This window comes from Candoia aspera, chromosome 11 (genome assembly GCF_035149785.1).
Source record: "Candoia aspera isolate rCanAsp1 chromosome 11, rCanAsp1.hap2, whole genome shotgun sequence".
NCBI classification, from domain to species: Eukaryota; Metazoa; Chordata; class Lepidosauria; order Squamata; family Boidae; genus Candoia; species Candoia aspera.
This window is the reverse complement of record NC_086163.1, coordinates 19,626,387-19,770,565: the sequence shown is the minus strand read 5'-3', so window position 1 is coordinate 19,770,565 and position 144,179 is coordinate 19,626,387. Positions and strand designations below refer to the sequence as shown.

The 144,179-nt window shown below is 39.8% G+C and overlaps 1 protein-coding gene across 2 annotated transcripts; it reads left to right on the top strand.

The window, feature by feature from the left end:
- Positions 1-36,437: 36,437 nt before the first annotated feature.
- TOX3 (TOX high mobility group box family member 3) lies at positions 36,438-117,726 on the top strand. Of its 2 annotated transcripts, XM_063312896.1 has the most exons (8): positions 37,052-37,078; positions 42,529-42,648; positions 95,117-95,182; positions 100,560-100,817; positions 110,928-111,197; positions 113,072-113,299; positions 114,582-114,662; positions 115,950-117,726. In XM_063312896.1, the coding sequence occupies exons 2-8, from the start codon at positions 42,640-42,642 to the stop codon at positions 116,652-116,654; spliced, it is 1,617 nt and encodes a 538-aa protein (XP_063168966.1). In that variant the 5' UTR covers positions 37,052-37,078; positions 42,529-42,639; the 3' UTR covers positions 116,655-117,726. The 2 variants fall into 2 exon arrangements, with proteins under 2 accessions (XP_063168965.1, XP_063168966.1); XM_063312895.1 differs by lacking the exon at positions 42,529-42,648 and having other exon boundaries at positions 36,438-37,078.
- The last annotated feature ends 26,453 nt before the right edge of the window (positions 117,727-144,179 follow it).

Genomic DNA, 144,179 nt, shown 5'->3' with positions numbered 1-144,179 from the left:
GTTTTCAGCAGCATGCACTCTGAGTCAAAGAACAGTTTCAGCAAGCTGGAATTTGTGAGCAAAACAAATATTAACATTTAGAACATGGCTTATACAGTTTATATCAAAAGATACTGCAAATCAGTTGGAGACCAAAGAAGGGGGAAGTTAGAAATCAATTATTTATCTATATTGTTTTTAAGGATATTTTTCTCATCTTTTTTTCTCATCTTTTCCTTTTATTTTTAATATTTATAAACAAAAACATAGGGGAGACTTTGTTACTAAGCTCAAAAATTCCTATTCCTTTTTTTCCTTTTGAACATTATGAAAACAACTCCATGTATTTTGCTTGGTATCTTTTATTAATGTTATTTTGAGCATCAGTTGCAGTAACTATCTATCCTTCTATAGGCATTATCTTTTTTTGAAATATATTTCTGTTTTAAATTAAAAAATATAAAAAATAAAAGCTAGAATTTGTATTTGAATATGCAGGATCCCTGCATGTTTTATTCAACACACAGTATTTCTTTTAATGGGAATACAATCACAATTTAAATATTGTATCTATGTATTGCATATATAATGAACAAGTGTAGCATTCTCTACCTCAAGCTCCCATCCCAAAGAGGGGAGGGGGGGAAATCTGTCTTAAAGATTTTCCCCTTCCTTCCTTCCTTCCTTCCTTCCTTCCTTCCTTCTTCTGCTGCATCTATTACTTTTCTACTGCCATGGTTACTAAGAGTAGTTTATTATCGGTATGTAACCAAGCATATGTTCTCATTTTCAATATAAAGCTCAGCACACTTTCATCTCTTTCTGTTTCATAGTTACTGAACTAATAACATGCACTTAAAAAAAATGACTAAAAATGGGTTCTGTCCTCATCTTGTTCTTGAAATTATTATTGATTAGAATTATACTAAGATATTTATAATAGAATTATCTCCCTTCAATTCTCCTTGTTCTACCACAAAAGCTGTAGGGAAATCATTACTCTATATGAAGGTCTATGCATGCAGGGGAAAACCTTTATTAGATTTGCATTTGTTTACAGGCAAATCTGAGCATATACAGAATCAACATCGTTGCTGAATGAACGCAGACTTTTCTCGGGATAAAAGTTAGCTGAGAAGATGGAAATAGTACATGAGAGTAAAAAGAAATCATTTACAGAAAGTATATCTGTTGTGTGGAATACATGAAGATTCATTTAAAGGAAGGTGCCTGAGGATTTCTAGATTGGAATTATTATGCATTCTTGAACTTTGAATTTTACCTACATGTTTATGTTTACCTTCCATCCTTTATCTTGTAATATTGGAACTCCATCCAATAATAACCGATACCTGTGCTCCAGGGGCTAGCAAAATACAGGTAGTCCTCACTTAATGACCATTTGTTTAGTGACAGTTCAGACTTACAACGGTGCTGGAAAAACTGACTTACAACTGGTGCTCACACTTATGACTGTTGCAGCGTCCCCGTGGTCATGTAATCACAATTTGGGCACTTGGCAACCGGTTCACATTTATGACCGCCGCAGCATCCCATGGTCGCATGATCACCATTTTTTACCTTTCTGGCCAGCTTCTGGCAAGCAAAATCAGTGGGGAACCATGTGATTTGCTCAACAACCATGTGGCCGCTGCAAAAAAGATCGTAAATCAGGTTGGATTCGCTTAATGACCACTTCACCTAGCAACCGAAATTTCGGTCTCAATTGTGGTAGTTAAGCAAGGACTACCTGTATGGGGAATTCTTCCCTATTCCATGCTGGAAGATGAAAGCTGTTTTGCTGTCTGTGGCAACTGAGTACTCAAACAGCAATGGACATCCAAACACCCCTGTCTTGATCTAAACCTCACCAATGAGCAAGGATAGATCTGCTCACCCTTAGGCAGAACATTTTTCTTCTGTCATTTCCCATAGCCTAGGCTTTCTGATTTGAGTAACCTTCAGGAGACTGTGGAGGACAGGAAGGCCTGGAGTGCTATGGTCCATGGGATCATGAAGGGTCGGACACAACTTAACCATTGAACAACAAAAGACTTTCTGACCTTGCCCTGCAATTGTGGGTCATTCTTTGTCTAGAACCAAAGCAATCTCCTGAGATTTTTCAAGAATTTTGGTTTCCAAAGACCAAAGGGAAAATTCTCATCCTTCCAACTTCTCTACAGGCTGAAACTTTGATTTCTCCATTCTGAAAGTTGCCTGTTTCTTTTTATAACCTTTAACTGCCTAGGATAACTTACCCTTCCTTTACCTTTCAAGGTACCAGTACATTCTGTGTGTGTGTGTGCTGGGACCATAATCCATCTTATTTTGGTTGGGATGTCCAAAGTATTAGATGGTTGTGTGGCTGTTTTTTAGCTTATTTATTTATTATTCAAAGTTCTATCACTGCCCATCTCCCCCCAAAAAGGGGGACTCTTTTTGAGTATTTTTGAACTCAGGATTTTTGTCTGGAGCATTTCTATTGCACTGCTTGAAAAGTATACGGTATTTTTCATTGTTTCAACAAACACGACAGATACACACCAGTCATTTCTTACCTAATAGAAAAGCACATTAATCAGGTCCAAATATATTTAGAGTTGTGCAGTGTTGGATTCAGAGGCACAAAAATGTTTCAAGAGGATGTGGGAGCATGCATGAATCACTCCTCTGTGACTCCTTAGAGCATCTGTGCATTTTCCAGGGATCAGGTGACTACCACTTTCATGCAACCCTGAGTAAAGATACACATGCTCTACTCCGTTGCGAGCTCTGAAGGACTTTTTTAAACCTTCCACTCCAAAGCTTGGCACAACCCTTATAGGAAGAGCAGAAGACAATTGCTGTAGAAAGTAGGCCTCATTCTCCCTTTTTGACACTATTTCTTGCTGCAGAATGCAAGGACTGTGAGTTGGCAACGTAAAAGTATCGATCCCATATTTAACCCTTGAAAATATTGCCAAAAAGGAACTGAAGTGCCATTGAAGAAAAGGCCAGGTTTTTGAGGCTGGCGCTGCCTGCGTGATATACTCAGCAACCTCTCACTTCGCTGCAATTATAGGCAAGCATAATCACTTTAATTAGCTCTATGCATAATCTTCATAATCTTTCCTCTCCAATTTGGATCATATATTAGCTATACTACATCTTGTACTTGCAAAGAGGCTACGTGATTCCCGCCTATCTTGCCGTTTAATTTTTCCCAGCTCCCCTTGCCTGCTCACTATGATAAGTAGTTAAGAATCTGTTTCTTTTGATACCTAAATAATTATTCATATATTAATTGAGTGCTAATCCTTCCTTTCCAGTGTGCCTGCTAATCTGAAATGTATGTCTGTGTATTATTACTTTTCAGTTTTGTTGAGCACTAAACAGAGCCATTAACGAAGCTTGTTTGCAACTGTGCCATTATAAATGATGGCCTGTCAAAAAAACCTTCTAATGATGCAAAAGTGTATGTTTTTCAAAGATGTTTAATGAGTATATAGTTTTCACATGGCCATGGAGCACTTTTAATGAACTCCAGTACAATAAATCTATCATCATAGCTCACTTGGCAAAGATTTCAGTCCCTTGTCCTGCATAAGTCCTACTAGCTCTGTTTAACTCAGTGGGAGTAAGTACTTTAAGGATCATAGCTTACAAGACATAATGAAGGCATTCATTATGAGAAAAGGCACTGTTTCCCCAAATCCTATTTTTATTTTGTTTTGCTATTTGCTATCCAACTTGACTTTTTGATTTGGTTTACAGGTAATCCCCCTTTAGTGACTGCCTCATTTAGGGACATTTGCAGTTACAATGGTGATGAAAAAGTAATTTTGCAACCAATCCTCACATTTATGATCTTCACAGGTCTACAAAGCAAAGAAAAGCTGAAGTAAGATCATAAGCACAGTTGCGGTTTCACTCAGTGACTGCTTTGTTTAACAATCAAAGTCCCAGTTGTGGTTGCTAAATAAGAACTACCTGTATTTTTAACACAGGTCAATACTCTCATTGCAAATTATGAGGTCCTGAGATAATGAGCAACCTTTTAACCTAGATGACAAGTTATGAATGAGGAGAAGGTATCATGGGAATGCTCAAAAAATGGCTGCTCTGGAGGATTTGACTAGTCACAAAATACTACAAGAAGATACACCAGGAAGAGGCTGCCCAGCAGATAACAGCATCTGGTTGACTTTGGGCTTCAAAGTTATGTAGAGATGGACCAGATGGTTTATAACTGGATGGGATTCTTCCAAGGTAGCCCAGGGCTCTAGCTGGAGAGGGAGGTAATAACAAAGTATTTGTTGCCAAGGACATGTTCATATAGTTTCCAGTTGTCAAAACTCATCTTAAGGAAGACTTGACATTGGTTTTGAAACTGGTATGATGGAGCCCCATTGCCCCATCTGCCCCACACCTTAAATGCTTCACATCACTCAATTTTACCATCCCCATTTTACTATCTATATTAGACAAAGGACTCAGCTGCAGCTTTTAGCCATTTTTATTTTCTCAAAATGCCTGTGGGGCTCATAAACATTCTTGGAAACAAAGAATGATAAATACAAGCTTCCCATGTCCTGTATTTCTTTTTAATTAAACACACTCATACACACAGAGTTAGGTGAGGCAGGGAGCCATGCTGAAGCCAAGAGAAGTGTTGCAGGGCACTCTGAACTGAAGTCTGCTGTAATGCAGGTGACACTTCTGTGGTGTGGAGGTAAGCTTTTGTAGCGATGTGCAGATGTGCAACTCCAGATGTTTCAAAACATTGATTAGACTGAAATTGTCAGTTTGATCAGAGTCACCGATATGAATCAAGTCAGAAAATTGTATCGGTTTGATCTGATGCGGGAAACCCCTTTCCAAAGTGATAAATCAGTCTGAAGATATTTGGTTCAATAATTTGATCCAGTCATTGACACAAACTGAAATTTTGCACAGGCTGACTGCTCATGTCCATATGCATATTAATGTTAAAACCACAGAACAAACTTGAGAAGCAGCAATAGCGAGAAACTTGATTCTGTGATCTTGGTGCAACTGATCCAATGGGTGTGCTCATCCCATTTAAGGAAGCTTTGGGTATCCCACATTTGTGAAATAAGAGAATGTCCCCTCCCCCTGTTTTTGTGTGATGTATAACAGCCTCCCCTCAAAAGTTTGAGTTGCACCTACTTCAGCAGCTTTCAGAAAGGCCTTTTCCACAGGCCACTTGAAATCTCTGGGTTTCATGCATGATTAGGGAGGCACTGCGGTTTAATAATTACTATATTTTATTGCTGTTTTTATTGTGCATTGATCTTATGTGGTTATGATGTCAGCTCTGCCAGGAGTCAATTCAGGTTGGCAGTATACCAAATATATGAATGAATGAATGAATGATATAGCAGATACAATTGAGGGAATGTTCCTAAGAATTCCTGAAAATATGATGACTGAAAAAAAATGGGAATGGGGATAAATACATATACTTGAGATGAGCCCAACTGTGTTATATATGCTCAGTTGGATTACATGCTTCTGTTACATCAAACTGTAAAGCCAGATCTGAAATATGTTCTTTAGATTAGTTTGTTACAGACAGAAGGTATTTTCCCCCTAACTTTTAAATCCCCTAGAATCAGACATTTTTTATTGACTGCCAGTCACAATTTTTGAGGAAACAAAATAAAAATATCTACCAAAATGTTTTTATTTCCACATGAGTATGTGTATCTCTGTCCATCTGAATTGGCAAATTGGTGTTTTGAATAGAATCATTGATTTGGATCAGCACACCCTGATATGTATGCATGCACTTGCATGCTCTGACACACTACACATCTGCACATAATACAATCACCCTTCCTCTTTGTAAGAAAACCCTGATGATGAGAACTTATTTGCTTATTCTTAATTTGTAGCTGGTTTAAGTAATTAAGAGTGTGATTGTATTCCCCCTGGGTAAGCTCTAATGAAACTAAATACTCTTTCTTGCAATGCCTTTGCCAGCTGAATAAGTTCAAGTTACTTAAAGTCTCTCTCTCTCTCTCTCTCCCTCTGTGTCTGTGCGCACACACATGTGTGTGTGTGTGTGTAATGATGTGTGCAGTTAGATTGTAGAATTGCTCCAAATTAATGCTTTCCATGCATCCTTTCTCCAGCAATGCATCCTTTCTCTCCTATCAAGGGGGCCTTGTCTTTAAAACTCCAAGCTTCTTGTCTTTCCCAAAATTTCCTTATTCTCGAAAAACTACCTTATAACTGTAGGAAATAACTATTCTTAGAGCCTCAGGGTTTTTTAAATTTTGTTTTTGGCTTGCCAGTTTCCCTGTTCATGAGATAGCTGCAAAGGGACCCAACAATGAGCTAAGTGAACAACAGGTGGCAAGACCTGTTCTTGCATCAAACAGGAGTCAACAGTCAAGGCCCACTGGGGAAAGTCAGAGGAGAACCTTGAAGAAAGCAAGGAAGAACCACATAGGAGAAATGGATGAGCTTATGGCCTGTCAGTTGGAATATAGCTGGGTTAGAACCTGGTTGCAGTCCTGTCAGTGGGAACAGAAGAAAGAAAAATGGAAAGAGAAATTGCAAGAAACCTGACTGATCCCTCCTCAGTTTTCTTCACTGCAGTGGCCTCTGTAGAAGTTGTATTAGAACATCTCCCCCCCAAAGCAACATGGATAAAGCCCATGTACTCCTTCTCCTAACAGTGATTTCTTTTTAACCACCAACACAAAAATAAAAATGGCCATTGAATGTCCTCAAAGTGAAATCTGGATGGGCACCATAATTTTTTCAAAACATTCATGTTTAAGCATCCAGATGTTTAAATATTTCTTGAATGATTATTGGGATTCATATTGTCCAACATTTGTTTGAAATAGTCAGAATATAATTGTAGGCATCTGGTAGAAGCCTGTAAAGGTCCGTGAGAATGACCTTGGGAGCCAGGAGGAAGAGCCACAGCTTAGACAACCATCATGCAAAAGGTATCTCAGCCCACAGAGGGAAAGAGAACGTGGGAAGCACTCAGAAGGGACTCTCCCTAGTTCTCTGGAAGGTAAAAGTAAGGGAGAGAAGAAGTGGTTTCAGACTTGTAAGATTCTGTTACTGTAACTTTACAATAAAGGCAGTGTTAGTACTCAAGGTTTGTGCTTCTTGTTTGGACTATCTCAAAGGGTTGACAAAGCCACAGTGACATGCATCAAACTGACATGTGCCTCATGACATCAGTCATATCAAAATGTCATATCTAAAAGTACATAATTTGATCATTTGGTTGATGATGTCATGATGGATGTGATGTCATTGGCACTATGACATTATGAAACTCATGATGTCATTTGTCCCTACTTGTCCCTCCCCCAATTGTCTATGAATATGTCTACAAATCTCACATACAGTAATGAAACTTCCCAAACCACCATCATGAGCTGAACTGAGCTTTCCCTCAGTCTAGATCAGGGTTTCTCCACCACGGTTCCGTGGCACCCTAGGGTTCTGCAAGAGGTCACTAGGGGTTCCCTGGGAGATCAAGATTTATTTAAAAAAAATATTTCAAATTTGAGCAACTTCACATTAAAGAGGTAAGTCTCATTCTTTATTTTTAGTGTAAGAACACTGTTAATGCATATATGCAGGCCTACACATGAAACGAATATAATACTTTTGTAATTTCTGGCCTATCTTTGAGCCTGAACGTGCAGGGGTTCCCCGAGGCCTGAAAAATATTTCAAGGGTTCCTCCAGGGTCAAAAGGTTGAGAAAGGCTAGTCTAGGTCATGGTCTTACGTTCATCAACCATTCCTTTCCCTGAAATATTTCTCTGGGAATTCTTCTACAATTATTTTCAACCATACTGAGATTATATGTATTGGCTGGATTTTTCTCAAAAAAATCTAATTACAAAAGAGATACGCAAAATATTATATGTAGTAGATCAAAATTAACTAAGGGTTATTAGACTAATTGAAGTCAATGAGTCTATTTCAGAAAAATTATTTTGAGGTTGGAAGCCTAAAGCAGTTAAGGGAACAAAGGAAAGATTTAATAGTCTTTTCACTTCCTGACTTGTGGATCTTTTACAGTTTAATTTACATTAAACACATTATTAAACAAAGCATTAAACCTGTGATTAATTCTGATTAATAATATGAAAAACTGAACAATGAGTTGGAGGAAAATAAATGCTTTTTTTTATTTCAAGTAGCCATTTATTTTAATGTGTCAGCTTCATGTCCACCTAAATATTATTAATAAGTCACTTTTTTTTTAAACTGAAATTGACATGTAGGGTAGCAAATAATGAAACTTTGGCTTTGAGATTCTCTTGCTTTTGTTCTTGAACTGACAATTGTATTTATTTTTTTCTGCTGGTTGTTTTCTTGTTTCTAAGGGTGCCTCCTTGTACCTTTGAGCCACCATAAGCGTTAATCTCAGAGAAAGGTGGTGGTGGGGAGCTAATAGTTAATGGTTACTGTTCCAAGGAAGAGCTGGGTCCACATAACATCTGGAAATGCCTCCCATGTCTGGAATCGGGAAGAAGCATTGAATATCCTTGAGGACAACACTCTGCACCTTCATTCTCCTAAGGGCGTATTTTTATTTAGGCTTTGATCCCTTCGGCTTCTGATCTAGGGCTACTGAAAATTGGGAATCATGACACAATTCTCTTTCACTCATAACCAGATATATATAGCTGGGCTTTCTTTCATAATCACAAAGCAGTAGATCATCTTCTACCACAAGTTTAGAGAATCTGTGTATTAAAGATTAACTTGGTTATTGTGGAAGGGAGAAAAATTATAACGAACATCATAGCTTGAAAATGAATTACATTAACTTCATTTGTGGCTTAGAGGCATTCTCTTTGAAATACTGAAATCTAATTCAAGAACGATATGTTCCGGTATCATAATGATTTATATTCATCTTGGTAAGCTCTTCTATCCACAAGGAATTAAATTCCCAAGCCATCTCGTGGATTAAAACAATATCATCACTGTTAGGCCATTCTGATACCATAATTGTTATTACAGTATAACCTTAAATATTAAGCTGTAATTTTATAACCATGTGAGTGATGCTTTGGGGAGAGAAGATGCCTTGTGGAATTTTCGAGGCTGTTGGATTTATTATTATTATTATTATTATTTAAAAAACCAGGGAAGCCAAAACTAGGTTTTTGCCATGGATTAAAACCAAAACAGAAAGGACTGCCAGGGTGAAAACAAAAGAATTTATCTCCACTGATGTGGCTTGACACATGAACAAGAGACTGAAGAGTTGCCATGGCAATAAATGTGTTGGACTTATATGCATGCATTTTCTGCTATAGGATTTTGATTAATGGCATTGACTAGGGAGCTGGAGAAGAGGAAGAAATGGAATACAATGGAAATGGACTGTAATGGATGGACTCACCCCTTTTGGTCCTATGTATGTGCTGAGTATTTTGTAGCATTAAGGAAATGACATTAGAGTTGCTGGCCATATTCACATTTAGTTGGCAGTGACTCCCTTTGAACAAGTGCTCTGCCAGATATGTCTGGCAGATATTCTCTTTTTAAAAACATGCTCCTTCAGTCTGATGGATAAGAATTCTTTTTCTTGGCCGCCCACATCTCTCAGTCTGAAAAGAGATCCCCTTACATCTTTCCTTGGGATTTTAGAGAAATGCAAGAGGCAGGACATTTCACCTGCACCCTTTGGCCAGCTCTTCACCTGGGGAAGGGAAAGGGAAAGGGAAAATTTAGAGACCAATCCTCCTCCTCCTCCTCCTCCTAATCCAGTTGAATGAGAATTTGGGGGGGGGCGGGATTAAATCCCTGTGTGCAACACATGGACAATTGGGGCAGAGTTTTTTCTTTGTGATATCCCAATTCATGATTTATTTCTCCATTTTTTTTTAAAGAATACAGTTTGCATATGGTGAAATCTGGATAATCAAGCAACCATGAACATTCTTCCAGTCCAGGTTCTGGTCCTCAAAAAGTTCTGCCTTTCAAGAATCTCTGTTTTTGTACTGGCCTCCTGGGGAAACATTTCAATTAATCCCAGCATATTGCAGAAAATTTGAGGACATTTTCTGGGGCACATACTTTATGCAAGGCAGTGGTATGTTTTTATTCTTCTGTCCCTTGATGTGAGCCCAGAATAAGCTAGAAGACTGTCCTAACTGTAAGACGGTCCTATTTTCTGTGGTTCCATGTTTTCAACATGCAGAGATGGGCATTCTTTTGTATCATTTCTGGCTTTTCTCTTTAAGGAATGGCAGGATTCCCTGAATCTCCATTTGGAAACTATAGAACCTATTAAAACAACAGGTTTTAATGGGCCCATATAAATGCCTTAATGGCACAATTCCAGCTGAGTTAATGAAGTTTGACTAATCATAAGCAAATACATTTAAAGGAACAAAAATGAACACAAATAGGCCACTGCCATTTCTATTATAGAATGTACCCGCCTGATTTGTTAACAGGTATTTCCTCCTAAATGAATGTTGCTGATATGCAAATATTTGTACTGGATGGCAGAGCTTCGGTGTCAAAGGTACTTCCATAAATGAAGGCATGGAGAGAAGGTGGCACCTTGCCAGGTATACATTGCTTTCTGTAATGTAAGCATCAGTGATGAAGAGGTTCCAATATTTTTCTGTATTAAAGATAAACTAATCCAGGTGTCTTTCAGGAAAAGCTGTTACTGAACTCGTTCACTGTTGCTTAGAATTAATTAAAAATACTGGGGCTGGAGAGTCTTGTTTCAAAACAACAAGTAGTTTTACCGTTATAGTATGCTCTTTAAGGAAATATTTCTCTCCTTTTTTTCCATCTTTGTAAACAAAATGGTTTGCTTCTCCCTTCCTTCTCCCTTTCTCTCATCTTCCTTCCTTCCTTCCTCTCTCATCTTCCTCCCTTCCTTCCTCCCTCCCTTCCTCCCTCCCTCCCTTCCCCCAACAGTCTGTTTCATCTTATATTGGAAAAATACAATGTGACATCTGGAGAATAAATTGTTCAGTCAGCCAGAAATACGCCTTGTAAAAATTGCTTAGGTTTCTGTAACAAGATTATTTACTGCAACTGTTCACTGATAATACACTACATTTTTGAAATGGACCTTTTATGAATCACATCAAGGTCTGTGGAAATGTATTCAGTGCATTAATCTACAACACTGCACATTTTATACCACTTCTGGAATGGTGTTTGAAACTCTAAACATTGAATGAGGCATAGTTCTTTATAGCATATATATACTGTATATGTTAGTTGTAAGTACTGTATGTCTTAGTGTGTATGATGTTTTTTATGCTAAATGTTGTGGATATTTATTTAGCAAAATGTAAATGTAAGATTTGTTTCAGAAGCATATAGAAGTGATTTCTTCTGATGAATGGCAGACACCAACATTTCTTTCGCCTAAATTAAGAGCATAAGACTTCCTACATATTTTATCTGTCATTGTATTCCCAAATACCTGCCGTGAAAAGCCCTTGGCAAACAGTTTTGGATGATCTTATTCATCACAGCCACCAATGATGTCTGGAATAGATCAGATTTAAGATGGAGATGTAGACCTCATCAGTATCGGTCTAGAGATTTTAAATCTCATTAAGAACTCTTCTGACACTCCCAAGAATTGTGTAAATCCTAAACCTTTTATAAAGGTACTTCTTTACTTATGGATCACTTAATATCTCAGCAGATGAGAATGCTCAGGGCTATTGTCTCAATACTTACAGGAAGTACCAACCTGGGGAAGACCTAATTATAGTTTTCTGAACCGGAGAAATATATGCATTATAATTTTTCATTGCAGCTCCCAAAACTAGTTTCTGCTCCTCTGTAAACATCACACTAAACTTCCTACTGCATGCTTTTATGGTGACCAAAGCTAGTTATAACTACTAGGAAGATCTTCAGATTTGCATATAATTAAATTTGCATACCACCCTCCAAAGATGTAGTCAGATAAGTCTGTTCCAACAACAAAGACGTATTAGGTTTATTACACTATCTTTTTTTTCATGGAAGATCATCCACTTCATCATTAGTACAGGGTGTAGTTCTGTGGCACAGCATCAACTCTGCATCTAAAAGAAAAAAGAATCTGGCTGAAAGGTGGATGCCATTTCATTTTAGATTCAATGCCTAATAAAGCTGGTCAGTTTTAAGAAGAGAATGGCCTATTCACGACTACTGTATTCCAAAATAGCACTAATAAAGTTTAATAGATTCCAACTAACGATTGGTTCAATAAATTAGTTGCTGGGTTAGTGCGAAGGTAATAACTCCTGGCACTAAAGAGTAGCAGAATCGGACCCTGGGTTGTGTTTCAAAAGCACTTCCATTGAGATTCCACGATTCAAGCTGATATTGCTATTGATTAACACTTACTCTTCCATGAGTATTAAAGAAAGCAGTAAACTCTTTCAGCACGAGAAGGAAGAAAAGGAAAAAGAAAGGAACATCACCCTTGGCTCTTTCACATCTCTGACTGGGATGTTTGCATTGCAACTCACACACAGACGAAGTAATTAGAAAGCAATTGGTAGGAAGATCGATGGAGATTGGTCATTTATATACCAGTTAACCAACTGCAACTCAGCCTGCTGGTAAATAGGCAAGATTGAGTAAGGCTGTTTGGGCATGAGATCAGCTGAATGAAGTGTGCAGAAGAGATTGAGTTCCTTTAGCAACTTATGATAGACCCAGAAGAACCTGGAGAGGCTACATGAATCTGGAAAACATGTTCCAAAGTTGCATAGAGCTGGACTGCATCTTCTGCATCTCTGACTGCAGGTCAAGGCACAACATTCAGCTGTGTGCACATTTATTTATTTATTTTAAAATGCAGATGAAGTCTGGCCTTGCTTACTTGGAAAACAGACCTATTCAGACAGCATCAGGCCTGCCTATGTCTAATACATCTTTGTTGTTGGAACAGACTTACCTGACTACATCTTTGGAGGGTGGTATGCAAATTTAATTATATGCAAATCTGAAGATCTTCCTAGTAGTTATGGCTACCTTTGGTCTTCATACAAGCATGAGGTAGGAAGTTTAGTGTGATGTTTGCAGAGAAGCAGAAACTAGTTTTGGGAGCTGCAGTGAAAAATTATAATGCAGATGTTTCTCCTGTTCAGAACACTATAATCAGGTCTTCCCCAGGTTGGTACTTCCTGTAAGTATTGAGACAATAGCCCTGAGCGTTCTCATCTGCTGAGATATTAAGTGATCCATAAGTAAAGAAGTACCTTTATAAAAGGTTTAGGATTTACACAATTCTTGGGAGTGTCAGAAGAGTTCTTAGACAGACCTATTCTGGATAGCATCAGGCCTGCCTATAGGAGGGTGTAGCTCTGAGCCCAAAGTCTTTGAGGACTTCAGACAAGTTCTGAACTTTTCTGCACAGGATAGAAGGACGGGTGAGTGTAGTCCTCCTCTTCCTCCTCTTTTTTTTTTCCCCAGTTGTGGTTGTTGTATTTTATGATTTCTCTCTGGTGTTCGGAGATCTTAGACCCAAAGCCTTCCAGATCCATCCTCCTCCACCAATGTTAAGGTTCAAACATTGCAGAAGGAAGGTTTCAGTGAAGACATTCACCCAGGGGCCAAAGGGCCGCAACCTTTAGTACTATAGGATCAGCATTCTTCTCTTGGGACTTCTGTTTTTAGCCATGTTTTTTATGGATTGTTGTGAGCTGCCTAGAGTCATTCTGTGAGATAGGCAGCCATAAGTCCTGTACATAAATAAATAAGCAAGCTGTCTACAGATTGCAAGATACTTCCCATACTTTGGTGGATCTGTCTATGCTATGAAGTGCAATTGAAGTTCTGGGGGTGCAACAGAAGGAAATGCAGATACATTTTCAGTGCTAGCATCATTTTCAGATTTTGGGAACAATGTCTTAATTTGCCCTGAAAATTGTAAAGAAACTCTTTTTCCTTTTTTAAAAAAGGCATAAATATTAAATAAATCTTTGGTGCATATACCAAATGGCACTGACTGGAAAATTAAGAATGAATGTACAAAGAAATAAAAAGATTTACTACTCAGAGCTTGACCACCTGAAACAATGCTACACACATCAAAAGTAATGAAATGAAATTTACTCTGAAATGAAATTTACAGGCTGTAAAGGTTGTCCTTTTGTTCTCTTCTTCCCAAAATGTAGCAGAGCTGTTTTTTTCGGGAGCTCTCAAAATCTCAAATTATAATAATAATAAAAAATCTGAAGTTATAATAATAATAAAAATCTGAAATTATAATAATAATAAAAAAATCTGAAATTATACTGTAATAAATAGGACACCGAACAGCTCAGAATTCGCTCCAGGGACAGGAAAGTGGTTTCACTTAAAAAAGGGGCAACTTTTACAAGAGACAACAGAGGAATTAATTTCATATTTTCAACCTAACAGCTTCTCCCCACTCCCCCCCCCCAAAAAAAGGTTGGTACATTCTCTATTGGGAGTGCAAAACTTGGCTTGTCAGTATGACTCACTTAAAGAAGGACATGCCATGAAGTGCCAAATGCAAATGATTAGCATTGGTTATTAAATGTTAATCATGGCAAAGGCTTTGCTTCTGGTGCAGTAGTATAGCAAGCCACCTGTGTCTGCCAATTTTAGGGGGAAAGACCCATAGGATAGAGAAGCTGGAGCTGTGCTAATTCGAGAAGCAGCTTGTAAGGGTGCTTTGTCCAAAGCATGATTGAACAAGACACTCCTTTGAAGCTTTGCATGCCCTAATCTTTATTCTTCATGTCCTATATTTTATATTCCTGACTGGGAAATACATCCTCAGAGAAGATTTTGCTGAGTTGCCTCACCAGCTTTGAGGTGGGGCTGAGAACTGCTGACTGTAACATATTTGGCTTTTGAAAAATAACAGGGTTTTTGTTATAGTCGTTTTTGTTGTCACTTTTGGTGCTGTTTTATTATTATTTTCCTTTCTTATATGCCCCTTTGAAAGTTGAACGAGTGATAGGAATTTAAATATAAATAAAACACACAGTCGGCATTCACAGACCATTATATTTTGGCTTCCTCCCCATAAGCCATCTGTCAAGATGGCATCATGCCTTCTTGCAAGATGAGATGCCAGCCTTAGGTGGGGGAACAATGGAGAGAGGTAGACCCCCATTTCAAGCTGCTGCTCTTGAGAGGGGAAAAGTCATATTTTTTATACCCTCTGACCTTTGCTGTTTCCAAGGGGGGGGGGGAAAGGCTCCACATACTGTGCATTTGCACTGAATCTTTACTGCATCACTTAAAAATAAGAGAGGCCAAAAGGAATGGAGAGGTTGAAGCTTCTGAGAGTCTATAGTAAGACTGTGACTGTCTTACTTAGACAGCAAAAGCAACTTACTTACAATGATTTGTCTTGCCTTGCAAATTCACCATGAATTGTGAGTGGGCCTTTGAAACAGCCAGGCATTGCTTTAAGGGGCAGGGATCCAGATGGCCCTGATCTTGTTAGCCTTCTGGAAGCCCTTGAAGATCTGGCTTGTTCCTCAGGAGAAGGGCCGGGTTGTTAGCTGAGCCCGCCATCTATGGGATTTTGATGGTGAGACCGCTTTTTGGGGGTTCGGTTACACGGTAATATTGTCTTTTATGAAATATAGTCTTTTGTGTTTTATGCACTCTGTTTATCTCTCAACAGGGTTGAGTTCGGCAGTCATAGAAATACTATCAATCAGTCGTTCAATCAGTCAATTCAACTAATGAAACTATCACAGTAGCAAGGTTGCTCAAGTGTCCCAATTCCATACTCTGGTTGTTTATTTTATTTGTTTGTTGGATTTATATAGCCGCCCATCTCGCCCATGTGACCCTGGGCAGCATGCAATAAACAACCAGTTAAAACAATTAAAACAACAGTTGAGAACAATTAAACAGAAATACAAATAGCATAAAAAATAAAACAAAACCACAAGAGAACGGATCAGCATCTTATAAACCGTATAACCATCTCATGGGTTCCCCATTTCTCTGGGATCCCCCAAGCTTGCTGAAAAAGCCAAATTTTCAAGGATTTCCTAAGTACCAGGGGAAAATCTCACCTTGGGATGAGGTTTGTATTTTAAGGGGTTCTTTATTTTACCAATAGCTGGCTGGTGAATGCGGGCATCTCCATAATCCACCAAAGTCTGCACAGAGAAAGGACTGAAGAGGTTTCTCTTCAGTTGACATGAGCCCAGCATGGAAAAGTGAGGTTGAAGGAACTCACAGTAATAGCAAAGCTCACTCAAACAAGTTGCAGTTAACTTTATCCCCTCATTTTATACGAAGAAGCTTTGTTTGCATTGCTTGGTTGTTGGACACAAGATTAATGTTCTCCGTAAACATGATTTATCTTATCAGTAGCCTCTACCAAAGAACAGCATTCTATTACAGCTGATTGTCATGGAGCATATTCCTTAAGTCATCTTGCGTGAGTGCGCATTGCCTTTTCCCCTGCTTCCTTCAGTCAGAGCTGCAAATTATGAAAAGCTTGGTGGCGTTATGGAAAGGCAGCCTTTTGAATGGTCAGGACTGATGCTGCTTGTGTGAGCAGAATGTGAAACAAACCCAATACCCGAGTCTGTCCTAAGTGTGTTAGTTCCCATACTTTAGAGGGGTAGAATGAAAGTGAGTTTTTAGCTGGGTCTCTCTATGGTGGGGGTGGGGGTTGTGTCCTCTGCCCTGTGTTTAAGATTGTCCTTTATTTGAAGAGCTGTCCATTTGAAGCCTAATATATAATATGAATAATACTGTATATATATTAGTAGAATCTTATAAAGGGAAGAGAAGGAGTTTGCAGCACAAAAATCACAGATTTCCCTTGTAAGGTATATACATTGTTTTTCTATTGATGTGAAGGGCAATTATCTTTAAATCTGCAAGCGTTTGCAAACTTTATGCACCTTTATGCACTTTATGTAAGGGACGCGGTGGCGCTGCGGGTTAAACCGCTGAGCTGCTGGGCTTGCCGATCAGAAGGTCGGCAGTTCGAATCCGCATGACGGGGTGAGCTCCCGTTGCTAGTCCCAGCTCCTGCCGACCTAGCAGTTCGAAAACATGCCAATGTGAGTCGATTAATAGGTACCGCTCCGGCGGGCAGGTAACGGCATTCCGTTTAGTCATGCCGGCCATATGACCATGGAGGAAGCGTCTACAGACAAACGCCGGCTCTTCGGCTTTGAAACGGAGATGAGCACCGCCCCCTAGAGTCGGACACGACTGGACTTAATGCCAAGGGAAACCTTTACCTTTACCTATGCACTTTATACAAACCTGCTCTGTTTTAGTGATACTTCTCCTCTGCTTTCAGCAATGTTCAAACTCCCACTCCCTGTGAAAATTGCATTTTCACAGTCAGAGAGTCTTAGGAGCATTTGCTGAAAATATGGATATTATTTATTACATTTATATCCCACCTTTCTCAAGATTGGGGAACTAAAACCTAACCGTATTTCTTTCGAAGGGAATTCAAGGAAAATCAAGACACTGTTTTAAAAAGGATATAAATAGGTTTCATTCAGTAGTGCTAATCTGGCAGCTCAGAATGATTGGATGTAAGTGCTATGTTCCTTCTCTGGATGAAATGTATCCTACACTCGTAATAGGGAAATGAGACATTTCATAGCATAGATGTGTGCAATTCAACAGTCCTTACCCTGGTATTCTTAGAGCAGCCAATTTCCAGTCAACTCTACATATGACAGGATGCAAATAATTTAAAATGTCAATAACTAAGGATTTGGATCATGGGCCCTCAGTTTTAACAAACATTTCAGATTTTGTTTTCCCCTTTTGCCTTGCTGCAGAAGAACGAATGTCACTATATCTGGGCTGCAAAAATCCAGGCAATGAGCACACGGCAGCAAACAAATACAGAGGAATCTAATTCTTTGCTTCCAGCTAGACGGTGGCCAGATTTTTGCCATGTAGACATGGTAGCTGAAGAAAAACCCAGTCTTTGAAGCTGTCTATTAATGGTTCTGCCATTGTGGAGTTTGGAACAGAAAGAAAAGGTGATGAAGCTTCTGTGCTATAATAGTGTCTAACATAGGTTATACAGAATGGATTGTAATAAGGATGCATGTTTCAAGAGTTCATGTTTAAAAAGGAATAGTGTTTTTTAAAAAAGCAAGGTGGTGCTGCGCACAAGATATTTATCATTGGTATATTTGGTCCTTGCTAAAGAAGGGAGGAATTTAGTTTCAAAAGTCTCCTTTTCTTACATTGGGATGTGCTTGCAGATAATCCCTATCCTGCCATTGCCATTGGTACACATGGATGGAACGGAGGTGAGAAGAGAAGGTCCTATACCCATATTTTCATAAACATATGCCAGTTTATTTTAAAAAAAAGCAAATGGTCTCATTGAATATGTGAAGGGCACAAGTAGGGTCAGTGTATTCCTGATCTGTTCCTTCTATATTTTTATGTCTAAACAGAAAAAATAATCAGTATAATATCCCAGATAAAAGTATCTTTGGAGAAAACGTGGGTTTTAGGATGCTATAATTATTGATTTAACTACTTAGGAACATATTTGAAACAGAACAATTTGTCACCTGACAGAACCTACCCCGTATAGCCTTGGAGCTGGGTTTCATTCCTCACCGTGGTCTACTTCAGGCAACAAGGTGTAACATTCATTAGTTCAAGGATCATACAAAATTTTGTATATATGTTGTTGTTGTTAGTTGCAACTGTGTGCATAACAGAACGAAGTCCTGTTTGGTCTTGCACCATATGCCTTTGTATATATATTGAGGACTATACTTCCAAACTGGTGGGACTAGGGGCCATTTTGGGAGCATGATTAACTTCTGAAGTTTGAAATAGGTGCCTTAAACATCTGCAAGGTATAAGTCCCTCCAAAGTTGAAGAAAGGGTCAAATGTTGCCTTTTGGGGAGTTCTGGGAGCAATCAAAGGGATCTTGGCAAGCTTTTTGACCTGTGGTCTGTACTGATAGGCAAGGTCCATGAAATCTTCCTGATCTCAGGAAGGAAATCAGGGCAGAAACAGCAGGAACTGAAGGTAGAACATTTAGTTCACCAACTACACGATCAACCATGGAGCTACAATTCCACCCCCTGTGTGACCCTTTCATATTGCCAGCAGAGAAATAGCAATGCTTGTCATGTTCTCTCTTTGCCCCCCCACCCCCAAATCCCTATTGAACAGGGAGCCAAATAGAAAAACAAATGAACAGCTGGCTCTTCAGGGTGTCAGTCATCAAAGAGAGCAGCGTGCCAATCCGGCACTGAAAAGGCCATCAACATAAACGAGGTAATATAAATCCTTGTTTTTGTCGATCTGCCTTCTGTTACTCTAACTCTGCAGAGGATCACTTTGATTCCTCCCCTCTTTGCATACACATACTTGGTATTGCTCAGTATTATGACTTCATTCTTCATCAAAGCTGGGAAGAAAAAATATCACAACACATTAAGCCAATTTCTTCCTAGGGAGGAGCATTCATATCCCATAATTATATAGAAAAAGGGTGGGCATTTTGTAGCTGGGTGCTGCACGTTTTTTAAAAAACTCCCCCCAATGACCTTAGGCTCATGGCTGTCACCCAGACTGGGCAGAGCTGGAATTTTAACTGAGCTTATTTTGGGGACGGGGGTATCTTTGGGTAGAGAAAAGGGCATTAAATAAGCACTCATTTGAGTGGAAAGGATACATCAATGAAATAAATATGTAAATAAGTAAGCCAATGAAGGTAGCAGAGGGTTATTCCATCTATTTTGACTTTTACTTTTCAAAGAGGAAAAGTAAATTGCCTGAATTCATATAATAGGGCATTATATACATGTTTGTACAAACAGATGTCAACAAGCATGCTACTGAAGTTGGGCAATTGACTGTCAAATTTTGTCAATGTAATCTTGGAGGGGGATCCTCCAGGAGATGGGAAGGGGCTTGCATGTGGCTGTTGGGTAGTGATTGCCACCATCTCTAGCTCCAAGTCATTAGTCATCTGGATCTGATGCTGAAAATGTTTATAGGATGTTCTAAGGTTCTAGATGGTGTAGTCCATGCAACCCAATACCTCCAGATAAAATGGGGGAACCTCTATATAGATCAAGAGTAGGCACTCTTGGATCTCCCAGTTATTGTTGTTATTGTCAGTAACGAACTTGGTATCTGTACCATTCTTTCTCCTGGAGGAGCCCAGGACAGTTTACATACATACATACATACATACATACATACATACATACATATTTTTTTAAAAAAAAAAATCTTGAAACCATCATTTGGACAACAACAGCCATCAGTCCCAGTCACGATGGGAAGGGATTGGGGGACTGATAATATCAGATGGCCTTCTCAAGATGCAGATTTATAAAGGCTAGATTTATTAAAATATGATTTGCTGTAATGGCATCTCTTATTTTCCAACACCATCTGATGAGTTCTGTCCTATGCAGCTTAAATATTTGGTATTCTTTCCAATGGTTTGAGCTTGTTGTAATTCAGATGCAATTTCTTAGCTACTTTCCACCCAGTTTTAATCACTTTGCATTTGAGTTACTAATGTATGAAGCTTCTGTTTTAGTTCTCATATTTTTCAGCTAATACAGAAGTGACTCCATTAGTTCTGAAAAGTCTAGGTCAAAACTGTTTAAATATGGGTGGGGGTGGGGGGAGAAGAGAGAAATAGATGAAGTCAGTCTGAAATTTGAGTGACAGACCACTCCCACTTTTTTCATTGTAAGAAGATGTTTTTCCCCCCTTTCCTCGAGTAATCTTTGTTGATTGTGTATCTTCTCAACTAATACCAAATAAGAAAGCTGCTTTTTATTTTGGATTCAAGCATTTTCTTCAAATCAACATATTAGTTAGGCATGTAAATCTGTTTATTGCAGCTTCAAAAATACTGCCAGGGTTTGAAGCATCTGGAGCTTGAGAGCAACTGAAAAACTAATTTGCAAATTTAAGATATTTTGTTCTGCCTTTGTAAAATGTTTGCTAAATATGTTATCTATAAGATCATGTGTTTTGCTTTTTTAAGGATCAAAGTATGCAAAACCCTTGGCTTATGTTCTGCTGATTTAACCTCCCATCCCCACCCCAATCTGCTACAAAGATTGATTTTGAAAAGTGGATAAAGACTGATACGGTTCTGCTTAACTGAAGAATTCTAAGCATGTACATGAAAACAGTGTTAATAAAGAATTTCTGCTAGAAGCAACTTTCTCCCTCTAAAAGAAGAGATATTCTCAGTCTCCTTAACTCTTAAATATCCAGTGTGTAATTTACATATCTACAATGTTTCTCTGTAAACTATATTACAGGGCCCCAAGACCTGGGGGCGAGAAGATATATATTGGAATTTCAAAAACATGTTTTGTGTACTCTAGGAAATGTCTCCATGAAGGTGGCTTGCTCATTCACAAAGAGTTATGGTGTCCATGACCAGTCATGAAACACTTATTTACTAGCAAGAAAAGTGATGTGAATATCAACCTTAGGATAATTTCCTTAATTTACCTTTGCCTTTTTTTTTCCTGATCAGAACTCTGGATTACAACCCTCCACCCCCACCCCCACAAGCCAATTTTATAGTCTGGGGACTCATATGCAGATGAGATTTGACATGACCCCTAATTTTAACTAAATTAAAAATCATGTTAATTCAGTTTTTCTTTGTCCCAGAACACACCTCTCCTGTCAGGAAGATGACCACCAACCCATCATTCAGATGGGTAAATGTGTTGCTTGGACTGAATAGACTGGTTTGCCTCTCCCTTGTGGCTTATTTTCAGGGCCTTGTTTAATATTACAAACCTCTCATTTTGCAGATCTCATCATTTCCACTCTATACCCCAGCCTATTGTCTTTGCCATTTTCCACCTGAGTTGATTTACTGTTGGATGTAACAGGGTGGCTGCATCCTCCAACATCTTCTGAAAACAGCCGCCCCATCTTTTATCCCCTCTAACACTTCGGTAGGCTCTGATATGCCTTTCCCTTCATTCCAGATTTCCTGCATTAATTCAACCTCATGATGCTCTGTGGTCACTATTATCTGACCAAGACATCTGCATCAGTGATATTGTTCCTTCATATTGTGTTGCCATAAGGCGAGGAGTAAAGGTAAGTTATGAATGATAACTGCCCAACTGGACAGATACATCTAGAAATGTCAAATGTCACAGTGCCATCAGCATTATCAGTCAGGACAGTTATATCAAAGTGAACTATGGTAGACTTTGGGGATTCTGCTGGTATTCAGAATTGTTGGCTCTTTCCCTTCACTGCCTTGATGATTTTTGAGCAGATATAGAGTCATAGAACTATTGAGTTGGAAGAAATCACAAGAATCAGCTAGTCCAATCCTCTGGTAAGGTAAGAAAGGTTGAAGCCAATTCAACAATCCATGATATCTCTCCTAGAAATTATCTATGCAATGGAGGAAAGTGATAGAGATTGTCAAATGTCAGAGAAGGGCCTCCCACTGACAGGTAGAGAAAGCAAGGCCATGTTCTGGGGTAGGATTTCTTTGGCAATGTCAATAATAAGTGGCAACAGAAGGACTCCAGCGCGGAGTATGAATTGCGTAAGACAGCTCCATTCCATCATCTTTTCTGGATAGCTTAGTCACACTGCCTCCATAATGACTGCACAATTTTTCATTCAGTGAGGAATCATAGATAACATTTCACTCTAATAGCTAACCCAGGCACTGAGTGCCAGTAGCCGTCGAGTGAAAAGATAGAAAGAAGACCTGATTGAAAAAATGCTAGAAGTCAGGAGCTTGCAAAAAGACTACATAGGGGACCCTAAAGTTTGCACATATATGAATGCGATCTTTCAAGCTGAGGATTTTTTTTTAAAAAAAGAAGCAACAAAGTGATGGAGATATAGAAAGAAATGAACTTAAGTTTGGAAAAAGAAATAGGGAACATACAGTAGAACTGAGTGAAACCAAAACTGACTGATAATTCTGACCCTAATATGCACAACCATATTAAATTCAGCTGGATCTTGGCCACAGATATTTCTTTCCTGAACTATTTAAAGTTTGAACTAAACCAGGAGAATGGGGAGCGGGGAACAAGGGGGGATGTGATATCACAAGCATCATGATGGCTTGGGCTGGACATCTATGATCTGGAGCTGAACAAACTGAGATTCTAAATTTCCAGGAAGCTATTAATGCACTTTTTAACAGAACATGGTCTTTGAAAGCTTGTGTAAATATGAACAGAAGGATGTCACCTAGCAATGACTGCCATTTTGACTAAATATATTCATTCATTAGCTGTAGGCCTGGTGCTCTGCTTCATGCCTGATTGGCAGGGAAACACTGGTTATTTTCTCCTTGTCATTACTAGGGGCTAATCCAACTGGTTGGTCTTTGTCGGAATGATGTGGTGTCAGGCCAACACAAATTGTGAGACTCTGCAAAGCCATTATTGAGCAAAAGTGTGAAAGAAGAGTGAGAATGCAAGAAATGCAGAATTAAATGATTGAGAGAGAGTCACCGTAGGAAAGAGTTGTAGTGGCATTTCCTGTTAATGCAATTCTCCACAACAGATTGTCAGTCCAAAAATGAACTTACAAGGGTAGAAGTTGACTTGGTGGTGTGAAGGAGAAGGCACTGTCAACTGCTTACAGCCATATGAGCAGTCAAATAAGCAAGTTGAAGAAAGTGTTATGCGTGTGTTGAGTGATAATGGCAGTTCAGTTTTAAAGGCTTTGTTAATAACTGGGGGTAGGGGTGGATTAGATTCTTCTTGCAAACAAGTTTCAATCATGTCTGTCCAAAAGTGAGTTTTCTTATTTACTATTTCATATTCCTCATAGGTATAACATTTTATGCTAAAGATGAACTGTAGATCACAATTTTCCAGTCTGGCAATCTTATTTTTTTAAAGTTTTATTAACGCTAATTTCCATATTCTTGTAGCTTGTCATTTTTAAATCCAGTTTCAGATCAGTCTCAGTCTTGTCTGGTAAAACTTGTTCCTCTTCCATAACATCTTTTAAACACAGATCTATACAGGCAGACACTCTTAAAATTAACTTCTGGGTCCATTGTTCAAAAATACCCTTCAATATATCTAATGTTAAAATATTTTGTTCCATTCTGCATTAGTAAGTCAAATTTAAGTGTTCTTCTCCTTTAACTGTAATCTTTTGTTCCTTCTAGTTCCCTCTAGTGTCCAACCTTCAAAGTCCCATCCTATCAAGTTGTTTTTAAAAAAAAGAATTCAAAACAAAAGCATTTTCCCACATGAAGGATTCTTACAATTAATTCCAAAATCTTTTTCAAATCCAACTGGACCCTTACTCTGTTTATAACTTTCCAAAATCAAAGTTCTGATCACCCTTTTGCTGTTTATTCCAATAAATACATATATTTTAAAATTCTTAAACTTGTATTTAAAACTTTTTTCACTAAGGATTGAAGGAAGCTCACACGGTGCTGTAAAACCTGTTGATCCAAAGGTTCCTAATAGCTTAAAAGCAATTAACAAGCAATTTCTGAAAGTGGTTAGAAAAGGAAGTATCCCTCTGACCAAGGGATGAGCAAGATGGCTATTCCCAGAGCTCCAAACTGACTGGAGACTGCTGTCTTGCAGTCTTCTCACAAGGAGCAACTGTCTGGAGCACTTGTGGATGATCTCAAGTCCTCTCCTTGTCTGGAGAAGAATCACGAAGGTCTACTCTCCAGCTCTTCATTCTGCTTTTAGTGGAGCTGTCCTCAGTTCGCCATTTCTTCCCTGGAAGTCCTCCAGTCTGGCATCCTTTAGGTAGCTGAAACTACCATTCTCAGCATCCCCACCAGCATGGCCAATGAATGTGTTGGTCAGGATGATGGGGATTAGGGAAAGCTACCGCAGGCTTTCTGCCCTTCTCCTTTATTCCACTGTGTTGTTGACCTGAGCTGGGGTTTTTCTGGCTCCAGCTCTCCTTGTGTTTTTGCAATTATTTCACTATACCACACCAGCAAGCTTTGTTGATTGTCTTTATTGATTGTTTCATAAAGCACTTGCATGTTTCTTTTTTTTCTTTTTGGGAAAAAAACCCTCTGCTTTTAAATCTGTATAAGTATTTGGAAAGGCTCTGCATGGGAGAGACATGGAGTTTAGAAATTTTAAAATGAAAGGTTTTTAAAATGCAGTGGTAGGCTCCCCGGTAGTCTTTCTGTGGTACATCCTTTTCTTCTGCTTTGAAAGAAAAGCGGTGTATCTCTGTGGTTTTCCCCCAAAGCAGAAATCAAGCAATTCCAGAAAATTTGTTCCAAGAATCTTAAACAGGCTACTTTAGAAAGACGGCCTTTTGTACCATCTCCCTTCAGTTTCGAAAGATTAGCAAAGGATAGCTGTGTCAAGTCCTCTTAAAAATAATGTGCTTTCATGCTACGTCTTAATGTAACACTATCTTACACAGCAGATGTTCGGGGAGCAATTTTTCCCCTTACACAATGACTGAAGCATACCAATGTTTGCAGTGTGATTTGCCTGTTAGAACTGACAAGTGTCAAGGAGAAGAAGAGGCTGAAAGATCTGTGTGTGTAAAGCAGGGAGAGACAAATGAACAGTTTTGAAACGTATATCAGAGAAATAGGTTGAAAATAGGTTGAAAGTCCATCCTCTAAAGTGGGGGGGGGGGAGGAGGGGGAGGAGGAGGAGGAGGAGGAAAGAAATCAAATCAATAGAAATAGAAATGGTAAAATTGTACTATGATGTTTAACATGGTAAGACCCTGCAAGCAGCAGAAAAGCCTGCAAGTTCTTATGGGATATGGTGATAAAGAAATTACATACTTATTTGAGAGGAACATAAATAAAGATTAATAGGTTAATGAGTTATTTTCCTTTCATTACTACACCATTGTACTTTATTATAATTGCTTTGCACTCATTTAATTAAATTTGAACTGAGGCCAACACAAGATAATTTGTTTTCCCTGTACTAAACAATGAGTATGCAGATTGGAAGTAGTGGAGCCATAATCAGCCCTCTGTTTTGCAACACTTTTCTACTCGGAGTAGACATTATAATTGATAATTTGATTGTTGCAGCCCTCTGCACAATATATTTTAAAGTAGCATTAACATAATGGAAATTATGTCGTGTGCCTAATCTGGGCTGTTTATTGTGTGATGGAATGAAGGAATGACTTTCTGGTTGGAATGAAGAAGAGATGTATCTTACTGTACCAGATTCATATTTGTATAAATAGTAGGAATAGGTGTTAAGCCATGTTTTATTTAATTACATTTGATTGAATCAGCAATAATTGGCTGGGATCATAAAAACGTTGAACTATAAATCATGATTTGCAAACCCCAATGGCTAGGTACACCTACAATCCATAAACGATGTTTTGCAAAATACAAGAGCTGGATCCACCTGACATTCTGCACTAAAACCAAAGAAATCATATCACAGCATATTTGTTTAAAATATTTTTAGCCAGCTTTGCCAAACGTTGCATGGCTTTCCATGAAAACTAAAGCATATAATCGTCTAATTGAAGCAAAACTGTAACACCCCGCACAAAATTATTAGGTCTTGTGGAAAGGAGAATGTCTTTGCAATTTATCCCTTTCACAAAGACATATGGTACAACTTCCATTTAGATGAATGAAGGAGGCATATTCAAAACACTGTAGGCTTGTAATTTTGAGTTTGAAGTAGCAGAAAAGTACTGTAAACCTTAATCAGAAAGAGAATTGGACAGTTAATGAAAAAATCCTTCTTCAAGCAAAATTAAACAGGGTCTTCATATAATTAGAGAGGTTGAGGAACATGGAGGTGAAATGCTGAGCAGAAAAGTTTCAATCCATCCCATTCAGCTGGAAGAAAAGGAATTGCTTTCAAATGCTTTTCCAGGAGAGAAGAAAATTTCAGTGACTTTCTGATGGGTGCAATGTAAGGTTTTGGGCAGATTAATCTCTTGAGTTTAAATTAAGTGCTAAAATTGCATGCTGGCTGGGGAATTCTGGGAATTGAGGTCCACACAACTTAAAGTTGCCAGGTTTGAAAAACACTGATATATTTCATAATACAATAATCTCTCCAGCAACTTGTAGCTTCCTGACTTCTGAATTTTCAGTTAAATCCCAAGAAAAGGCAGTGGGAAGGAATTCCCTCTGTTGGACCTTTTTCACATTTGAGAGTCTGGGATGGGGAGATGCTAACCACTCCCCAAAGAACAGCATTCTTTGTCATTTGGTAACAGTATACTAAGTTCAAAACTCCCACCACAGGGCAAACATATTGAGAATGAGGTAGAAAAAAATCAAAGCCTCTTTCACATGGGAAGAGAACTTTCCAGACATTGGAAGACAGCTTTTGATACAGAATTACTAAAGATACCCTTAGTATTGTTTTTAATGAAACAAAGCCAAACCCATCTGAGTGTGGAAGTCCCTCAAAGCAAGCTATGTCAGCTCAATATGACATCATTTTCTCAGCACACACAAGATGGTGGTGAGGTTTTGGTTACCTTATTATGGATAAGACCTAGTTCAAACAGGAAAGGCACAATGGGAGACACAGCTAGAAGTGGCTACAGTAGAAAGTTTGCTTATTTACAAACTCTGCAGAACGTCCTGTATTCTTTGGAAAAGAGGAAATTAAGGGAGCGCATCTCAGGGTTGTAGAGGACACCAAAGGGAATTGAGAAGATAAATGTTACAAGGCTGGTTGAGCTACTGGGCAGTAAATAACAAAGGATCGTGACCTAAAGAGACCTAGAAAATATATAAAAGATGTCATGGTAAGGGTGGGGGAAGTGGAACAACACCATGAGAACAAATGCAATCTAACAGAGTTTAAGAGATCTAGTCTGACGGTGAGTGAAGAAAAGCAAACATTTACCCATCTCAAATATGAATTAAATTCATACCCTGCCTATTTTCAAGAGCTGGTTGCTATATATTAAAATTAATATGCAATGTGTAACTCAACAAAATATACATTCAAACAAGTAATTTACTTCAATTTCATTTATTTTCAATACTTGACTGATTAATAGTCAAAGAAAAAACAGAAGTTTATTTGTAACTCTCTCAGTGCAGCCAGAAAGCAAGATGAACCAATAGCTAGTAACAGTCCATTACAGATCAACATCATTGTCGTCTTATACAACCATACTTGGGAGGAAGCCTAATTGAACTCTACAGGGATTACGTCTGAGTCAATGGGCATAGGATGGTGCTTCAAAGAACCAAACAAATAATTAAACGGGCAATATCATCATGACAAACCATTAGGATCCTTTACACTGGACAGTTAGTATCAATTGACCCAGTATGGTTGGACCGAAGAACAAATAGTCCAGATGGATAATTCTCCCTCTCTTGCAGTTCTTTTCCATCTCATTAGTAGAGCTGATCAAATCTAGCCAACAGGAAAAGCATCAACAAGTCTAAAGAAAAGCTCAGAAACAAACCCAACCCTAATGCAGATCTAGGGTTGGCTTTATTTTTGTGGTCGCACATGATGTATCTGAAGCTTTCCTGCTGTGCAGATTTTGTAAATGAACTCCACTCTGGCTATGCCTAGACATATTTTCTTTCATGCAAATTCTCTGACCTCACTCATTCAATATTTAATATTTTGAATATCCTCCTCAAATATCCATAATAAAGAAGCAGAGTTGCTTGATAATGTTTTACAGCTTGGGTCGGGATGGGGGGGCATGTATTGTGGATTTATCATGAGGGAAGAGGTTGGGTATGCTCCCGCTCCTTTTTTAAGGTTATAAGGTCAAGCTTTGCCAGATTAATTTTGCACAGTCCCTTTGTTACAAACAACAAACAAGGTCATTTGTTTTCATTTCCTTGTTCCTAATTGCATAGATCTCCTTTGGAGTATGAATTCACTAAACAGGTGGTGAAATGCTGGGAAGGTGGGGGAGTAGGGAACACTTGAAACAGCTCCAGCGAACGCGGCTATGCCCCCATTCTAGTCCAGCAGAATGGATAAGTTAGCGGTTTAAGTCTAAGCACATCCCCTTAAAAGCAAAAAGATGTAATACCCTAGGTTATGTGATTCATGTACGTTTACTGAAGAAGGTGATAGAATCTTTTCATTGCTGGAAGATTTGCTAGTATATTGTTAACATTAACCCTCCCTCTACAAAAATATATGTAGAAACACCACCAGTTTTATCTTAGTCTCTAGTTCGATTTTATAGCTGTATTCTAAATGTAAATGTTAAACAACTGCTCTCAGAAACAAAGAAGGAACAAACAAATGTTACAATGTGATTGGGACAAGGTGGCAGATCTGAAGCTGATGCCAAATCTTGCTTCCTATCTCTTATAAAGTGTGGTGTAGACATTGTCCAGCCAAGAAGACAAACACATGGACCATGGAACTAATCAACCCAGAGTTCTCATTTGAGATGCAAATGACAAGGCTTAGATTCCCCTACTTCAGACACATTATGTGAAGACCTAGCTCTCTGGAGATGGCTGTAATGTTGGGAAAGGTGGAAGGAAAGAGAAGAGGATGACCAGCAGCCAGGTGGATGATCTCAGTTACCCTGGTGATGGGTGCACTGTTGGAAGACCTGAAGGACCAGGGTAGGGACAGATTGTCATGGAGGAAAATCTATCCATAATCAGTCAATGATACCATCACATTCTGAAATTTCCCACTATTGTTATACTTCACTGGATGCCATTTAGGAATATAGGAAGAATTGTGTTGGTTCAGACCAAAAGCCCATCTAATTTTGCATTTGGTTATCACAGTGGCCAATTAGGTTTTTATGGAGGAGGATGCAAGCTATGGACTTAACATTACATTGTGCATGATAAATCAGTTCTGCTTCTCCATTTTAGATTTCTCTTGCTCTCCAAATGAATGGATCACAGAACAAATCAAAGTTCTCATCTGAGGCACAAATGACCTGGCTCAGATTACCATATTTTGGTACGAAGACCCAGGTCTCTTGAGAGGTCAATAATGCTGGGAAAGGTGGAAGGAAAGAGAATAAGATGACCAGCAGCAAGGTAGATGGACTCAGATACAGGCAGTCCTCGACTTACGACCATTCATTTAACAACTGTTCAAAGTTACAACAGTGCTGAAAAAAGTGACATAAGACTAGTCCTCACACTTACAACCATCGCAGCATCCCCGTCATCACATGATCAAAATTCAGGTACTTGGTAACCGGCATATATTTATGACAGTTGCAGCGTCCCGGGTCACGTGAGCACCATTTGTGACCTTCCCAGCCAGCAAAATCAATGGGGAACTGTGTGATTCACTTAACAACCATGGCAAAAAAGATTGTAAAATCAGGTGCACTCAACAACTACATTGCTTAGCAATGGAAGTTCAGGTCCCAATTGTGGTTGTAAGTTGAGATACCTGTATAATGGTGATGGGTATACCATTAGAAGACCTAAAGGGCCAGGCTGGGGATAGATTATCCTGAAGAAGGTCTGTCTGTGTGGTTGCTAAGGTTGACATCGACTTGATTGTACATACTGTAATTAATCATGTCAGGCCATTTACAGTTGAGCTCAAAAGGACAATGGAGTTTTCTATGTCCACAATATGGAGTCATGCAAGGGATTTCTCTACCAAGAATCTCTCCTTCTGGAAATGAAATGCCTGTCTAAAGATTGTATAATTGTTCCTTAGCATGGTAATATGAATTTATGCACTGCAATGTTTCTTGCAGAGAGTTTCAATTTAGACAATGGAGTGACCCTGCTGCTTACAGGGAAAAAAAGGCAAGAAAAAGTTGAATAGTAGGAGGCTATTATGATTTTATAAATGATAGGGAAAGATATTATACCAGAAGATACTGAATATAATTTCTCTATAGTTTTTCCTTTCCTAAGATTCTCTGCAGAAAGCTCTATTACAATTGGCTAGGGGAAAAAATTAAGAATACTCAAGTCTTTGATCAAATATGTCTGGTCTGAAAGAAGTATCATTATTACCCCCATTGTTGCCTATCTGTTCATTGAAAGGTGATTTTATTTATTAAAATTCTGTGAGATGATAACAGGATTTGGAAGGGCAGGTTTACATAGAAACAACAAAAAAAAAACCTTTGTAAAAGAAGAATATTGAGACTGTATTGATGTGCAGCAGACGTGGTTCTTTGTCTGCGTGTAATAAATTAGGCTGTGGAGCCATCATGCCACATAGTATATAATTTCTGATCTACTTACCAATTACTGTGCAAGGAAATGTATAAGCAAGGGACCATGCTTGATGGTAGAACAAGTTCTTTGCATAAAGAAAGTTCCCTGTTCATCCCATAGCATCTGCAGCTGAAAGCATCATGTGGCAGGAAAGACTTTTGCTGGAACTCTTAGACAACCCACTGCCTGTCAGAGTAGACAATCTACTAGATTGACAAAGTAGCTACACAAAATGAGGAAGAGTCCTATCTTGTGGCAGAGTGCAAAATGGTCTCCCAGAATTCCCAAACAGCTTGGCCTTCCAGAATGTTGGGATTTGCAGTCAAGGATAGGCATCCATGTGTTCTCCAGATACACCTTCCATCAATTCAACCATCAAAGAGTTTCTGGGAGTTTCAGTTAAAAAATCTGAAGGATACCAGGTTGCCTGTTCCTCAGCTGAGCTGGGAGGAAGACCTATCTAGAACACTGGAAACAAATGCTGGGGTAGACCATGACTTGGTTCTAAACTATGGTTAAATAAACCATAATCAGTTATATTTGCACAGTCTAGGAACTCATGATCTGAGACTGTGGTTTGTAAAATATGGTTTATGGCTTAGCATAAGTTGGAACCCAGTCAGCTGTGATTTACTCAGCAATTTTGAGACAATTCTTCTGATGTGGAACACGGTCAGGAGAGGACTGTTGAGGGAGGAAGGAAATGCCCCAAATTTAACCTTCAGCCTAAGATAAAATAATGTACTCTTAATTAAGTGGAGTTAATGAAAGAGAAGTTTATCATCTGCTCAGCGAGACATCCATAGCGGTTGGATTTGCATGTCCTGCTAAATCACAGTGTGCTTTCTTGGTATGAAGTGCAACATATGAACCCAACCATTATCAATACAAACCATGATCAGGGAATAGTATTTTGTGAAGCAGGCCATTACAGCCTTCTGGAAGGCCTTAAAAACCTGGCTTTTCCCTTGGACTTTAGGGCCAGAATGCTAATGGAGGCTGGTCTTTGTTTTCTTCTGCATTGTTTTACAGTTTTATTATATTTTACCTGCCATTTTTGAATTGTTTTTACTGTTTCTATACACATTTCTGTTTTAGGCTTGGCTAGTCATGCATAGTTATTCGATTAAGATGGGTGGCCATATAAATTTGCATATATATATGATGTAGTGTTGTTGTTTATTCGTTTAGTCGCTTCCAACTCTTCGTGACTTCATGGACCAGCCCACGCCAGAGCTTCCTGTCAGTCGTCAACACCCCCAGCTCCCCCAGGGACGAGTCCGTCACCTCTAGAATGTCATCCATCCACCTTGCCCTTGGTCGGCCCCTCTTCCTTTTGCCTTCCACTCTCCCTAGTATCAGCATCTTCTCCAGGGCGTCCTGTCTTCTCATTATGTGGCCAAAGTATTTCAGTTTTGCCTTTAATATCATTCCCTCAAGTGAGCAGTCTGGCTTTATTTCCTGGAGGATGGACTGGTTTGATCTTCTTGCAGTCCAAGGCACGCTCAGGATTCTCCTCCAACACCACAGTTCAAAAGCTTCTATCTTTCTTCTCTCAGCCTTCCTTATGGTCCAGCTCTTGCAGCCATATGTTACTACGGGGAACACCATTGCTTTAACTATGCGGACCTTTGTTCTCAATGTGAGGTCTCTGCTCTTGACTATTTTATCGAGAGTTGTCATTGCTCTTCTCCCAAGGATTAAGCGTCTTCTGATTTCCTGACTGCAGTCAGCATCTGCAGTAATCTTTGCATTTAGGAATACAAAGTCTTTCACTGCTTCTACATTTTCTCCCTCTATTTGCCACTTATCAATCAAGCTGGTTGCCATAATCTTGGTTTTTTTGAGGTTTAGCTGCAAGCCAGCTTTTGCACTTTCTTCTTTCACCTTCATCATAAGGCTCCTCAGTTCCTCTTCACTTTCAGCCATCAAAGTGGTATCATCTGCATATCTGAGATTGTTAATGTTTCTTCCAGCGATTTTAACTCCAGCCTTGGATTCCTCAAGCCCAGCATGTCGCATGATGTGTTCTGCGTACAAGTTGAATAGGTAGGGTTGATGTAGTAGCATGTAAGAACCTAGGTAAAGATGAGTTTTTATAGAACCCAAGGGGCTGTAAAGGATGATTGTCAGATTTCCCCCAGACTCATTCTTGAACTAGAAAGCTCAGAGATTCAAGAACACAGCTTTGATAAGCTAGTTTTCTACAAAAGCTGTAGTTAGTGCAGAGAACCAGGACTGCCAACGCCCTATCTCTTAACAGTCCAAAGGTTCAAATTGTATGTCTTTTTCCTACCTGTGCGCCCCAGTGAACTGAGAACTAATTGTTTCTCAGTGGGAGGGGCAGTTGATATTTGTGCCAGAGGGTCAAAATCTGAAAGATGTTGGGTGTGGTTTTGTGATCCAAGCCCTGCCTTTTTTATACATGCAACCTCAATGCAGATGCAGCGATGAAGCCTGGATTAGAAGGCTGCACTCGCCAATCTGTGAGCTATTATCGTAATGGACCTGTCTGCTCTCACAAAGATAAATTTTCTTCTGTACATTTCCTTTAGGTTTGCTTACTTTAGAATCTCAACCAACCAACCAGGCTGTGATTACTAATATCTTCTAGTGTTAATGTTTAGACCCAAACTACTGGAAATTTCATGCACAAAATACTTACGGCTGTATAAAAATTCACTTGAAGGAAAAGAATCAGAATAATTCATTGAATTACCTTAGGGTGTTAAACTAATCTTTGTTCAAACATGTTTTATTGGATAAACCACACAAGGCAGGATTATTGAAAGCCAGCTTACAAAAAACTATGGCTGTAAACTATTGTTTACAAAACACAATCCATACAACTTGCTAGGTCAAAATTAAACCATTATAGGTCTTAACATGTGTGCATCCCAAAGTTGTTCTACCTCATGTTTGCTATTTCAGTGCCAATCTCTTTCTTACACCTATCAACGCATTTGTTTTACCTCCTCATGACAATACATAGGTTTGTGCGGCAGTCTCCGTGGGAAGGGGAGGGTTCCAAAAAGTCAAGACGACGGTGATGGCAGCACAATCAAAGCCCCACCCCTTTGTACGTGCTTGTGAAGTCAGTGCATGTGCAAAAGAGGTATGGCTTTGATTGCGTTGCTGTAACCGTATCTTGACTGTTTTTATTTTCCCTGGAGATCATGTTGGCTGTATGTTAGCTTCACTAAGGGCAAAGAGAAGATGGTCTTCAGAAATTAAGCCTTAAAAATGGCAGAATTTGGTGTTCTATCTTAAACCAGAACTGTGTCATCTACGTATGTAGTTTGTAATCCCTCTTACGCTTCTCTAATTCCCCTACAGTTAACACTGTTCTGTCATATGTCCCATATCTAATTATAGGCCTCAAGTGTCTTTCATATACATCTTTGAAGAACAGAGCAGGAAAGCATTTTAAAGTGGCCTACTGTGGATGTTTCAAATCCTATTTGCATGCTAGAGAGAGAGAGGAGGAAGAATTTGATGGTTACCTCTAAACTGAGGTAGCCAGACATTATTAGCATGAATCAATAAAATCCATTATAAGGGGTAGAGTAATGGCAATTTATTTATTTATCTCAAGAAAATGAACTGTTGGAAAGCATGTCCTAGAGCATTTTTCAAACAATTATGCTAGTGACTGCAGCAGTGGAAGATCTGCTTAGAACAGAGGCCTGATGAAGATTTTGCATATGAATAGATACGTAACAATAGATAAAAGCAGTTACGGAAGAAAAGGATAAAATACCAGCTCAAATGAACCAGTGAGTTATTTGGGTTCTCTGGATCTATCTATAAAGCATACTTACCATACTTCACATTCCTATTTGGGTTGTCTCACACCCATATGAATAGTCTGTTAGCATACAGCAAATGATGCATATGGAGATTCAGTTTGAGGGCAATTTTATAAAATATCTGAATCCTATGTACTTTCTGAACTGAAAAGTTGTTTTGAACCACTGAATCGATTTGGATTATTTTGAGGCTCCTCTGCATGCACAGAAATGTCTTTTCTGAATTGAATAGGCCAGTTTGGTGTAGTGGTTAAGGCTCCAGGCTAAACCCAGGAGACCGAGAGTTCTAGTTATTTTATGTTTCAGCCTACTGAGTGAACCTAAGGAACTTGTTAATTTAGCAACCAAATTAAGCAGGTGATGCCTGCTTTAGCATGTCAGCTGGTTCTCTTGGAAGCAATTTTCTAATGTTTAATACATGCAGCCACAATGAGGGATTTACAGACATCACAGAGAAAACTTTTCTCCTTCTCTAATTTATAATCCAGCAAATCCAATAATCTGTTTTCCCGCCTGGGCTCTTGTCTCCTTCATCTCAAAGTGGAGAGGATTGTATGGATGGGGCGTTTTGAACGCCAGAAACCGACCCTCATATGCAAGAGTGTATGTATGCAGAGGGCTCTCTCCACGTGCAGTTCCCCACTGTATGGGGGTGTTCTTCAAGTCGGCAAAAAAAAGCTTCCCGTGGACCGCTCTGCGGACAGCATGGCTCCACACAAGTTCGCCTCCCGTCTGCCAAGCCCCACATCTAATTCCCCACGGCGCACTGAAGCTGCAGCCGGAGGCCCCCCCAGATCGCGTTCACACGTCCAATTAGTCGCGAGTCACGCGTCGTCCAAGCAGCCCCGCGCGCGTGCCAGCCAGCGAGCCAGCCAACCGCGCAAGGACGCTCTGAGCAAGCAAGCGGAGGAACGCTTCTTCTCGAGGGCTGGCCAGCTGAGCGAAAGTTGCACGTTCCCACGTGCGGGAGCGCCCGCCGGCCACCCAAGCCGTCGTGGCGAGCGGGCGGTCGGTCGGTCGGGCAAGGGGCTCGCCCGCGGGGGCTGGCTTCTAAGCGGGCGGGCGGGCGCGCGCGCGCCTTCCTCAGCGCTGCTCCGGAGGACGGGTCGCGCGGACGCGCCGAGGGCGAAGCGGCGGGGGGCTCGGCCGCCCGCCCCCCGGCCGGGAGCGCGCGCTCCCGCTTTCCTCCCCAACTTCGCTCCTCGGCGGGGGCCCCCCTCCGCGCTTTCGCTCGGCCCCCTGAGGAGAGCTTGGGGCGGCTGGCCCTGCCTCCCGCCCGCCCGCCCGCCCGTCCGTCCCGGCGCTTGCCCCGAGGGTCGGGCGGCTCTGCCTCTTGCCCCGCAGCCCGGGCACCCGGAGCAGCTTTCGCCCCGGCCTTCCTCCTCCTCCGCCCACAAAGAGTTCCAGGGGAGGGGAGGGGAGGGGGCCGCGCGCGCGCCCGGCTCTCCGCTTGCGCGCCCCGTCGCCGTCCCCCTCTGCTGAGGCGGAGGGGGGCAAGAGCTGCTGCCGCCGCCGCCGCCGCCGCCGCCGCCTCTTTCTGCTCCGCGCCGGGCGCGTGGCTTCTTTGTGTGGCGCACCTGGTCCGGGAGGCAGGAAGGCGACCCGGCTCCTGCCATTGGAGGGGGTGGGGCGCCCGGCGGGGCCGAGCGAGCGAGCGAGCGAGCAGGCGCCCTCTCCCCCTTCCCGCGGCAGCTTCCCCGCCTCCGCCGAGGCGCAAAAGGCTCCCCCTTTCGCCCTCCTCCTAGCGCGTCCCTCACCTGTACCTGCCCACCCTCCGGCTCACCTGCCGCTCTCCCCGCCGCCGCGCTCCCTTCTCTCCCGCCCGGTCCTCTCGCGTCCTCCACTCCGCAGAGCCCAACAACTTGGTCCGCGTTGCGTGTGTTGAGTGCGTGTGTGTGCTTGTGGGGGGTGGGGGGGCGCTTTGGAAGGTGGATCTATTCCAAGCCTCTCAGAACTTCGCCCCTTTGGACCGCGCAGACCGCCGCCCCCAGCCTTTGGCTGCTCTTCTGTTCACCCCTCTTGCTTCTCCAACACCCCCCCCCGCGCCCCTCCAAGAACAGCCCTTCAATATGGATGTAAGATTTTATCCAGCTGCATCTGGAAGTTCCCTTCCTGGAGATCCTTCCAGTCTGGACTTTGCCCAGTGTTTGGGTTACTACAGCTACAACAAGGTGACTATTTTAATTATTCCCCCTCCCCGCATCTTTTGTTTCAGGCGGTACCTAGTTTTGTTATAGTTTTGTCTTGGTTTGGAGGGTGCTTCACTTTTGTCATAGTTCTGTTTGCTTCTGGACCGGCTCTAGCTTTGTCGTAGCTCTAGGGGAAGTGCAAGGAAGGAGAAAAAGCATGAGATTTACTTGATCTTGCAACTTCGGCTGCGCTGCTGTTTAAACGGAGCAGTGGATTTCAATCAGAACTTTCCCAAGTTTTTCCCTTGCCAGAACTTTCATCCTGCCATCCCTTCTCTCTTATCTACAAATCACCCTTGGTTGTTGCCCCCCCCCCCCGCGCCTTCCCTTTGGAAATACAATGCCTTATAATTTCCTCCCAATTCTATGGAAATAAGGCAGTTTCCGAGGACGCACACATGCACTTATGAAGTACGTGACTTGCAGAATAGCTACCGTTTCATTGGTCATGGGGGACTTGCTGATGAAGAAAATATGTCTGCATACGGTATCCAAGCCCCCCCCCCCAAAAGACGTGCATTTTTAAAGACGCATTTTCGGTCTTTTGGGGAAACCTTGGAACAATGAACAGTTTTGCTGATCCTACTAAAAAGTACTTTGGGGACTGGAGTTGGGAGCCAGCTGCTGGCTAGGCTTCCTTTTTATTTGGTGATTTGACTTGTGTAGAGATTAGACCTTTGCTTGTGACAAGGTTGGGTATTTAGATGATATCAAAATGCATGGCTTACTCATGGTTGTGTGTTGTTGCCTGAAGTTTCTCTCTCCCTGTTCTCACAAAGGTCCCACTTCTTTTTCACATTCCCCCACATTCTTCTTAGTTCAAGATGTTAAATCAAGGAGTTGATTCTAACGAAGTGTGCTGATGGGGAAGTCGATGGGAGTGCATGAGTTTTGCATCTAAAGTAAATGCATGTAAGACCCAGGAACTCAGGGTCACCCCAACTGAGAAGTAAGCGGGTGCCCAAACCTTCAGCTACTAGCTTTGTCAAGAGAAGAAACCTTTTAGTGGGTCCTGCTGGCCAGCTGGAGAAGTTGTAGTACTGCTTAGTTCTGTGTCTTATTTATATCTCCCTTTCTTGTCGAGAGATTACAGATGACAGAATATGTATGTAATAGCCAGAAGGGAAGGATGTTCCCTGCGGCTAAATGCATTACAGAAAATACGTTTCAGCCATATCTGGTCTGTTTTCAGCAGCTGCCAGACAAGAGCAGGAAAATGCAAACTTAAGAGGTACATCGTGACTCATGCTACTGTGAAAAGGGCTTCACTATTTGCAGTATGCTGTGTCAATAGCACACCAAGTTGTTAGCACTGGGCCTTCATACGTGTGTATAAAGATCCCTTTCACCACGAACTCTTCCCATTCCACTCTGTTTGTCCAACCTTGGGGCCTCTCATGAGATACTGCCTGAGCAGTCAGGGGTGCCCTGCAAAGACTTAACTGATGTCTGGGTTTATTATAAGTGTCATTTGATAAAGTCGGGGAAAATGGAAAGCCAGCAGGGGAGAAAAAGATCATTTTTACAATGTTGGGGACTGTTGTCAGAAGTTTCTTGTTGGAATAATTTAATCCTTTGTGGATGGGTGTTACCCAAATGGTCTTTTCATTAAGACAGCTCTAATTTCAGATATGCATGGTCCGAGGTGGTGCCTTCAGTGGGTTTACTTGGAGTAAATAACTTGAGGCTATATATATCTGAAATCAGAGCTGTCTTAATGACGGCTTATTATTTCATGTATTTAATAAATGCAGTGTAGCCAAATGCAGTGTGTGTATATGTGTGTGTGTGTGTGTGTCTATGTGTATATATACTGTATATGTATATGTGTATATATACTGTATATGTGTATGTGTGTGCGTGTGCCTTTTCACCAGTTAATATTTGAACAGCTTTTGGACAAAGTGTATGTGTATATTCTCTTTGGCAAGGCAACATGGAAAATATCAGCATGCTGCTGTGTTGATAATACGAAAAGAAAGGAGGGACATTGTTACAAATTAGAGGTTGGAGAATCACTCTTGAGTTCTAAAGGGTTTTAATAAGCTCTAGGCAACTGTACACTGCCATTTGGTGGACAGCAAACGTATAATGTTGCAAATGAGTTGAGCTTGAATTCTCTCTGCTGTTTGCATTAATTCAGGAACAGATTCTATTATACACTGAGGTTTTTTTGTGGTTTTTTTGTTTGCATTTTTCTGGATGCCTCTTACAGGTAATGAATAAAACAACTGTGCAATTTTTTGTTTGTTTGCAACTTTAATGGGTGTACAGTTTCTAAATCAGATGCTTGTGGAGAAAAACCAGTTGCATCACATTTTAAATAATTTTCCAATATAGTCTTGTTGCTAGAAGGAAAGTAGAGAGCAGCTGATGGATGTTGTTTCCTGGAACATCCACCTCCCATTTGATCTGCTAGAAATTGTTCACTCCTGTACTTTTTTTTGCCTGTGCTTAATGAAGAATATAACTTGGGCTGGGTTTCTATGGATGGAAGAAAAGGATGTGGAAATCAACAGGACATAAGAACATGTTTCTAAATATTAGGTTATCCTCACAACTAGAACAAGCCCAGTAGTCTAGGTGACTACTGCAGAGTAACATACCTGAAGACTGTGATTACAGATTTCAAATTTTATTTATGCAGTTTTAAACCACTGTTAGCAAAGACTTGGTCAGATGCACCTTGCTTTTTTCAATTGTAATTTCATCCAAACTGCTCCTGATGGCTTGATTGGCTTGGTCATCTACAACTGCATTGCATTGCATTGCATCTCCCCCCCCCCCCCAATTCAATTGTAAACTCAACAGTACTTAACAGTGTTAGGTAAGCAGTGAGTTCATGGGTGTTTTTCTTGAATCAGTGCCTAATGCAATAACACAGTGTGTATTATGTGCATGTTACATAGTGTACAAATGGGCCAGCATGGATTGGTATAGATGATGCTCTCTTGTAGTATGATTACCAGTAATACATAACACATAATTGGTATTACATGACTAATTATTGCTCATGGAATGTAGCCTTTAGTCACTCCAGAATATCATGAATTCAGTGGGTTTATTTGGAGTGAATGGCTTGAGGATACATAATTACATCTTCTATCATAAGTGATAGAATTGCACCAAGCTATGATCTGAACCAGTTATAATGGATTGATTGATGCATAATGCTAAATCCATGGCGTGCAAACCACTGTGGCCAGATTCATACTAAGGCAACCCAAGTCACAAAGGTGCTGTAGACGAAAACAGAAACCAAACCCTGTTCTGATTTAGTGTGATATGTAAAACCAGACAGTCATGCATCTTCTGTGGCCGCCTCTGCAGCATTAATACCAGCAGTCTGGGTTTCCTTGGAATAATAATTTTGATGGGTGGATGGGGATTGGCCCAAGATAACATACCACTTGTGGTGGGAGGATTTGTGCCCTCTTTTGCTCTGCTGCTGCATTTTCTTCTTCTTGCTGATATGATAGAAATGACAGTGGCCAGGCTCATACATCCCTTCAGCCAAGGTTTGTGTAACCATAGTTTGTGGAGTGAGACACAGTGGATGGTTCCACTGGGGCTTATCCTGCAGAGCTTTGCTTGAGTCATTCTGGCTACTTTTGTACAGTAGCAAATGCTGAAGTCAGAAGTGCCTGGGTTCTAAAGTGAGGAAGCCCCCTGAGGAGATGCAGATGCAAGGGCTACATGGAGGGAGGGAAAATGAAAAACAGTCATGATGGCTTGAGGATAACATGGAGAGAGTGAATGGGGGCCCAGTAGCAGGAATGCAGTTGGAAGCCAGCAACAGGCAGGTGGCTTCTGGGACTCAGCAAGTGATATGTTCCATCACTTCCATCCAAAACAAAAGTCTCTGCCTGCTTCTTGAGAGACCTGGCTCCATAGTTGATAGCATGAACTAGTTCACAGTTGATAGTTCATAGTAGAACTGAATGAGGCTGGAGGAAAGGAAGGGAGATGATAGAGGGCTAAAATTCAGCAGGAATGTTGGTTCCCTTTGCTGGTAAGTGGTGTTGTAACTATGTTCATTTTGGAACATAGTTCATTTTTATTATTGCTCATGCAGCTGGGTAGCTGTGGAAAAGATTGTATCCAAGTAAGCTAAATTGTATGCTAGGGCATGTTTCATCTGTAAATAGACCTGTTTCAGAGAAGGGAAAAGTAATATGGATGATGATGTTTCACAAAAGAAGGCATAGCAAATGAGTTTTGCAGCTGCATCGTCTAAAACGTTCAGTGCAAACACTAGAGTTGGGTAAATAGATGGCTGAGATAAAAGGAACAGATGGCCAATGGGTTCTTGTAGATCTTGTAGAGTAAAGGTTGGCTGTATAGTTGTACCATCCTTTACCTGCAAGTTTACTATGACTAGGAAAAGAACTTAATTTCTTCCCCTTTCCTGGCTGTATTCTGAACTTCTTCAAAAAGTGGAGCAACATTTGCACTGGATGCTGGCATATGGTCTCATTCGTTGCATCTATTTGGTTCAACTCTTCCTAGTATTGATAACTAGGACTGATCTGAATATTTTCTAGAAGTGGTTTCAGGGGTAGTGGGGAAAAAGGCAGGGCATTTTAAAAGCCCTTTCTCTCTGCATCTTTGGCTTGATAGATTCTGATTCTGTGAAATGGAAATTTCACAGTCATGGGGTTATGTTAAATGGTGTGCATTCACTTTTTCATATAGGTAAACATGCTTTTTTAGATTGAAGTGTTCGGCAATGAGGAAGTTTGCCTAAGGGAAAAAGTGGGTGTGATGAAGTCAAAGGGCAGAGTGTACAGAATCATGATTTGGTAATCTACAATGATCAGGCCATTATTCTATTGTTAACCTTTCAATAAAACTATATTTAGTTGTTCCTGATAGGTACTGGGGGGAGAGTTATTTATTTATTTAATTTATTTATTAACTCAATTTGTATGGCCACCCATCTCTATTAAGTGACTCTGGGTGGCGAGGATTTTTTTTTTTTAACGCCCTTGGAAAGAAAGCTTCAAATCAATAATGTTCAAACTATGCCCAGGAGAATTCTGAATTGTGAATTGCATCCACAGGGCATCAGCTAGGGAACAGCTTGGACTCCATGAAGCCATGTAGACTGTCATGAATGTCTCTGCACAACAGATTTCCCAACGTACATCAATGGGGTTAACATGTAAAATACAGAACAAAAATCGATCCATATCAGCATCAAATACAACAACAAATATAATGCTGTGAACATCCATTATTTGCCCCCCCGCAAATCCACTGTCTGAGGGAACAGTATCACAGCATCCCAATGCCCAAGATCTGCTGGAGTATCCATGTTTTACTGGTCTTCCTAAAGACCAGTAGGGAAGAAGCCATATAACTATCTGGGGGGATGCAGTTTAAATCTGGAGAGCAGTGCACCAGGTCATTTTTAACAATGGTTTCTTCAGGTAGTCACTGTGATCTGGTTCTTGCATTATACTGAACCATAAAAGTGTGCTGCATCATGTTTTCTATCCTGTCATCCAAACTTAACTTATAAGTAGCATGCTGGAGTCTGCATGCTGAAAGTAGGTGAAGCCAGGACAAAGACTAAGCCTTGATTGCACTTCATTCACATTTAAACTTAATTAAAACAAAGTATCCCTTTCAGGATATAATCTCCTTGATGTAATGGGAAGGCTCAATAGGTTCAGTGACCCTAAGAGGGACACTGGTGGAAGCATGGCTGGATCAATCTTGCTGTTAAGCTTCCAGTTATCTATTTAATAATTTCCCAACTCCTTCCCATTAAAGCATACTACTTTTGGAAGAGCCATGGAGTCACACTCAAGATTTTTGAGGGATGAATAAATTTTTGGGTCTTCAAGGTGTACACTAATGCCAGAAATGATGGTTTATATCCCATAGTTCCTTGATTTATGTACTCAGGAGGCCAAAACCAAATGGAATTTTATAGTTTAATGTGAAATATAAATCCAAGAATTATGGTTCATATTGCAGGTCTGCAACGTCAACTGTCGTATGGGACTGAAGATTCCAACTTCGAGCATTTTACAGGAGTTTATCAGCAGACAAAATGATGTAGAAAGTGTTCTCCATGGAATTAGAAATTGGGAAAGTCATGCTCCATTTTTTTCTGTGCTTAAAAAGGATGTAATGGAATTTGAGTGATGCTCAGCAGTCCTTCCCTGCACTTTCGGCTTATCCCAATAAGATCAACTGTTAACTAAGAAGGACACCCACAACTTCTACTACAGTGAGAGGTAGTGATTATATTAGATTAATTTAAAATACCCTAGGGAAATTGCCAGAAATACAATGTAAACAAGCCATATGGGACTATAGCAAAGTGCTGTACGCTTGGTAACTAGATGTTGGTAACTAGGGATATCTAATATCTTTGAGTTGCAAGAGCATCAGCTGCAGATAGCTGGCCTTGTTAAATCAGCAGAATACTGCATAAAACCCAGCATTTATGGATTTTTCCAACCTGGGTCTTCTATACGCAAGACATATACTTCTGTAGTAATTGTTTGAGAGGCACAGTATAATTGATGCATAATTCCTCTTTTATATATAAACCTTTAGGTGCTCTGTAAACAGTTTCTTCCAGCCTGCTATCTTTCAGATGTGTTGAATTTCACTTCCCGTAGCACCTATCCAACTTAACCACTTGATATGGCATAGTGGAGTGTATATTTTTGACCAAGTGGTAAACAAGGGCTATTTCAAAGCATTCATCTCCCGGCCCTAAAATATTTCCTCAGATTATGTAATTTGAGCTCAAGATGTTTCATCACCTGTCTCTTAATTTGAATACACTCAAAATAAGTCATGAGGGCATGTCCTCACAGCCCTCTTACACATTTGAAACAGTGTTATGAGATGCCTCCACTGTTTTAGCTTTGATGTTCCACTTTGGTGATGTTGACAAAAATATCTGAAACTTGCTTCAGGTTTTTCTAAGGAATCTGAGATAGTGTTCTTCATTTAACAGCTCACATCTCATTTATTTCTCTTAAAGAACTCAATAGTATTTAATGGATGCATTCAGTGATCTTTAAAGCATTCTTAAAAACTCAAAATAGCGATCAACAATAACTTATTGCTGGTTAACTTTCTGCTCATCCCATGAGATCTGAAACAGTGAACATGCTCCAGGTGTCCTCTATTAAACAATGTCATTCAAACTTTTAACTAAATACCATTTCAAAAAGCTAAATCTTCCATGTTTAAAAATATTCACCAGTCTTTCATGAGATTCAGTATGGCACAATACACTTTGTAAATTTGGCCAAGAGAAAAGTGACTCTACAAGGGCAAGAGAAGGCTGGGCTAGAATTCAGGCCTTCTTGGTTGAGGTCTCCATAAAATGGGTTATGTTGACCCCAACTCTCCTTGCATTCCAGAAAGCCCTGAAACCCATTTTATTTCAGTGGAAGCTTTCACTCATATAGAAATTGTAAACAGCCTTCTAAATAGAGCACTGTTGCTTATTTTATGAATGTTACTGCTATTGGGTTGTTATATTTTCCTTGTGCACCATCCAGAGTCATTTTGACTGGGTGATTTACAGTTGTTGTCAAATCAATAGAAATAAATGTAGTCCTGATAATAGATTGTCCAGGTTCTGAGTCCAACATCTTAACCACTATGCCACCCTGAGTCTCAATAGCTAACGGACTATAATAGTTTGTATATATTGCACACATCTCATGATCTCAGAACCATCGAGTTGGTGTGTATATGCCACTGAAATGTTTTGTTTAATAGATGACAGAGAGCAAGACCTCCTACATAAAATGGATTATGAAGATCCAAGGAACAGAAGGATTCAAGAACACTCCCTAGGAATTTTGCACCATGACATGGATATGTCATGTGTGATGATAAAAGTCTGTAATGGTATAAGAAGTAGATCCCTTGTTTTTGCTTCTGCCTTACAAAGTACTTGCCTTGGATATAACAGATTAGTTGAAGTAGAAGTCACCTGCTATATATATTCCAAAAGGGGGGGGGGAAGGCTGTGACAGTGATTAAATTGACTTCATAAAGGAGTTGAGAGAAGACCTGGATAGAAGTATTATCTGGAAACATAGCCTTAAGTGAACAATAGCTTGATAAACCTTCAGATGAGACAACAACATTAGACAATTCTAGATGCGTTTATGGGTAAAAGAATGATGACTGTTCGAAGGGAAAGTCTTTTAAGAGCTCTCAAGTCTCCACAGCACTTTGTGTGGGTTAGGCTCATTCAGAATGCCATTCTTCCCATAAAGCTTTTCCCCAAAAGCTGATATTTATGCATTTCTCAGTCTTTTCAGTTCTCAACTCTATGCTGCAAGTATTTTTGTGGACTCAGAAGTTGTGCCAGAGAATCTAAACTGGAGTCGGGACGCACAGCGTGTTTTATAGAGGCATGCTCTTCTTCAAATCCAACAGTAGAGCCTGGCTCTGTGGATTCAGTGCCTTTCATAACCATCCTCAGCTTATTTTCTTCCTTCAGGAAGTAGCATTCTGAGTGGGCCATGATGCTAGGGCCTTTCACACTTGTGGTAAACATTTCCAAGAAGCCAGGGTATTTTCACAGTGGAGAATTACTAGTTCAAACAGCTCTGACAAGATAACTGAGAAAAACATGAGGACTAACCATAAATGGTGGTCCTGCCCACCTGATTTACTGGCCTTAGGGATGTTCCAAGCGTGGTTCTCATCCTTTACTGAACACCCCCCTAATCACAGTGTGGGCATTGGCTTAGAAATGAAATAATTCGTTTCAGGAGCAGGAAATAATTCTATGCATGAGTCCAAGATGTGGGATTGTCTGTCTGTAGTGTGTTTATGGCTGCATATTTTGGTTGAATGTAAACCGTACACTGGCTAATGGTGCAAATTGATTGCAATAGTTCTGTTTAAGCTTAGTTCTGATTTACAGAATGATACATTCAGCTTGAATAGGGATCATTTTGGTTTTGTAGACCTCTAACAAAACTTTATTTTGTGAGGGAAGCCCACATTGAAAAAAACAAAAAGAAGCTCTACTTTGAAAGAGGCCAGCTGTTCAGCATTCTGCTTCTGTCTTGAGTCCTTTTATGGTTTTGCTGTTGGAGAACTAATTTTGGGCATTGGCTTTAGTCTAGTAGTTTTTAAAATAAACAATCCTCCCCCCTCCAGTTATTGAATCAGTTGCATGCTTTATAAAAAAAAATATTCCATAGGCATGAAAGTCCTATGCAATATGTTAAGCCACCTCACTTTATGTCCCCTGTTGTATCCGTGTCTTTCCCCTGCAACTTGCACTAAAATCCTTACCTCACCAGGTGCCCATATGCAAGTAAAGAATTCAGAAACAAATGCTATATTTTGGCAGCAAAGTTTTCTCTGTTTGCATCTGGGCAAGGGGGTCGCTCTCCCATACTCTTTATGGGAGCTGTTTGTAAAGATGTATGAAGCTTTCTACGAAGACAAATGGTTATTTATTCATCTGTTCAAAACCAAATAGCCCCCAGGTTTCCTAGAAACAGAAATCGTTACATCCAAAATTTGAGTTAGTACCTACTCCTCATGTAAAAATTATTCTTCTCCTTCAGGTCCTTGATGTTTTGGAGCTTTCTGAGGTCTGAATATTTTAAAGGTATTTTTTCTTACCTCTCCTGGCAAACACTTCTGCCTAAATGTTTAGGTCTTTGTGTCCTATGTGGGTTCTCTATTTTTATTTGTCACTAGTAGAGTTTTGCAATGAAAAATGTAGATACTGAGTTGATGGGACCACGGGTCTGCTAGACACACATTGGTTTGGTTCACATACCATTAAGAATCATGCCTGGTTTTCGCTCAGTAGGTTAAGTGAAGCCAACTATTATAGTCTGTAAACCATGGCTATTATGGTTAGCATGTTGCATAAGCCCACCCAGTTGTGGTAAACCATGATTAAGCAAACTAAGCCTATGTGCAAGGTGAGAAACTCATTCTCAGATTCTTATAGCCTTCCTGACTAGTATCTTTTTATAGGTTTATCCATCATGAATTTGTCTAAAATTCCCTTTTAAAGCCTTCTGCAGTGGGTGGCCATAGTGAAATCTTGTGCTTGTGAGTTCCATGAATAAACTATGCATGATATAAAAACTTCCTTTAGGTTTTTAGTCTGTCTTGAATCTCCATGAAACAGGTTCCCTGAACAACTTCAGATTATGCTATTGTGAGACAGCTGGAAAGTCTTCATTTTTAATTTTTCCACAAAGTGCATAATTATAGGAAAGTAGGCAAACTCTCCTCATGGGGAGTCACTCTGGCAAGGAAAATCAAAACAGCTGCTAGTTAATAGCAAACTATACATTTAATTCCTGAGGGATTATGTTTTTATGAACTTTTGAGGAAAAAGTTCCAGTTGCAATTGCCACTTCAAGCACTTTTTCTGGCTCTGCTGTAGCCATTTGGAGATGCAGTGACCAAAATTGTGCTGAGTGTGTATAGAAAGGCATTATGAAAATGCCTGTTTACTTTCAATTCCTTCCTTAATTAATGGAATTCCTAATTATCTTCTTTCCTAATGAACTCAACAGTCACATACTGTGTTGATGTTTTCCTTGAGCTACCCACCACCTTTCAAATAACCTGTTCTCAGCCAGTCATTGCTCAGAAGAATTGGTCAACATGTAAGTTAACCTTTAGTGATCCAACTGTTTACATTCTTACATTGTGTAAGAACTGTTTGTTTATTCCCACTCTTCCTATTCTTTCAACCAGTTGTTAATTCTCTCCTCTTAGTCCATGGTCCCTAAATCTGTTGAGGAATTTTGGGTGAGTGGCTCTGTCAGAAACTTTTTGCTGTCTTAAGTAAATTGCACAAACGTCTCTAATAAGATTCTTGTTGGCACAAAAAACTTAAAAGTCTTAGCCAGACTTACCTTTCCCAAAGTGAAATATATTCTTCAAAAGTATCTGTCCTTCTGTTTGTCAGATAGTTTTAGCTTTAATATTGCTTTACAGCAGTTTATCAAGGAAATAAGTTGATCAACCTGTTTTTCCTGTAGATCTTTGATAAGATTGGTCCTACACTGGATGCTACTTACTTCTCTTTTTATGCATATTGCAGGCCTTGGTCAGTGTATCTGTAAAATGGGGTCATTCATAATCTCCTTCCACATTCAAACTAGATTTGAATATGGATCTCCTCAATCCTAGTTCCAACTCCTTAAGCACTACACCATGCTGGCTTTATCAAATTAGGTTTAGTTATATCAGATAGTAAAGAAGAAAAGACAGAAGGAGAAATCTTTAACTTCACAGGATCAGTTCCTTTTCTGTTGATAAGTAGCTGCTAGCACGAATGGTGGAGAAACTAGCCGTCCAGATATTTCAGAACACGTCTAGCAGTCCTCATGTTCAACCATACACAGAGAGAAGCTGTTGAGAATCAGGTATCTAACTACTGTGCGTCTGGAAGGCTCCTCATGCTTACTTTATAGGTTACCTGCTTACCTCTAAAACGGCATGCATTGCATTGTTTTTCAAATAATTTCTGAGAGCTAACCTAATTTTTAAAAATAGTTTGGATACTGAGATTTTCTGGATCATAACAACTGGCTTAGTTGCATGAGTAAAAGTAGTAGCTTCCTGTGGGGGGGGGGAACCAAAAACGAGGGGTAGATTTGTTCAACACATTTGCTCAGAAGGTATAGGAGCAATCTACCCACTCAAGTATCCATTGAGTAACTGCTGTCCAAGTTTATGGGCCCTTTAGAATACTGTAGTACAAAACAATGGGCAAATAGATGCACATTATCCTATATTATTTTAGAGGAACCCCAAACTTCATAACCAACTATTCAGGGAAGGGAAGTAAATGAAATCAACAGGCTTGCACAATATTCCATTAAAGTGGATGCAACTCAGAATTCTTAGAATTCTGTTTAGGGGTTGTTGTTTTTTTAATTAAAATCTTGTGTTGTTGTCAGAATGATGTTGTAGATATCATTGAATCTGCTTCTGTTACTTTGCTATCATTGACAATCTGTTACATGCTGTTTGTGTCTTTTGATGTTAAAGCCTAGGGCTTAACCAATTAACAGATTCATTCATTGAACATGTCAGTTGCAGCCAGGAGTCACCTGTTTGCAAAAATGGATCAAACAATGGCAAACAAAATATTTGCTTGGGGCATTGAGTTCAGTCAGGTTTTTCATTATTTTTACAGCAGCTAGGAGAGAGGAACTTCACAAAATAAGTGAACTCTCTGAAGGGTTTTAAGTAAGTTTTCCAAGTTTCTAGCAAGCCCCTTTAAAGTCAGTTCATTTGAATAGTTTTTCTTTTTACGCAGTAACAATTTACTGGTGGTTTTTCCCCATGTTTTATGTCTTCATGCTGTTAACTTCTTCATTAAGTCTGAGTAGCACTCAGAAGTGTGAAGGGACCTAAATTGAACTATTCAAATATCATTTGAATTGTGTATCAATGGGAGCCTCTATATTTATCCTTTGTCATCCTGCTAAAATATCTGGTTTTCCTTGTATAGGCTAGGGATATAGTCTACTTCAAGGATGGGCTTACAAAATCTCCTTTGGGCTTTATTATTAGAATCATGACATCCACCATTAGAGCCCAATGTGAAATGTATGCAGTTAGGATTAACAAATTCTGAGCTCAGAAATTAGTTTTGAGTTTGAAGAGTTCTTAAAGTCCCTTCAGAAAACCAACAGTAACAACAACAACTGCACTTTGTTATCCTGAACTTTCTTTGCACTTTGTTCAGCAATATAATTTAGGAGGAAGGAAGTATCAACAAGTTGTTGTGACAGGTCACAATTCAATCTATTGGTGAATACAGTTCTACCTTTTGCCCACTTCTGGAGCTACACTGATTGTCAAAATCCTTCTAAGGTTTCAGCACCCCTTTTCTTATAATTTCAACAGAAATAGGTAACAGCACTGACCTTGGCTGATCTGAAAAAGCTAAGCAGAGTCAGATGTGATATGTGCTTGAATAGAAAACCAGGAAACATCAGGACTGTAGACTACACTGGGAAGTGAAAAATACATCTTGAAGGAAGGCAGTAGCTATTCATCCCCATATTGTTGCCAAGAAGACTGCAGGTTTATGTCCATGTTGTTGCCAGGATTCAAACTCAACTCAAAGGAGACACGGCTTTTACTTAAATCAGTGTTTCTGCATGTGAAGCATATGCGGTATCCTAGTGACCTTTCAGCTGGGTTCACAACTCATTCTAAACCATGGTTTATTAAACATATAACACTGAGCAACAACACAGAGTTTGGAAGCGTCAGCACCATTCGACAGATACATCTTGTTAAGCCAAACCATGCCATGGCGTAGTGTATATTAACCCAGCGGAGTAGCTGAGACTCCTTTCCATAATCCACAGCATGCAGTAACATTAAAAATGTGAAAACTATAAAGTACTTATAGACACACATCACTCAGTAGCTTCTCTCTACAGGTAATCCTTGCTTAACACCCACAACTGGGACTGGAATTTTGGTTGCTAAGTGAAGGGGTCATTAAGCGAATCCACCTCAATTTTATGACCTTTTTGTGGCAGTCATTAAGCATATCACCGCGGGTGTTAAGTGAATCACGTGGTTCCCCACTGATTTTGCTTGCCAGAAGCTGGCCGGAAAGGTAAAAAATGAGATCATGTGACCATGGGACACTGCGACGGTCATAACTGTGAAGTGGTTGCCCAGTGCCCAAATCATGATCATGTGACTGTAGGGATGCTGTGATGGTCATAAGTATGAGGACAGGTTGTAAATTGGTTTTTCCAGCCCTGTCATAAATCCGAGCTGTCACTAAATGAATGGTTGTTAAGCGAGGACTACCTGTATATGGGTGAAGAGCTTCTATTAAAATCATTCCACTTGGTAAGGTGTCTGGTAATCACCATGCAGCTTTAGTAAAATAGCTATCTTGTTTATATGACACTCCTCTCAGTTGCAATGAAGTCAAAGAAGGCAGCCTTTTTGCTTCCCCACACAGGGATGAGAAGGAAGCAATAGAACTTGGTTAAAAGACTGGGTTGGTATCTCCATGTTTTTCTCCTTTTTGTCCTCCTGTTTCTTCTGGGAGGTTATGTGGTGGCTCCCCTCATTTTATTCTTCCAATAATCGGATGAAGTTAGTTAGGCTGAGATGGTGAGTAGCTCAAAACCGCCCAGTGAGCTTCTCTATCAATAGGGATTTAAATTTCCTTTGTTCCTGCTCTGGACTCTTAAGCACTCCATTACTTATAAATGGAAAGCTGCATACAGCAAGGGTTTATGAAGTATGTCAGCTGGGAAATGTAAACCAGGGGCTGGATAAAGTAATCTGTGAATAATAAATGTTTATGGGAGAAGACTTCTACTGGATTCTGAACTAAGTAATTTAGTATATAAAATGAGTTACTGTACGGTGAGGATGAATTAGACACACACAGGCCTGTGTTACATAGCTGCTGTTACCTTGTGTTCATTTCTCTCCTGTGTATGCACTCTCAATAGCGTAGCGAAAAAGAAAGAAAGGAAGAAAAATACAGCCCCTCGGGGGAGTTGGAGTTCTGCTTATTTTGAAAACTGCAGTTATTTTATGACTAAGCTCTTTTAAAACTTACTTTATTGTGCTGTAATCGCAGAACTTAAATAAAAAGGCTTCATTTCAAATGGCTTCAATTACCTTCAAAATACATTCCTAGGACTACCTGTATGCCCAAAGGGTCTTTTATTAATTTAGTTGTCTCCAAATAACATTTTAACTGCAAAATTTCATTTCATTCAAGGGACTTAAGTACTTGCATAGGACAATATGGCTTTTCAAATGGTTTTACGCATCTCAACAAAGCTTCCGCCACGTAACATGAAGAAGATTCTAGTTTCATAGATGGTTTCTTTGAAAATTCTTTGTGGTTACAGTTCCTTACCACAACATAAGAATGACTATTTTTCTTCTGTATTGTTGCATGTAATTAGATGCTCACTCTAGTTCTGCCGCTGAAACCTCAAATCATTATTGGGGTAGGGTGGGGTGCGGGGGCCAGTCCTACTGTTCCTTCAGTAGGGCTGTGATAACAGATCCTTTCAAGCGCTAGGCGTTATATTTTAAAAACAGTTCATGACACAATAGGGTGACTGCAATTTTGTTACAAGTACAGCTGCAAAAAATGTGTTTGTGTATCAGGCGTGGTGTTTGTAAATGACTGTTTAAAGTAAACAAACACAGTTCTTCCCTATATCTGATTGATTAGCAACCGTTAGTAAGGTTCTCATGTCAAGAAATGAAGAATGAGGTCTTACCCATAGCATCCCCCCCCCCACACACTTTCTTTGGTCAATTCAAATTCCTGGTCCAGGTCACTTGCTTTCTTTGCAACGTTTTGAAAACTTAGTTGGGATTTTTTAAATTTTATTTTGAACACACAGTGACTATAGGGCATCAGAATGTCATCTGCACATACCATCTTGTAAAGGATAACTCAAGTAAAAGCAAGTTAGGAACCAGGAGCAGCCTGAAAATGAAACTGGCTGGTTAAATGGTGAACAGAGTTTAAAGGGTTAAGTTTAAAAGTTTCATAGAAAAAATTGGATTTTCTGTTGGGGCATGAAGTAGCAAAGGGAATATAACTTGATTTTTTTGTTGTTGTTGTTTAAAAAGGCAGTCCAAGCACCAGCAAGAATGAAGAAGCATAGTTGTCTGAGATAAATTTAATCAGTGAAATAACTTTTAGAAGTTATTTCTGGTTGATTATAAATATAATAATATTATCAATATATCTTACTGTTGATTGTCATAAGCCATTTTGACTGCTTGATTGATTATAGGTAGTCCTCAACTTACGACCACAATAGGGACCAGAAAATTCATCATTTAGCAGTGCAGTTGTTAAGCGAGGCATCACATGACTGCATCTGATGTCATGACATTTTTTGCAGTGGTCACTAAGTGAATCACATACTTGTTAAATGACTAATGCAGTCGTTAAGTGAACCACATGGTTCCCTATTGATTTTGCTTGTTGGAAGTCAGCTGGGAAGGTCACAAATGGCGGTCATGTGACCCTGGAATTCTGCAACTGCCGTAAATACATGCTGGTTACCAAGTGCCCAAAATTTGATCATGTGACTGCGGGGATGCTGCAGCAGTTGTAAGTGTGAGGACTGGTCATAAAGTCACTTTTCTCATTGCCATTGTAACTTTGAACAGTCACTAAACAAATGGTTGTAAGTCAAGGACTACCCGCATGTGCCATCAAGTAGTTTTCAACTCCTAGCAACCACTTAGATAGATTTTCTCTATGACAATCTATCCCTAACCTGGTCTTTCAGGTCTTCCAAGGGTGCACTCAGCGCTACTGTAACTGAGTCCATCCACCTTGCTGCTGGTTATCCTTCTCCTTCATTCCACCTTTTCTAGCATGAGAGCCTTTTCCAGGGAGTTAGGTCTTTGCACAATATATCTGAAGTGGGATAATTTGAGCCCGGTCATTTGCGCCTTGAGTGAGAACTCTGGGTTGATTTGTTTGATGATCCATCTGTTTGTTTGCTTGGCTGTCCACAGTATTCTCAGGAGTCTTCTCCAGCGCCAAAGTTCAAAGGTGTCAATACTCTTCCTGTTCTGTTTCTTCAAAGTCCAGCTTCCACTTCCATAGAATGTCACAGGGAATGTTATGGCTTGCCCAATTCTGATCTTTGTAGGTATAGACACATCATGGTCTTTAAATATTGGTTTCTCGGTGTGTCACATAATTTTTTTCTTGTCTTCTTTGGTGCTTATTGAACTCTTAAAAGGATGATTTGCCAGAATTGTAAGGAAGTGTCAATTCTGTGTCTTCACCACATTAAATGCAGTTGTTCTGAATCAGGCAGTGGTTTGCAAGATCTTCAAACTGAATACACTGAAGAGTATTCAAGGTACTGCCCAGAGTCATCACCACACGAGATGGATGGTGAAGAAATATGATAATCAAATAAATAAATAAATAAAAGAAAGGAGCTTGAAAAGTATAAACAAGTAGTATAAGAACTTTATTTTCTCAAGTTCTGCTTTGCACTGTTTTCCCATGCAAACATAATTTTTGTTTCAGAATCTATATTATTAGTAGAATGTATGAAATGCAGAGCAAATGATACCTTCTGCCTTTATTGTACTTTTTGGCATAGCAGCCAGCACATTCAGATTTTTTTGTTAACCACATTCTTACATTCAGAATATGTTTTATGCTAGCCTACTATGAAACTTTAGGATATGCTTTTTCAATTTCATTTAGCCAAAGTGGAAAATAAATATCTGTACACAAGTAGTAATAATTGTCCCATCTGTCTGTCTAGCTTTTTTCAGAAATTACAGAATTCCAGGAAAACCAGGTTCAAAAGGATAATTTTATATGTTGCAAGAAAACTGCAAATCCTGCTTCATATATATTACTTGTGTCATTGACTCCTTTATTGAAAAAGTATAGGTGATATAATGCATAGGTGATATAATGCATAGTTTTGAATTAATTTTGCTGATTCATGGCTTGTAGCGGTCTCTTCTTCTTATAAGACGTCTTGGGTGCAGTGAGAATGTATATGGTTAATTGACTAGCTTTGGGTGCTTGTTGAAAATACTACTACTTTGGATGGTTTCATATGTTGCACTAACCATAATGTTCTTTGTTAAGTGTGATGTGTGAACCCAGCAAATTTTGGTTTATTCAGCAACATGTCGTTATACTGAACAATGGCTTAGCCTGATGTACGAATCCTATCTAAATCAAAACTTGGGTTCTGAATCCACACAATGCGTGTTCTAATTTGGCCATCAGGACCTGTTCAGATGCGTCACTGACACACAGGAGACATAGGAAGAGATTCTACTGAATCAGACTGAAGATGCATCAAGTTCAGCATTCTGTTTCACAATGGTCAACCACATCTCCCTGGGAAGCTCATAAGCTGGTCCAGAAGTAAATGTCATTCCCCTGCTCTTGTCTACTTCTTGTAGGTATTCAGTAAAAATGCCTCCTTTCATCGTGAAGGTCATATACAGCTCCTACAACTAGTAGCTATTGATAGCTTTCTCCCCCATTCATTCCATAAATTCCACAAGAAGTATTTCCTGAATTTCTCACCATTGGAGGACCCTGGGATGAGAGGGAGAAGAAAAATTCGTTTTTCGTTCTGTTCTCCAATATTTCCTTTTTTTTTTTCTTCTCAACTAAAAGGCCTCAAATTGTTGTAATGTTTCCTCATTTGGGAGTAGATTAAGCTCTTTGATCATTCTGACTGCCTGTTTCTGCCCTTCTTCCAGAGTTTGTACTTGCAGTGTTCTGCACCCCTCAAAATGTATACTGTGGATGTTTCTGTAAGATGGTGTGGCAAATGTGTGAGTCTCACTGTATCGTGATTCTCAGACCCTGCTTTCTAGATCGCACGTGGCAATTATCTCTTGCCAAGAACAGGGTGTTCTTAAGAGGAATTTTGATGAGTCCTGCTTTGAAGATTCACCAGTTTGGGCTGCAGTACCACAGATGGTTACTTTTATCTGGCAATTTTATTTCTGTAGACTTTTTCACTAAGAAGTCTGTTCTGGAATAATAGCTTGAATGGTTCTGCTGGTGAAAGATATTTACACAACAGACGTCTTGAACTTGTGTGTATATCATCGTTCATAATTGCTACTCTTCAGGCTTCTTCAATTGTTCTGCCATCTCAGTCATTCTGAAGCCAAGAATGGAGTTCATTTTCTAACCGTTGTGCCTATAGAAGATTTTGAAAAGAATTCTGGATAATTGTATGTCCTCTCACATGGAATATATTGAAATATTAATTCACAAACAGGAGACCTGTACAGCTTGCAACTCACCATAAAAAACACTAATCTCCATCTATTCCTGCCACATGTTTATGTCTTTACTTCCTATCCCAGGAAGTTGTAAGCCACTTAGATTTATTTTGGTTGAAGCCATTCAAAAGCACTTGTAATACTTAAAAAAAAAAATCAAACCCTGGAAGATGTAGCTGGACGTTTGCTTTGGCTTGCAGGTCTGGAATTGAGAAGGATAGTAAATGTGGGAGAGATTAGGAAAGCAGCATTTCAGGATGATACCAGAACCTTACCATAGCATGAGGCAATTCTTCCTTTCCTATCTATGTTGCTCTGATTGTGTCCTGTCTTGCTTTATTCAGATCTATGCATCCGGTTCTTGATCAGCATTTAAAAGGAATTTTCTACCTGAAAGGTTTTAAGGAATTCACTCAAGATGGCAACAAAGTGACAACTCTTTAATGAGTTCCTGATTTTTTAAAAACATTTTAGTTCTTTTATCCAGCTTTAATCAAATAGTTTTTAGTACTTTTCCTGATTTTAAGTTTACAAGACAAAAACCAACAATATAAAATTTGAATATATATTAAAAAAATCACTTCTCACCCCTATGGGTGGTACGTGACTTCCTCAACCTCGGGTCCTCCACCAGAGGCCTGGGAGTTTGAGGGTTCTGCGCAGTGTCTTGGCTGTTCCCAGCACTGCACTCTTCTGGACATAAACTCTGATGTCGTTCCTGGGATCTGTTGGAGCCCCTCTCCCAGCTTGGGAGTCACAGCCCCAAGTGCCTCTACCACCACTGGGACCCCTTTGGCCTTCTATTGTTGTAGTAGCATTCCATCAATTCCAGGTTCTCTTGTCCATGTATGGTTTGTTGCAGTAGCCCACTTATTGTTAGATTGTCCTGGTTCCCCAACATCTGACGTGGACCTTGTTAATCCAGGTGACATCCGAGCCGGCATGATTCTCTTAGTTCGTGTCACTCTCATATTTGAGGTAGGCAGGTGAAGCATTAGGGGGTCTTTGCCCAAGGATCTCTTCTGGTAAGGTAGGTACAGCCAGGATTTGAACCCCAGTGTAATGGTTGCCTAATCCCAAATACTCAGTCTCACAAGCTCGGGCTTAAAGATAACTGATTTATTAAAGGAATAGTATGCAAATACAGAGAAAGCTGAGAATGAGCAAAAGCGCGCCAAATACAAACTTAAAAGCCTTGCCTTCAATCCAGTCCCGCCCTCAGCACCTGTCAGCCCGCACCCCCTCCCAGGTGCTAGCAACCGTTACACAAGCCTGGGAAAGTAACCTTGAATAGGATTGCAAACCCAAACACACATTCCAAAGTCCCAAAACAAAGCAGAGCGGCCGAATGGAAAATACCAGCAATGAGCAAGTCGGGTATACACGGAAAAACAGTTTGACATGTGAAACGTTACGATGTTAACAGAACATTGAAACGGGGAACATGACACCCAGTCTCTTACTCCAAAGGTGGTGCTCTAACCACTACGCTATCCAGCCTCTCTCTCTCTATATATATATTAATGTAGAAAAGTAAACTATGAAAGGAAAAAAAAAGGTTACCGTGATTATAAGTAACTGAAGAAAAAGAAAATAAAAATCTGACAAAGGTATTAATCTGAAATATGTCTGTATGGTAGATATAAGTTTGTTTAAGTAAAAGAAATCCCTTTTCAAGAAATTCTAATTTCCCAGGAATCCTTTACCAATGTTTAACACCAAATGACTAGTCTTGTTCATGTTTAGTCTTAAGCACAGTGCATGGAGTTGTTGACATCTAAGATACTTTTTGTAAATATTTTAACCAGTGTGTTTGCACTGAATTACATAGGAAGATATTGCCTGTCTGTCTGTCTATTATTTCAGCCTTCATTAAAGCCACTTTGAATAATATAATAACTCAGTCCTAAGACTTGCTGCATTGACACACTATCCTGTATGCAGGTTAACAAAGCAAACCAAGCAAGTACTGTCATGTTGATGACAATTCTGTTGCAAAACAAACATTTCTGACTGACATCTCATAGTTGGCATGTTACAATTTTGGAGAATAAATGTGGAATCCTGAGTCAATGCTTATTAGACTGTGTAACTAGCAACTTTTTTCAGGATATTACAGACACTTTATTTGTGGTTTCAAAAAGCATGGAATCACAGAATGTGTGAATTGAAGAGACTTTATGGGAGCTAGGCTGAAATTAAATTATTTAATCCAAAAGGAATAATGTAAATGTTTGATGTAAATGTAATGTATATAATGTAAATATATTTTGATGAGAAAAGCTGTTGCTACATGGTAAGGAAGACCATCTGTTGGGTATCAAGAAAGTCCAAGGTTTTAAACCTGCCATCTCTGAATAAGGCTAGGAAAGAATTCTATCTGAAACCATGGAGGAGGACTGCCAGTCCATGTTAACAATATTGGACTACATGGACCAAAGTTTTATCTCAGTTTAAGACATCTTTGTATCTACATATGTATGATGTTGCCCTGTGGTCTAAGTGTATTTATTAAGAAAATTTATGCATGTAGAGTTCTAGCATCACTTCTGCTGACCTTAATGAAAATTTGGTCATATTGTTAGCAGGAATTTTGGTTTATTTCAGAAAAAAGTGGAACGTTCCCCTAAAGTGAAACCTAAATTTGGGTATGTGAATCTCTACCTGTTTATGTATTATTTCAGGATGTCCTTTTTATTCCAGATTTGCCTTGAATCAAATCGAATCTCTGTTTTGGTCATAGTCTAGCATAATCTGGTTAAATAGTTCTTCTGTAGACAATTAGTACAGAGAGAAAGATGGAAAAATTCTGTGTTTGCTTGCCAAATTAGTCTGTTAATTTTTCTACAGGAACAGGATTGTAAAACCTGAAATACAGCCCCCCCCCAACTCTCAGTATCAAATTGTAATCGTTCATGTATTATTAAATATGTAAGTAATCATACTGTTTGAATTAGTGAAGTTATATTGATTGACTGTATGCCATCAGGTTGGTGACAACTCTTGATGACCACATAGATAGACCTTCTCCAGGGTGATCTATCTTAAATTACATTACAATTTAAATTATATCAAACACAACTAATGTGCTGGCTCCATCCATTTCTTTGTGCTGGGCCCCACCATTGTGGGGATATTGACCCTGTGCATCTCACTCCAAAGAAAAGTGTGGCTGTTATCTTTGAACTGTATTTACGCATAAAAGTGTTTAAGCATAGATTTGTTGCCTCTTTATTAAAAATATTAAGTGTATTACCTTCTCACTAAAAGCCTTGGGAACGGAATACTAAAACCCTTGGAAACGGAATAGTCTAAAATAACTTATTCCTCCTTTAAATGTTTAAATTCCTGGATTTTCAGTTGCCTCATAAACTGAACTAACTTTCTGAGAAAAGAACAACCCAGTTATAATAATAATTTCAGAAATTAGAAATGGTAACTCCTGTTCTCTGCACAAGGGTACTTGTCAAGTAATCGTTCTATGAAACAGAAGCAAATTGCTCATACACCCCCCCCCGGAAATTGCAAGATTAAATTTCAACTCATTTACGGTCTGTTTCTCCAGATACTATAAATCCAAATATTACATTGTTAATACTACATGTGGGATTCCATAAGTTCATAATAGCATATGACATCTTAATATCCTTTGCAGTAACCTTCTGATCATATCCAACAGCGATAAACAGTTGCATATGTGGTATGGTTGTTATATGTTTGACGTGCCTTGACATCTAAGCTTAGGGATAACATAATAGTTTACATTTGTAAAATCCATATCAAATCATGAATGCTAATTCTGTGGATGACAAAAATGCATGCTAAATTTAAGATTTATGTCTTGGGTTAATAATACCTCATTTCTTCAGGATGAGGGAAAGTAAAATACGATATCTATGCTTTAAATGAATTTAATGAACTGGAAAGACTGACATTTTCACAGTAACCGTCACACTTCATTTCATGAAGTAGTTAAATATTGATGATATATTAAAATACTAGTTTGACTATAAACGGCAGAATGGTTTACAAAATAAGGATTTGGGGGTTCCTTCCCCCTTTCCCCGTGCTAAAAAATTCATGAAGCAAGAAAATAAGGCTTGAATGATCCTTCAATATACACAAAGTACTGTGTTGAAATAACATTGAAGTTGGCAGACAAATTCTTAAAAGCAAGGAAAATAAGTTAAGACATGCCAAAGGAATTTTTAATGTCAGGTTGATAATATTTTAAAGTAATAAACATTTTCACAGTTGGTTCCCTTGATGATGATTGTGCAATGTTGACCTTTGACTTTAGGGTGGGAGCCTTATGATTCCATTCTCCAATTACAAAGTTAAGAAATTTCCTATGTAATCTCCATGAAATGATGGAAAAGAACATAATATAATAATAATCTGTTATAATTTCAGCAAAATATTTTATGTGTATATACACACACACACACACACACGAGGTTATTGCTTTCCATTTTTGAGGTGGATATTTTATATCACTGTTTTGAGAGCTGTGTTAACCAAGTAAAGGCTGCAAGAGGCAATACTGGCTACAATCCACTTGAGACCTTTCTTCTGCAAATTTAATTGAGATTAAGGCAGATAGATGTAAGATTTCATTCAAGTAAGGTGCAAACATATATTCGAGAGCTAGCAGAAATGTGACCCAAAATTCATTTATACAATCTATCACTGATTTCCCAGTGATAAAAATAACTATTGATATTATGCTTTAGGACTGTGCAGAGATCTTAATTCAGAGAGCAAAATGTGATTGGGAGGGTTCATGGGTACACCCATGGGGAATACCTTAAAGCAGATGTCTCTTTTCCTGGGTCCTAGGACACAGTGCCCAACCAGATGTGTTCAGAAAACTCACAAGCACGGACAGGAGGGCTGTAACTCTTTCCCATTCATTCTTTCTAGCTACTGGTCTTTAAGTCATTCTGCTTGTGATTCAAAAGGTAGCAAATGGTTGTTCAGTGGTAGAGTACACGCATTTGTATGCGTAAATTCCCAGGTTAAGTCCATGCATTCACAGTTGAAAGAATCTTAAGTAGAGTGTCTGGGAAGATTTCAGTCTTGAGCCCAGGATTGTATTAGAGGGACAAAATACCCGGTCCTTTTATTGCCCAAGACAATGACATCAGCTGCACCCCTCTCAGAGTGTAGGGTGTTTGTGTGTATTTTCCCAGCAGCAATCTATTGTTGTGAAGTAGCCCTGCTTAATGCAAGAATTCTGGGGTGGCTTGATCTTGAATTAACAATTCACCCATTAGTTTTACAGCAGATCTGCTTCTGGTGGAACGAGAACTTCTAAAGTTGGACCTGTTGGGTCCTCTTCCATCCCTTTGCCATCCAGTCTTTCAAAAAAATGAATTACAATTTGTTAAAAGTATTTCTCTACCATTTATTTTAAAGAATCCCAGAGTGGTATTCCCACCAGTGCAGTAAGGGTATGGGAATGGCTTTTTACAAATGTACAGAGGTAGATTGATGAGGAGTCTGCATTTTTGGAATCAACTTGGAGGTATGACTATGGAGACTTGTCATGCTGAGTGCCTCTGGTTTTACTTATATTTATTTATTTAGTAAATTTATATAGCCCCCCACTCGAAAACAAACCCAAGAGAGCCTTAAAAGGGCAATAATATTAAGAAATACAGAACATATAACATAAGACAAATTATGCTAAGGCAATTAAATCATCATAAACTCAAATCAGATGGATTCATAAATCCTCCTGACCCAGTGCCAGGTCTTCAGAGCCTTACAAAAGGTGGACAGAGTTAGGTTCATCTGTATCTTGCAAAACACTATTCCAAACACCTAGGTCTCCTAAGATGTCATATCTAATTGGGCAGGCAAAGATAATTGGAGATAGGCAGTCTTGTTATGAAGGATTTTATAGGTGGCATTTTGAATTGCACCCAGAAAACTGCTAGAAGCCAGTGCAGCCATGGAACAGTTGTGTTATATAGGCATACCATCTGGCACACATAATTACTTGTACTGCTACGTTCTGGACCAGTTGCAGCTGTCAGATGGTCTTCAAGGGCAGCCTCATGTAGAGTGTGTTGCAGTAGTCCTACCAGATGGTGAATAGAGTATGAGTGACTGCAAAAGGCCTTCCAAGATGCACACAAGATGCAAAGGCCTTCCAAGCCATGACTGCCACCTGTTCAAATAGGAGTTGTGTGTTTGTGCACTTGGTCTGTCTGGAGGAGATTCAGAACTAGGGATGGAAAATCTTGAGATTCAGGAGGCCTCAAAATTCACAGTTATTTTCAGCCCATTGCTTGGGATCCTAGAAAACCACTTAGTGAAAACAGTGCTGAATTAGATAAAGCCGTGAATTGATTTGTAGAAGACAGTTCAAATGGATTGATATAATATAATTTGCAGTGAGGAGGAAAACAACGTTCTGACTGCTGAGAAGGTATATCAAGAACAAGAAAACAGAGTAAGTAAATAAGGCCCTAAGCTCAAATGACACAGGCATGAGCAAGCTGTCAATCTTACATGTGGGTGTATGCATAAAGTAGAAATTTTGTACACATCAGTCTTCATTGCATAATTAAGCAGAATTGGGGCCAACCTGTCACTGATACCATGTTCCCTCTGCCTCCATGGAACATCTGCCAATTCAGCTTGATCATTTGAAGAAGAAATTTTATATTGGCTAAGTTTCAATGTGAAGAAGGCCATTTCTTTGGGATTCAGGTCATGTAGGCTTCCCTTCTTTTTCAAACTTCTGTGCTGATGCTTAAAAACTGCTGAACAAGTAGGCTTTTTTCTGAGCCCAGCATAAAGATGATTCTTTTGTCAGCTCCATAACTTCTGTGGGTCTACACATTTGTTGGAGAAGATAACTAGGCATATACTGCTTTTGTCTTTTGAATATCAGCCTATTCAGAATGAGTTGTTTTGTTAATAAGATTGCATCCTGCTGTGCTGAAATACTTTCTCCAACAGGATGACTTCCTAGCCTTTTTTTGGGGGGGTGGGGCGGGGTGAGCCTCTCTGAAATACATCTATATTTAAATACTTACATTTTAAGCATTGCTCTGTTAAAACATAATGCATGATAGCTATTAAGGCCTATTTAAAACTTTTTCTTTGCTTAATTTAGATCTGATGAGCTGGGTTCGATATCCTGAGAGTAATTCTGTATATGTCTACTCAGAAGTAATCTCCAGTAAATTCAGTAGGACTTACTCTTATGGACATTTGTATAAGATTATGTTGCATGTCTCTGAACGATTGTTTAATAACTGTGCAAAATAGTTCTTTCTTCCACAGGTGTTTTTACTTTGTTATATTCTGATCCATATTACAACTTGGACAAAGATTTATTAAAATATACTGACTAGACAGCTTGTGACAGTGCAGTGACCTTTAAAAACATATGCCTTATGCCTAGAGTACTGCAATTATTGGTAAATATGTAGGGAATTAAATATAAAAAAGAAAAAAAATTAACTGTAGTTATTTGGAACTGCATAAAAATAGAACATACATTACTGTATCATAATTTGGATGGCATTATATGCATTTGCCAACAATCTAATATTCTGGAATTCACTTAAAACTACTTTTCTGTTGGAATGTATGTTTTGGAACAAAGATACTATCAGTGATCCATATAAGCGTGGATTAAATTTTGACTTCCCTTGTGGTGCATTGTAGGATGATTTTGGTGCTTTAAGGTAGATTCCCTGGTATTCAATCAAATTTGGTAGTAACAGAAACATGGTTAACCAAAGATTTCAGAAAGATAATTGCTCCATAATGCCAAGGGAAGAAAGAAGGGCATGTTCACATGCCATGTCTGACAGGAATTTAGATGGAAGTATCACAGCTTGCTTAGCCCATGTTACAGCTTGAGAGAAGTTTTGTAGCTCCATCATGTCTGCCCTTTAGGAAGTCTTTGGATGTCTGGATCCCCTGTTGTTGGTGCAGAGCAATAGAAGTTGGAAGAAACATGACTTCAGCACAGAGGAAGAGAATGGCCTTGCTTGGAATTTAATAGCTTTGTTTAAGAGGTCAAGATATTCAGATTCCTTTTGAACATGCCGTTCTTGCTTCTCTTTGATCATACTGCAATCAAGGTTTAAAATCTTCGGACAGCTGCCCATATTTTCTTGTTATCTTTAAATTGGGAAGCTAGGTTTACAGGTTAGGGAACAAGCAGAACCTCAAACCAACTGATTCAAGTGCAATGGGAAATTATGGGAAATCAGAATTTCTGGCTTAATGCAAAAGCCGGGTGACATAGAGACGGAACAGAAAAGCAGAATGCTCATTAAGTATGCTGAGCTGAAATAATGAATCCAAAGAGGTAGCTGTGTTATTCTGTTCGCCTCCCCCAAGGGTCTTTGGTGCCTTAGAGATCAACACCATTACTTTTGCATAAGCTTTCTAGTTTTATATACATTACTTCTTTTGCATACCTAACATGCAGTGGTTTGCCTTGGTGCCCCAGTGCAGTAGAATGTGAAGTTAGATTGAGTTTATTCAGATGCCTGTTTTCAGCAAGTACAATGTTCAGTGTGAATCCTCAACAAATAAAAATACAACATTTCATCACAAAAGATGAATAAATCATTAAAGTAATCACAGAAGAATTTCAGTAAATTATTACCATACAGCCACCTCCTTCACTACTGTAGCTTGATTTGCACATCATACTAAGTCATTTATTTAATCATGGTTTATTGAATAAACAATGACTGGCTTGGTTCGCATAACATGCTTACTCTGTTCACAAAACCATGCTGTCTCACTATGGCTGAGTTTAGATAATATATTAAGCCAGAAAGAAACTGATTGCATTGTGACTTAAAAGCAATGTGTATATCCAGCTTCTACTGCAGGGTTGTGTGAATATTTAAATGTTAATTATTCTGTTAGGATCCAGTCAATTCAAATATTCAGACTGAATCAACAGATGGTTTTGGGCTGGTTCAGAAACTTTCTCAACACACACACATGCATTTTGGAAGTTTCACTTGGATCTGATTTGGCAATTATATCTCAAGTCATTTTTTATGAATTGATTTTTAATATTTAAATTGAATTGAACTCGATTTACCTCCGTTTAATTGGCATAGGGTTGCATCCAGACTTAGTCAATACATAATAAGGTAAAGGTAAAGGTAAAGGTAAAGGTTTCCCTTGACATTAAGTCCAGTCGTGTCCGACTCTAGGGGGCAGTGCTCATCTCCGTTTCAAAGCCGAAGAGCCGGCGTTTGTCTGTAGACACTTCCGTGGTCATGTGGCCGGCATGACTACACGGAACGCCATTACCTGCCCGCCGAAGCGGTACCTATTAATCGACTCACATTGGCATGTTTTTGAACTGCTAGGTTGGCAGGAGCGGGGACTAGCAACAGGAGCTCACCCCGTCACGCGGATTCGAACCGCCGACCTTCCGATCGGCAAGCTCAGCAGCTCAGCGGTTTAACCCCCAGCGCCACCGCATCCAAGACAATAAGACAAAAGTTGGTTATGGGTCTGATTTAAAAGAAATTATAGTTAAGGTTTGTTGGCTTCTGACAACTCAGGGCTGTGGTACTTAGTCTAAATGAAAAGCTTCTGAATTCCTTCTCATATGAGAGAGCCCCAGGCAGGGTTCATTGTAGTGCAGTAATGTGAATTGATTATTGTACTAATCATTTGTAGCTAAAGCTGTCAGAGTGCTTTGACAAGCTCATTTCAAATAGGGAATGAGAAGAAAATATTTCCGCCATCTCGGGCAAATATTTTAGTGCCCACAGTTGGAAATACTCCAAGCGCATGGTAGGAAAACAAATCTTCATTTACCTGTTTAGGCAAGAGTTTATGAAGCATGTGGTACCCTGTGATGCAAACACCCTTCCCATCTGATCTAGTCTGTCAGCCTGTTAATAGGGAAAAAGTACCCAATTCATTACAAAAGAGTTGTGGTTAATACAAATCAAATTAAAGGCTGCCAAAAAAAAAAAAAAAAGCAATTTGCTGGTATTATTTTATTGCTGTATTTACATCATTTAAAATATTTTATGCTGTTCAGGTAATACAATGAATTAAAGGCATGCTCTACATGAATGTGGCATGCTCTGTTGCTTCAGGATTTACAGATTCAATATGCAACTGCATATGTTGTTGTTTCTGGTTCATGAATCTCATATTTTTGTAAATAAACTCCATGAGTTATTTCAATGACTCTGGATAAGATTGTATCTGTGAAATACACTGCTGAGTTTCCAAAGTGGTTCTTCACCAGTAAAAAGAAAACTTTAATGGTGGAAGGGACCAGGTTAGGTTAACAAGTTGGAGATGCAGGTTCAATGCACCCTGACTTATGGAAGCTCAGGAACTGATCTGAAGCTGGTCACTCTCTTTCAGCTCAGTATAACTTACAGGGAAAAATTAGAGGAAGGGAAGTTTATGTCAACTGCATTGAACCCCTGGAGAAAAGGTGGGAAATAAGTTTAACAACTAAGTAACTAATATGATGGAAAGGATAGAAAAGGGGAGATGTGATTCCATAGTGATATGGCAAGACATTATAGCATTTGCTTCAGTGAAATGAGCATCAGCTAAGGTATCTCTATGAGAGATGGCTTAGAGCAGGGTTTCTCCATCAGGGTTCCGTGGCACCCTCCGGTTCCACAAGCGGTCACTAGGGCTTCCCTGGGAGATCATGATTTATTTAAAAAATTATTTCAAATACAGGCAAATTCACCTTAAGGAGGTAAGCTTCATTCTTTGTTTTTAGTTTAAGAACACTGTGATTGCATATATACAGGCCTACCCATGAAACAAATATAATAATTTTGTAACTTCTGGCCTCCTTTTGAGACTGAATGGGCAGGGGTTCCCCCAGGCGTGAAAAATATTTCAAGGGTTCTTCCAGGGTCAAAAGGTTGAGAAAGGCTGGCTTAGAGAAGCCAGAACAAACTGGACCTGGAAGGTTACTTACCGTAGGATTGGTTTCTGTGTCAATACTGAGATAGTTTAAAATGTTGCTGAATGTTTAGGTTAAGCCTTCGGAACGGGGGAATTTTGTGATTTATAGCCCAACACAACTGGTGGACATCAAATTTGAGGAATCGGTTTAGACTTTTTCTGGGAAGGCTTAAGCACCAAATGTACTGGCCTGGTTCACCTGTTATTTGTGTATATATACACAACTACTGTGGCTTAACCATGGTTACATCAAACCATAATTCACAGTGTTTGAATACAGAGGCTTCCTGAGGAGAACTTGGCCATTCTTACTTTTTATTCCTCTTAGTTTTAATTTGTCAGGTGGCTTCTTTTATTGGTTTTTTTTTAAAGTCCACGAAAGAGAGTCTCCGTATTAAGCAAATGCATTTTTCCAATTCTAGGAGATCACAACATTTATCTCTATAGGTGGTATTATAATATTAAATCGTACCTTTTAGTTACAAGTTATACTGTTATTTCATTACAAACCTGTAATTTTATGCATACAAGTAATGAATCATGGCCTTTCCCTGGACAAAGTGTGGGTTTCCCACTCAACAGAAGAATTAAGTGCTGGTGTGGATTGGCAGCAAGTAGGAGCTACAGGCAGAAGTCCTAATTTCTTTGCTCCATTCCATTACTTGAACGACTTCAAGCAAATCTGTGGGCTTCTGTCTGCCAATGTGGGCTGAGCAAACCATCATGCTTTAGGAATAAAAATGGCATTTAATGGCATTCTTGAAGATGGGGTGGGGGAGGTTCTTGATGGGTGCAGGGCAGAGGCATGTGGGGATGCGGATGCCTCTCCTGATCCTCCTCATCACCTGAAGAGAACTCTGGAGATAGGCCATGACAACAGTAAGAATTACAGGTACTGTATTCCTTCCTAATTCTCCTGATGCTCTTACAAGCTTGTTGGTTAATTAATGCAGCTTAGATAGCAACACTTCTTAATTTGAAGATAACATATGAGTGACAAGGTATTAATTGCACCAAAGATAACATGCTAATGAAAAGGTTTCTTCACAGTTGTCTAAGGTTAACTGTGCCTTGAAATATTGGAAATGAACACCTAATTACATTATAGTATCTGAATGCTGTATTTTTTTATATTTTTAAAAAAATCTGTCTCTCCTTTTTGGTAGTTTCTTCTTTCCTTTTGCGGGGGTGGTGGTGATGATGGAGGTGGGCTTTTTGCATGTTGATTCTTTTGAAGCGAGAGAATTTATTAAGTCTCCTGTAAATATTTATAGATTTTAGAGAACAAATAAACGTTCTCTTGGATTACTATTTATATAACATCGGTGTACAGGGTGACTGGATTCACAGAGTACTCTAAGCCGTGGTTTCTTTAGCTGTGGTTGGTTGCAAAACCCCAAATGGGTTCATAGAAGCTATAACCCATGGTTTAAAATTCACAAACTGCAAAGCAGCTGGTGATTTAAAAAATTACATAATCAAGTGACGGTTCTTCATGTTGAGAAGCTTACGGCATAAACTTAGACAAACCAACGGAAAAAAAGGGTACAAGGAAACTTAACCAACAGTAGGTTCCCATGAGCTAACATTGATATCTTATTGCAGTCGTCTCTCATTTGTAGCCTTCAAAACATGGTGGGATTGCAGCTCTCAGGTTTTCCAGCCAGCATGGCTGGAAGCTGGAGCATCAGAACGGCACCAGCTTCCGTGGCTGAAATTATGTTAATTGAGTTTTAATTGGAGTTCAGTCCAATTCATGTAGTATTCTTAAAGTCAGTGATGATTTCAGCTAGGTCTGCTATGACACTCGGTGTGTGTGTGTGTTTATGAGCCAATTTAGTCTCTATAGTTTGCTGGCATCTATGTGGATAATAAATAACACTCGCTGCCCATATAATTATAGGTTAGATTCTGAGGTTGTGTTCCCCTAATTGAAGGCATTCTTTCCATTGGAAAAAGTATCATCTTGTAAAATGGATTTAGGCTTGCCCGGTACTGCTATAAGATTCAGAAGAAAAATCATTGATATCTTAGAATCTGTTCAGACCCCATTATTCTTTGTTTCCATCCCTGCCTTTTCTTCAGCTCCACCCTCAGTTGTAACCGCAGGCTCAAGACCAGAAAGGTCTGGTGTGATGCGTTGAGTTGATACCAGCATTCATAAGGATAAAATCCCTGGAGCACTGTTAAGTTTCATGTTATATTAGAAGTAGTTTTCTGGCTCTTTATGGGTTAGGATATGTAAAATATGGGATAGAAAAGCTTGTATAGTCTTTCTACTAGCTTGTTCTTTGGAAGCAGGCTGAAGTGAAGGCAGGTAAAAAACTTGGTCTTTGTAAAAAGTAACTTGAGGAGTAGTTTATAACATAAAATAAAACATGAAGGATAATATAAAATGCATGCAAAATTTCATTTGTCAGTTTGGCTCATACTGATTTCAAAAATACCTATTTGTAAACATCCGCAATATCCTTTTATATTTTTAATCATTTTTTAGAAGGATGGAATATTCCTATTTTTATTGGCCTTGATTTTTTTTTTAACTGAGTATACAGTTCTACATTTATAGAGCATTTCTACATGTGAAATTATGACGGCAGTAAACACTGAACTGAATGTATTGAGTATATAAAACCCAAACTCTCCATTGTTATAGTGATAACAATCAGGCTGTTATGTTCCATGCTGTATAATGTGGCATACAGGTCACGGTAGGTAACCCTATTCTAATCACGCCTCCTCCTTCTAACATAAATCCATTAACCTGTAGTGATAACCTCACCTCAGTGTTCTGAGATAAACAACGCTACATTATAAAATGATAGAGACTCCATGAATCTTTTGAAAGGACACTGTAAATAAAGAGTTAAAAAGTTCATAGGAGTTTCTTCTTGGGTGACTTAGAATTGAGATAACTGAGATGAAACTATTGCATACTTTGAAAGGATAGGCCAGACTTGGACTTGAAGACTACACAAAACCCTTGGTGACCTCTTTGGGGTTGACTATGGGTATCTTCAACCCCCATTCCAAATCTTATTCTCCATGCCATTGTATTGTTCTCAAACTCCTGGCAGCACAATAATATGAATAAGCTGATGGGCTGCAGAGGACCTCTATGGTGCTGGTGAAGAAAGAAGATTAGGATTCTCTGTATATATATTCTTAAAGTGACGAGGGTGAGGCATTGTGTGTTTGTAGCCATGCATCCATAGATGAGTCACAACCCTATTGCTTACAGTCCTACTATTTTAACCAAAAATCCATCTAGTTCATCATCATTTTATTTCCCATACTGACCAGTCTGATAGGAAAGCCCAACCCAAGCTCCTTATGAAGAAGAACAGCCCCACTCCTACCCTTTGCTTGTACTAGCTGAAATCTGATTAAAGATGGCAGCCTTTCCTCTTCCTTGCTGGCCATTCATGATTTAGGGTTGTATGCTTTTCCAGTGATTTTCAGGGGGGGGGGGAATACAATTCCCTTTGATAATCAAATTAGGATTGCAGTTCTTGGAGGTGACTATGAATCCTCTTTAATACTCCCCTTCTTCTGTTCCATCTCCTCAAATATAATAGTATATAATATACTCAAATATAATAAATCAAAATAATGCTCATCTCGGTTAATATAGAACAGTGTTTCTCAACTTCGGCAACTCTCAGATGTGTGGACTTCAATCCCCAGAATTCCCCAGCCAGCCATGCTGTTGAAGTCCACATATCTGAGAGTTGCCGAAGTTGAGAAACACTGGTACAGAATAATCAAGGCACCTGCCCGTATTGCTGTAGTACTGAAAAAAGGAAAATAACAAGGATGGAACCTCCATCTCTTAATGTAATAAAACTCACTGTATTTGATTTAAGAATACTAAACCTCCTGGTTCCAACTCAATAGAAATGGTGAGTGAATAGGAAGCAGTTCGATTATTGTCATACCTATTTGAATACAAATCCGCCTTTGGACCCAAAGTAGGAAGAATGGCTTCTGAATAGGTTCAGGGGATCTTGCTAAGGAGTTGCTTGGCCATTTGGAAGGACGAGATGTCAATCTCAGGAGGCAGATTTAGGATACATTTAAAGGACAGCAAATTGCTAGTTAATTTGCATATGTGCAGAAGGATGGTGATTTTTTTCTGACTGAGTCCTCTGCATTTTTCCCCCCCAGCAGTTGGGGGCCATAAAGGAAAGGGGATGGTATTACTAAGCTGACTACCAGGGGTAGAATTGTTTGAATTCAGAGAGATAATTTTACTTTTAGAGGTGCTTTAAGCCTATTGGCAAGTTAATGTACTATTTCCCTTGGTTTACTTTTAAATATGGGGGAAGCTGCTGCCAGATGTTCAGTGATGCAATTTTGGATGGGTCTCGAAGCTGCAAAAAAGTCTTTCTACCCTCTTGATTGCCAAGGTGCTGTTCAGATTTATTGCTGCGGGCAGAAAAGGCAGAAATGTTTTTAGGCCTGAGGTAGAAAATCCACACAGTAACTTGAATCCAAATTGTTGTTTTTTTTAAAAAAAAAATTGGCTTTCAGCGTGTGTGCATGCGCCTATTAATTAATTAATACAAATATAACAGCTGTTAGTCCGAGTAGAACACAGTGTGGTTGTTGATAATAACTGCTGAGCAGAAGCCATGAGCCTCCCTTTCCATTCTCACCTTAGGCTACAAATGCCCCAAGCTACATCACAATAAATATTAAACACAGAATAAAACCACACCAATATCACAATGACATACAAAAGGGCCAAGGATTGAAAACTGGAGCAATACTATATTGCCAACGTCACCTGACACCTTTTAGGAAAAGGAACTCATTTGGTCATGGGGTATTCAGAGCAGTGTTTCTCAACCTTAGCAACTTTGCTGGCTGGGGAATTCTGGGAGTTGAAGTCCACACATCTTAAAGTTGCTAAGGTTGAGAAGCACTGATTTAGAGACTCAGCTTCAAAAAAGAAAGAAGGCCCAGGTTTGACAGGAAGGTTCAGGAGTTGAGGTGATAGTCTTAATGAAGATGAGTGGAGAAGTTTGGCCATGAAAAGGTCACATATTGGGCACCCAGCTCAGGTTACTGAGGGGGTGTGATGGAACCTCATGGATCCATTTGTCAGTGTCATATTTGGACTCAAAGTGAGCAGCATTGTTCCCTTTTCTCCTAGATGAACAGGTCAGTTTTAATATATCTGGCTCTTGTAGAACATTTGTTTGATGTACTTCCATTAGCTAGGCAATAATGGAAAAGCAGTGGAGAGAAACATGAAACACCATCCTCATTTCCACCCCCCACCCCTGAAATCCAGCATATACTGATGCCTAATACCTCTAGGTTTGTCTTTGATTTTTCTTTAATGTTTCTCACATACACTTTCTGTAAAATAATGGGAAGGCAACATCAAGGAGGTAAAACAGATATCAGTATTAGTGGGGGGGGGGAGCATCTCTGAACATTTCCAGTGGACTGCTTCCATATGCTGTATTTCTGTGCTGAAACAGAAAAACTGATTTTATATAAGTCTTCCAGAAAAGCAAGTTAAAACTCTGTGCCTGGGAGAGAACAAAAAAGAGCTGCCTCATTTAAAATGCACACACAATTTAGGATTTGTCCAGTGAAGCGTAACGAATTTCCCCCTTTTTTTCCCCCAGCATATCCCAATTATGCAAATGAAACATTTTCATCTTATTTAGTGGAAAGAAACCAAATTAATGATAACTGTGTTGATCCCCTTCCCTTTCCTTTTTTTTTAAGGACAAAACCGTTTCATTCTTACATAGTTCCAAAACAGTGGCTTGTCCCCACTTCGTCAGCAACGTATTACAATTTTCCATGTCTTGGTAAAGAAAATTCATCAGCAGACTTAAAAGTTTGAAAGCATGGTATCACAGTACCTTGCTTTTACCAATGTGTGGGTTTAAGCAGGTGTTTTAAAATGTAAGGCAAGCATTCCATCCATATGTTTCCATAATTTAAATTAATTTGGTATAGTCATATTGTTAATCTTTGGTGAGTTGTTGACTGGCATTTTGCAGACGTATTTCTGGAAAGCTCCCAATACCATTTTCTTGCAGGCTTTTTGGCAGTAGCAGAGAGCAACGTTTCCGCAAATTGGAGTTTTGTAGAGGACTGGGAAGGAAGCCAAGATTTAAATTACACAATAACCTCTGCTCTGTATATAGCTTGTATTCCTCAATGGTAGGGAGAGTGATTTGTTTAATACAGTCAGTCCTGCAGTGAATAATAGACTGATAGATGCGTAATTCCCTGGCAATGCATGTTTCTTAGATTTGTATAGATTGAACAACTGGGCAGCAATGCACTTCCTTAGAGTTGTACAAACAGTTAACTATTAGCAGGGGCTTAAAATGGTCTGATGGGGTAATGTTTTGGTTTGAATGTTAGAAGTTGGGTGAAAGTCTTTTGCCTTCGTATTTCTTTACCTCGTACATGATTTTATATACCATGTCGACTTGCATTTTACGCTTAGTGTCTATAAATATTGATTTTGGCATATTGTGTTTCGCTGTAATTAAATTTACTATCCATCTGCAATTGTGGCCACATAATTAGGGCTCCGCTCTTTTTCGGTTGTGTTACGTTTGACGTGCTCTTTGTTTCGTCTTTTCTCCATTGCATGTTAAAAATGTGTCACTGACAATTGATATCCATGGAAGCAAACAAGAGGCCTTTCCTTGAAAGCTGGGGTGGACCTCTTCATACTGCGGAGTTCATGTTTATTTAAAAGCTTAAAATCATTACACCAAATCTCACTTTTTGTCTTGGAGAAAATTGATTTTGCTCACAAAAATGTGGGGGTTTGAAAGAGAATATTCAGAAATATGCAAATCTAGCTGAGATAGAAATCTGTTTGAGCAGCTGCACAGAAGCAATCAAGAGGCTCTCTCCCTTTTCTTTCTCTCTCTTAACCTTGAGAGATTATTTAGCCATGGTGTGAACATTTCTAAACAAAATTGTCACCTGCCTGCAGAAAAAAACATTATTTTATGGTGCTGGGGTGCAGAGGGAGAGAGAAGGCCTGGTATAGCGATCCAAATCTTTTAAAGCTGAACAGCTTAAAATGCTTTTCCTTTACAGAATAAAGCACAGGCTGTGTAAATACTGAATTATACAAAGAGATTTTTCATAACAGCGTACTGCTCCTTTCCCTGGAAAGATGCCAAACAGTAGTTAGGAGGAATGACATGCCAATCAGAAATTATTATTATTGAAACTATAACCTGTTCTGCTGCCATATCTTATCTGGAAGTGTCAACTTGATACAAGTCAGATGCTTTACTTTAAAACTTAAAACTCTCATGTATATAATTCTGTTTGTTACAAGCTAATCCTGCAGGTGACAGGATCTCAAAGAACTTTGTGTTCAGATTTCAGTGATAGGAATGAAGTGTATGTGTGTGTGTGTGTGTGTGTGTGTGTGTGTTAGAGAGTTTGCATGGACTAACATCAGAGTATTGTATACTCTCAAAAGAAGCCTGGCCAGCATTGCTGAGGATTATTGGAATTGAGATCACAATGCATTTACATTAGACGGGGAAAAGATTCTGTAAACTGTTGATGCTATCATCTGTATTGTTCGCTATAGCCATGCACTGAAATATTTGGCTTTTATTTCCATTTTATGTAAAATTTGACCATCTTTTCTTCTGGAGCCATCTATCCCAACCTCTGGTAGTTTTGTTCTCGAGTCCCTTTTGGTTGTCTCTTTTTAGGGCTTAGTTCCTGGAGTTCAATTAGATTTTGTCATACTGCTCTTTAAAGCTTTCAGCCTAAAACCCATGTTTAGCTTCCAACTGCAACCCAGGAACTTACTTTTATTTTTTCTAGTCCAAAGGATTGTTGGAAAGAATTGAGGAAAAGAGAGAAGCTCTTTGAAAGTAGAACAGAATTGGACCAAATTTGCTATGGTGGGACAAGCCAATGAAAGAAAGAGTTTGATAATGGGCTAGATCTAACCAGAGGCTGCAGAGGAAAAAAAAAATCCAGAAAAGAAATGTCCCATTGCATTATTTTGGGAGTGATAGTTGGCCCGTGGCTCAGAATGCTGTCGGTTTCTCCATTCTAAGCCTTCTTCCTTCTCCATACTTAGTTTGCATTTTCATGTCTATTTCCATGCCTCCATGTGTCAGTAAACTTTTCTTTTTAAAATAATGTCTAAAGATTACAGGGGGCATGTCTCATTTGTGAGCTCTAGCACACAGAGTTTAAACCGAATCAGCTCCTTCAACAGTACTTAAGGAGCACTTCAACCTGGAAGATAGTTGATAGGTGTTTCAGAGTTATCTGGTGGACTTTAGGCTTGATACAAGATTTTCTTTAAAATGTTGTGGTTTTTAAGTGACAAAATTGGAATGAGGGTCTTCAAAATATGTCAAGGATATTGTAATGGATACTAAAACAAACAAAGGTTGCAATGCATTGCTACCTGACATTTCCAAGCTAAGTCCTTTTCTTTGTATTAGTTCTTGCTGCTGATCTAAGTACACAAAACCGCTTTCATCCATAAGTTTCATCCGAATGCTTTGTTGTTGTTTATTCGTTTAGTTGCTTCCGACTCTTCGTGACTTCATGGACCAGCCCACGCCAGAGCTTCCTGTCGGTCGTCAACACCCCCAGCTCCCCCAGGGACGAGTCCGTCACCTCTAGAATATCATCCATCCATCTTGCCCTTGGTCGGCCCCTCTTCCTTTTGCCTTCCACTCTCCCTAGCATCAGCATCTTCTCCAGGGTGTCCTGTCTTCTCATGATGTGGCCAAAGTATTTCAGTTTTGCCTTTAATATCATTCCCTCAAGTGAGCAGTCTGGCTTGATTTCCTGGAGGATGGACTGGTTGGATCTTCTTGCAGTCCAAGGCACTCTCAGAATTTTCCTCCAACACCACAGTTCAAAAGCATCGATCTTCCTTCGCTCAGCCTTCCTTATGGTCCAGCTCTCACAGCCATATGTTACTACAGGGAACACCATTGCTTTAACTATGCGGGCCTTTGTTGTCAGTGTGATGTCTCTGCTCTTAACTATTTTATCGAGATTTGTCATTGCTCTTCTCCCAAGGATTAAGCGTCTTCTGATTTCCTGACTGCAGTCAGCATCTGCAGTAATCTTTGTACCTAGGAATACAAAGTCTTTCACTGCTTCTACATTTTCTCCCTCTATTTGCCAGTTATCAATCAAGCTGGTTGCCATAATCTTGGTTTTTTTGAGGTTTAGCTGCAAACCAGCTTTTGCACTTTCTTCTTTCACCTTCATCATAAGGCTCCTCAGTTCCTCTTCACTTTCAGCCATCAAAGTGGTATCATCTGCATATCTGAGATTGTTAATGTTTCTTCCAGAGATTTTAACTCCAGCCTTGGATTCCTCAAGGCCAGCTTGTCGCATGATGTGTTCTGCATACAAGTTGAATAGGTAGGGTGAGAGTATACAGCCCTGCCGTACTCCTTTCCCAATCTTAAACCAGTCTGTTGTTCCGTGGTCTGTTCTTACTGTTGCTACTTGGTCGTTATACAGATTCTTCAGGAGGCATACAAGATGACTTGGTATCCCCATACCACTAAGAACTTGCCACAATTTGTTATGGTCCACACAGTCAAAGGCTTTAGAATAGTCAATAAAACAGAAATAGATGTTTTTCTGAAACTCCCTGGCTTTTTCCATTATCCATCGGATATTGGCAATTTGGTCCCTAGTTCCTCTGCCTTTTCTAAACCCAGCTTGTACATCTGGCAATTCTCGCTCCATGAACTGCTGAAGTCTACCTTGCAGGATCTTGAGCATTACCTTACTGGCATGTGAAATGAGTGCCACTGTTCGATAGTTTGAACATTCTTTCGTGTTTCCCTTTTTTGGTATGGGGATATAAGTTGATTTTTTCCAGTCTGATGGCCATTCTTGTGTTTTCCAAATTTGCTGGCATATAGCATGCATTACCTTGACAGCATCATCTTGCAAGATTTTGAACAGTTCAGCTGGGATGCCGTCGTCTCCTGTTGCCTTGTTATTAGCAATGCTTCTTAAGGCCCACTCAACCTCACTCTTCAGGATGTCTGGCTCTAGCTCACCGACCACACTGTCAAAGCTATCCCCGATATTGTTATCCTTCCTATACAGGTTTTCTGTATATTCTTGCCACCTTTTCTTGATCTCTTCTTCTTCTGTTAGGTCCTTGCCATCTTTGTTTTTGATCATACCCATTTTTGCCTGGAATTTACCTCCAATGTTTCTAATTTTCTGGAAGAGGTCTCTTGTCCTTCCTATTCTATTGTCTTCTTCCACTTCCGCGCATTGCTTGTTTAAAAATAATTCCTTATCTCTTCTGGCTAACCTCTGGAATTTTGCATTTAATTGGGCATATCTCCCCCTATCACTGTTGCCTTTTGCTTTCCTTCTTTCTTGGGCTACTTCTAGTGTCTCAGCAGACAGCCATTTTGCCTTCTTGGTTTTCTCTTTCTTTGGGATGTATTTTGTTGCCGCCTCCTGAACAATGCTGCCAACTTCTGTCCAGAGTTCTTCCGGGACCCTATCTACTAAGTCCAGTCCCTTAAATCGATTCTTCACCTCCACTGCATATTCCTTAGGAATATTAGTGAGCTCATATCTAGCTGATCTGTGGGTCTTCCCTAATCTCTTTAGTCTGATCCTAAATTGTGCAAGAAGAAGTTCGTGATCTGAACTACAGTCAGCTCCAGGCCTTGTTTTTACCGACTGTACAGATGTCCGCCACCTTTGGCTGCAAAGGATGTAATCAATCTGATTTCGGTGTTGTCCATCTGGTGAAGTCCATGTATAAAGCCGTCTCTTAGGTTGTTGGAAGAGAGTGTTTGTTATGCAGAGTGAATTGTCTTGGCAAAATTCTATCAGCCTGTGTCCTGCTTCGTTTTGTTCTCCCAGGCCATACTTACCTGTAATTCGAGGTGTCATTTGACTGCCCACCTTAGCATTCCAGTCTCCTGTGATGAAAATAACATCTCTTTTAGGCGTGTTGTCCAGTAGGTGCTGCAGATCCTCATAGAACTGCTCTACTTCAGCTTCTTCAGCATTTGTGGTTGGGGCGTATATTTGGATCACTGTGATGTTAGATGGCTTGCCCTGAATTCGAATTGAGATCATTCTGTCGTTTTTTGGGTTGTATCCAAGCACTGCTTTAGCCACCTTACTATTAATTATGAAGGCTACTCCATTTCTTCTGTGGTCCTCTTGTCCGCAGTAGTAGATCTGGTGGTCATTTGATGTGAAGTGGCCCATTCCAGTCCATTTCAGTTCACTGACGCCCAGAATGTCTATCTTTAATCTTGACATCTCACCAATAACCACATCCAATTTGCCCTGGCTCATAGATCTTACATTCCAGGTTCCGATGGTGTGTTGATCCTTAGAACATCGGATTCGCCGTTCACCACCAGCACCGTCGGCCGCTAGCCGTCCTTTCGGCTTTGAGCTAGCTGCGTCATCACGTCTGGGGCTAGTTGAGCTCATCCTCTGTTCCTCCCCAGTAGCATTTTGACCATCTTCCGACCTGGGGGTCTCACCTTCCGATGGTATACCGACATATCTCTGGTTGTACTGATCCATTTAGTTTTCGTGGCAAGAATACTGAGGTGGGTTGCCATTACCTTCCCCAGGGATCGCATTTAGTCTGACCTCTCTGTCATGACCTTCCCGTCTTGGGTGGCCCTTCACGGTTTAGCTCATGGCATCATTGAGGTGCTCAAGCTCCAGCACCACGACAAGGTAACGATCCTTTGCTGAAGTCCGAATGCTTTATTTATATGCTATTATATATTGTTGAGATGTCTCCACCGAGATCCAGGATAACAACTGAAAAGGGATAGGGGATGTTTATAATTAGGGAGATATTGGGTACAGTCTCACAAAGTGCAATAGCAGATGGGTTGCACATTTACAAAATGGCTGCCATCACACAAAATTCTCATTTATCAGAGGCTAAGTGTTTGAGAATGTTCCCCACCACTCCTTCTAGCTTCTTGGAATGCTCTCTATTGTAATGCTCCTTTGCCCTTTTGGTGGGGGGGGGGGCACTTGGGCACATTTCTAAACTGAGGGTTGGACTACATCCATCATTTTTATTCCCCAAGAATACCTTGGGAGCCTATATGGAGCACTGAGGCTTTCTTGAAAATAAAGATGATGCAGGAGATTAGGGCCTTGATTTGCAACATGCCAACATGCCGTTTTATTTTTTAAATGGGTTAAAAAAGAACAGATGGATCAAGAGAGTTCACTGGGCGCATGATTTTATGAGATAGGACTGTACTAAACACATAATAAATCCTTTTCCTTTGTGTAGCTGAACTGTCAGCTATGGTTAGAATTTTGTCTCATTTGTGCCTCTGCCTATGATGGCGAAAGGTGAAAGGTCCTCAGTGCAAGCACCGAGTCATGTCTGACCCTTTGGGGGGACGCCGCTTTCATGACGTTTTCTTGGCAGACTATAGAGTGGGGTGGTTTGCCATTGTCTTCCCCAGTCGTCACCTTCCCCAGCAAGCCGGGTGCTCATCTTACCAACCTTGGAAGGATGGAAAGCTGAGTCAACCTGAGCTGGCTACCCGAGAATCCAGCTTCTGCTGGGATCGAACCTGGATCGCGGGGAGAGTTTCGGTTGCAATACTGCCGCCTGCCACTCTGCACCACACGAGGCTGTCTTTGCCTCTGCCTATACTTCCGTAGAACCTCCATGGTGTTACGCTTTTCAACTGTTTTGAATTTTTCATTTTGTGTATTTACCCTTCAAACAACATTGAGCCAGAGGTCAATTCTTCTAGTATCTTTGGAGTTTTCTTAGCTTGCAAATGCCGTATCAGAGAACCTGACAGACATAAGTCCATGACCGAATCTGAATTACTGTTTTTATTGTTGGAAGGTGGGCACTGGAGGAAAGCATTTACACCGAGGCACGAAGAGGAAAGCAAACAGTGCTGAGAAATAATCTTATTGATACAACTTAGATTTTCAAGGTTCATGGTTGAAGAGAGACCAACTTTCCCCAAGCCATACATTCAACGAAAGAGATATGTGTAGGATAAAATAAGATTCTTGGTGAGATTGCTAATAAATACTGAAAGTTTTCTTCTAGTACAAACATAACAGCTGGAGTTTAGGAACAGAAAGGCTCTTATTCTAGTTCTTTCACTGTATTTCAGCTATGCTGCTGCTTGGTAACAGAGGTCATGTTCGTGATAATATCATACAGCCCAGCAGTAAAAAAAAATGGTTGTAAGCACAATTACGTTTAAGGAATATTCTTGGGTTATGCAAATCCTGAAGTAGCATATGCATTGATCGAAATCATGGAAAAATCCAGAATGGTATTTGCACATAGATGGGAGCTATATAAGTAAGTCTACTTGGCTTTTGCCTTTGTTTCAGGCTATGTTTTCTTATACTTTTCTTTTTCTTCTGCTCAGCTAATGTTTCTGTACCCCTCTGAACCTATTTTCTTATAAGCATCTCCTTATTTAAGAATGCTACATCATCATGAGCTCAGCAAATCAGGTTTGTCTCATAATTGCCCCAAACCTGGCTTCTGGGAAGTGAGTAACATTTATTTAATGCCGTCATTTATAGACCATCCACTTTATGTTATATGATACAGGAGCTGACTGTATAATCCAGCTGGCATTGGTTTCTTCACCCTTACCTGGAGTATTCAAGTATCCCAGCTCTACGTATTTTTTGTTGATTAGCAATGCTTCATACTTCAAATGTTATAGTAGGCAGGAAGTTGTCTAAATCAGCCCTGAAGAACCATGCAGATAAAACTTACTTACTGATCTGTTCTTTGAATAGTTTCTCTTCCTTTCAAAGAATCCAAAGTGACTTAACTAAGATGAAGTTTCCAAGTTAAAAATTCAACCTTAAGGAAATTTTATATTGTTTCAAGTTACCACTAATGGATTGATTTTGTATTTTTGTTTTGAACTGATAGTTTGTATTCATTTGTGTTGGTTTTCTTTTCAGAATAACTTTTGCAGACTTTGCATTTTAGAAGTATTTTAAAACCACATTTATATAAATGTAAGGTGTCTCAGTAATATTCTGGTATATTAAGAAAGCTATTTTCATAGCATGATGAGACCAAGGAAGTATTAGTGAATGAGTGTCCCATTGTACAATCAATCATCTTCGATTTAACTGAAGTATTTTATCCAAAAAGGGTATCTCCACTGTTCATGCCTAGTCAGTTTCATAAGATGAAATATATTATTAGAAGTTTATTACATATCTAGCAATTACCTCATTAAAATTCTCTGCAGGCTCTGCTCCTTTGAAGTGGAATGGTATGGGTATATCAAAAAATAAAGATCTTGTATGTTTATCTGCTTTGTTTAGCCTAAAAATGTCTCAGCTAACCTTTCATTATTCTTATTATAAAAACTTCCATCTGTTTTCTACATTAACTTCCTTTATTCATAATTCAGTATAATTTGAGATGCTGCAGTAGAACCAAATAATGTTCCAGATTAGAATTCACAATTTTCACTTCCATGAGTGAGATTTGATAATAAGAGTCTAAGGGAAGCTACTTATAGACCAATTGCAATATAATTAACAGTTGTTTGAAATTGGTTTGAAGAAATATTGCAGGCATGTCCAAAAGTGGTATAAAACCATTTCTTGGGATTCTAAAAATAAAAGGCTTTCAGACTTAGATTCAATGGCTAGATTTCATATCATGTGTGACTTCTCTACTAACTGTTATGGAACAGATTCATCTAAGGGAGAATGTTCTGAAGATGATAGATGAACGTGTAAACTGCTACAGCTCTTTTTTTTAAAAAATGCAGTTATATATTCAGGAATACCCAGCATCCATTTCCAGAGGGGCCAAGCAATAACATCAAAAAGCACTGGGCAGTTTGAAGATCTCTGTAGTGCCCTTGAGCATCCTAAAGGACACTAATTGCCCATTGCACTTGATGACACAACTATTACTTCTCACTCATCAATAGGAAGTATTAACATTGAAAGACTCCAAAACCTAGCTCTAGTATCTTGGTTTAATAAATAATATTCAGTGATGCTGAAAGGCTATCTTATGTGAAGGCCTGTTTCTTAGGTTAGTGGCCATAAACTTGCACTATAAACGTATGCTGGTTTATTATATAATATTATAGATGCACTATAGAGTAAGACTTATACACAAACCCAAACTGTAGTGAGTATATTGAAAGGTGCAGGGAAGGGACAAGACAGACTGGGTAGGTATGTCCATTTCCTCCCTCTTGACCTCACCCTGATTCTAGTTGTCCAAAAGTTTTCTCTCTTTTACTCTATTATGCTATGAACAGCTTTGATTCTATCTGGGACTGCATTCCACCTCTTTCTGTATTTCTGCTGGCTAGAGATCAGTACTAAGGTAGAAAAAAAGAAGTGGGTGACTCTACAGGAAATGTCCTATAAACAGGAGGCCAGATTTTCTGTGATGGGTCTATAATAACATCATATGGTTATTATATGATGGGTATATAATAACCATTTAAGAGAGAGGACTTTATCTGATCACATTATGTATCACTGTATGTATGTATGTATGCATGCATGCATACATGCATGTATTAATCCATTCAATTCTGTCCAATTCTCAGGGACTGCCTGGAGAAGCTCCTGCAGTTTTCTTGGCAAGTTTTTCAGAAGTGATTTGCCGTTGCCTCCTTCCTAGGGCTGAGAGAGAATGACTGGCCCAGGGTCACCCAGCTGGCTTTGAGCCTAAAGCAGGACTAGAACTCATGGTCTCCCAGTTTCTAGCCTGATGACTTAACCACTACACCAAACTGGCTCTCTATAATTATAACAGTAATGGATTATTTGGAAAAAAATGCTGGTTCTTTAAAAATTGGCACTTGAAAATCCCGAATAGGAATAAGTAGTGATCTTTTAAAAGCACTGAATTTTCAGCCCTAATTAAGTATCACTGGCATCACTCTTGGAGTGGGATTTATTATTTATTGTTTAATATGTTATAACCTGCCCAGAGTCTTTTGATTTGGGTTGGGCTATAAAAACTGAAAAAAGAATAAATAAAAAAGGGATTTCGCAGGGATAGGGCCAGTACAGAAGAGACACTGTTCCTGATAAATAGAGGTTGAACCAAAGCCTATGCAGGGTCCTGAGGCTTGACCACCCCCCGATGCACAGATTTTTATATGCTAGTTTGCTGTAAATGCAAATATAAAAATAATTCCTATAATGTAAAAGGAGTAAAATACATCTCACAATGCCATGGAAGGCTGTGTCTTGGTTTCTGGTATGCCTGCTCAGGTTGATGTCCATACGCTGCAGTGAAAACTCAATATTTTTGCTTAAATGCAACAAATACTTTCCCCCATCTATGTATCATATCGGATATTTGTGCTTCCAACTTCTTTTGAGTATCTCTGAAAAGTATTGGAGCTTCATAGACAGAAGGACATCAAGCAATGTTTTCCCACATCCTGGCACTCTTAGCATAGCTTCTTATAACAGGAAGTCTGATTAGTGGTTACCATCTCTTTAAGAGGTTAGACAGTGAAATTTAACTGCTTTAAACATGGGTGAAATACAGTGTTGTACAGTAAAACAGAGATTACATTGCACAATGTACTTTAATTTATTTCCCAAGAAACCTGTAATTACAAAAGTGCTTGGCTGAAGCAAATTTTCTGTGTTTTCCTCTCTATGCACACTTCTTGTTTTTGTTGCTGAGAAAGTACATTACAGTTGGAGTAATCCTGCTGAAATAGCATCCACCCAGCTCTTCATCTTCTGATTACAGTTTATTGTCTGTGTAACCTCGATTTCCATGTGGTTCCTCATTAGCAAACAAAACTTAAATTTCTCCATTAATTTAAATTGGAATTTCAGTCGGTCAAAGAAAGTGTGAACGTGGTGAGTTCAAAATACCTCTCCCCCTTTAAAATTTAGTTTTTAATTCATATCTTTATCAAATATTTTATTTGCTAGAAGTTCTAATTATTGGTCCAGGAAAGTAATCAAATCCCCCCCAAATGCAGAGAAGATGTTATCTGGTGCAGTGATTAAGATACAGTAGTTAAGCCAGTACAATAATTAAGTTTTGGTTCTTAATTGCATCTTTTGGGATCAGCAGGCTTCCTTTGCCCATAACAGCAATGAAGTGACTTATGAATTGGGTTTAACAAACAGAATGAACTATTTTTCATACTGGAAACATTCCTTCTTTTCTTGCCAAAATCAAGAGCAAAGGAGTGATGTGAAATGTGGCAGTAGATCTAAATCTCTGCATCTGTAATGTTGATTTCTAAACCTCCACACTTCAAGCATGCTATGAACACAACAGATTTCAATTTCAATTTTCTAAGCAATAGAGAATTGCTTAGGACCAAATGACAAATAAAACTATGAGAGAGAAAGGAAGCGACAAAAGTTCAAAGAGAAAAAAAATTCCTATTGATCCCTTACTTAATGAATCACCTGACTTATGATGTATCACAATGCTTAAAAGAAAACAAGAGTATAAATGGAATTAATGCTGGTTTCAGACTGGTTCTTTTTTTTTTATAAGGGAATTCTGTCATACCTTTGTAACAAAAGTATATATCTCATTCTTATTTATTTACTTATCTATGTTCACATGCAGGGTGCTTAGTTTGACTTGGACTCTTGCAGGAAGTAGTGCAGGAGTTTGTCCTATTCTCTGACATTCCTTTTCGGATACTTTTAATTCAATGCCATCTGAGTAGTACGCAGTTGGTGCAATAACTCTACTTTTGCCCAAGCTCTTAAATTGGTTTAAATTACGCTCTCATGAATGCGTTGTCCTTTTTTGCAGGAATTTCCTGTACCCATTTTTTTCATTGTAGTGAATCTGAAACCTAATCTCTGACTAGTGAAATGAAATCAGGAGGTGCGAAACAAAGTCTGGGGGGCACCAATTTGTCTGCAGCACCTTGCAGGGTGCCTTCCAGACTAAACAGAGTGAAACGGGATAAAGCAGATGCCATGAGAGGTGCTGCAGAGAAATCAGTGCCTCTCAGGCAGCATGCGTATGTATGTATGTGTATATAAAATATATGTCCATGAGTGGGACAGACGTGTTCAGTCTTAACACCTGGTTCAGTCTAGACCACATTTTGGGCTTTAGGGGTCCTCAGCACAGTCCAGAAACAGGAAGGATAACCGAATTGAGCTCTTGAGGACCTTGACAAGATGGACCTGTGATCAGTCCAGCAAGATTCAACCATTTCAATTATTTTCTTCTTGTTTTGAGAGTAAATGAATGAATGACATCTTAGCAAAAAAACCCTGCTCAGATATTAGAATCTGCAACGAGAGCCAGTTTGGTCTAGTGGTTAAGACTCTAGGCTAGAAACCAGGAGACTTGTGATTGGTTGGTGGCACATATTTGAATGGAGAATGCCCTAGAGCAGGGTTTCTCAACCTTGGCAACTTTAAGATGTGTGGACTTCAACTCCACATTGAAGTTGAAATCCATGCATCTTAAAGTTGCCAAGGTTGAGAAACTCTGCCCTAGAGAATCACAGGGAAAAACCTTTCCAGTTTGCCCTCTGATCAGTTGATGTGGTGTGGCTGGTCACATGAACTATGGCAGAAATGTTATGAATATGCTAGTCTCCTACATGGCCACTATTTTTTGAGAGACTTAATATGTTCAAAATTCCAATTATGTTTTCACTATTGGATATGGCTGGTGAGACTTCTAAGAGAACCCTCGACTTTCCACAATCTACAGTGTCCATCAATAGTTCCCTATCTTTTTCCATGCAAAAACCCACTTGAGGAAGCTTGGATGGGTCAGACAATAATGTTTTAATGGCAGACACCTGAACTCATATTTGAAGGCAGGCAGACACCTGAATTCATATTAGAAATATTCAGGAGTCCTGAATACATATTAGAAGTAAAGCTGTGATATAATGGAAAAGAAGAGTTCAGGAGGCACTTATTTTTGGAAGAACTTGGAGGAGAATTGGAAAAAAAAATACTGTTAAGAGCTGGGTGTTAGTTTAGTGCCATCTGGAGGGTCTCAGGTACCTGGCTTAACTAAAGGCAGATAAATTGAGTGCTTCCAGTTATTTTGGCTTTCAGCTTCAATTATTTCTATTTAGTGGAACCAGTAGCAAGTTATTATGGGAGTTGTAGTTCACTGAGTGGGGTTATGATTTATGTAACAATAGGATATTCCACAAGATTTATATACAGCAAGTTATAAAACATCCAAGTCCATTTTCATCTAGTTAACACAATGTTCACCATATTAAGTGAGGGAATCCTGATTGCGGCCAATTGCTGTGACTTTCAGAAAGTATTTCAGGTTCAAACAAATGGAGGATAGTAAATATACTAGTTTTTAGGAAACATGTTTGGTAGGAAACATGTTAGTTGACCATCACGATGCTGAGCCTTTTTCTGCATCTGTTCTGAAATACGTTGGGTAGTCTGGCCAAAACTAAATTGAGACAAAGCCTTCAAAAAAAAATGTAGTTGAATTCATATCCCTTATGAAATGGGAGTTGTACAAGTAAGAACAGTGAATAGTAGTTGGCAGAACCTTTTGAACTGCGTCTCCCAAATTAAATACTTTACGGGAGAAGTGTTGGAACCCTTTGTTCTGTTTAGTGTGATTTATAGAATTTCCCAGCTGATCGCTAAGAATTTGCTAAATTAAAAACCATTAATAATAAGCCGTATAGAGATACAAAGATATGGAAGGAATGCTTTGCATCTCCTGTTCCCCATACCTCAGGTGAAAGGTTCTTAAATTACTTGGACCACTAGAGCCAGCTGCTTGATTTCAGATGCCAAGAGAGCTATGTTTCATCAGGCACTGGCGCATTTTAGTACTAATGATTTTACTGATTTTTTCCCCTCATTTCTCTAGGGCCAGTGCTAATTAATGGATACAATTCGGAGCTGATTAGTTGTAGATCTTACATTAATTACATGCACATGTTAACTGTTCAGAGGATTATTTCTATCACAGCTCCCCCCACCACCCCCCATCTACAGTTACTGTTTTGGACTTTTATACTACATGGGTATATTGAAAGTAAGGCTACTCAAAGTAAGCCCTGTTGATTTTGATGGAAATTGTGAACAGTATAGCACTGCATCCTTATTAATTTATACATTTATTCACCGCCCATCTCCGCCTCATGGGGGACTTTGGGCGGATAGCTCTTAAGCTATCTTCATTTAGTCTCCAGTCCTGTGGTCTGTGGGAGAGTATGCGAAGGGCCCCAATCCAGAGTAGATATTTTCCCCTTTGCCTGCAGAGAATTCCTTGCTTCTCCACTGAGTTTCTTTGTCCCATCTGAAACTTTGCTGAGTTTCCTCTGTCCCATCTTGAATATTCCCTTTCCTTGGGCTACTAGATCTGAGCTGCAGAATTTCAAGTAACTGCAAGATGGCAGCAAAGGATTGTTCTGGATCTCTTTGCAGCCACCTAATGGCTATCTGGATCTTTACAGCCTGGATCTGACAGCTCTGTCATTTCCTGCCCTTAAAAGAATGGCGGGTGGGTTTTGTTTAAGATTAAAATAAGCATTAGAAGGAAACAAGGGGAAAAAAATTGAAATGCTTTCAATCTGAATTTCTCCCTAGATTATGAAATAAAAATTAAAAAAATAGAAAGAATGGCTTTTTTCCCATTGCTTCCAGTAAAAAAGCAAAATATTTGCTCTCTGCATTGTTTGTTGATGTACATTTGCCATTTACTGCAATTTTAAATTCTGTTTACATCTGCATGAAGAACATGGGTAGAAACATGAGGCAGAAATGGTAATGAACTGTACATGAAGTAAATGTAAAGTTTTACAAGAAAAGTTGGGAAGAGGAAGAACTGCAAGAATGAATGGAAGGGTATGTGCTCTTCATCAGCTGCAGACTTTGGTTAAAATTCCTCACATATTTCACATGAGCAAGTGTCTTCAAATTTCTGTGGCCCCTTGTCTTTTAATTTCTTATGTTTTGCACTTTTTCTGAACTTATATGAAATCCTCCTCCTCCTCCTCCTCCTCCTCCTCGCATTTTCCCACTATCGCAGGGTCTGCTTTTCGGATCCTGAAACACCCTTTGCCCGATCATGCGCATCCTCAGGGTGCAGACCCTCAGTCTGCATGTCCTTATTGATGGTGCCTTGCCATCTCTGTTTTGGCCACCCACGTGGCCGCCGGCCATCAATTTTAAGATGGGAAACTATTTTGGCGACAGTGGAAGATTCCACTCTAAGGACAAGTCCATACCACCGAAGCCGGCTTTCTCTCATCTTCTCTGTAATTAATGACATGCCTAGTTGTTGTCAGATGGCATCATTTGTGATGTGATCAAGCAGGGAGATGCCCGATATCCAACGGAGCATATGCATTTCCATAATATGGAGGCGGCTCTCTATACCCTTTGTTGCTATCCAACACTTGGTTCCATACAATGCCACAGGGTGAACGATCATCTTATAGATCTTAGATTTAAGACAGGCTGGTATTTGTTTGTCACAAAGCACACCGGAGAGTTCTCGCCAGTGCAACCAGGCCGCATTCACCCTCGCTTGTACATCACCGCTGATGCCACCATCACCTTGGAGATGGGAGCCAAGGTACCCAAAGATATCCACCTTCTTTAAGTTTTCTCCATTTATTTGGAGCATCCCATGGGTGGTTACAATCTCTAGGTACTCAGTTTTCTTTATGTTCAAGTGGAGTCCAAAATGGCTGAGGCAGTCATTTCATGCTTGTACTTGCCACTCCAGTTCATTCCTAGTAGTAGAAGCAAGCATGACATCATCAGCGTAGAGTATGGTCCAAGGTGCATTTCGCTGCAGTTCTTGTGTGATGGTATCCGTAACTAATATAGGCGACAGCACAGAGCCTTGGTGTACTCCGACTGTCAACAGAAAACTCTCAGAGAGGCCAGCTGAGGATCGCACATGGCTACTAGTGTTCTTATATAGCATTTTGACCCAGTAGATGAGTAATTCAGGTATCCCATGATCATGAAGGGTATACCAAATCAGTTGGTGTGGAACACGGTCAAAAGCCTTTTCCAAGTCTAGGAATGCCATGTGCAATGGTTGGGCCTTCTCTTGGTGTTTCTCTATAAACTGGCGAGCTGCAAAAATGGCATCGGTAGTATGCATATAAGAACTTACACGAAATCTTGAGATAAAATGAATCCATGCAGGCTACATTTTTCTTTCAGCTTTTCTTATTTTTCTTTTTTTTAGGGGGAAGAGTTACTGTTTGAGAGCATACTTTTTTTTTTTTTTTAAAGAAGTTAGGGTTAGGGATGATGAAGAAATTATGACTGAAGCAGTGAGATCACAAAAATTCCACCTTTTCGTATTTGTGTCCTGACACCTGACACAAATTACTAAGTCCCAGGATTTAGTTCATGATGTCATGATGCACGTTTCATTACTTACCCTCTTCTTGCCCCCCATGCAATGCCTATAGACTCAAATGAACAATGCTTGGACTGAACTTGAATTAGAAATTTCCAGTCATATGTGAGCAGTATCCTTTTATTAAAAACAGGAACACTCTGCAAAAATGTTATCTTTTAAACAGCCAGTGTGAAGCAGAGACTCCATCAACCCATTAATTAATCCATTAACATTAATTCAAGGTGCTGGTTATCACCTTTAAAGCCCTAGATGATTTGGGGCTTGGTTATTTGAGGGACCACCTTTCCCCAGTTACATCTACTGGCCCCTCCAGAGCAGGGAGGCAGGGCATGTTGCTGGTCCCTTCTATGAGGGAAGTTCATCTAATGGGACCACAGAAAAGGGCCTTCTCCATGGTGATTCCCTCCCTGTGGAACATCATTCTCCCGGAGATAAGTTCGGCCCCCACCTTGATACTTTTCCAGAAGGCCCTGAAGATGTGGTTCTGTTAATGGGCCTGGGGACCCCAGATTGAGACGAAGTTGATCAAGTGGCTGATTTATTTGTGTTTGCAGCCACATTAGAGGAGAGTGTCAAGATTCAGCAGGATCTTGGCACGCTGGAACATTGGGCAAAGAACAGCAAGATGAATTTCAGTAGGAACAAACACAAAGCCATACATTTGGGTGGAAAAATCAAAGGTATGAGACCAGAATGAGGGAACCATATTGAGCAGCAATAGATGCAAAAAGCTTCTGGGCATCTTGGTAGATCATAAGCTGAATATGACCAAACAGAGTAAAACAGCTGCAGAAAGAGTAATTGCACTATCCTATATTTTATGAATGGAAGTATATTTTTTCAGATCAAGAGAAGTTGATCTCTGGGCACCACATTTTTGGAAGGATATAGTGTAGATAAATTGAAGTGTGTCTAGAGGACAGCCATGAAGATGGGGAAAAAAACCTTATTAGGTGTTGGGAGCATTGCATATGTTTAGTCTGGAGAAGAGAAGACTGGGGGGAAACATGATAGTTACCTTCAAGAAGGGCTGTCATGTAGAAGATGAGATAGTTCCAGAGGTGTTCCAGAAGATAGGATAGGAAACAATGAGCTTACATCAAAAGGAAGTTGATTTTGTTTATAAAATTGGAAATCGAATGGTAAGAGCCATTCCACAATGAAACAGATTGCCTTGGATAGTCGTAGGATCACCGGGTGGTTGTCTGCCAAGAATGCGATAGTACTGGATTGCTGCACTAGGTAGAGGATCGAACTAGATGATCCCCCAGGTCTCTTCCAAGCCTTGCATTCCATGTTTTTATGATTCTTGTTTCTCACAGAAACTTATTAGAACAGATTTCATGGTGCTAAAATGACTAATAGTGTGATCTGATATAGCACTACCTTTTGCCTATATTCAGCTTCCTTATATCAACAAGAAAAGGTAACCCTGATGTAAGTAAAAATCACTAGTTGCATTGGTTATAGTACTGATGCTGACTTTTACTGAATGTATGAATCATCTGCTGCCTGAATTTGTAAGAGTTAGCTCTCTGCCATGGAAGCGGACAAATAAAAAGCCACCGCTGAAGTTGAGCGGTTGATACCATTTTACCGTGGATGTTAATACGGATTTAGCTCTGATTTTAAACACTTTCCAACTGTTCTTGGATCCTTCCAACATAAAAGTGTGTATGCTACTTTAGAGTTTCACCTTCACTGCGTTTTCCTACATTATGCAAGAACCTTCCAGACAAGAAAGAGATCAAGAAATTTACATTGGCATCAAATACATTCCAGTTAGTGTAATGGTAAAAGGTTTAATCCTCAGTTCAAACAAACATTGCTTTTGTGATTGAATGGTTGGTTGAAATTACTGAGACTCCTAACATTGTGTTATGCTGTAAGCCAGATTAAGCGGTCAATTGTACGCAGTGAATTCCTGTATGTGGTGATGAACCTTCCATTCACAGCCAGTACCAACAATAATTTCCTGCTGGTTTCAAAACTTTATGCTTGTGGGAATCAGGGGTCTTTTCACAACTCAGAAAAGTTTTATAAGGAGTTGTTTGTAGCTTTCTCAGTTGCTGTTGTAGTTCCAGTTGTTGTAACAAACATTCTGAAAATGTAACTTTCTGGTAGAACTTGGCAGTATAAAGCAAAACAAAAATAAAAAACCAAAATAACAGAAATAAAACAAGGTATTTGAAGGTTTGAGATTGACCACTGAGTCTTGGAATCAATGCCTTTCTTCAGTGTTAAACTGAGGAGGTAATTTGAGGAAGTGGTAGTTAAGTTCTTACTCAAAAACCAAATTTAGATTCCTTGATTCTGGAAAAACACCATTCAGATTTAATGAACCCAACGTTTTCATGCTTGTTTTTCTGTCATTTACGTAGCTTAAAAGTTTAGTCATAACAGAAGTATTAGTTAAGTATGAGACAACTTTTGTTTTTAGTAATTGTTAGTTTGTTAAATAGTTTCATTAACTCAGTTTTATGACTTTTAGATTTGTGACACACACACACACACACACACAAACACACACAGCTTTATTATATTTTATATTAATTGTCTTGAATTGTACTTCAGCTTTGGTCACTGCCTGTAATAACAGTGTGTGTGTGTATTTACATATATATATAATTTGTAGATTATATTTTAATATTTATGTATAGCAGGGTTTCTCAACCAGGGTTCCGTGGCACCCTAGGGTTCTGCAAGAGGTCACTAGGGGTTCCCTGGGAGATCACAATTTACTTAAAAAATTATTTCAAATTTGGGCAACTTCACATTAAAGAGGTAAGTTTCATTCTTTATTTTCAGTTTAAGAAGAGCCAGTTTGGTCTAGTGGTTAAGGCAGTGAGCTAGAAACCAGGAGACTGTGAGTTCTAGTCCCGCCTTTGCATTGAAAGCCGGCTGGGTGACCTTGGGCCAGTCCCTCTCTCTCAGTCTAACTCACCTCACAGGGTTGTTGTTGTGGGGCAGATAGGAGGAAGAAGGAGTATTATGTATGTCCCCCGCCTTGAGTTATTTATAAAAATAATTAAGGCATGATTAAAAACATCTAATAATAATAATAAATAAATAAAAGAAGACTGTTCATGCATATATTCAGGCCTACCCATGAAACAAATATAATAATTTTGTAACGTCTGGCCTATATTTGAGCCTGAGAGTGCAGGGGTTCCTTGAGGCCTGGAAAATATTTCAAGGGTTCCTCCAGGGTCAAAAGGTTGAGAAGGGCTGAGGTATAGATAAAACAAAGAACTCATATTGAGTATAGAAATATCTTCTGAACTCTGCCTGGTGTTGATATAACAAGGGTGGGAGTTTTACTTACTCAGCTTCAGTTTTATTGGATTTTTTAGGCTGTCAGAATCTTACAACTCTTAGTGGTTTGTACATGCATATTATGATATTATCATTATCATATTATTACTGTCAGGTCCCCGGAAGCGCATCTCCCCTGTCGCAGTGCCTACCCTCTGGAATGAGGTTCCCCCCAATATCCAGATGGCCAACTTGCTGGTGTTTTGAAGGGCCTTGGAAGACCTGGCTCTTTGCCCAGGCCTTTGGCAAGGGTGGTTGAAGTCCTTTAGATGGCTGTGTGTGTGTTTTTGCTCCAGTCCATTTGCCATCTTTTATTCCTTGTTCTTGTCTATTATTATATTGTTTTGTTCCTTTTCATGTTGTTTACTTGTGAACCTGCCATAGTAATTGGGAATGACCAGTATACACATTTGATATCATCATCATCATCAATCACAGAATTAACTCCAGAGCAATACTACAATTGCTGTAATGCTATCCTAACTAGTTAAAAAAAAGTCCTCCGGCAAAGCTGTGTTTTAACAAGCTTCCAGAAAGCCTGACCTCCCATGGAAAATGGTTCCTCAAAATAGGGGACAAGAGGGAAGCATCCCATCCTAGCCCTGGCCACCTCTTAATTTGAAGTGTGTGTGTGGGGGAAATTATTGCCAACCAGCTCAGGGCCCAAAGCACTGTATTTTGATTTCCATGAGTCATTTAGTTGTAATAATGTTTGTATCAGTTGTGGTTGCTGCATGGTCTTCATGAAGATATAGAGCATATTGCAGGGTCCAGCTGGATGGCGATGAGGGCCTGAGGAAGTTTTGCAGCTTTCTGCTGCTCCAGACAGGGCCACAATTGGTCACCAGCTGGAGCTGAATAAAGTCCCTCCTGGTCCCAGCCTCCACCTGTCCATTCAGCAGTAGGATCCCAAGCCATGGATCTGGCTCAGGGGCAATGTCACCCTTTCAAGGGACAAACAGCAACTCTGTCTTGCTTGGGTTCACCTTCAGCCTGCTTCTTCCATCCAGACCCTAACAGCCTCAGACATGGGGCAGGAGTTAAAACGCATCTCCAAAGCAGCCTGGGGCGGGGTGGGGGCGTGGTTGAGTATCATCAACATATTGATGATACTGCAAGCTGAACTGATGGATGACCTCTCCCAGTGGCTTTATGAAACAGGTTTAATATCTAAAGGAAGCCAGGGGGATAAGTAAAAAAAGGTAGCATACAGATGACATACAATTCAACTTTTACCTCCCAAGTAGTCCCAGGAAGACCATGGAAATGCAGAATAGCATGGATGGGGTAAACAAGATGAGATTGAATCTAGAAATAATGGAAGCACTATGGGTGCAGATGGTGGAGAATGTTCTGCTGGAGATGATGATACAAGGAAGGTGTCACGTGCAGCTTGACTTTTCCCCCTGGTCTTGATGCTATTGTGAAAAAGTAGATGGTGTGGATCACCAGAAGGGCCTACTATCACTTGAATGATTTTCTAACTATGACCGTATCTGGAGAGATTGCTACTGTTACAACATAATTACAAGTTGATTAGATTTAACATGTTATATAGAGAGCTGTAAGAATGATCTGAAATGTGCTTCCAATGTCTAGACAGTAAAAAAATAAAAGCAGTACAAAGCAACTGCATAGTTCCCAGTGCATTTATAATTCAGATTTGACATTTGATTATATCTTTTTAAAGCCCTAAATGATCTGCACCAAGTTATTTGAAAATTGCCTGTTAGCCTAAGATCAGCTATGCGTCCTTACTCATCTACTGAAAATATTTATTAGATTACTTATCAAAAGAGAGAGCATCCATTCTTTGTTGGGTAGAAGCATAGATCAAGAGAGATCCTTCAGTTTCTTCAGACTGTTTTGAAATGAATGTTACAATTCTGTCTGCTTTTAAATGAATCACTGTCCATCTGCATTTTTTTAACAATGATTTTTGACAACTTTTGTTAACTTAACAAAACTTCCTTAGCTTAAACATTGGTGATGTCTGTTTTAGTTTATTTTTTATTAACGTTTAAAGGTTTAACTTGGAAACTGCCTTCAAAAGGCTTTGCCTGAAAGGGAGATATAAAGTTATTTTAATTAAAAATTCTGTAAATAAATACATATATTGGGATACATTGGTTCTAGAAGGAGCAGTTAAACTAAGAGGTTTAAGATCAACCAGTGCCTGCCAGTTCCCAGAATACCCAAGTGAACATTTGGTTAAGAGTTGTTGAAACTGGGTGGGAATGAACATAAAAGAGAAGTGTGCCAAGCCAATTTTTTACACTGCTCACTTCTACAGCATTGGTGTTAAGGTTGCTCTTACAACATTTATATTTTTCAGGGTGTGTTTGTTTCATTTAGGAATTAGAAGGCACCTCCCTCAAAAACAAATCATTATTTGCATTATTTATATTTTTCTCATCATTACTGAGGATATAAATAACTTGGTCTATGTTCAAAACCATCTGTATACTCAAAATGTTAATATAATGCAACATAATGTAACAATATAATTAGTATAATATAATAATATATTAATATAATGCTTTTCCTTTCAGTTTGGCAACAACAATAACTATATGAACATGGCAGAAGCAAATAACGCATTTTTTGCGGCAAATGAGGTATGTACCATTTCCCCCTGCATGCGCGCACACTTTTCTCCTCTCCACTGTAATTCTGTTGTTCACTTTTATAATTTTTGCAGCCTTTCAATAGGTGATGGGTGAAGTGCTAAATTCTCTATGTGTTTTATGGAGCACAAAATAAAGTCTTTAATGAGAGAGAAAATAACTTGACACTTTTCCATTGCCAGTCAATTTCGTCCGTAAGAGTGTTACTTATATAGTATGTCAATAAAAACAAATCTCTGTGTGTGTGTGTACACACACACAAACACACACACACACACATAAAGGCAACCAGAAGGAAGCAAATGTAAGGCACAGTAGGTATACATTTTAAAGCAAATACATTAGATGCTAATACACTAATTATGGTCATAGATACAAACACTTTATTTTTAATTTAGGGTCTTGATACCATTAGGAAAACAAAGGGAACACGTTTTCAGAACCACTTGTTTTCTGGGGAAAATGAGGAAGACACTTCCCTTAGGGAGTCCCTGTGGCTTGGTTAAATGGGAACGTTATATCTGAACTGATAGAATCTGACTAGGTCACAGAGGTAATGGACTTGGCCAATATCTTGGAAGGATGGCAAAGGGTCTGCCAACCCAACATTCCTATAGTTCTTTCAATCTCTTGGTCTTCTCCTTGACTGCCTTTTAAAGAACTTCAGGGTAGTAATAGTGACACTGGTTCCAAATGGAGCTGTGGTTTGGCCAGCATGCACGTTTGTTCCAATTGGATGGAGGTGGACACCTTGGCATTACCTGATGAATTTGTCTGGCTTTTCTCTCTCTCCCTCTCTCTCTCTCTCTTGCTATCTCATTTGTATTAATGGAGGGAATGAACATTGCAGTGAGCTCTAACTGGCACCTGAGTTGGACTTAGGGTGGACATCGTAAGCAGAAATGTCTAAGATGAATAGAAATGTGGTCAGCAATCAACCTTTTTTGCCTCAGAGCCAGAAATCTTTTTTTCCTGTATCCTTTCCCCCTGTGCAGTAGGAGAAAAACAGAGAAGAAAAATGATTGGAGAAACGTGATAAATGTGGCTATCTTCTACACGGTATTTTTATGATCACATTTCTAAAACAATGGCTTGCTCTCCCTCCCTCTCCTTCCCTCTTTCTTTCCTTCCAACAAGATTGCTTAGATAAGGGAAGATTGCTTGGCACTGGCTGCAGTGTTAGTTGTGGTAATGAACACAACCCCCATCTGTAATGACAACATGATGTTTCATTCTGTAGAATTTCATTCCTCCATTTGAATCAAACATTGATGAAGGCTCTACTGCCAGCAGCTGTTCAGAGACAATTTAATTCCAGCTGTGATAATTCACCGTGTCAGACATTGGCTGTTATATGTTGATACAACAGCTCTCCACATTTGCATTTTTATCAAAAGGAACAAATGTTTTGAACATTTCAGTGCAGATGGCATTTAACCACACACACCGTTTTTGTGAAGGATTGGTGGATTCTCCCCCTTCCCCAAAGTAATTTAAGAGAGGAAGGCATGAAAAGTTAATAGCTCTTATAATCATGATTGGTAACATAACCCCCTTAAAAACATTATGCTGTTCTGAACCTAACGGTACCTTTCTCCAGAATCAAATTGCACAACATGCAGTCCCTTCTCATGATATGAATAGGCCAAGTGATTTAGAATAAGACTATTTCAGCATGAGACTTTATCTTCATTTAGATTACAGTCGTCTTATTTGCTTATCTATACATTACACTCAGCAATCATAGCATGAGATGCAGCTTGAATTCTTCTTTTCTTCTTCTCTTTTTAGTAAGCACCAATTGGCATACATCAAGAGAAAGTGACAAATATCATTTTTGGAGAACATGCTGCAAAATAAAACAGTTGTGTGCTATCTATCTATCTATCTATCTATCTATCATTATAATTATAATTATAATTATAATTTCTATTATCTCCCATCTCCCCCTAAAGAGAGGGGGTCATATAGATAACACAACTATTGAAATTTGTTTTATTTTTTTTACATGGAATACTCCCCTTTGCAAAGCGAATTCTATTGCCATGTCTGACTTAAAACATTGATACTATTGGCTTAATTACACTGAAGGAGTAACGAACAATTGAATATTAATATATATTTTCTGCTGTGGAATACAGCTTTCTAGTCATCAGGCTATTGGTAAATTCAGTTACCAAGTCCTTACTATTAAATAAATTTTCATGTCAAATCTTAAAAGTCTATATTGCATCTTTTAATCTAACGCCTGCCAATTTGCTTGTGCCTTTAGCATTTAAAGACTACCTAGGCTGAGGAAGTGATCTGGGTTTTTGTTGTTGTTGCTGATTTTGCTAAAAACTGTTCCTGTGTCACAAAAGCTGTCACCCAGTTTTGTTTTCATAAAAAAAAAAAAACTAATCCTGAAGCACCTTAAATATTTATTGAAATAATATTTCAAATGATAATTACGGTGGTAATGAAGACAGCCAAATACCACATATCAGGAATGAGTGTTTATCCATATTGTTAATGTGATATGTTAGATTTCATTAAGCAGTAATGGGGTAGTAAATGAGTCACAAATTATCATTGCATCTGTTACTAGGCAGCATTAATGCCAAACCTAACTGTAAAATGTAGCCATAGGGTTATGTTCATTAGCCAAATGCCTTCCATGGCCAATCCATCCTTTTGTGTTGGTGAACTTCAAGTCTGTTCAGTATGAAAATCCCCCCTCTTTTAATATTGAAAGAGGAATAAATATTTCCCTGATGCAAAGCAGAGCTTTCAGGACTGAGATTAAGTTGCAATATTTGTACCCATGTGTTGCGTGTGTGTGTGTTGTGAGTCTGTGTGATTCTCTGAAGACAGTTTTATTTCTGCAGACGGCTGTCTGCTGCCTCCTCTTTTCTGATGCAAGAGCAGTAATGACAGCTGACAGTTTTTATATGCAAGTAAAGGAGTCCCTTTTCCCTTCCTTGCATTTCAGTTTCCATTTTCTTTCAAGCAGTTATTAATTTATATCATCATTAACAGTTTGAAGGATGACAATTTCTAGCCCCTTAATGAGAAATTTCACTGAACATATCATTTTTAAATTAACTGGCATTAAGTCATTCTTTTGGACAATGTAAATAATGCATGAAGCAAAATTGCTGCCTCCCTTTGCAGCAAAACTGTATGCTGATAGAAACAAAATAAACCCAACATAATATAAAAGGTAAAGTGTCTTAATTCAAGCTCAGTTCTAGGTAACTAGATGCAGTGGCCTGTGACTTTTCTGGACTACAATACCAAAGTAGTTTGCCATGGAATTCTTGGTGATGCCATCTGTTGTGACCATATACTACGGCATTTCTCCAAAACAACACATTTCTTGGATTTTTTAATATCTCTATTAAGCTCTGAGTTTTCCTCAGCAACAATTGCTTGAACTGTTAAGTGGTTTGTAGTGCAGCTTGTCTGGCTTCACTGGGGTACTGATTTGGAAAACAATTGGCTGGGGCATGTTGTTCAGAAACCACAATAATTACAATGATTCTTTACTGAGTGGTACTAATAATAGACAGCAGAATAGTTGTGTAGTAGCAATATCGCTTTTGAAGAGTGCTCATTGGGGCATTTTTCACTCTAGCTATGGCTACATAACAGAAGTATTGATGGGTTCATAATCAAAACACCTTACCGGCCACCGTTCGGTCAAAGCTCTACTTTGGGCTGAGAAGTGAGCCTTTAGATTGGGTTTTTGCTTGCTACTATAAAAGTTAACACCTGTGTTTATTTATGTATTAATCAAATGTATAGGCCACCCAACTCATAATGACTCTGGGTAGTGCAGAGTACTAGATAAAAACAATCAGTACAAACAGAAGGCACAAACCCAGAGATTAATATACCAATACATTAATAACTATCCCTTGTGGACACACTTCCTACCCGAGTGCCTGGTGGGAAAAAAAACAGGTCTTCAAGGACAGTTGGGTTGGGGCATCTTGAACCTCTGGCAAATACTATTCCAGAGGGCAGGAGCTGTGATGGAGAAGGTACATCTCCTGGGTCTCATCAGATGACATTACTTTAAAGATTGGACCTGGAGCATGCGCATTCTGTTGCATCTTACTAGATGAATGGGAACAATGGAACAATGCTTTTGCATGGACCCCCCCACCCAAAAAAAGGTTCCATGTATGTTTAACAAAGTATCAGAATCACAGTCTCTTTCTCATTTCTAACTTATTGCTGGCATAACCCCAGGAGTGTGAATTAAAGAATAGGTCTATGAATCTACATTAGACTGGTACAAGACTTTCCATTAATGTTTTGCTTCTCCTCCAGACCATACTGATCCACAGTAGTCTGGCAGTTTTTTGGAAGTTCATCTTCTGACTCAGTAGATGGTAGTTCGTGGTGTTCTGGACACAGTCTGGACTTGAAACAGGCCAGTTTTGTCTACAACGCTGCATCCAGAACATCACCAACTGCTTCCAGTTTGAAAGAATATCTTTTGGAAAATTGTCAGATCATTCCCAGATTAGCATGGTCTGGAGGAGTCTGTTTCAGATTCCTCCAAAATATCCTTCTTTTCACAGAAGGAGAGATTTTGGTAGTGCACATATGTACTAGTAGTAAAGTCTTATAAACATGAAACTTTAGAATCCTATTTCAAAGTTCCCTCCTATTCCATTTATTTAGTATAATAGACTAAATTGTTTTTCATGTGTTTTTCAGAAGAGAGCTATCAATTAACAATCATATATCTTGTTCCATGTAAACAAACTCAAGGTACCTCTGTTAAGAGCCATTGTACTGAATAAATCTTTTGCTACTGTAACAATCACCTTAATATGGTACAATCTATTATACTAAATAAATGGAATAGGAGGGAACTTTGAAATAGGATTCTGAAGTTTCATGTTTATGAGTTATAAGACTTTACTACTAGTACATATGTGCACTACCAAAATTGGAAGCATTTATGGTAGTATCAGAATAATTTGTAAGCTGCTTGTGCTGGTATTTTTTTTTACTAATATATCAATAAACTGGCAATTTGTTATCGAGCTAAAAAAATCCAGCCCACAGTAGCCGATGTTCACTGCAACAACAAAGACAGATGTTGCTAATTAAGTGTGCATTAAAAAACAGTTAATACTGATACATCATTAAAGCCATATGATAATGAGACTTAAATCTTTAATCAGAAGGATCCTGAAAGCTGGGCATATGTGAAACTTGCTGCACTTGTGACTTACAATTTCTTAAAAAAAACAAAGAACAAAAAGCAAGTTCATTTGTGAGTCAAGCTGTAGGGAATGTAGATGAATTCTTTTTTAAACTGTCTGTTGTTGTGTCATTGTAATGCAGAATTTATTTTTTTTTCTTTCAGCAAACATTCCATACTCCAAGTCTTGGAGATGAAGAGTTTGAGATTCCACCAATCACACCACCACCTGAACTGGATCCCAGTAATTTAGGGATGGCTGATATTCTTCTGCCTTTTCAAGGCCTGAGTGATCAATTGGTGACTCAAGGAAATGAGTTTACACCTCAGTTTCCACCGCAAAGCTTGGATCTTCCTTCCATTACAGTATCTCGAAACCTGGTGGAACAAGATGGTATTATCCAAAGCAATGGATTACATATGGTAGGAACAGTTGTTTTTAATCTTTTGGCTACCTGCCTAATTTATTGTAGCACAGAAATTAGTGATGTGAATTATTCAAGCTGTAATAGTACAAGCTCTTGTAATATAAACACATTATGGGAATCTGAAGAGTAAGATGCATACTATCACGTAAGTGTAATTGTTCACACTTCACCATGCATCTGGTGCCCAAAAGCTTATGAGGTTACATTTGGTGGCCTTTAAGGTGGCTACAAGACTTTTTGAGGTCGCTATTGTGCATTTAACTTTGATGTTCCTATTTTAATAACCAGCTTGGAAACATTAGAAAATACCAAATTGTATAATCATTACTTAAACTTCTCTAGCTTTTTTAAAGATAAAGTGTAGAACTTCAGATTCAGAGGCAGAAAAGGGCACTGCGGCATGAATAAAATACCCTTTTGCAGCTCTTTAAAGCAGCCACACACCGTCTTTCTGCAGCTGCAGCATCATGCCAGGAAACAACACACTTGATTAAGGAGTTATGGTATATTCTAAAGTGTGTGCCCTAAAGCACTTCTGTGCAGCTGAGCCTGAAAGTGCAAGGAGATATATACATATATATATTTACACACACATATACACATACACACATACATACACACACACACAATATAATAATATAAAAATGTCTGTTTGTGTATGTAAGGACTGCCTATTCAAAATCACTATCAGACTCACACAAGGTTTTCATGGATATCTGATTTAATAATGAATAATATGCAGGATCACAAGCAAAGCAGAGGATAGTAAAAGGGCGGGATTTCACTCAATAAAAGCCTAGGCAGTTCCCAATCCCTCCCCCCAGAGTCAGTACAAGTCCATTCCTTGCAGGTGCCCCCAACAGTTCCTGCCAGTCGCCGGGAAAATGTCCTTGACCAGGCGAGATAACCCAAACACACATTCCTGACTCCTCACATCAGTGCCTGGTACAAAGAACAGAGACAGCCCCCTCCTGTACAGCAACATGTGTCAGCACCAACATGGCATGGGAACATGTTACGGTGTTTGCGGGACCATTGGGACAGAAACCATGACAGTGTATAAAACACTATAATATAAAAAAAGAATATGTGTGTGTGTGTATTTCTTTTTATTATATTGCTATCAGTCTTGATACAGTATATTGTCTCAATACAAGGATATTTGTACAGTTTTCCAGTTATTCTGTTGTTTAGATAACTTGGACTATTGGAAAAAGAGAAAAAAGTTACAATTTAGTTACAATTTAGAATATAAATAATACAAGCATAAAATGATTGAGTATAACAATTTTGTATGAAAAGAAGAAACAGCTGCAGATTACCTCAAAATGTATGTTAAACAATATAGGTTTAGGTCTTGAGCTGATTCCTTAATATTGAAATTTCTATTATATAATTGTTTTATATACATACAAGGTACTATATTTTTAAGAATTTTGAGAAGCTATTCTAATATTCTGTTGCCAGTCCAAGCCTATACCCATCTTTTCAGAAGTATGTCCTTATTTCAAAGAGGGTGTCTACCAGATAAGTCTGCCTTTCTCACCCATTTGACTCTGGAGGACCCTTGGAATATTTTCCAGGCCTTGGGGAACCCCTGAACATTCAGGCTCAAATATAGGCCAGAGGTTACAAAATTATTATATCTGTTTCATGTGTAGGCCAGTTCTTAACAGTGTTCTTAAACTAAAAATAAAGAATGAAACCGATGGTGTCAATAAAAACATTAAAAGGGATTGATAAAAAGAAACAAAAGATGAAGTGATCCAACTGAATGTATGTTCCTGGGGTCCAGAAGAGTCCTGAGTATCACTTATTTATTTTTCATATTTGCTGAAATGTTTGCTTGAGTTATTACATTTTTATTTCAATTTGTGTGGCCGCACATCTCATGTAAGCGACTCTAAGCAGCTCACAACAGATAAAAACAATCCAACAAGTTAAAAAGCCAATATACAAAGATATATAAACAATCAATAATTGTTTTAAAACATTTTAAAAGCTTCCGACCATTGCCGGACCCCCAGGCACGGCGGCAGAACCATGTCTTCAGGTCCTTCTAGTTTGATTGTGGAGTTGTAGCTGTCAAGTTTCCAGGATGTGGGTGCACAACAAAAAAAAATGCAGTTACAATTTTTACATACAGGCAACTTAGCTGTTTGGAACACAGGGAATAAACACTGTTTCTAGAACATTCATTGGTCAGGAAATGGGTTCTTTTTCAAATAAACTTTGTAAGGGTCATATAGAATCATGGAGGCAGATTTAAGTGCCCATTCTTTAAAGAATCAAATAGAATTTGGGTAGAGGAGCATGAACATGTGGTCACGTGGGACCAGCTGAGAAGAAGACCAGTCTAGTGCAATACTGAGTGAAACATTTGATTTCCCCCTCCATTTATTTATAATATCAATACCACATTATTTCCAAGGGATGTTTCCCACTCTCTCTTACATTTTATCCTCCTAGTAGCCTTCTAAGTTAGTCTTAGTCATAAAATCTTACATAAGTTTTCAAAAGTTTTTATCCAATTTCTAACTATCCTTGAAAAGTTGGTTGGGGTGTTACAGAGAGTCCTGGAATATATGGATTTTCTAGACCCTTTCAGTCTGTTTTCAAACTGGGGCATACTACTGAGAAAGCAATGGTCACACTTGTAAATGACCTTTGGTGGACCCAGAACAGGATTAGTGCAACTATCCTGGCTGTATTTGATCTTTTGGTGGCTTTTGATACCATTAACCACGGTATTCTGGACCACTTGTGGGAGTTAGGATTGGGGACACAACATTCTGGTAGTTCTACCTACTTTCTCTATGGTGAGTTCTAGTCAGTGTTGATGGAGAGAAGAGACTGAGCCATAGGCCTCTCCTACCTGGGGTGCCTCAAGGCTTGATGCTTCCATTCCTCCTGTTTAACATCTACATGAGGCCACTGGGTAAGGTCATCCATTAGTTTGGGGTCCAGTATCATTTGGGGGTCTTCTTGGATTCAGAGCTCCTGCTGGAATAGTAGGTGGCAGCTGTGGTCAGGAAGGCTTTTGCACAAATTCATCTTGTGCATGAGTTGTGCCTGTATCTGAGAGGGAGGCTTTTAAGACAGTTACTTGAACTTTATGTCTGGACTATCCCAATCTACTTCACATGGGACTGTCCTTGAAGACCACTTGGAAGCTGCAGCAGATCCAGGATCTCAGTACTATCATAGTGGCACGGGCAGTTATGAGCATGCCACTGTATGCCCATGTATCACTTACACTTCGTGAGCTGTACTGGTTTCTATTTGGGCTCCAGGTGCAGTTCCAGGTGTTCCTTATCATATATAAAACCCTTTGTGGCATGGTGTTATTTGAGTAGTTTCTGCCTGTTCCATACATCCTGATAGAGTTGGCATGCTCCAGGTCTCATTGGTTAAACAGGGTTGTCTGGTGGGACCCAGGAAGGAAGCCTTCTCTGCCATGGTGGCTGCCCTCTAAAACAATATTGTAACTGAGATTTGCATAGTTCCCACCCTCACATTATTTAAACAAGCCCATAAGGTCTGACTGTTTCCCCAGGTCTTGTGTTAGAGTGGGTGATGGACTCTTTGTGTGGTGTTTTGGTTTTTACATGGTGGTGTTTCTCCAACTCTACTTTTTTAGGTGTTGTACCATTTATATTGCTTGGGGTGGTTTGTTTTTTTTTTTTGGTAAGTCTCCCACATTCATGACAGATTGCGGTGGCTTATACACTGAATGAATGAATGAATGAATGAATGAATGAATGAAAAAGAGGTTAGAACATGATGCAAATTTTCCACTGGTCGATTGATTTGCCAAGAGAAGGACATAGCCAGGGTCCTTTATCCACTACTGATGACATCCAAGACATGGATTCCCATAGTTTCCACGTCTTTTGCTTTTTTTGGAAGTTCAGCTACTGCAAATGCAAATGATGCTTAGGTAAGGAGAAACTATATACAGGGCAGGAGTTAGAAGAAAATATTATCAAAAATTGAAAAAAAATGGAAAGGTAAATATCTGAAGCAGGAAAAATGGTCAGCTGAAAATAACCAGATTTTCTACTGAGTTCCTTTGCCTCTTTAAGATTAACATCATCCTGAATATTAAATTTATATGTCAAAGATGTGGTGGTACATGCCTGTCATTATTTATTTTAAATATGCACTTTATTAAACTGATACATATTTATTAATAATAAAATTCCTTTATTTAAATTGTATATTTTATGAATTACCTTTCCTTGGAGCCATTTTTTTTTATTACTGCAATAAAAAAAACGTAAAGGAGGCATTTTAACTATGAAATTTCATTTCATGGTCAATTGGGTTTGCTGTATCTGAAAGAACTAACTATGGGGCCATAAAATAATTATGATATTAATCTACATTCGTACAATGTCTGCATGCAGCAGTGTTCAGCTTCTCAAATTTTATTGCATCTTTGTTGTCAAGTTGTTAAAACAGTATTGATAGTTAAGTCACAGATCTTAAAGAAACTACAGATCTAGTTTCAGTATTGTGTAAGATATATTGAAATGGGAATAATTCTGGGAATCTCAGGATGACATCTGTGGGCATCAGCATCCCCATGAATGCCTCTCTTGGAGCTTGCTGAGCCCCCTGCTCTAATAAAGATAATTATTGCTTTTAAAATAATAAAGATAATTATTGCTTTTAAGGAAAATTAAAGAAAAGTAAAAAGGAAGCCTAGCATGCTGCAAAGAGGAACATCATCTTCCAGAATATCCTGTATTGCCAACAATATTCTTGGAGTCCACATGTAGCCATTCTGAGAAAATAAAAATGATGAATGGCTGGCAACAGATGCCAGGGAGACTGACAGTGAATAACCTGGGGAACTACAGAATGGTAGGCAACAGATAAATGTGATGGCTGCCACACCCATTGTGGTGCTCACAACACGTTCTCCTCATGTCAAACATGCCCAGTGGCCTAAATGTATTTCGTTTACTGCAGTTTATATGCCACTCAATCCAACAGTGCTCATAGCAGCTTCCAAAATAAAATAAATAAAATAAAACCATCATACATGGTACCAGAAACAAAACAGCAGCATTCCAAGAACAGTCAGAACATCTAAACGCCTAGTAGAAGGGTTCGGTTCATCACCAATCTATTCACAAGGCTTCTGGAAAAGCCAGCGTTTAGTGGCTTTCTGAAAAACCTGCAGGACAAGAACCAATCTAATCTCTGGAGGAACATTGTTCCAAAGAAGGAGGGCAGTTACCCAGAAGGCTCATTTTTGTGGTCCCTGAAGATGACATTCCTTAAGAAAAAGGACTGGGAGAGAGCGCACCATTCTGATCTTTTTGAAGATCAAAGACGGTCCCATGGATATCCAGGCCTAAGCCATATTGAGGAGCTCTGTAAGAACATAACTTCTTATATACTACATGCAGTCCTGGATGTTTTTGGAAACACAACCATTCTAAGCAGCTTGATTGCAATGGATAGTTTTTAATTGGATTTATGGATTGACCCTGTTGAGATGTCCAGTAGGATGTCACCTTGAAGAAATGTCATGAAATTTTCAAGCGCAAACCAAGAAGAAATGAAATGTACTTGGGCAAAGCTATGATTAATACACTGTGTCTCCAGATTTATTCTGACTACTGCCTGACATGTTCACCTACAAACTTGAATATAAAATTGCCAGAGGCATGAGTAAAAATAGGTTATGTCACGGTTTGCCCATGTTTCCCTCGGGGTACTGAGTTGACTAGCTACATAACAGTACTTTTACAGGCATCTCTCAGATTTGCTGCCAGAAGACAATCAGAATAATAAACAATACTTTACATTCCACTAGTAACTTAAGATTGCTGTATTTTAAGTGCAAGTAAGCAGCTTTATAGCCAAACTGAATGTGCCCCCCCAGTTATTAAAGATGGTTGTTGATAGATTAACATTTTCGTACCTCTTTCAAGAAAAGATTAATAAGGTAACTCATGATGCATTGTCTTATATTCCCTAACTAGCCTGTTACTGCTATTGTTTGTAGAGAGAGCGACAATTTTTCATATTGCTGATTAGTTTATGATTATAGACAGGAAACAAAGAAACATTTATCTTAATTTAAATGCATTCTGTTAGGTTGAGATTTCACTTCTCCAAATGGAGCTATGCAGAAACGAGGGATGAAAGGGATACAGTATCATTAGCATTGGCATCTTAATAATATGGTAATACAAAATATCAACATTCTTAAATGAATTACTGGAGGGAAAAATTGAATAAAGTGCAATTTGTGTTCAGAAAAGCACCCAGGGCATAACATGATACGGAAAAACATGTATACATCTAGACATAAGCAGATGGAAATCCATTGGCAAATACTATCAAAAGTCATTACAAACTAAAGCACCATTGACTGTGTAGATGATCACCTGAGAAATTATTTTAATCTGTAAAGGATGACAGTTCTTCAGAGCTGTTCCTTGTGCTCCATAGAGTTCTATCTTTTTATTCTCTTCTTTTTTTCCACCTTTAAACATCTCTCTATAATCTGCCCAGCCCGCTGAGTAGCACTGACATCAGTAGTACATCAATTTCAGAAAGTGGATTATTTTTACTAGACAGCTATTGTGACATATTGGGTCAGTCATAAATGAAAGATATTCATGCAAGCATGCAATACTTGTAATGAAGTCTCACTCTGACCTTCTGTATGATTGATTCTGTAATTTAGTTTTCTCAGGCACTGCCTGAAATGAAATGAAATCATGTTGAACAAGTTTTGAATACCCACAGTGCACCAGGAGAAGAAAAATCTGTAGCCCTAGAGGCCTGGGAGAGAGCAGCTGAACAATTTATCTCCATGCTATTATAGCCTTTGCCAGCATTCAAGATTTTTCTCTCTCTCTCTTTTTTTTCTTATTTGGCTTAAATACTTAATTCTGCAGGTAGCTGTAAATGGGAAAATAAAATGCTGTTCAGATTTAAAATGACAGCACAGGAGTATGTGCAAGGGACTGATAAAATATCTTGAATAGAACTGACCTTTTATGTTGCTGAAAGTTACTGGGGGATTCATCCTAATAATTACCATATAGATTATTTTTTATTTCTTTCCTGCAATGAAACATTTCAGGGAGCAGTGGTGCTGATTGAATGAAAATTGAACTTGTTAACATTCTTTCAGCTTAGCCTGTTGTACATAAGAGAAGGTTAGCTTTGATGAATTTTGAAATTCCTTTTCAGATATTGAAGAAACAGATGGTAAAATAATTGCCTTTTTTCAGCCCACATTTATTTTCTTCCTTTTCTTTTATTAAAAATAAATTACCTCAGGTTTTACAAAAATATACACCATTCTTGGAGTGCGCGTGTTGGTGGGTGTAAAGTTTTCCTCTATGAAAATGTGAGTTTTTGGAACGTCTTAAAAATACCACAGTGCTTTGGGGAGAGAATCTTATTTAGATGAGATTAGGTGTCGTGAGGAGGAAGGTGGGAGAATAATATTGTATCACAGACTTGCTTTTCTATAAAACTTACCTTAGGCTGCATGCAGATCTTACCTTCTGTTTACCATGATTTACCAATCATTAGTATTGTCGTATTCTTTTAAGAATTAATGATACAACAATTATTAAATAAAATTATGATTAAAGTCATTGAAATTCATATTAACCCATGTAGGTTAAGAAACAGCTGAAAGCTAGTTTGAAGTGTCTTTCAGCTTTTTCTTCGTATGCTGGTCAGTATCTGTTTATCATAATTTTAACGGTGTTATGGCACAAAAGAAGTAAGTCATTGCTGATGGTTATTTTTTAATCTTATCAAGAGCTTATGTTGTTTTTCAAAGGAAGAAACAAATGAAGATACTTTAAATGTTACTGAAACCACATTTCAAATCTAAACATTCATTGGTTTCTTACTATTTTTACTAAACAGACTAATTGGGTCGCATTGTGTGAGATGGGCAGTCATATAAATATGATAGATCAATCAATCGATAAAAATATTCTTGAAATTATTTCAAACCTGAGTAGGCATGATTTCAGCTTACTTTCCTTTATAAAATGTGTGCTTCCAATTTTTGCATGTTTTTTAAATATACTGTTTCTTTTTAATATCTACTTTGTGATCTTGATATAGATAAGAGAAATGAGTGTGATTATAATTAAAACAATGTTACATTAGTGTTATTTAATACATTACAGCTAAAATGCTTATTTCAGGCTTCATTAGTGTGTTTAGTGATTGGAACACTTTAGTAAAAGAAGTCTTGGTTATTCTGAACATGCTGTCGTCATTGCTAAGGGAGGAAAACACAACTAATTACAGAAAACAATCCTCTAGCATAAACGTGCAATGTTTTCTCAACCAAGGGCCACGCTTGGCATACAGAGGCCCTTTCCAAAAAGGAGTTGATGGAGCCAAGACAAAAACTAACCTTCACTTATTTTATATTTTCTTCCATTTAACTAAAATTAAAGGTCTTAACACGATTCCCTCCAGTCACGTATTTAATAAATTTCCTCTTCTGTAGTATTAAAAAGGATAGTGAAGAATTTGAGGATGATTTGCCCTAAACCTTGCTGGCAGGCACTTGAAAATATGGTGATAGCAATATAGCAAGACTTTCCCTAACAAAAGTATGCTATTTTTTTTCTTAATCTGTTCAATCGTTTCTGATTCTCGGAGACTGCCTGGACAAGGCCCTGCAGTTTCTTGGTGTTTTGGAAGGGCTTTGAGAAAGGCTACTCAAAGGACCACAAGTATCCCATCCACCCTATATTGGGTTCACAGCTGATGCCATACCTGAAATTCAGGTGGGAGTATCTCTGAGAGAGGAAACCCCTTCTGGGGGCACCCTGGTCAGCTGCCTCATTTAGCACAAAATCATGGTTTACAAACTGATTTGGTATATAGTGTCAGTAGCTGGAAGTCAGGGCCACTAAGGATCCAGAGACTTGATATCAAGGCTGAATACTAGGCTCCTGAAGATGGTAATGGTTTCAAGCATCAACTCTGCTTTCACTGAGAATGCCTAGCTCTGATTTCCACCGCGCCTCCTCTCCAGCATCATTCTTTACCACCACCACCCACCCTCCCTCCCATTTTTCCAGGACCCAAGATACACCATCTAACCAGCCAACAATCAACCATGCATCCTAGCCCAAATGTCAGCTGGCAGTGAATTCCCTCTTAAATATCTCTCCACGTTCCACTGATATGCATTTTATACATATGAACATATTCACACACAAAATAGACAAAAAGGTAGATGCCACATGCAAAAATTACATTCTTCTGATCCTGGGAGACAGAAACATCAGGAGACAGATGAACTAATATAAAAATTGTGGCAATGTTTTTGCTTTCCCACCTCTTCTTTGGATGTTTTTACGCATCAAGCTGTCTGATAATAGGTAAATTTATTTCACTCTAAGTCATATAGTATTATCAGCATACATTGTGTTTTTCAGAAAATAAGACCTCCAGGCTAAGTCTAACACAGGAGGACAGAAACCCAGAATGGTGGGATTGGGTGCATAGGAGACAATATGCAATTATGTCAGTTCCACATGCTTAGCATTAGATAAAGTGGGAACATGGGAACAGCAGCAGTTCCCCGGGTCCTTTCATTAAAACTATTGGAAATATTTGCTCTGTCTGATGACTCGAGAATTCTGTTACCTTTGATTGATTGATTGATTGCCATCAAGTTGGTGTCAACTCTTAACAACCACATAAATTGATTTTCTCCATGACAATCTGTCCCTAAGTTGGTCTTTCAGGTCTTCTAACAGCATACTCATCATCATGGGAACTGGGCCCATCCACCTTGCTGCTGTTGTCCTCTTTCCTTCCACCTTTTCCAGCATTACAACTTTCTCCAGAGACTTGGGTCTTTGCATAATGTGTCCAAAGTAGATAATTTGAGCCTGGTCATTTGTGCCCAAATCAACTCTGGATTGATTTGTTCAATGATCCCTTGATTTGTTTTCTTGGCTGTCTGTGTTATCCTCAGGAATCTTCTCCAACACCAAAGTTCAAAAGTGTCAATACTCTTCCTATCCTGCTTTTTCAAAGTCCAAAATTCTATTACCTAAATAGCCCACTATTCTTTCTGTTTCAGGATCATACTCATACAGATATGCCTCAGTATCGTCAGGACCATTCTTTGATTATGAGATCTGTTGTCCACATGACTGAAGCCGCTCGTTCAGGAATTATGCCTCCTAATCAGCTTACTACTATTAACCAATCCCAGCTAAGTGCTCAACTGGGATTAAATCTAGGGGGTACCAATTTGCCACATACATCTCCTTCCCCTCCTGCAAGTAAATCAGCAACTCCCTCACCGTCCAGTTCTATAAATGAAGAAGATGCAGATGATCCCAACAGAGTAAGTTACAGCACTTGCTAAAAACAAACAAAACACTTTCTGCATAAAATAGATTAAAACAGCAGGCACCTCCCCAAAATTCAGAATTATTTTAAGAATGGCTGGATTTTTACAAGATAACCTCAACTTATGAGATTTCTGTGGTTTTGCTCCCATAAGATTTCAGAATTCTTGCCCAAGATAACAGATTTTCAGATAATTTGGGGGAGTTACCTATCTGTGGACTATCTAGAGCCTGTAAGTGTTCTATTGTAACACCATACAGGAGAAAATCAATTCTACCTAAATTGATAGGTGTAGGTTGGTTGGTTTGTTTGTTTTTAAAAAGAGGAGCTGAATATATAGTGGGCCACCATCTTTATCCAGTTGTATGATAGATGCTTATGAGAGATCCATTGTTGCTCTTGTGTGTCTTTTTCAAAAGAAGGATGTTACCATTGTAAGGGGCATCATGACAACTTTCATATCTTATAGATGCAGTAATTCTGTTTGTCACCTCTGTCTGCAATGCTTTTGACATTTTAACATATTACCTTGTGTATCCATGTTTTTTAAAACTGATGCATTTCTTTCTAAAAAGCAGCCTTTACCTTTTCACAAAAGTCTTGCACCTGCTCTCAAACTCATTTTCATCTGAGATTAAATGACCACACAAAAGAAAGGTGGCAAGCTGAGAAATATATCTGAACAACAGCAATCTGTTTTTGAAATGGAAACAAATAGCAGAATTTTATATCTGTGTGTTTCTAACATTACATCTATTTTTCTTTTGCTTTATTTTCCCTGGGATGGAGGAAACCTTTGCCATTACTAACCTTAAGCCAGAGGGCCAGAGCAGGTTATAGCAAACTATATAAAGAGATTGTTGTGCAGGTTCCTGATGAAAACCAGGAGATTTGCAAATGTAGAAAGCCTAATATTAATCGTGTGGATCCAGCAAGTGCCCTTTCTGCTAGAACTCTGCCTACAGGCCATGGAGGGCAGCTGCAGAGAGATTCATTGGAGCTCAGAAATGATGGAAGAATAACTCTACTAATTGTTCTTTGACCTGGAAAAATTAACAAAGACATTGGAAACAGCGTGAACAAAAGGGCTGAAAATGTATGAAGAGTGGCTTCCTCTTTCCTCCATACAGAGTATCTTATTTCTCAAATGCTAGTGGCTTCCATATGGCATCAGAAAAAGCTTTACTGTAATGCTTAGTTGCTCCAGCTGTGGAATTTGGCAGGGTGAGAACTGAATGGAGAGACATAGGCTTAGGGGCAGCCTGTGAGCTGGGGTGAGTTGGGCTTTTGAAGGGTTAAAGTAGGTACCTTGACCTCTACAAAACCTCTGCTAGCCAGTTTGCTCCTGATCCCCTTCAAAGTTTGAAAAATGGGAAAAAACAAAAATTAACTGGTCCAAGTTTTGGGACCAAGCCACTGAGGAAGGGGTCTTTCTGAAGGTCACAAGTGGGATGCTGGTGGGCCGCAGGCAGTCCCCAGTCTATTCTTCAATGGATGTTTTCAAAATGAGTCAACCCTGATAGTTTGCAATGAATTGGTACCATTGTCTCCATACAAAGTATTTGAGGTTTGGGGATGGGGAGCCTGGGCATGTGTGAGTGCTTGTATTTACAATAGAGCACCAGCTGTATTTCCTAGGATTGTGCATGCTTTGGAGCTCACCTGTCTGTGGCTCCTTAAAGCAGCTGCACATGTTCCAGGGAGAAGGCACATTTAGTTTAAGGAGTTGCGGACAAGCACTGCTCATGTGCTTCCCCTCACGTCCAAGCATCTTTTCCCCTTCAGATCCAAAGCATTTTACTACCTTATTGTCTTTATAACATCTTGCGCCGAAAAGACAACACTCATTTTCCATGTTTCTGCTCTTAGGCTGCAGGAGAAAAAAGGGCTGCACCAGATTCTGGCAAGAAGCCAAAAACTCCAAAGAAAAAGAAAAAGAAAGATCCTAATGAACCACAGAAGCCTGTGTCTGCATATGCCCTGTTCTTCAGGGACACGCAAGCAGCAATTAAAGGCCAGAACCCGAATGCCACCTTTGGAGAGGTTTCAAAAATTGTGGCTTCCATGTGGGATAGCTTAGGAGAAGAGCAAAAACAGGTAAATGGAGGGGTGCTTTGAAGTTTTGGGGACTGAAGATGGATGGAAAGATGCCAAAGCTTACAATACATCTAATTAAACCAGTGGGCTGATCTTTTTGGACTTCATTAATTAGGAAGCTAGCACAGATGGGAAGATGACTAGGTTATCTGTAGTCTCGCCTGAGAAGCAAGATTCAAGATCTCAGTGGTCTTAAATTGCAGTGCTAGTACTTTGGCAGTATTTTAATGAACAAATTGATCAACTGATTAGAAGCATTTTTAACTGATAGGAAGGACTGATACACAATTATTGAGCGATACCGTACTCCTTGCATGTGCTCACTTGTACACACACACGCACACACGTACAAAATACAGGCAGAACAGACTTTCTTAAAAAGTTTTTTTTTTTCTTCTATCCCAAGAAACAATTCAGGCATTTTTGTTTTGCTGCTGCTTTCTTTTTTTAATTTGTTTTGTGCAAAAGGAAAGTTCAGTAATGCAAGCCTCCTCACATTGTGCACAAACCTGGAATGCATTTACCGCCTCTGTGCAAAGAAGGCATCACTGAGAGAGTTGAACTGAATTTAGGACAGACCCTGATAAACCTCATAAATAAGTTTATTTTTAGAAGGCGAAAGGAAAGGAGAGGATTTGCAGTCTTCCCAACATTTACTCCTTCTCTTGTAAGGAAGAAAATAGCTTCGTATATCCCTTTCAGCCAGTGGCTATATCCTATCCTGCCCAGAACCGATCAGTTGTGCCCTTCAGAGAACCATATCTTCACTATAGTCATGTAGCCAATAAGAATTCATTATATGGTAACATCACAAAGGGGAGTCAAGCTCATTCAGAAAAACAGCAATGCCATCATTCTGCATTGGCTTTGCCCTTGATGATACAATCTCATATTGAGATTTCATTGGCAATGAAACATGTCCTGTATTTGGAGAAAGCATGGGCATTTTTAAAAAAATTCGGACAAGAATGAGGTGTTTGCAAACGTTCATGGAAGAGATGAAAATGGAGTGGGTGGGTGAGGTGATGAGATCAGGGTGCGTTTTTCATTTCAGCTTCAATCTCAGCCTTCTCTTTAATGCTGAAAAGGTTTTGCCATCACTCAGTCCGAGTCTCAGTAGGAGGAGGGGGACATGCAGTATTGAGATTGTTGGCAATTGTCCCTTTCAGTTTTCGTCTTTTTTTATGAGACCGTAACAGCTCCTCTTGAGGCAAGAACAACTGTATTATGTGAAGCTTATACGCTTGAAGGTGTGGTATTAAAACTGTACCATTTTTAACAGGTGTATAAAAGGAAAACGGAAGCTGCGAAGAAGGAATACCTTAAGGCACTTGCTGCCTACAGAGCTAGCTTGGTTTCCAAGGTAAGCTTAATGCCGACTTCAGTTAAACATAGAGGAGCAGTGTTTTCCATGCGGGTGTGTTTTCTTTGTAAATCGTCTTGTCAAAAATAAATAAGCATCAGGGTTTCTTTTTTTTTTTTTAATCTCTTTGTGGAGGGAACTTTGACCCTGTGGTAAAATGTATATGCTTCAAAGGGAGGTGACAGCAGGCTACATCTGTGGAATTTCCAGTTCAGAGGACCAAGCAGGTTCTTTCTCTTTGCTGGAGAGGCTACAGTGGCAAAGAAAAGTTGGCAGGAGATTTGCTCCTCTTTGGCACCTCCCTGACAGTGGCAGGTTGTAAGAAAACAGGTGAGAAGAAAAGAAGGGTAATCAGGGTCCTAGAAGGAGAGATTGAGAGGGGGGAGTTCATTTAGCTCTGAGAATAAAAACGGAGGCGGGGTATGATAGCACACTTCAAGAACCTGAAAGATTGCAGCTCAGAAGGACGTGACCTGTCCCCTATTACTGCAGAGAGCACAGCACAGAATAATGGCCTTACTTCTTTACACTGAGACAGATTCTGGTTGAATGTTAACCAAAACATTCCTAACATGAAGAAAAGATAAAAAATGGAACTAATCACCAAAGTTGTTGATGGGTTCTTTTGAGTTAATGTGCTCAGGCAGAAGCTGGATAGATATTTTTTCATGGATGCTTTAATCTGGATTCAGGCACTGAGCAGGGAGCCCCTTTCGGCCCTTTGACTCCAGAGCATCAGTTATCCACGCAAAAGGTGATTCAAGATCAACCACTGACTCCTCCGCCGAAAGGGATGAGGGAGCAGGTGATAAGAAAGACTAAGACTTGAGTTTTCAACTTCCAATTAGATTTAGTATGTAATGCGTCACTCTTTGGCGGTGCTGATGGTGTAGATTACAGCAAGGGAAGAAGGGAAGCAGAAGAAACATCATGGCTCTCTGCTGGGACTGGAAAAAAATCTGTATGGTGCAAAAATAAGAATCATTCACGAAAGATTCCATGATTCAAATGGTTTCTTTTTACACTGGATCATAACTAAGAACCCCAGAACATTAGGGAATGGCTCACTATTTTTATTACTTAGTTGTCAAATTAGACAGTACTAAGGTAAATTAACTAAAATGCGACATTAAGCAAACAGGATCAACAAACTGTTGTAGTGTGAGTCCATGTACTTGTACTTTTGCCTTTTTTTTTTTGGTTTTATTTAAGAACATGTCTGAAATGAAATTAAAGGGTGAGTACCGGTTTGTTACCATGACATTTTTTTTTTTTTTTGGAATATAGGCTGCTGCTGAGTCAGCTGAAGCCCAGACGATCCGGTCTGTCCAGCAGACTCTGGCCTCCACGAGTCTGTCCTCTTCCTTGCTTCTGAATGCCCCCCTTTCCCAACACGCAGCCGTAGTCACGTCCCCGCAGACTCTTCAGCAATCCCTTCCCAGGGCAATCGCTCCCAAGCCTCTAACCATGAGGCTGCCCGTGAATCCAATCGTTGCCCCTGTCACCGTTGCACCGAGCGTGCCCACAAACATTTCCAGCTCGCTGATCAGCTCCATGACTGCCAACATGGCGGGCCCTCCAGCATCAACGTCCTCCCAAGTCAGCCCTTCCTTACAAAGCCAGCAGCACCAGCTCCAGCACCTGCAGCAGCTGCAGCTGCAACAGCAGCAAATGCAACAGCAGCAGCTCCACCAGCAGCAGCTCCATCAGCAGATTCAGCAGCAGATGCAGCAGCAGCATTTCCAGCACCACATGCAGCAGCAGATGCAGCAGCAGCTCCAGCAGATTCAGCTCCAGCAGATGCACCAGCAGCAGCTGCAGCAGATGCGCCACCCGTCGCAGCCTTCTCCCCAGCAACATTCGCCGGTCTCCTCACAGATCAGCTCGCCTGTATCGGCCATCAGCAGCCCACCCCCAGCCAGCCAGCAACACCAGTCCCAAACACAAGGCCAGACGCAGACTCAGCTATTATCACAGGCCAGTATTTTCTGAAGACGCACGAGTCGATGATGCTTTGCATGACCTACGAAGCAAAGCTGGGAATCATGCAGAAACTGTGCATTGCCGATGGGTAGTTCTGCAGGGATGCATAACACACAAAGTGACTTCTAAGCTGTCTATTAGATAGGCAATAAAGAATTACAGTGTAGCTGGGTATAATCCTTTAGCTGAATTATAAATATTTCCTTTTCAGGGTTTTTTTTTCCCTTTTTTGTTTTCCTTTTGCTCTTTTGGTTTCTTAGGAAAATAAGCTGTGCTCTTTTTTTCCGCTTTTTTTTTTAAATGTGGCCTTTTTTTTTTTAATTTATTCCAAGCTTTACTGACAATATGTGAATTGAATAGTCTTACATATGCCTGGGCAAGAAGACTGGAAAAAAAAAAGGCCTTTTTACAATTTTCAGATTAAAACTGTTTGTTCCTGCAAAATTGGCGGATGCACTTCACACCAGTTAGTTTTGGAATTTGTTTGAACACATGAGAGCTCTTGAAAGCACAGTTGTAACTACCTGTAAAATGTTGATTGGATTTCATACAATCATACTTACACGACATGAGTAGCTGACGGTGTTTTTCTGTCATTGATAATATAATAATGTAAAAGAAATATCACAGACTTTTGCCAAAGCTCATTTTTTTTCCTTTTTAATAATGTCTTCTGAAGGGAAAAAAATGCAAGTGAAAGTTCATAAACATCAAAAACCCATCTTCTCATCCTACTATTTTTTCTCCAAATTCTCCAATACTTCGGAATAAAACACGTTCTTACTCAGTCCTGCTCATACCGATTAAAAAGAAAGTGAATATTCTATTCTGTGTTTGGGTGAACTTTCAGATTTAATACACTGTATTTTTTAAAAAAAGGAAATGCACTTAAATAAACTGTTATTACAAAAAAAAAAAAGTAAGGGGAAAAAATGTGAGTTTTTAAAATATGATGTAATATTGGTAGATTATTTAAGGGGATTGCCACATCTGAATAATCAGTGTAAATATTTTCTTTAAAGGGTTGTAAGTTTTCGGATCATGTGCTGTAAAGTTTTCATAAATGAGGCTTTAATGTAAACACTGGTAACATGAATGATTTAATTGCGGCATTGCTCATTGTGTTTTTATGCTGTTTTATACTTTTTTATGAGTTACGATAGCAGCAATTAAGTTGTTTGTATTTTGCTTATCTAAAACAAATGCTTTTATCTTGCTATAGAATAAACACATTTCAGGAAAAAAAAAACACCAATCAGCTTTGCAAAATTGTAACTAGTTGGTGCTGACTATTACGATGGGATGAAACTCTGTGGGTCCACCTGGTGACAACCGTGGCATACAGAAGGTTGGGATATAAGAGGGGGGGGGACCATTCTGTTGTTGTGGCCTTTACAGATCCAAGGATTAATAAGAATGATGACTATTTGGTGAGCATCTACTTAGAAAAAGATGTGTTTGTTTGGAGTTCATGATTTAAGAGAAGCATTTCATGGCAAAGGAATGGATATAAATCTAAAAGCCTAATGGATTTGATTATTTATGATGAAAGTTTGAGATAATTCTTGAAGGATACAAGGGTGATGAGAGATTCTGAATGTGGGATGGGCAACATTTGGTAGTCTGTGAAATGGATCTTGGGGAAAAGGACATAAAAGAAAAGTGGAAGAAGCTATAGTGTAACGGAGACAAAGTGCAACACTTGCATGAAAAAATAGTATCAAAAAACAGATTAATCTCCCACCAGAATGAATCAAAAGTGGATGTAAAGAAAGAGGATGGGGAAGCTGCTGGAATTCACTGAATTAAAGTGAAAAGAATAGGTTACAGGTTGCTCCCAAAGTGAAGAGTTAAGCAAATGGGAATTGTGAAAAAGAATGCTTGGTAGAATGATGAAGTGAAAGAAGCTATGGATGAGTAAAATGTGCATAAGAGAATAATTGCTCCTAACAAGGAGACTAAGATGGACAGAGAGAAAAAATGTGAACAAAAATTGAGAGCAAGGAACATCTAAGATTAAACAGGCAGAGAAAATGCAGAGTGGTGGAAGTAAAGGTGGATGGATTCAATTACAGCAGTATTGGGTGCATCATTGGAAGACCAGTTGGGTCTAGTGGTTAAGGTTCTGGACTAGAAACCAGGAGTCTGTGAGTTCTAGTCCCGCCTTAGGCATGAAAGCTGGCTGGGTGACCTCGGGCCAGTCCCTCTCTCTCAGCCCAAGAGCGAATCAGGCATGGTATGAGAGTTCTAGTCCCACCTTAGGCATGAAAGCCAGCTGGATGACCTTGGGCCAGTCACACACTCTCAGCCCAACTCGGTGCAATGTAGACTAGTCTCCTTGTGGTGCACCCCGGGCAACATGACTTGTCACAGCTAAATAGTCTACACATCTGGCTGCTGGACTTCACAAAGATTTCCCAGCAAGAAAAAAGCAGCATGAACACCAAACTGCTATGCCATACGATTAAAAAAAAAAAAAAAGGAACATCTGAAAGACCAGGCTGGGGACAGATCATCAGGGAAGAAGTCTATGTGGTGACTAAAAGTTGACACCGACTTGATAGCACATAATCAAAGCATTCTTTTGGAAATGGGTAAAGAGAGCTAAACAAGGAGCCTCTTGCATGGTGAAAAGAATAAAAAAGTGACCTGTTCTGGCATGAGGGAAAAAAGCATTTTAGAAATTTGGGAATGACAGTATAACCATGTTTTGAATCTGTAAGTTTGATGGGATAGCTCTCCAAGTAAGACAGCCAATCCAGTGTCCTCCAGAAGGTACCTTAATTTCCATGGCAGTGTGCAAAAATGTGCAGCCTTAATCTTATTATCAACAACTATTAACAGTATAGAGTACATAGCCACAATCTAATAGATCACTGAAGGGTTGGCTCATCAAAATAACATTGCAAAATAATTTTCCCCAAAATCATGCGAGGGTGATGGGGGAAAGTCTAAATGCATCTTTACCCATTTGGCCAATAACTGCCCTTTTTTCCCTTGGCTACCACGAAACAAGCACAACAATATCTTTATTGCAATTAGGATGATGATCAGTGACAAGGTTTTTTTGGGTAGATATGCCAGTGCGCATTTAATTCAGAATCTGTTGAGGAAAATAATGCTATTTTATCTAGGTTGACCTTAAAATTTATATTGCCTGTACTATGAAAGAAAATCAAGAACCCTGTTGTAGTCACTAGTTTTACATCTTCCTCCCCCTCTCTTATCTCCATACAAGGAAAATAGTTTGACCACTATCCCCAGTTGTCTTGCATGATTAATTACAGCATCTGTCCTGTCAGAAGCTATAATGAAGAGGTCTTGATAAAAATTGCAAATTACCACTGGCAACAATCTTAAACTGCTTACGATAAAATGAAAATGAAAAACAGCAAGTATGAAACCTGAGTAGAATCCTAATCTTGAAGAAAATGAGATTAGATAGATACAGTGTCCAGGGCTCCTGTTCGTGAGTCATATAAACAGGATCGAAATGAAATTGTCAAAGCACTGGCTTTAAAGCTGCAATCCATCCTGAAATATCACATCACGTTGCCCCACATTACTTCCATGGAGCTTTTAAATAATGCTGGGAGGAACAACATAGAGTTCAGGAAATTTTGGTTGCATACATTATGGCCCTCAGATGGCAGGGTTGTTTACAGACTGAGTTGATTGCATTTTATTCCCAGTGAAATCAATAGGGCTTAAACTAGGGTTAAGGGTTAACATTAATTTCAGTGGGACCCCAAGTCCAACTAACAAACAGCATCCTAGGGGATTTAAGATACTGCAGCCTTCCAAAAAGATACTTTGGAGCAGAGACAAGATCGACTGGATACCTTGTTTGGTCAGGTGACACCTTCATCTTTATCACCTCTCCATTCTTAATACTCCAAAGCTGATAGGATGAAAAAACAGCCTATCAGGGCAATGTTCTCCAGTGCCCTGACAAATTCACTTCCAAGAAGAATAGAAATTATTATCAGTCCAGCTCCAAGGACATTGTATATGGTGCAGACCCTAAATTCCCAGATCCCCAAAGCCTTCCTTAAACCTGTCTCTCCCCCCCGCACCCGCCCGGCCCCCGGCCCTACCTAAGTTTTGGAGTGTGGCTCAAAAGTCAAGCTTAGCTAAAGAAAAAATATTGGCAAAGGAATAAAGAAGTTTTTAACTTCTTTATGCTGGGGGCAGGATCCTTAATCCCTAGCATCTTGTCTCTCTTCAGGATGAGCAATGTGTATCTTATGGCTTGTGCTGCAATTGGTAAGTTAGCATGCTACCCTCAGGATATTCTTCTGAGGGTAGCATGCTAACTTACCAATTGCAGCACAAGCCATAAGATACACATTGCTCATCCTGAAGAGAGACAAGATGCTAGGGATTAAGGATCCTGCCCCCAGCACCTGCTGCTTGAGATAGTTGCTTCATTAAATCAAGTGTTTGTGTTGGCCCCGTTAATTCATGTATCTTATTTCTTACTGATTTATGTATTTATTTCTCACATTTCTATATGGCCAGAATCCAAAGGCTCCTGGAGTTTTACAACAATAACAGGAAAAAACAATACAGATGGAGAAGAGATGCAAAGAATGGTCCTTGTATCTCAGCTAGGTAATTTTCCACCCTATACTTAATGGGGAGCTTCTCTTCAAACAATCATGCTTTATTTGGGAATAAGCACTCTTTTGTTTCAGGGAATAATATATTTTCCAAGTCAAAATAATGAACTAATTAAGTACGTGCCTAGCTCAGCCTTTGAATATGTCAACTTTAATCAAAAGTAAAACAAATAGATGATGCTGGAAGATCTTCCCCACCGCCGCCATCCTTAACTTTGAGATCTCAGCCTTTTCTCAGGAAATCTGAGGTTTGGCTTCATGCAAGGTTTTGTGGAAGTAACTAATTCCTCATCCCTGTATGGATGTACAGATCAAGTTAATTTTCAATTGCAGAACAGCATTAGTAGAAAAGTTCCAACAATTTGATCACATTGTAGCACTCTTCTATAAACTTTATTCAGAAGTAAGTCCCATTGTGAAAATAGATTTTTCTAGACTGAATACATTTTATAGCCTTCATACAGTACCTAATAAATCTCAAGTATGTCCATATTTTAACTGAACAAGGAAAAAAAAAGGTGAATGGTGGAAATGGCGGAAGTACAGCATGGTTCCCATACATGGAAGAACGTCCCAGCACACATGCACACACCCATATGTCAACTTCAGCTAATGGAATGTAGCAGTCAAACAATCCTGTGAACACTCCTGAAATTCTTACCTTCAAAAATAAAAACTAAAGCATATGTGACAGTAATTGTATGTATGGCCTGTAATTGCAGGCTTGCATTGCTAGGAAAATGTCACAAGTGATAAGAATTAATGGCAAAGGAAGTCTGTTTCCCATAGTTTGGGATGATTCATAAATCCTGGATTTTATCATATGAGATGAAGGGCTAAAAACCCATTGATGGTCAGTCTTGCAGGGAAATGGGCATCATTAAAGTCACTGAATGTATCCTGCAATCCAAACCTATTTGCAAGGAAGTAAGACCTGTGGAATGCATTATTTGGTTCTGAGTCAGCACGCACAGGTTATGCCGCTAAAAAAAATCAAAATATATCTATGCTTGAAATATATCTGATACATCCTTCCTTCCTTCCTTCTTGAAATATCTTAGCTGAGCATATCTGTGTCCTCTCCTAAATTGCAGAGTTTTGGTTCACAGAAGGGCATCTCATAGGTCAGAGATTCTCAAAGTTTCAGGATTTTTGGAGGGAGGAGGGAAAGGTGTGTCAAGCCATTTGGGGGATGCCACTTAAAAAAAAAATCAGCCTTGCAGAGCAATGCTCAGGGATTTGCTCTTCATTTTGCCTGCAGAAATGCCCCAGTGGGCATTTGTGGCACCACAAATTTTGAGAAGCTGCATGTTACATAGATCAGTATTGAAAGCCATTTATTCATTCATTCATTCGTTTGTTTGTTTGTTTATTTGCAGGGTTTATAAGCAGCTCCAGTCCGACTGAACAGTGTACAATTCTCCAAATCCCCAACTTGGATTAGAAATGAACAAAAAAACCAGCATCAACAACACAATATTCCTTGCCCAACCCTAATCCCAATGAGATAAACATGCATGGGGGTCACACAGATTTATGTATCATTTTAAGGGGTTGTACTACCTTCTTGTTTGAGAACCTCTGCAGTGAGGCAGCGGAGCACGTTCTCCATTTCCTCCAGACACCTTCAAAGCTCTGAAAAGCAAAAAGGAGAAGAAGCAGAGGCATGATCACACACAAAATAGGAAAAACACTGGATGTTTCTCTGCCTGTTTTCTGGGAAGAGTTAGGCTAACCTCCTACCTGGTGTGAACTCTTATCCTTCAATGGCTAGAGGAGTGTGGAAATGTCATCAGCTCTAACCTGAGAACCTTCCAGTTTGGAGAACATGATTGCCCTCTTAAGAGCATTTCGCTAAATTGTTCCTAACTCTTAAAGACTAGCAATAAGCTGCAATCCTGTTCATGATTTGCCTCCAGATTGCCTCTAGCCATAAGTGTTTATCACACCACTGGAAGGCCACACCATACCCTTAAACTGTATTCCTGTACAACTGGCGCTGGAATGGCGTTGTGGGTTAAGTGATGCCCACTCCCCCAACTGACACCTGTTAATAATGTTTTTGCTCCTATCATTAATAAGTCCTTTCCTCCCTCTGCTTTCCCCCAAGGCACCTCCACTTTATCACCCCCGTTAACTACGTTCCACTTTCACATTAACCCAGGCTGACATATGATGAAAGAACATAAGGAGTTTTAATTTTTTGCCGAAACAGGTTCATTAGTTTCCAGACACGAATAAACCCTTTAAATGTCTTTATGGGGTAGAGTTTCCATGATATATTATCACCTGTCCATTGTGGCTTGAAGGGTATTCCCCCCTCTTTTTTTCCTTTTCCTTTTCCTTTTCTCCTTCCTTCCTTCCTTCCTTCCTTCCTTCCTTCCTTCCTTCCTTCCTTCCTTCCTTCCTTCCTTCCTTCCTTCCTTCTTTCTTTCTTTCTTTCTTTCTTTCTTTCTTTCTTTCTTTCTTTCGAGGCAGATGGATTAAATATTTCAAGTTTAACCAGGGGAAATTCCGTACAATGGTTGCCTTAAAAAAAAAGAAGAAGAAGAGCCCCCTCTGCCTTATTTTTCACTTCATGGAGTATTTTGCAGCCCTGGATTTCATGCTAACCTTTCCCTCCTTGCTTTGTTTGTCTTTTGTTTCGCAACAGCTGTTATTATCGTTTTTTGGTCAGCTGTGATTGCTGGAGGCGAAAAAGGACCAGATGGTGTTTTGCGATGCATGAATGGTGAGTTAGAAGAGCCTGGGCTGAATAGGCCAACTTTGAATGGTGTCTATGAACCACCTGCCCCTTCAGCTGCGGATCAGCATCGCACGATCTGCTTCTGACCAACTTGCATCCGAAGAGGAATGAAGATAGTCTTGGTGGATTTCCTCCATATGTATTGATCTCCCATGCACTAACAACATAATGCAAGTGTACAGTCAATTTGAATTAATTGGATATGACACACCAAGTACAAGTAATCTATCACAGTAGTTGTCTGGCGTGCTATGGGAATTTCCCCCCTCCCCACGTCCCAGGAACACATGAATCTGTAACAATATACATTAATTAACTAAGTCGTAAGCAGCAAAAGTGGGGGAATGCTGCGTTTTAGGAAAATGCCTTGTGGGGCTCACACATTTTTTAAAACACTATTTATGTAGCTTTTTATTTAAATAAAACCAACTCGGTCTTCTCACCCTAAAGGGACCCTGCAGTGGGGCAGCATAAACAAGCAATGAAATAAAAACCAGTGTAAGAATGAAAAAAAGGGCAACAAAATAGTAATAAACATTAAATGTGAAGAATTAATTAAACAGTAAAGAATTAAGAATTAGTAAAGAATGCAGTATACTGATTACAAACTAGGCATAATTTTTTTTTGTTTAAATACGTCTACGAGGTATGTTTTAAGCCTTAGAACTTTGGACTTGTCAAACTCTTAGCAAAATGTACACTTTGTTCACTTTCTCTAGAAGAGGACCACCAAAACGGGTAGAACTGTCAGAAGAAATTTTAGTGCATCACCCTAAAAGGCAATAATAGCACCAATTCTCCCCCACTTTTTTAATTTTTAGGTACAAACAAGAGAAACCCCTACAGATATTTGATATTAACCAGAAGCCTTGCTGTTGAGGGAAGGGGCCTTCTATGGAATTCATAAAAATACCTCCCCAGAATTCTCAGCTAGAAAATCGTAAGGCTCAGCTCCTCACCAGCTTGACATGGGCTTTAGCATGTGAAGAGTTTGGGGGAAATGAGAGCAAAGACACTGGCGCAGATTAAGACAGCTCAGTGTAGGGGTAGGTCAAGGCACTGTGAGAATCTGAGGAAACTGCTCCGAGGAACTGGCCTGGAGGTTTCTTGTGATAAGTAACACGCGGCTTGCCTCTGGTCAAGCGATAAAGCAGGAATGCAAATGCAACTGAGTGAACGATTCACTTGATCGCAGTGCCTAGTTGATAGACTGGAAGAGGACTGGGAAAAAAACATGTATCAGTTTATCTGCTTTCCCGCTTTCGAATCTCTATCATCACACAGAAGCTGAAGGTCATATGTTTTCTACAGATGGTGTTTAGATAGCGTACATGAACAGAGGGCTAGAGAGTGATTAAAAAAGACACACAAATTATTTGCAGTTCCCACTGTATAATTGGAGGATTTCAGCTGTTATATTAAACATTTTATGGAATTAGAGTTGCAGTTGCACTTAAACTAATTTATTAACAATGAGTGGGATGTTGTAAACAACCACATGGCTGATTTTATTGGATTTACCCTCAGATTTGGCTGCGGTGCAATGCTCCAAAAGGAACCGTGAGGGAGAAAAAGACAGTTCCTTCCATTACAATAGCTGTTATTTAGCATAAAATGGAAGCTTTCTTGAAAAGATCAACCTCTTTAGATCTACTGGATTTAATAGGAGGTGAGCACTTTCAGGGTAGTGTTCACCAGTTGTTACAGTACCCTGAAACTTAGGTTTAAAAGTTTTAGGCCAATCAATTGTCTTCAGCCCAAACACCATATGGCTGTTGTAAGGAAAAAGCCTTGAACTCCTATGGAAAGGCAGGATATAAATCTAAGAAATAAATAACGAGGACCATGAAATCTATCCAGGAGTGATAGTGGAAGAATGCTCATTTAGTTTTGCTTGGAGCTGATGTCAATTCCCCCACCCTCTTATTACAGTTAAAGAGGTGGCACAAACACATCTGTTCACACAAGCCTTTTATGTGTGGTGAAAAGTGAAGGCTCGGGGGGAAAGAAAACACTTTGGAAGACTATTTTTTTCCCCATTTGGTTGAACTTCAGGCCTTCAGGAAAAGAAATGTTGAGGGGAGAACCCTGGATGGAGAGGTGATGATGGGCATACAGGTAGTCCTTGCTTAACAACCATTCATTTAGTGATGGTTCAGACTTATGACGGTGGTGAAATAAACAACTTATGGTTGGTCCTCACACTTACGACCATTGCAGTGTCCCCATAGTCATATGATCATGATTTGGGCACTCGGCAACTGGTTCACTTTATGACTGTCACAGCATCCTGTGGTCATGTGAATCACCATTTTCGACCTTCATGGCCAGCTTCTGGCAAGCAAAATCAATGGGGAACCACGTGATTCACTGAATGACCACATGGTTTGCTTAATACCTGCAGTGATAAGCTTAATGACCACTGCAAAAAGGTTTGTAAAGTCAGGTTGGATTTGCTTAATGACCGCTTTGCTTAGCAACCAAAATTCTGGTCCCAATTATGGTCATTAAGTGAGGATTACCTGTATAGAGGTGGAGGGACAAAGGAGTGGGCAAATGACAAAACTTAATACACAAATCAGGAGAATTACATACTTATATGTGAAATTGGAACATGAGGCGTTGCAGTGTGATGTCACAATGCTGATGTCATCATTTTGGTCTCATTCCATCACGACAGAAATGCTGTTTTTTTAAACCCACTTTTCTTTTTCTGGGCATGTCATATTTCTACTGAACACTACATACTAGCTGAGCCTGTTCAGCCTGGTGGCTTGGAAACTGTACAGGTCTGTTGCTTTAACTTTGTGGGTTCTACTTTTTTTAAGGTGTGTGGGATGTGTAAGTTTCCACAGTTAATACGAACCTTCTTATGTCAGTCAAATGCCCCCAAGCTGGCATCATAAGATTTATCTTTAAGTATCAATAGTTAAAGAGGGGGGTATTAAGACCCCAATTGCTATTCATTTCGTGTTTGTTATAATAAAATGAATCCCAAATCAGTTCATTTAATATTCCAATAACACTGGATAAGTGCTCCTACAAAATGTTCACTAATGTTGCATTAATTAAAACGAACCTCATTATTTTAAAGTACTATCAAAGCCTCTTACAGAAGGATGGAAGATGATCATAAAATTTAGCTTAAAAAGTTTTAAGAAGGAAAAAAAAACTAGTTGCATGTAAAAGGCCAAATTATGCTTAAACTTGGCTTAAGCCTATCTGCTAGGGCTTTACTGAGTTTTTTTGTTTAGAGTTTGAAATGAAAACCATGGCTTTCCAGAGGATATTTGGAAACTGGATGGTATTTCTTGAAAATCTCATAAATATAATTTACTTCAGCCTGTGGAAATCCCTTCTATACCTGAAACACTGATCTTCTGCTGAGACATGGGACATTCCTACACGCCACAGGTTTTGTACCCACCTGAGGTTCGTAGTATCAGTTGAATGTCCTCCCATGTTGCCAGCTAATCGTCCTCTCAGGTGGTCAACACAAAAGACTCCAAACATCAGCCACCTGGTCCCATGCCCCATTCTTGTTCTTTCCATGGTGAGGGAGGACAATTAAATCTTGACCAGCCACTCTACACATTGGGAATGGCAAAACACCCCATAGTGTAACTATGGAAGAAGAAGTAGCAGGTGGCAATAGCATCTTATCTCAGGGCAGGAGAGGGGAATCCTTGAAGGTGGGACAAGGCAGGAATACCTGTCAATGTCCTGCAACTTCAGAGGAAATGGGGATTCCTGAACTAGCCCACCTTCTGGGTTCACACAATACATGGACACAATATATTGCTACCTGCAAATGACTCAAGGGTGGAAATAAACCTGATGTTTCAAACTTCAACTTCTATCAACCTTTACCCATTGGAACTGTAGCTGTTCTGGTTGGGCTTTGATGAGAACTGAAGTCCAACACATCTAGGAAACACCGAGTTGCCTAATTTCATTTTGGGTGACTCAGTAACCCAGTAAAATCTGATTGGGGGGTTATAATTGAGGATTCAGATCTAGCAACTTTGTGCAACAGTTCCAGACTCAGTTTATTTCGAACTGCTATGCCTGACTTCATATCTGCTGGTCATTTAGAGACCTGTAAGAGTGCAAAACTGTTCAGGGAATCCATGATTCCCTGAGATGTAACAGCAATAGCATCTTAGGGAGAATTCTTTTCTGAGGCTACAGCTTGGACGTTCTAGACAATTAGAGGGTCAGAGATAAACAACATAGTTATCTTTATCTCAACAAGCCAGCAGGTGGATGAGCTTGCCAAGTTATTCATGATCAGAAAAGTATTGATAGAGTGGAAAGTCTTCTGACCTGGGGATGACACTGGGTTCAAAAGATAGTATTTACTGAAAAGCAGATGCTGCATACCATGAACCAGGCAGGGTTCTTTTTTTTCCCTTTTGTAATTTGATTACTTTTAAAGGCAATCAAGCAAAAATTGCAGCCAGAAAGAGACTATTTTCAGCTTAATTGGAATGGAGTCTTCTTTATTTGTAAAAGGACAAACGGTGGCTTCAGTTGAAGATTATACATTTGATGTGAAGAAACTGGATATTATTTCTTCCTAATCACGACAGCAGATTTGAACGAAGCAATGTTAGCTATGAATATGTTTCTGAGATTTAATCATACACCGGATATTGGATTTCAGAAATTATTTTATTGTCCTTTCTATATATCTTGGCTTATATATAAATTTTGAGGGAGGGAAGAAAGACACTGTTTATGTACAGTATAAGTTTATTTCTTCACTAAAATCATTTTTACTGCCATTCTTCCATTTATAAAATGCCCAGAGTGGTTTTCAACATAACAATTATACCTTAATAAAGAGTAAAAATAGCAATAAAATGAAAAAAAACCATTAATAGAGAAAAGAAAACTAAAACAGTTCAGATGAAAGCATCAAGACAATAACATTTGGTTGTATATAATGTACAGAACGATATATTTTTTAAAAAATAAAAAAATAAAACAATATAACTGAACAATTTTTTGAAAATAATGGGGATGGCATAATAAGCAGCATTAATATCACTTCTGCATTTTTGCCAAGAAAACAATGTGGATGCATCCAAGGAATCACCAGGAGTTGAGCTTGACTTGAGAGAGATTTGAATTTTTTTACTGTTGACTCATGGAATACCCAATTCAGTTCTGGAATTAACACGGGCTGGTTTTCTGAGTCCTTCTCCATCACCTGTTTCTCCCTGTGTAGACATCTGGAGGCCCCTTGAGCAGTCATTTGGCTTATTTTAGCTTCAGGACCTTGGACTTGCAGCATGGTGCAGAAAAGGCCTTCTCCTAAGGAAATGAAACTCAGATATGAATAGGATGTAGAGAACACAGTCTCCAGAGGACATTGCTTCCATCTTCCTAAGGAAAAGACAACCTTTCATCTTCAGGAATGCTGAATATTTTCTGCATAGTTTAGGTTATTTCTGTAGAAGCAATTGAGAATCAGTCATTCCGGTCACCAGATAAATTCAGATTTGTGGAGTTCTTGCTGCCCTCTGAGCTTGGTTGTTTGTTTGCAGACATTTCATTACCCAGCTAGGTAACATCATCAACCAAACTCAGAGAGCAGCCAGAACTCCACAGTTCAACCTGAGCTACAGATATTGCAATCAGCTACTGCAATTCAGATTTGTCCTACATTTAAGGCTTCCATGGTGATTCTGTTCACTTTCATGGAGAGGAGAACTTGGCAGACACAAGCCTTTCAATCATGATATTACCAAGTTCTTTCTTTAGAACAATATCTGACTTGGTTTGCACTGGTGTGTTTCTTACGTTACAAAACTTCACAGGACATGAGAGGAGAAGTGACCCAGGAGAAAATAAAATGGATATAAAAATGCCTTTATTTCAAAGACGAAGTGCTCAATTTAGAAGTAACTTTGCAGCTACTTATTCTGTTTTTATGACATGGGTGAACAATGCTGCTGGTTAAAATTTGTGGGATACCATTTTTTTCCTGGCCTAAGGAACAAAGAAGGAAACATTTAAGTTATACTCCCACCCCCCTCCTCTCACTAGTAATGGTTCAGTTTTTTGTTTTGCTTTTTTTTAGCTTAGCTGATCCATTACCGTAAGCACACAATGGTATGTCAAAAGATCAATAGTCATTCATATACTTTGAAAGCCTTATTTATACACTCATCAACAAGATGATTCAACAGAGTAGACTTAAGCACTTGCTGGGAGAGTTTTCTGTGCAGGATGTGAGGAAGACAAGCAAGAACTGAATTAATAAAAATGTTGAATTCATCCCCAAATTTCAATCCTCTCCCTAATCATCATTTCCCCCTCCCACTGTGAAACCAGAGCACTGGGCAGTGAAAGCGAAGGGCAGGGAATGTTCTTGTTCAGCTTCAAGAGAAATTAAGAACAGCGTATCTAAGCAGAAACTCATCCTTGGTTTTACAGCCTGAGTGATCGTGCAGCGACAATATGGACAGACTGAGTGGGTACATACTCCTCTCTCTCCTTCTGGTAAGATGGGATTGCCCAAGCAACCCAAGACAGACCAGTTATGGGAGGCCCACTGCCCAGAAAGAGGCAAGACAGAGTAGGAATTGATGCTAGGACCAGATAATTCTGCTAAAGCACTAATAAAGAGTGCTTAAATGAGTCAGTCCCATCATATGCAGAAACAGCACAGTATTCTCTTCCTCCAACGGAAGCTGACTAGAAAACATGAAGCTGAAACAGTGACCCAGGCAGAGATGCAGCGAGGAATCTCCACTGTTTGTGGGGTGTTCGGGGTGAACAACAGCTAATTATTTGTGTAATGTCTTTCAGAGAGCCAGCGGTTCTTCCTAAAAGCAAACAGGCCACCACCAGCAGACTCTCTGCACACTGGGGTTACGTTCTCTGCACCGTTGAGATGTTCCCTGGTTCTGCAGCACTCTCCCTCCCTACTGGACGGACCGAGTCCACAAAACAGGTGAGTGTGAAATTGCTGCCTCTGCCACTCGGCCCACTTTCGCCACTGAATGCCTTGGTGGTGGAAGCAATGTCATGCTTCTCTGCGCATTTTGGCAGTGCTGCCCCTTTCAGCAGGGAGGCCAGAACAGAACTTTTGAATGAGAAACTTTTCATTGACCAAGCCCAGAATAAGCAGGGCTGTCTTAGGATGCTGTCATGGTGAATGGGCAGGGATGAAACTTGGGAGAACATTGCTTTGCGTGCGCGTTGGTCACTCCGCTTGTCTTTTTTCGTGGGAGCTTGATTTCTTGCTTTGTTACATGCTTTTTTCTGTGCTCTGATCTGAAGCACTGCCAAGCAATTACACCACTTACATTGACTCCTGAAGGTCAACGGTAGGATTCCCAAGGGACCTGTGGACCCCAAAATTCTGGGAGGGGAGTCACAAACATCTTATCTATAGTATGTAGCCCATTCTTGATCTTCACCAACACACCAACAAATTCTTCAGAATGTCCTGAAAAAGTTCTCTATAACAGTTCGGCCATCAACTCTCAGCATCTCAACCAGCATAGTTAATGGCAAAGGGCTATGGGAATTGTAGTCCAAATCATTGGGAGGGCCCCTGGTTGGCTAGCTTGGTTGGATAAGATGAGACAGGTCATTTCGGAAGAAGCATTTGTTATTAAGGGGGAGGATCTTTGGGAACGTTGCTCCTCCCACTCTGTAAAAATGGCCAGATTCTCCCTTGAGAAGTTTCTCACAAAGCCTCAAAACGAGAGGAGCATTTCAGCTTAGCACGTGTTCTCCATGGAGAGTAGTGCATTATTCCCCATAGTTTGGGAATTGTGGCTTATGTGGGCTAATATGAAATCAGTTCCATTTATGTGAATTGGTCAACCAGCAGTCTCAAAGTTGAGAATGTGGGTGTTTGTAAGGTAACATAATGAATAGAATTGCCTGGGGAACAAGAAGACCTCAACGAGCTCCTGATCCCCTGTATTGAAATTTATTTAGCAGAATGATGTAGATGAAAGGGGGGAAAAAACAGTCGCAAAGAAAGTGAAGAGTGAAGATGCAAATTCCCCCATGTCCCTGCAAACTTAAACCGCCTGTCTTGTTTACTCTGATCGGCTGTTTCTGTGTTCATAATTTCCTGCTCAGTCATCAATCATTGTCAATTTTGAAAAAGTACCATACTTAGGGTCATTTATCCAGGCCCAGTGGAGTTTAAAATTATGCAGCTTCAGTCAAATATATATGAATAAAGACTGTCATTTCTGATTAATAGTATGTGACTCAAGTGTGTGTGTGTGAGAGAGAGAGAGGGAGAGAGAGATAGACTCATCTTCCCAGCAAGTCTTGCAAAAAAGTTATTTTATAGGGATCATTGCAGTGTTTCTCAACCTTGGCAACTTTAAGACATGTGGACTTCAACTCCCAGAATTCCCCAGCCAGCCATTGGGTTACTGTCTCTTACTTTGACTTCCTCCAAGAACTCAAGCAGCGGTTGCTGCATGTCTCTTAATTCTCCCAGGGTAACAGTGAAAGAAAACCAGAAATGTTCTCAGGTGGTCTGTGTTAGCAGGAAATGTTTATTCATAGTGCAACATCTGAGTTCTTATGACACATTAAATCCTCCACTAACCACTTGAACTGGGTTTGCCCAACAAGCCAGGCTATGTAAACTGTGGTGGGCTGTTTTATTTCTTTATTATTTTTTTTTAACCTGCTGTGCTTAACAAAGCCCTGCAAAAGGATCAACTATACAGCAAAACATCTGTAAAGTCTAAGATTAAATAAAATCATGCTGTCAACAAATAACAGACTATATCATATCCACAACTGGAATGGAAGGTATGACTCCATCCTCTGTAGGTTTTACGAAACAGCTGAATTGTCAAAGGCCAACGAAGTAAAGGCCAGTTTAATTCTAGAGAGAGGCTGATCCACAATGCAGGTACACTTCCTGAAAAGCAGTTGCTTGTATACCACAGCTTCCCTCACCCTTGGAGAAAGAGGGACCAATAACAGACTCTCCTGGGCTGATGTCAGACCCAGCCCAAGTATGACAAAGAATCAAGCCAACCAAACTTAAGTTCTTTATTTGTTTCTACTGTATAGACAGAATCTTGCCAGGCTAAAGCTACTCTACCTAACCTCAGGGGAAATAACCTGGGAAGGTTCTAGGGCGGGGCTATTCTGAATCTCTTAGTCTTCCCACATTCCAGCTCTGGACTGTTTTATCTTGCTCCCCTCCTTGGAATGTGCTCCCTCCTTCCTGAGAACCAGCAGTGTTGAAGGGAGGTTGAAACTGATTTAAAAGATGGTCCTGCAAGTACTTTGCGCTAAACCATATAAGGTTTTATAAGTTAAAATTAGCAGTAGTTCAGAGGGTCATGCAAATCCAGTCATTGAGTCAGACTATTGGTAATCTAGGTTAGAGTTTCCCTTGCTAGTATTCAATTTCTTGCAGCTATGAAAGATCAGCAGGAATCTGGGGATTGAACCAAGATCTAGAAGATGCGCAGAACATGGGAAGTTAGATTAACCTTGTTTAGTTTTTTTTTGTAGTGGAACATCTTGTGAAAACCCAACCTTTATGATACTTTTATGGCCATATATACTTTATATATTATACAAACCCTGTGAGTGAATGAATGAGTGAATGAATGAATGAATGAATGAATGAATGAATGAATGAATCAATCAATCAATCAATCAATCAATCAATCAATCAATCACCAGCTTAACATATTGTGTGAACATGGTCATTGTGTTGCCAACATGGCAACCTGCTTTAGAATCTATATAGTTGACTTCTTCCACTCTCATTTGGGCTGGCTCGGATTCAGAGAATCCTAATAACACACTTTGAATGAGCAGTATAAAATGATGACTTGGAGATGACTTGCAGCATTCAAGTTTGGGACTTTCTTCTCCCTGAAAAAATGCTAATCCATACTGGTTGTTCATCACATCTATCTACCCACCCACTATCCATCCATCCATCCATCTCTCTCTCCCTCTCTCTTCTTTTTTTTTTCCACGTCAAGAAGAAATAAGGAAGGTGTAGTTGCTGATTCACAGATGTCTTAACCTTTACACTGGGTTTGGTTACACTAGTTGGTGCAAGATGAGCTGCATTATGAAGTAAATAGATTGGCTTTAAGGAAAAGGTCAAGACATATGTTCAGCTAAAATCTAATTTCACTCTATTGCCCTGTAACCTATTGCTCACTTCTATCCAAGGGAATAGAATGGTCAGAAGATGGCATTAATTATGCCTGTGATCAAAAGCTTTCACCTCCCCAGAGAATATGCAAGGAAATGAGAAAAGATGTATTCAGGAATATTGCTTTTGGTTAAGAGAAATGTTTTTTCCCCCACTTCTCTCCTCCCTGGGAAACAGCCTGAATCTCTTACTTTTCCATTTTGAATGACATTCTAAGAAAACTGAAAATGGGATAATTGCATTCCAGTTTGTGTGGTTTGTTCATCACCTGAGGCATTCACTATTGATCTCCAGTTCTTTATATAAGATGAATCACATCCTGATAAGGAAGCTTAATAATATATATTTTCCCTGATGCTTTCTTGATTTTTTAAAAAAGAGATCTTATTAGCATGAAAGATATCTGTCACCGTCTTTGTATCAACAACTGGTGCTGGAATCAAAGGTGGCAATGCATCATCTTAAATAAAAGAATAATTAAGCAGAGTTTAGGCACATTTGAACAGATGTGCTTGGCAAAACTACATCAAAATGACATTTTTACAGAAAGGAGGTAATCAAGCTGTATATGTGAGCTGGTGTGGCATTGTGGTTAAAAGGTCTCATTAAGCTTGGAAAGACCCCAGTTCAAACCCTGTTTAATTCATGTTGCTAACTGGGTGAAGTTGGGCAAATGACTACCTCCGTCAGCCAAAACTATTTTATGATGTGCCGTCTTAAGCCCCTAGAAGTGCAGCAAATGTAAGAAATACACCAATTCTCAGACTCGTGGTGAGAAACTTCTAAAGAGTACCAAAGCTATAGTAAAAACCAAGTGGGTTCATATAATTGGAAGCAAAGGGTGGAATCATGTCTCCCCATAATAAATTTTGCAATAATTTATGTTAGTCATGCAGTGAAGACTCAAAAACACTCCCTCCCTCCCTCTCTCTCTTTCACTCACACACACACACCCTATAAAGGGACCTTGAATCAACAACTTCTGCACCAAGCTGAGTTGAGTTAAGTTGAGCCTCAACTTGAATTGTAGGTTTCTCAATGTGGGGAAAAGTTCTAAGAGTTGCCTCTGTGTGGGGGGCAAAATTATTGGCATTGATTTTTCTCGACACTAAATCTCTAAAAAAATTGTGTCTTCCATCTCCCAAGTATTTTTAAAAACAATGAATTTACTCTTCTGGCTGGCTGAAACCAAACTCTTTTGTTTATATCTTTTGTTTATATATCTTTGCAGAGCCTGTTACATACAGAAATGGCAACAACAGGCATTATCTATTTATTTACTGTCAAAAACAAAGTGAAATAAAATAAATCCAACTCACAATAAATTCAAATAAATAAGAATCAAAAGGGGGAGGAACAGAATAAGGTGGGTCAGACAATAAAAGGCATATCCAGTGATCAGATTTATCTTCCAAATTAGAGGCTTCAAAGCTCAATCTATGACCTCCTTTTAGAATTTGCAATCAAACAAAATCTGACAAACCTTGCGGATACCTCTCTGGGCATGTCTGCTAATAGAAAGATTGTACCCTCCACATTAAGATGAAGTTCAAGGGGATTAGTAAATCAGAACATCAGATTAAAACATAGGACAGTATAAGAGAACATGAGTGCCTGAGTCAGTTGTCCCTTGTGGCATCTTTAACATGTTTCCCACTAAAGCTTTTTTTTGTTTTTTCAAAAGAGAAGTTACAAAAGCAGGGGAACACTTCATATATTCAAATGAATGTAAACTATTGAAGTCAAGGATCCATGGAGATACAGGAATTACATGGATCTGAAACCTGCTATGAGGCTGAAAATAGTGACATCTTCATGGCCTAATATTGATTGTTGTCAGCTTAAAGGTAAGGTAAAGTTTCCCATTTAGTCGTGTCCAACACTAGGGGGTGGTGCTCATCTCTGTTTCATGGCCAAAGATCCAGCGTTGTCCAAAGACACTTCCGCGGTCATGTGGCCGGCATGACAGTCATGGAACGCTGTTACCTTCCCACCAAAGCGGTACCTATTTATCTACTTGCATTTGCTTGATTTCAGATTGCTAGGTTGGCAAGAGCTGGGGCGAGTGCGGGAGCTCACTCCATCACGCAGTGCTCAGGTCTCAAACCACCAAACTTACAACCTTCTGGTCCACAAGCCTGGCGTCTTAACCACTAAGCCACCATGCCCCAACTTATCAGTGGTTAAAACGTACCAGGAAGAAGCTGGCTTCCTTTTTCGAGACCAAGGCCTTCCTATTTTGTCCCTATTTTAGTCTCAATTTGCATCAGGCATTTGGCCTTTGCACTGTCAGTGGGAGGCTTCCCTAACCTACACTCTTGGTTCTTGATTTGGATTGGACTCTTGGAACTCATTCTGTAGACGAGCTGAATAATCTATGTGCCTCTCAATACTGCTGTATCGAGCATTGCTCATTTACTTATATTTATATAGTCTGCAATTAAAAAAAATCTAAACGGCCAATCTTTCATCACTGAGTATTGTAGTTCAGCAACATTCAGATGGCCAGAAGGTCTATTTTATAATAAAATGAGTGTGCAGGAGAGAGAGAGAGAGAGAGAGAGAGAGAGAGAGAGAGAGAGAGAGAGAGAGAGAGAGTGTGTATTTACCAACTATAGCTATAAAGAAATGTGTAGTTTAGCTGTAGTTCATAACTAACTTAAGTCCTTTTCTAGGGCCTACTCTAAGAAGAACAGAGACTGGGTGAAAGCTGCATGCAACATCTTTTGACATTTCATTGTCAAGCAGTTGCAAAACTACTATTAATGACCAAGTTCAAATTCTGACTAGTGTAGATCTACTATATGTCTCCTGGGAGTAACACAGTTGTCTTAGCCCATATATAAAGCAACTTAAAAATAGCAGCAAAAACCTGACTGTCATTGAGCAAGATAATGCTATCAAGCCTTTCAAGTGTCCGTAAAGATAAAGAGGGCCAGGGCATTTGCAAGAAAGTAGTTAACTGATGTAGGCTTTCACAGCTGGTATCTGTTGAACAGTGTTGAGCTTCTGGATTTAGTGACCATGGTCTAGAGAAGAGAGTTCCTGATGTTTCACCAGCAACTGTGGCTGGCTTCTTCAAAGGCAGAGTGGTCAAAGTGGTCAGAGGTGAGTTAGCCAACCAGAGGCCCTCCCAATGATTTTGACTACAATTCCCATATCCCTTTGCCACTCTGCCTCTGAAGAGGTCAGCCATAGTTGCTGGTGAAATATCAGGACATCTGTTCTCTAGTCCATGGTCACTATACCCTGAAGCCTAAAACTGCCCAAAGAAGTGGTTACTTAAGTGACTGAAGAGGGTCAGATGGGTAGATTACAGAAACATGAGAGTGAACAAAACAGCTGCCCGGTTTTGAAGCATCTGACCTGCTTCCATTACTCCTATTCTTGTTGCTGTTGTTTCTTCTCCTGCCTGTCATGCTGCATATGCAGCATATCATTTCCATGATGGCTAGCATTACTAAACCATTGGTGGCAGATTTGTTGAAGCAATACGTAGTTTAAAGAGCTGTCCTACAAGCTGACTGGAGAAGGGGGTATAGCTGCAGGACTGTCATGGAGGAAATGGAACAGAGTGTGTCATGTTCACCGTTCCAGCGTTACCGTTACATCGTAATGTTTTGCATGTCATCTGGCTGATGCGTGTTTCGTCTGGGAGGGGAGGAGGATTCCATCTCGTGGGATTGTTGTATGTTAGCAGCTGGATTGGAATGTGTTTGGGTTATCTCGTGTGTTCAAGGTTCCTTTCCCAGGACATCAGCAGAAACGGTTACCAGCACCTGGGGGGGGGGGGGGGAGTTTGCAACGGCCGGGCGAGGGGAGGGATTATGTTTGAGCCGAGGGTTTTTAGTTTGTATTTGGCGTGCTTTTGCTCATTCTCAGCTTTCTCTGTATTTGCATACTATTCTTTAATAAATCAGATATCATTAAGTTCCTGCTTGTGAGTCTGAGTCTATTAGGGTAGGCAATCCTTACATAAAGCTGAGAATCTCAAAAAAATTTCCGTTAGCCCCTTTCCAGATTTATTTTGTGAGGGAGAAGTGCTAGCGATGAGCAAACCAAATCCCCAAACCACAGAAAGCAAGGAATCGAGCGAGGGGGAACCCAACTCCACAGTGATAAGAACAGAGAGGGTCCCTACTCGGGAGCTCTCAGAAATTCGGGAGGTGTCGAGCTCCAGCCTGGGAGAAGAGGAGGTTGGAGGTAAAAGAGCCCCTGAACTGACCGGCGAGTCACCAGGCGAACTGGTCACCTGGGATGAAACACAGGGACCCCTACCAGGGACATCCAAAATGTCTTGGAAACAGCGGTACCCGAGTTCCCCAACTGTGGTGAGGCAGGAGGGAAAGGAGGATTCTCAAACTCCTGACCATATAAGACTGGTGGAGGCCAAATTGGAGTCACTAGAATTTATGTTTCAGAAAATGTCAATGGACTGGGGTCCCCGGGAGAGGAGGAGAGAGGAGTCTAGTAATAGGCATTCGTCTCCTTTGCCCCCACCTTCTTCGGAGGAAAGGAGTAGGACCTGGCGCAGAGAGGAGGCAAGGGCGCCGAGGGTGAGAATTTCAAGGTCCCCTCCTCGAGAGCGGAGATCCCTGGGAGCTAAAAGAAAGTCCGACCGCCCAGCTGTGGCGAAGGGACCGCCTGGAGTGGGGGTTAAGGACTTTACAGTTAAATTTAATGGAGATCCAACTAAGCTACCGTTCTTCCTTACCAATGCAAGGAGTTATATGGATGAATGGGAACCGTATTTTCATTCAGAAAGAGCCAAGATTAATGCCATTGCCACTAAGCTCAAGGGGCGGGCTGCTGATTGGTATGTGCAGTTATATCAATCGGATGCCCCTGAGCTGGAGGAGTTCGAAGAATTCCTGTGGGCGTTGAAGCTACACTTTGAAGACCCGTTAGCTAAAGAAAGGGCAAAACGGGCGCTGATGGAGCTTAGCCAGGGGCCACGATCGGTAGCAGACTATGCTCTGGAATTTAAGGCTCTAGCTGGGAAGGTTGAGGATTGGTCCCAATCTACCTTAATAGAACTTTTTAAGGACGGTCTGAACACAGAGGTCCTGAGGTGGTCGCTCGGTAGGGACGACCCAGATACCCTGTATGAATGGATACAGTTGGCAGGGAAGGCTGAGCATGCCCATGAAACCTTCGCTCACAGGAAGGTGATGAGATATTCCGGGCTCAGCAAGGGTTCCTGCCCTGCTGCGCCTACTGGAAAGTCCGGTCAACGTGCCTGGGAGGAGGAGAGGGAGCGCCGCTATGCGAAAGGGCAGTGCCTCCGATGTGGAAAGGAAGGTCACCGAGTGGCGGCGTGCCCGAAGGGCAAGACCGATGATCGTTTGGGGAAGCTGATGGGGAAATCTCCCTCCCTACCCAGGAAAATGAAGGCAGCCATGGCTGAAACTGAAGTGGAGGAGGTTCCTTACTTCGGGGGCAAGGGGGAGCCCGATCTACACCAGCCGGCGGGAAACACCAGCCACCTGCTCTAAGGAGTGCCTGTGGGCAGGTGGTGGAGGATGGGCGCGAACATGTTTCGGTGAGTGCCAACTATCCCACACTGAACGTGAAAGTGAAGTTAGACTCCCGCACAAGAACCGTTGAAGTTTGGGCATTGATCGATTCCGGGTGTTCGCGTTGCTTGATGCACCCTGACGTGGTGGCTGCTTTGGAGTTACCCAGCTTTCCACTGCAACATCCCATGATTTTCATCCAGCTGGATGGTTCTACAGCAGGGGGGAAACCGGTCACCCATTACACGGGCATGGTGGCATTGCAAATGGGCAGCCACCGTGAGGGGCTGCCATTTGTGGTGGCACCTGTGGGGCATCCCTTAGTCACTCTGGGGATTCCTTGGTTGGTCCAACAAAACCCCTATATAAATTGGGTACACAGGACTTTGACTTTTGGGGATAGTTTCTATCAAGCCCCTGGGGAGGACGATGCTCCGGAGGCTGCAGTGGGGAGGGTGGCAGCAGCAACCCTGCATTTCGCTGTCACACCACTGGAGGGCTTGCCGGAGCAATACCAAGGCTTTTTGGATGTGTTTGGTGAGAAAGAAGTGGACCAACTCCCATCCCATCGAAAAACTGACTGTGCGATAGAGTTGGTCCCCGACGCTCAACTGCCCAAACCAAAAATTTATGCCATGACTCAAAAGGAACTGGTGGCGTTGAGGGAGTTTGTGGACAAAAACTTGGCCAGGGTTTTTATTGAACCAGCAAATTTGCCAGTGGGTGCCCCCGTCTTGTTTCGAGCAAAGAAGGATGGGACGTTGAGACTTTGTACAGATTACCGCAGATTAAATGCGGTCTCAATATTAAACAAATATCCTCTGCCATTAATAAAAGACATGTTACCACATCTGGCTAAGGGGAAAATCTTCTCTAAACTGGATTTGCGGGAAGCCTATTTCCGCATCTGCATACGGGAGGGGGATGAATGGAAGACTGCTTTCAATTGTCCACTGGGTTCTTTTCAGTATAAAGTTTTGCCTTTTGGGTTGGCGGGGGCACCAGGGGTGTTCATGCAATTGATCAATGAAGTGTTACATGAACATTTGTTCAAGGGTGTACTGGTCTATTTGGATGATGTTTTGATTTATACTGAAATGGAAGAGGAACATGAGCGCTTGGTGAAACAGGTGCTTAACAAACTGAGAAAGGCTGAGCTCTATGCTAAGCTTTCTAAGTGTGAATTTCATCAGACTCAGCTTGACTACCTGGGGTACAGGACCTCTGACAAAGGCATTGAGATGGATCCTGTGAAGATTCAAGCTATTTTGGGGTGGGAGCGCCCACGCACCCGCAGGCAGCTCCAAAGTTTTCTTGGGTTTTCCAACTATTACCGCCAATTCATCCAGGGGTTCGCCGAAATTGCGTTGCCTCTCACTGACTTGTTATGTACGAAGGGGTTGGGGGACACACGCAAGGTAAAGAACCTGGGGCCATTGCTCAATTGGACACCTGACTGCCAGTTGGCTTTCGACAAACTCAAAAGCCTGTTCACTGCTGAACCCATTCTTCAACACCCTGATCCCACTAAACCCTTTGTGGTTCAAGTGGATGCTTCCGATTTCTCAATTGGAGCACTCTTGCTGCAAGCGGATGCTGACAACCGCCTGAAGCCATGTGCGTATCTGTCCCGGAAATTTTCCGAGATGGAAAGGCTGTGGCATGTTTGGGAGAAAGAAGCTTTTGCAGTCAAGGCTGCTTTGGAGGCATGGTGCCACCTATCAGAGGGGGCTAAATGTCCTTTTGAGGTTTGGGCTGACCATAAAAATTTGGAAGCGCTTAGCACGCCCTGTAAGCTCAGTCCTAAGCAGATCCGCTGGGCTCAATTTTTCAGTCGCTTTGACTTTAAGTTGAAATTCATTCCGGGCAAGAAAAACTTCCTGGCTGATGCACTTTCCCGCCTGCCCCAGGATTTGGTCCAGGCACCTGACATTGTGGGTACACTGTGGACAGAACCCCAATTGGGTTTGCAAGCTGTCACACGCAGTCAAACTCGTGCGCAGCTGCCCCCAGCTTCAGTTTCACCAGCTGGGGGAAGGACGCCAATTCCCTCGCAATTGCAACAACAGTTTCTGCTAGAGGTGAAATCTGACACTTGGTTGCAAGCGAATAGAGACAATGTTACATTTGACAGAGGCTTAGCTTGGAAGCAAAACTGCCTCTATGTCCCTGACAGTTTGCGAAGGGAAATTTTGATTAGGTCTCATGATGATAAAGTGGCTGGTCATTTTGGGTTTGTCAAAACCTTGCATCTAGTACGCCGCCAATTTTGGTGGCCCACATTGAGACGTGATGTAAAAAGTTGTGTTGCTTCTTGTCCTGTCTGTGCCATGTCAAAACGGAAGGGGGGTAAGCCGCACGGGCTGCTGCAGCCGGTGGCCAGCCCCTCCCGTCCTTGGGAGGAGGTTTCTATGGATTTCATTGTGGATTTGCCTCCTAGTCAGAGAAAGACTGTGATTTGGGTGGTAAAGGACTACTTTTCCAAGCAAGCCCATTTCATTCCATGTGCTTCTATTCTGTCTGCTCAGCAATTGGCCCACCTTTTTCTAATCCACATCTACCGGATTCATGGTAGCCCCTCCCGCTTGGTCACGGACCGCGGGACACAGTTCACTTCCCAATTTTGGAAGGCATTTTTGAAGCTGGTGGGCACCAAGCAGGCGTTGTCCACTGCATCGCATCCAGAGACTGACGGATCTACGGAGGTTCTTAATTCCACCCTGGAACAATTTTTGAGGGCATTTGTCAACTATCAGCAGGATAATTGGGTTGATCTGCTACCTTTTGCTGAGGTGGCTTATAACAACGCCGTCCATCAGAGCACAGGGCACACCCCTTTCCATATTGTTTTTGGACGGGATTTTGTTCCCATTCCTAAGTTGCCTCAACCCCCCGCGCAGCCCTGCTCTGCTTCTGATTGAGCTGCTCAACTCGCTGATTCATGGCCAGTGATTCAGCAGGCATTGGCTGATGCCCAATCTGCCTATAAACTGCATGCTGATAAGCGACGAGCCCTTCAACCTGCTTTTAAAGTTGGTGATAAGGTCTACCTTTCCACCAAGTTCATTAAGTCCCCTCAGCCCTCGAAGAAGTTGGCTCCTAAGTTTGTTGGTCCTTTTCCCATTGTGGGAGTTGTGAACCCTGTCACGTTTAAACTGGATTTGCCACACAATCAGAAACATTTACATCCTGTTTTTCATTGCAGTTTGCTCAAGCCTGTCAACCACTCCCACCGTTGGCATCCACAACCCCCACCTCCTGCTCCGATCATGATTGACGGACAGCAACATTTTGAGGTGAAGGAGGTCCTTGATTCTGGCACCCTGCAGTACCTCATTCGGTGGAAACACTTTCCCCACCCTGAGTGGGTGTCTGCCCATGATGTTCACTCTCCTGTTTTAGTTAGACGCTTTCATCTGGCTTATCCTCTGAAACCTGCTCCTTAGTGTTTTTGGGGGGGCGGTATGTCATGTTCACCGTTCCAATGTTACCGTTACATCGTAACGTTTCACATGTCATCTGGCTGATGCGTGTTTCATCTGGGAGGGGAGGAGGATTCCATCTCGTGGGATTGTTGTATGTTAGCAGCTGGATTGGAATGTGTTTGGGTTATCTCGTGTGTTCAAGGTTCCTTTCCCAGGACATCAGCAGAAACGGTTACCAGCACCTGGGGGGGGGGGGAGTTTGCAACAGCAGGGCGAGGGGAGGGATTATGTTTGAGCCAAGGGTTTTTAGTTTGTATTTGGCGCGCTTTTGCTCATTCTCAGCTTTCTCTGTATTTGCATACTATTCTTTAATAAATCAGATATCATTAAGTCCCTGCTTGTGAGTCTGGGTCTATTAGGGTAGGCAATCCTTACAGAGTGGTCCTCAGTTGCATCAGAGAGAGAAGAGGAAATAACAGAAAGTGTAATGAACCAGATTTAAGGTCTCTTTTTTTTGGTTATATGATGTCCAGGTGCGCTTCCATTTACTGGCATGTCAATCATCTTGTGCTAGAAGAGTTAAAATAATTGAGAGCTCCTAAGATCTAGCCCTTTGTTTCTGCAAAATTAATTGTAATTATAAAGACTGATGGGTTCACTACTTGCTATTCTTACCTTTCTTTAAAAAAAAAAACTGAAATGAATATTTTTCCCTTCACTGTAACTGATCATTTTAATTTCCCCAGCTTTGTCTGTAGTAAAAATTGATGTTAAAGGATGCCTGAGGCAGTGTAATGAGAAAATGAAATTAGTTTTTCAGTTGGCTGATCAAAAGCATTTTATGTGTGATAATAAACAGTTTATTTTACTCTTTTTTGCTTGTGACATAATAAATGACAAAATGTTTCCCTGAAATACATATTGTCCATTTTGGTTAAAGAAATAAAATACTGATGGGTTGAATTTTGGAGGAGTTCAATATTTTCAGTATGAAAAGGAGACTTAAGTGGATCCAAATTATTCTTCATCCTCTTCAAATGTATTT

What these genes read in the sequence shown, in the direction of transcription:
- TOX3 (XM_063312895.1), top strand. Translation starts at nt 36,977, where the DNA reads ATGGATGTAAGATTTTATCCAGCTGCATCTGGAAGTTCCCTTCCTGGA. An exon ending in AAAGCAATGGATTACATATG is followed by an intron (nt 100,818 to 110,927) that starts GTAGGAACAGTT and finishes TTTCTGTTTCAG; the next exon opens with GATCATACTCATACAGATAT. An exon ending in ATGCAGATGATCCCAACAGA is followed by an intron (nt 111,198 to 113,071) that starts GTAAGTTACAGC and finishes TTCTGCTCTTAG; the next exon opens with GCTGCAGGAGAAAAAAGGGC.